This window comes from Monodon monoceros, unplaced genomic scaffold, assembly GCF_005190385.1.
Source record: "Monodon monoceros isolate NGI ecotype Baffin Bay Population unplaced genomic scaffold, NGI_Narwhal_1 Super_Scaffold_10, whole genome shotgun sequence".
NCBI lineage: Eukaryota > Metazoa > Chordata > Mammalia > Artiodactyla > Monodontidae > Monodon > Monodon monoceros.
In genome coordinates this window covers 45155485-45292343 of record NW_021703766.1, presented here as the reverse complement: position 1 = coordinate 45292343, position 136859 = coordinate 45155485, and the positions used below count along the sequence as shown (strand labels likewise).

At 53.4% G+C, this 136859-nt stretch overlaps 9 protein-coding genes across 17 annotated transcripts in view; 7 read left to right on the top strand and 2 right to left on the bottom strand.

Annotated features, from left to right (window-relative positions):
- SIRT2 (sirtuin 2) overlaps positions 1 to 1530 on the top strand; it is an 18443-nt gene extending 16913 nt beyond the window's left edge. For 2 of the 3 annotated variants that reach the window (XM_029206512.1, XM_029206506.1), the window contains 3 exons: positions 385 to 455; positions 603 to 669; positions 790 to 1049. In XM_029206512.1, coding sequence (XP_029062345.1) covers positions 385 to 455; positions 603 to 669; positions 790 to 945 — 294 coding nt within the window. In that variant the 3' untranslated portion in view covers positions 946 to 1049. Of the gene's footprint in view, positions 1 to 384; positions 456 to 602; positions 670 to 789 lie in introns of all 3 variants that reach the window. The other variant, XM_029206497.1, reaches the window with a different exon arrangement.
- Positions 1531 to 1883: 353 nt separating this feature from the next.
- RINL (Ras and Rab interactor like) lies at positions 1884 to 9386 on the top strand. Of its 3 annotated transcripts, XM_029206467.1 has the most exons (12): positions 1884 to 1902; positions 2983 to 3074; positions 3273 to 3432; positions 4722 to 4824; positions 5810 to 5882; positions 5966 to 6030; positions 6298 to 6447; positions 6533 to 6931; positions 7336 to 7653; positions 7914 to 8045; positions 8197 to 8360; positions 8443 to 9386. In XM_029206467.1, exons 2-12 carry the CDS (start codon positions 3022 to 3024, stop codon positions 8503 to 8505), a joined length of 1680 nt encoding a protein of 559 aa, XP_029062300.1. In that variant the 5' UTR covers positions 1884 to 1902; positions 2983 to 3021; the 3' UTR covers positions 8506 to 9386. The 3 variants fall into 3 exon arrangements, with proteins under 3 accessions (XP_029062300.1, XP_029062310.1, XP_029062318.1); XM_029206477.1 differs by lacking the exon at positions 1884 to 1902 and having other exon boundaries at positions 3001 to 3074; positions 3289 to 3432; positions 8443 to 9384; XM_029206485.1 differs by lacking the exons at positions 1884 to 1902; positions 2983 to 3074; positions 3273 to 3432 and adding an exon at positions 5516 to 5586 and having other exon boundaries at positions 4370 to 4824; positions 8443 to 9384.
- A 15732-nt stretch (positions 9387 to 25118) lies between these two features.
- HNRNPL (heterogeneous nuclear ribonucleoprotein L) lies at positions 25119 to 37342 on the top strand. The gene is given in 14 exon segments (XM_029202881.1): positions 25119 to 25379; positions 27313 to 27431; positions 28052 to 28289; positions 28420 to 28505; positions 29562 to 29658; positions 29745 to 29817; positions 33136 to 33207; positions 33319 to 33365; positions 33367 to 33600; positions 34675 to 34796; positions 35090 to 35291; positions 36128 to 36185; positions 36288 to 36383; positions 36965 to 37342. Coding segments are annotated over 14 exon segments (1764 nt in total). The 3' UTR covers positions 37024 to 37342.
- A 2597-nt stretch (positions 37343 to 39939) lies between these two features.
- ECH1 (enoyl-CoA hydratase 1) lies at positions 39940 to 49911 on the top strand. The gene is made up of 10 exons (XM_029206777.1): positions 39940 to 40000; positions 40405 to 40612; positions 40738 to 40826; positions 47588 to 47712; positions 47796 to 47844; positions 47975 to 48039; positions 48783 to 48853; positions 48944 to 49015; positions 49277 to 49427; positions 49606 to 49911. Exons 1-10 carry the CDS (start codon positions 39949 to 39951, stop codon positions 49708 to 49710), a joined length of 987 nt encoding a protein of 328 aa, XP_029062610.1. The 5' UTR covers positions 39940 to 39948; the 3' UTR covers positions 49711 to 49911.
- Positions 49912 to 50116: 205 nt separating this feature from the next.
- Positions 50117 to 58783, top strand: LGALS4 (galectin 4). 3 transcript variants are annotated; one of them, XM_029206780.1, is made up of 11 exons: positions 50117 to 51211; positions 51367 to 51450; positions 51774 to 51862; positions 53464 to 53668; positions 55043 to 55177; positions 57261 to 57287; positions 57411 to 57449; positions 57621 to 57650; positions 57953 to 58041; positions 58230 to 58395; positions 58477 to 58783. In XM_029206780.1, exons 2-11 carry the CDS (start codon positions 51406 to 51408, stop codon positions 58621 to 58623), a joined length of 972 nt encoding a protein of 323 aa, XP_029062613.1. In that variant the 5' UTR covers positions 50117 to 51211; positions 51367 to 51405; the 3' UTR covers positions 58624 to 58783. The 3 variants fall into 3 exon arrangements, with proteins under 3 accessions (XP_029062613.1, XP_029062612.1, XP_029062611.1); XM_029206779.1 differs by having other exon boundaries at positions 51315 to 51450; positions 58477 to 58782; XM_029206778.1 differs by having other exon boundaries at positions 50117 to 51450; positions 58477 to 58782.
- A 6380-nt stretch (positions 58784 to 65163) lies between these two features.
- On the bottom strand, positions 65164 to 73336 carry LOC114903149 (galectin-7-like). The gene is made up of 4 exons (XM_029235962.1): positions 73175 to 73336; positions 66836 to 66924; positions 65916 to 66117; positions 65164 to 65289 (listed from the first exon to the last, which is right to left on the bottom strand). Exons 1-4 carry the CDS (start codon positions 73334 to 73336, stop codon positions 65176 to 65178), a joined length of 567 nt encoding a protein of 188 aa, XP_029091795.1. The 3' UTR covers positions 65164 to 65175.
- Positions 73337 to 77978: 4642 nt separating this feature from the next.
- LGALS7 (galectin 7) lies at positions 77979 to 82033 on the top strand. Its single transcript, XM_029235952.1, has 4 exons — positions 77979 to 78086; positions 80285 to 80373; positions 81092 to 81293; positions 81920 to 82033. Exons 1-4 carry the CDS (start codon positions 77979 to 77981, stop codon positions 82031 to 82033), a joined length of 513 nt encoding a protein of 170 aa, XP_029091785.1.
- Positions 82034 to 94784: 12751 nt separating this feature from the next.
- CAPN12 (calpain 12) lies at positions 94785 to 106386 on the top strand. The gene is given in 24 exon segments (XM_029240347.1): positions 94785 to 95021; positions 95321 to 95390; positions 95574 to 95692; positions 95829 to 95983; positions 96862 to 97030; positions 98140 to 98214; positions 98287 to 98372; positions 98443 to 98517; positions 99141 to 99287; positions 99289 to 99302; positions 99384 to 99486; positions 99488 to 99602; positions 100051 to 100062; positions 100259 to 100423; positions 100426 to 100486; positions 100635 to 100641; positions 100684 to 100726; positions 100820 to 100879; positions 101405 to 101462; positions 101845 to 101915; positions 102005 to 102067; positions 102615 to 102693; positions 105319 to 105457; positions 105536 to 106386. Coding segments are annotated over 24 exon segments (2358 nt in total). The 3' UTR covers positions 105771 to 106386.
- A 95-nt stretch (positions 106387 to 106481) lies between these two features.
- ACTN4 (actinin alpha 4) lies at positions 106482 to 136280 on the bottom strand. Of its 3 annotated transcripts, none has more exons than XM_029240316.1 (21): positions 134655 to 136280; positions 134356 to 134475; positions 131151 to 131237; positions 130078 to 130165; positions 128100 to 128178; positions 126819 to 126900; positions 125982 to 126067; positions 121565 to 121657; positions 119629 to 119859; positions 118855 to 119002; positions 115238 to 115388; positions 112587 to 112695; positions 112281 to 112421; positions 112008 to 112190; positions 111778 to 111912; positions 110512 to 110691; positions 109659 to 109805; positions 108732 to 108812; positions 108358 to 108423; positions 107594 to 107752; positions 106482 to 107461 (listed from the first exon to the last, which is right to left on the bottom strand). In XM_029240316.1, the coding sequence occupies exons 1-21, from the start codon at positions 134677 to 134679 to the stop codon at positions 107303 to 107305; spliced, it is 2550 nt and encodes an 849-aa protein (XP_029096149.1). In that variant the 5' UTR covers positions 134680 to 136280; the 3' UTR covers positions 106482 to 107302. The 3 variants fall into 3 exon arrangements, with proteins under 3 accessions (XP_029096149.1, XP_029096170.1, XP_029096159.1); XM_029240337.1 differs by lacking the exon at positions 125982 to 126067 and adding an exon at positions 124910 to 124995 and having other exon boundaries at positions 134655 to 134788; XM_029240326.1 differs by lacking the exon at positions 108358 to 108423 and having other exon boundaries at positions 134655 to 136277.
- Between the last annotated feature and the right edge of the window lie 579 nt (positions 136281 to 136859).

Genomic DNA, 136859 nt, shown 5'->3' with positions numbered 1-136859 from the left:
CCGTGACTGAAGAGTCAGGGCTAGCTGGCCCCTGGGCCTGCAGCAGTTCTGTCAGGAGTTACCCGCTCCCTCTCTCATCTCTCTTTTCCTGAGGTAGCTTCACTCCCAGGCAGGGGCTCCCTCCTGGGGACAGATGTTTCTCCAACAGGCAAAAAACGTACGGTGTGCCAGATACCGTGCTAAGCATTTCCTCTGTATTAACCCGCTGACAGTACAGCCCTAGGAGTGGGCTTGATGATCACCCCCACTCTACAGAGAAAGAAACTGACGTTCAGAGAGGCCAGGCCACTTGAGCAAAGTCACAGAGCTGGGATTCCAACCCAAGCCACCTGGCTCCAGGGTCTGTGCTCTTAGCTCCCCCCGACTCCACCCCCTTCCCCACAGATGGACCCTTTCCTCGGGATGATGATGGGCCTCGGAGGAGGCATGGACTTCGACTCCAAGAAGGCCTACAGGTGAGGCCCTCCCGTGGCAGTGCGGGGGCAGTGGAGGCTTCAAGGGACAGGGCCAAGGTGGGAGGGAGGGCACGGAGGCACAGGGCAGGGCAGAGCCGGCAGGGCCCTGGGACAAGCCTGGGAGCTCTGACTCTCACCCACCCACAGGGACGTGGCCTGGCTGGGTGACTGCGACCAGGGCTGCCTGGCCCTTGCCGACCTCCTCGGATGGAAGGTGAGGAGCCTGGGCCACCCCCGCCCACCCTGAGCCCAGTCCCTGGACCCCCGCCCCACAGGTCCTCTGACCTTATGATGCATGATGACCTCTGACCTCTGTGAACTTTGTACCCTGCAGAAGGAACTGGAGGACCTTGTCCGGAAGGAGCATGCCAGCATAGATGCCCAGTCGGGGTCAGGGACTCCCAACCCCACCACTTCAGCTTCCTCCAGGAAGTCTCCACCTCCTGCCAAGGAGGAGGCCAGGACCACGGAGGGAGAGAAACCCCAGTGACAGCCGCATCTCCCAGGCAGGACGCCCGGCTTTGGGACAGCTGAGCCCCAACCAGGCCTGGCCCCCTCTAACTTACAGCTCTTTTCTGGGGAGCTCAGAACATTTCCTCAATCTACTAACTACTCCCTCCCAAAACTGGGGTCCCAGCACCCCTGACCCCGGCAAATCTCTAACATTCTTAGGGGCTGAGGCTTGGGCAGCCGGCCTCTAACAGCCCGCAGCCCCTAATCACCCTTAGGGCCAAGGATCAGCCTCCCCTAATCTCTAACTGCTCAGGGGGCCAGGGGTACCTCCAAACTGCTAACTGTCCCAGGACGAGAGCCCCAGGGCCCCCATGCTCTCTACTGTTCCCAGGGGCTTGAGGCCAAGTAGACGAAGTCTAACCTACCCTGGGTGGGGAGGTGTGCCCTCCAAACATAACTCACACCCAGTGGGGGGATCCAAGCCTCAAGGCCTCCCAAGTCTCTGCCTACACCTCCCAAAGCGGGTGCTAGGCCCCCTCACTCGGGACCCGCTTCCCAGACGGGGGTGGGCAGATGGTGTCGCTTATTAGAGACAAATTAAAAACAAAGAACAACTAACCATCAGCTGTCTGGCCTCGCTGTTCTTTCCTGTGGGCCCACAGGGAAGCTGCCGGAGGAAGGGACTAGACCTTGGGCCCCTAAGGAAACAAGAACATCCACAGGCTCTTATGAGAAAGAGTGAAGGGTGCCGAAGGGTGCCGAGAGGGGACCCCTGGGGCCGTGGGAGCCTCATGGTTCTTACCCCTGGACTCCCAGACTGCCAGGGTCCCTTCCTCCAGAGCCCGGTCACCTAAGGCCTGAGCCCCCGGAAAGAGGGAGGAGGGTCGATTTCAAATACCCCCAGCCCCGCCTCTTCCCCCTGCCCACTCAGCTTCCTCTCTCTGCGAGGAACACTTTCACTTCCTGCTACTCCAGGCCTCCCCTCGGAGAACAGGTAGGGGTCCCCAGGGACTGAGCAGCTGGCATCATCACCCCCCCACTGACCCACTGCCTCCCTGAGGTATCAGGCAGCTGCCGCTGTCCCATCCTGCCCAGCACCACCCATCTCCTTCTCCTCTTCTCATGGGACCCAGGCAAGCATCTGTCTCCCTCCCCCCACCCCTCCTGACCGCTCTCCCCTGGCCAGGGCACCTGCTCTCTGTCCCCCACTTCCTAATACCCTGGGCTTCTGGTCAGTGGGCTGATTGATTTGTTTAGCTGTTTATTTTCCATCCCCTATACCCACCCCAAGAAGAATGGAAGCCCCTGGGAGCAGGGGCCTATTCTGCCCATCGCCCTTTTCCTCAGGCACCCTTTTACCCTACTCTGGGCCTGTACTCAATAAATATTTGTTGGATGTATGGGTGCACGGATGGATGGATGGATGCATGGATGGACCTAGGACTCCTACTCCTGGGACTGCTGCAGGGAAAATATTTTAGAATGCCCACCTTAACTGATAACCCACTGTAGGACTCTCCACCTGGTTAGAAGGGTTGGGGTCCGATGGATAGAGGGACAGATGTGTGATAAAGCAAAAAGAATAATAGTAAAATCTAGGTAGCGGGTATGTGGATGTTCCCTGTAAAATTATTTCAGCTTTTCTGAATGTTTTAAATCTCTCATAATAAAACATTGGGAGAAAATATTTGAGGGCTCCTCTGTGGTCTGGGAAGGGAGGGAGAGGAAATGTGGTATAACATTTGTCACAGTTACAGAGCGCCTGCTGTGGGCAGAGCCCTTTTCCGGGCACTGTATTTTGACAAGGTTGTTAGTTAGCTGGTCCACATTCATAAGGCTGCACCGGATGTTATAATCTGAAATATTACCCTACCGCTTTGTAAATAGCTATCAGTTTGAGTCATCTTCCTCCCCCACTACGTCAAGACTCAAGACTCCTGGGATCCCCAGATCGCCCCACCATCCAGCAAATAAAGAATTAATACCTGGCACAGCAACGGGTCTCAAGTCCATTCTGATTGGTCAAGGTCTCTGCCATGTGGGTTGTAAATAGACTTATCTTCCTCCCTGCCAGAGGCCAGACCATGGCTCACTGGCCTTCTGCATCCTGAGGATGATGGCACAGCCAGAGGACAAGGCCTCAGCAGGCTCCACCGATGGGGAGAGGTGAGGGCTGCTGGGGCTGTCTCCAACTCCTGCCCCTGGATTCAGAAGCCCCTTCCATCCAGTTCCCACCTGCCACAGGACCCAGAACCCTATCTCTGACCCTTTGCCCCTGGGCTTCCCCTTCCTGTACCTTTGACCCCATCTCAGTGTCCATCTGCCTTCCTCTGTCCCTGGTCTCCTGGTCCCTGCATGTCCCAGACTAATCCCATCACAGGCGAATGGAGCAGGTGAGACCCCCTTAAGAGTCCTTGGGACCCCAGAGCCACTCCTTCGCCTTCAGAGGACATGGGGGGTGTGGCAGATCCCAGAGCTGGATGCCCAGGATGCAAAAGCCCTTCTGGAGCTGTGGCCACCAGGGGTAAGTGCTCACAGCCGGGGACCCTCTCTGACCCTCCCCATGACACTCTGAATCAGCTCGGACCCTGCTGGTTGCTGGTGACAACCACAACCCAGACCAGGCAAACTGAGAGGCTACTTATTGATTCAAATGACTGAAAGGCCCAGAAGTAAAAGTAATTTCAGGAATGTCTGGATCCTGAACATCAGACAATGTATACATTTCTCTTCATTCCACTTCTTGGCTTTGTTTTTTGTTTTTCTGTTTTTCCCTTTTTCTTGTTTGTTTTTGTTTTGCCACAAGGCTTGTAGGGTCTTAGTTCCCTGGCCAGGCGTTGAACCTGGGCCCTCGGCAGTGAAAGCGCAGAATCCTAACCACTGGACCGCCAGGGAATTCCCTTGGCTTTGCTTTAAACTGCTGGGAATTCTAAATATTTGGGGATGCAAGTAAACACTTGTTCTATAATAGCTTAGATAAATAGGCATTTATCTTTCTAACATAACCAGAAAGGTAGCTGCAGGCTCCAGTTCTGCTCCTCGGGTGGCATCAAGGCCATCTTCTCTGCAATTCTCCTGGACTTCCCTCATGGTCATCCAGTGGCTGCCCCAGACCCAAGCACATGTGTGCATTCCAGGCAGGAGGAAGGAAGAAAGGAGGCACCAGTTGCATTGTTTTCTTTTACTAGGAAAAACAAAAGCCTTCACAATTGATTCAGAATATACGGATAAGGCCCAGGTAGCAACATTTTTAAAAGCTCACCTGGGAGTTATACAGAGGTGAGAACCACTGCCTACATCAATCATTATCCATCTTCTATGGCTGGGCCTATTAATGCCCTGAATAAAGCTGGAGTTCTGCAAGGAATAGGGAATAGATCTGGATAAAGCAACTAACAGGTATACCACAGTTTCCTCCTCAGGGAGGCTTTCTCTTTTTAGTTAGAGAGATGGCTGGCCCCAGCTCAGGGCCACATCTCACCAACTTAGTAACCTCAGTGTAAAAAGAGGCCTCTTTCCAAAGAGCTCCAGCAAAAATCCTGTGGAAGATTTCCATTGGCTGAGCTTGGTGCACGTGCCCATCTCTGAACCAATCACAGTGGTCAGAGAACACTGTCAATCCTATTGGCTAGGTCAGGTCATGGACCCACCCCTAGGGCTTGATGGAGAGTTAGTCACCCACAGGACCTAGAGTAGAGAGCGGAGTAGAGAGTTTTCTAAAGGAAATTTGAGGTGTGGAACCCAAAATAAGGGCAATGGATGCTAGGCAGGCACAAATCCTCTTCAAGCTGAACTTTGCCTCCATTCCCCCAGAGTTTCCTGGTCATAGGACATGATCCCAGACAGGTCCTTGTGTTGAGGACAGGACCTTCACCAGGGGAAATCAACACCTACCAGATCCTGAAGCTTCCTGGAGGTGAGGAACCTATACCCCCAAGTTTGCAGTCCACAGCAAATTTATCACCAAGATTGGTCAGTTTTAATTCTAAAATATCTCCTGAATCTCCCCAATGCTCTCTACCTCCATCACCCTAATCCTAGCCACCATCACCTCTTGCCCAGACAATTTCAGTAGCCTCCTCTCTGGTCTTCCTGCTCCCACCCTTTTCTTCCATTCTGAACACGGCAGCCAGAGTGATATTTTCAAACATCAATCAGATGTTATACATTCCTGCCCTAAACCCTGCAAAGGACATGCAACACCTTTAGATAAACATTAAACTCCTTACAGCCCATCATGGCCTATAAGGTGATGAATGATTAGCTCCTGCCCACCTCTCCATCTACGGCCCTTCATTCTTTCTACTCTAGACACACTGTTTTCTCTGTTTCTTTTTTTTTTTTTTCCTCTCTGTTCCTTGAGCATGCTAAATGTGTCCCAACTTCAGGGCCTTTGTATTTGTTTTTCCTGCATGAATGCCCTTCCTTGAATGGTTAGTTTAGTCTCCATCGTTTAGGCCTCTGTAGAAATGTAATCTTCCTTGACCACCACAGCTAATGAGAGCCCTGGTCACTTTCAATCACTCCATTTCATTCATAGCACTCAATACATTATACACTTATCTTTATTTGTTTACTCATTCATTTTTGTCTCCCTCCGCTAAAAGGTAAACTACAGGAAGACAGAGAATGTATCTGCCTTTTGACAACTGTATCCCCAGTGCCTGAAAATGAATAGGTGCTCAATAAATATTTGTCTAATGAATGAATCCTATTTGGTGGCATAAGTGGAATGCAAGCCTAAAGTCACAGGAAAAGATAGGGACTGCAAGGGTAGAAATTTCCTTGTTCTGAAGGTTCTTGGGGGACCTGCAGGACTGGGGAAGAGAGAGTCCCAGGGAAAAGAAGGCTGCTACCCCTCAAGTTTTCTAACTTGTTCCTCCTTGCCCTCTCCCCACCAGGTGTGTCTCTGGAGTCCTCTAACCTCTGCATGTCAGACCTGCCCCATCTCCTGGCCTTCCTATCAGCCAGCAGGTACAGGTCACCTTTCAAAAGGGCTAAGGGGGATCCTTCCCTATGATACTTCACCCATACTGTGACTCCTCATTTTTTCTCAGGGATGTTTTGCCCAGAACACTGCTCTTGCCCCCTCCCACTCTAGGGCCTGGAGACCAAAACACAGGTGAGGCATGATTCTCTAATGGAGGAAGAGGCCACCTTTCCACCTCCTTAGCCCAGGAGGATGGTACTTGAGGGACCAAACTACAGGGTTCGAGGGAAGATAAGGCTGGGGTTTGAGAAAGGTGGGGGTGTGTGTGCTCGACTCCTGGGCCTGAGTGAGGAGGTGCCAGGGACCAAGCCTCAGTTCTTCCAGTAACGAAGCTGGACACTAAGTCTCCAAGGCTGGCCCCTTGGACACCTGGGACACCTCACTTCTGCTGGCCCCCAGATCCTCTGCAGATTGGCAGCATCCAACTCAACACCTCAGGGAGGGTGTTCTTTGTGGTGAACAAGCTCTACCTGGAGACCCACAGAGAGTGGGAGATGGAGCAGACGCCCCCAGAGACAACTCCAGAGACTGCCGAGAGACATGGTCCAGGTTAGATGAGCAGGGCCCCGGGCCCCCGAGGGATGAAGGAGCTGCCGCCACTGTTTTGTGGAACTCAACCCCCTCTCCCCATCAGCCCCCAGGAACCCAGCCCCTCACCAGGTCTCCTGGGTGGAAGGCCCACTCAGCTCAGAAGTACACCATCCTAGGCCAGCTCTGGCCAGCCTGCTGGGAGAGAAGAAGGAGGATGACTACAAAGATGAAGAAGAGGGGGCTGAGGATGCGCTCACGCGTCACATCCGGGCTCTAGCCAGGGCCCGGAGCAGCTACGTGGCCAGGCAGTTCCGGGGCTTTCGGGTGCGCCTAACCTCAGAGGCTGAAGGTCCCCACAGGCCTGGGGACCCGGCCACAGAGCTGCTTCAGGATATGCGGCACCTCCTTGCTGACCTCCAAGATCACTTAGCAAAGGACCCCGATGTCAGGGCTGTCTTTGAGAGCAGGGCTCCCGGGGCCCCCCAGAAGGACGAGGATCTAGGTAATGAGGAGGGCTGAGAGGGAACTTAGGGCCACTCTCCCAACCCGCACAGGTTCACGTTTGCCATCTCTTGGCCCTACATAGGTGTTCACACCCAACTTCCTTCTCTCCATCTGTGTGCACACCTGTTTCCTTTTCTACTCACACGCCCTTTCCTACCTGTAGTAATACCTATTCTGTTCACCACTGCTCCATCTCACACACGTGTGACAGCCATACTCTCTCTCCTACGCGCTCGTTCACACCCAGGCTCCTTCTTCCACACGTGCTCACACCTAAGTCTACACAAGTGGGTGGCCACAGGCTAGGAAGGTGTTGCGGTTGGCAAGGGTGGGTCGCTGGAGAGAGAGGGTAGGCGTGGGTCAGCCTGGCGACCCTTCCTTCACCCATCTCAACCCCTGCAGGCCCCGCGGTGGAGGCGGCCCTGTGCCGGGCGGTGCTGGCGCCTCTGAAGCCGGCCCTGTGGACTCGACTCCGCACGCTCCGCGCCCCAGCTCTGCGGCAACTGCGGCGGCGACAGATAGCCCTGCGGGCGGAGGCGGGGCCTCCGGGAGCTCAGGGGGCGGGTCATGAGAGGCGGGGCCCCGTCCCCGCCCTGCGAAGCCGCATCCACGCGCGCCTGGCGCGCCTCCACTCAGCCTGCGCCCCACGCCGCAAGGTGTCGCTCCTGCTGGCGGTGTGCAGTGACGTCTACGAGGGCCTGGCTCGGGACGAAAACCAAGGTAAAGGAGGAGTCTTGAGTCTACCAGAATGTGGAGTGGCTTGAGGGTTACGGGAGCCAGGTAGGAGGCTCCCGTGCACACGTCGAGGGGAAGATGGCATGCTCTAGCAGGAGGCGTCTACGCGGGCCGCGGGAATCTAGTAAGGGGCGTTTGCATGCTCGGCAAAGTGGAAGGGCAGCCAGCACTTGCGGTCCTGGGGATCGGATGGAGGGTGCCCGCACGCCCCGTCCACCCCAGAGCCTGTCCTCCGGCTCCCCTAGAGCCCCTGGGGGCCGACGCCTTCCTGCCAGCGCTAACAGAGGAACTAATCTGGAGTCCGGACATTGGGGAGACTCAGCTCGACGTGGAGTTTCTCATGGAGCTCTTGGATCCGGACGAGCTACGGGGAGAGGGTGACGCCCCAGCCCCAGAACGCCGGGACCCAAGAGGGGGCGCCCTAGGCCGCCCGCCTGCAGCGGGAGGGAAGGCGGGCAACCTGCAGGGAGCCTGCAGGCGGTCAGGGAACCTGAGGGGGCTGCGCTGACCTCCCCTTCTTGCCCCTAGCCGGGTACTACCTGACCACGTGGTTTGGGGCCCTGTACCACATTGCCCACTACCAGCCCGACACGGGCCGCGCGCCCCAGGGGCTCAGCTCTGAGGCCCGGGCCTCCCTGCGCCAGTGGCACCGCAGGCGGACGCTGCATAGACAGAGCCCCACCGAAGCCCAGGTGATCACCCCTCTGGACTGCGGGTGGAGGGGAGGGCTGGATCTGTTGCCTTTCTGACCCAGGCTCCTGCCTCTCCCCACAGGCCAAGCTGCCCTTTGAGGAACCATGGGCAATAGAGATTGTGCAAGAGGCCAGGGATGATTAGAGTCTCAAACCCTTCTGCTCCGCAAGCAAGATTCGGGAGGCACCTAGGGCAGCACCAACTTCTGACCCCTGTAGTTTAGACTAGAGGCAGCACGAAGGAGGGGCTCCCAGGAAAAGGAAACGGGTCTGAGGGAAGACCTCTGAGCCTTTGCATTGGCTGTCCCTGCTTCCTGGAATGCCATTCCCAGATATCCGCACTGCTCCTTCCCTCCCTTCCTTCAGGTCTTTAGGCAGATGTCACCTTCTCAGTGAGGCTCTCTTCCAGACACCCCCGTCTAAAACCACAGCTTCTCTGGCTTGACCCTCTCTGTGATAAACAGAATAATGCCCCCCCAAGAGGTTCACCTCCTAATCTCCATACTCTGTGAATATGTTACCTTAAGTGGTAAAAGGGACTTTACAGATGTGATTAAATTAAGGATCTTGGACTTCTCTGGCGGTCCAGAGGTTAAGACTCCGCGCTTCCACTGTGGGGGCTGCGGGTTCGATCCCTGGTGGGGGAAGTTCCGCATACTGTGGGGTGCGGCCAAAAAAAAAAAATTAAGGGTCTTGCGATGGGAAGATTACCCTGGATTCAGGTGGGCCCGATGTAATCCCCAGGGTCCTTATTAGAGGGAGGCAGTGGGGTCAGAGTCAGAGGAAGAGATATGATGATGCAAGCAGAGGTCGGAGTGATGTGTCCAGGAGCCAAACAACGTAGGCATCCTCTAGAAGCTGAAAAAGACAAGGAATGGATTTTCCCCTGGAACCTCCAAAAGGAACTCAGCTTTCGATTTTGTTTTTTTTTAATTAAAGTATAGTTAATTTACAATGTTGTGTTAGTTTCAAGTGTACAGCAAAGTGATTCAGTTATGTATATATATATTATTTTTCAGATTCCTTTCCATTATAGGTTATTACAAGACATTGAGTATAGTTCCCTGTGCTATACAGTAGGTCCTTGTTGTTTACCTATTTTATGTATAGTAGTGTGTATATATTAATCCCAAACTCCTAATTTATCTCTCCCTCCCTCCCTACCTCTGCTATACCTTTTGATAACCATTTGTTTGTTTTCTATGTCTGTGAGTCTGTTTCTGTTTTGTAAATAAGTTCATTTGTATCTTTCTTTTGGGGGGTGATTCCACATATAAGTGATACCACATGACATTTGTCTTTCTCTGTCTGACTTACTTCACTTAATATGATAATCTCTAGGTCCACTCAAGTTCAGCCTTTGATTTTAGACCCTAAGACATATTTTGGACATCTGACCTTTAGAACTGCAATAGGTAATAAATGGGTGTTTTTTTTAAGCCACTAAGTTTGTGGTAATTTGTTACAGCAGCCATAGGGAACACTCCCCTACCCTGATCTTTTTTTTTTCCATAGAAGCTTTCACTTCCAATCATTCCATATAATATACTTATTTACTGTGTTAATTGTCCACAATCTTCTCCCTCCCCTTAGGACAGTGCTGTCCAATAGAAATAGAATACAAGCTACACATGTAATTCTAAATACTCTCATAGCTACGTTTAAAAATAAAAAGAAACGAGTGAATTTAACTTTAATAACATATCCGATTTAACCCATTATATCACTTCAACATGTAATCAATATTTTTGAATTATTGAGATATTTAACATTCTTTTTGTGTGTATCCTAAATCTTCAAATTCCAGTGTGTTTTACACTGCAGCACATCTCAAGTGCTCGATAGCCACTCAGGGCCTGTAGCTACCATTTTTAGACAGTGAGTATAGCCTTAGGACGTCAGCTCCAAGAGGCTATGGATCTCTGTTCTGTTCATAGCTGTATCCTCAGTGCCTAGACAAATGCCTGGCACACAGTAGGTGTTCAATAAATACTTGCTGAATGATTCAATGAACACATTTTCTGTGGTAGGCTGAAAATGGCTCCCCGCAAAGATATCCATGTCCTAATCTCTGGAATCCATGAATGTTACCTTATTTGGAAAGGGGTCTTTGCAGATGTTATCAAATTAAGGATTTTTTTTTTCCCACGCCCTGAGGCTTGCGGGATCTTAGCTCCCAGACCAGGGATTGAACCTGGGCCCACGACAGTGAAAGCGCTGGGTCCTATCCACTGGACCACCAGGGAAGTCCCAAGTTAAGGATTAAGATGGAGGGATTATCCTGGAATATCAAGGGGGGCTCTAAATGCAACCACACGTGTCCTTATAAAAGGAAGGCAAAGGAAGACTTGACACAAACAGGAGAAGGCACTATAAAGGCAGAGCAGAGAGAGATCTGAAAATGTTGGCCTTGCAGATTGGAGTGATGTGGCCACAAGCCAAGGAACACTTTCCAGAAGCTGGAAGAGGCAAGGAACGGAGCCTCCAGAACAAGTGTGGCCCAGCTGACACCTTGATTTCAGCCCAGTGATACTGATGTTTAATTTCTGGCCTCCGGAACTGGAGGAGAATAAATTTCTGTTGTTTTAAGCCACCGAGTTTGTAGTCATTTGTTACACCAGCCCCAGGAAACTTACAGAGTCTCAGCACTATTAATGAAAAGGAAAAAGAGTAGAATTAATACTCAACTCAACCTCATTCCAGCAACAGGGACATTCGTCTACTAGAAAAATAGGAAAATCCCTCTTAATCCATCTAATGAAGAGATGCATTGCCATTAAAATTTTACATTTTATAATGATCAAAATGCTGTAATTTTAGATGTCAACTGAAAAATGTCCCAGGCAATAGAGTTTTTTCACAATTGTTTTTGAAAGCCAAGAACCTTGAGGATGGCTGCATTGGGCAGTGAAGTAGGAAGAAGGGATTGGAGAGACTGCAGGACACAGTATCTGATCTTATGTTCATACAGCACCGAGGGGGGTGGTCAGACCCCAGGATATGGGAGGGGTCATGTCCTGTAAGAAGGAGCTGACCTCCAGGGCAAGCAGGGCATCAAGAATTTCATTGATTTATTATGTGTTTATGTATGTACATATGTATTTATTTATTTTAAATTGTAGCAAAAATATATAATTTACGCTCTTATCTTTTTTTAATTTTTATTTATTTATTTTTGGCTGCATTGGTTCCTCGTTGCTGTAGGCGGGCTTTCTCTAGTTGGGGCGAGCAAGGACTAGTCTTCGTTGTGGTGCACGGGCTTCTCACTGCGGTGGCTTCTCTTGTTGCGGAGCATGGGCTCTAGGCGCGCGGGCTTAGTTGCTCCGCAGCATGTGGGATCTTCCCAGACCAGGGCTCGAACCCATGTTCCCTGCATTGGCAGGCAGATTCTTAACCACTGCGCCACCAGGGAAGTCCCTACACTTCTTTCTTTTTCTGTTCGTTTGTTTTTGTTTTTTGGCCATGCCGCATGTGGCATCTTAGTTCCCCAACCAGGGATGCGACCCATACCCACTGCACTGGAAGCTCAGAGTCAACTACTGGACCACCAGGGAAGTCCCCCATCTTACACATTTATAAGTGTGCAGTTCAGTAGTATTAACTATATTCACATTGTTGTGTAACAGATCTCTGGAACGTTTTCATCTTTTAAATCTAAAACTACCCATTGAACACAGCTCCTATTTCCCCTTCCCCCCAGCACCAGGCAACCACCGTTCTAATTTCTGTTCCCATGATTTTGACACCTCTAGATATCTCATGTAAGTGAAATCATACAGCATTTGTCTCTTGGTGAACTGGTTTATTTCACTAAGCATAAAGTCCTCAAGCCTCATCCATGTTGTAGCATAGGACAGGATTTCCATCTTTTAACCTTTTTTTTTTTTTTTTTTTGCGGTACGCGGGCCTCTCACTGCTGTGGCCTCTCCCGCCGCGGAGCACAGGCTCCGGATGCGCAGGCCCAGCGGCCATGGCTCACGGGCCCAGCAGCTCCACGGCATGTGGGATCCTCCAGAACCGGGACACGAACCCGTGTCCCCTGCATCGGCAGGCGGACTCTCAACCACTGTGCCACCAGGGAAGCCCTAAACTTTTCCTTTTTTTCTTTCTTTCTGGCTGTACCACACGGCATGTGGGATCTTAGTTCCCCGACCAGGGATCAAACCCATGTTCCTGGTAGTTGAAGCGTGGAGTCTTAATCGCTGGACCACCAGAGAAGTCCCCCATCTTTTAAAAGACTGAATAACATTCCATTGTTTGTATATATCACATTTTGTTTATCTAGTCATCCTTCTGTGGACAACTGGGTTGCTTCCACCTCTTGACTATTGTAATACTGCAATGAACAAGAGGGTGCAAATATCTTTTGAAATCTAGCTTACATTTCTTTTGGATATATACCCAAGAGTAGCATAGCCAGATCATATGGTAATTCTATGTTTAATGTTTTACAACAGTTTTTAATTTAATTAAAATTAATTTTTTAACAGTTTATCTCTAGGCTGTTTTCCTTAACAGCTGCACTACTTACATTCCCACCAAGAATGCACAAGGGTTCTGATTTCTCTACATCCTTGCCAACACTTATTTTCTCTTTTTTGGATAGTAGCCATCCTAATGGGTGTAAGGTGATTATCATTGTAGTTTTGGCTTGCATTTTCCTAATGATCAGTGATGTTAGGCATCTTTTCATATGCTTGCTGGCCATTTGTACATCTTCTTTGGAGAAATGTTTATTCAAGTCTTTTGCCCATAATTAAATCGGGTTATTTGTTTTGCTGTTGTTGTTGAGTTGTAGAAGCTCTTTATATCCTGCTTGAGTATGTCTTGTGGACAGCCCCACTTGCTGGATTTGTCTGATGTTTCTTCACGATTAGATTCCAGTCCTGCAGTTAAATGAAGAATACTGTGTAGGTGAGGTTTGGTCCTTCTCAGTACCTCCCATCAGGCACCCCGTGATCTGTGATGCTAAGTTTGCCCATTGAGTTAAGGAGTATATTAGTTTGATTGGGCTGCTGTAGCAGAATACCACAGACTGGGTGGTTAAAGAACAGAGATTTGTTTTCTCACAGATCGGGAGGCTGGAAGTCTATTAAGGGGTCAGTAGGGCTCATTTCATTCTGAGGCCTCTCTCCTTGGCTTGGAGATGCCCATTTTCTCCCTTTGCTTCATATGGTCTTTCTTTTGTGTGTGTCTGTGTCCTAATCTCTTCTTCGTATAAGGACACCACTCACGTTGCATCAGGGCCTGCCCATATGATTTCATTTTCACTTAATCACCTCTTAAAGGCTTTTTCTCCAAATATAGTCACATTCGGAGGTACTGGGGGTTAGGGCTTCAACATATGAGTTTGGCGGGGACACACAGTTCAGCCCATAATAGGAAGTGACTGTCAGATCTCTTCCCATTTGAATTATGATGTTATCCGTAGGTGGTACATTGAGACCCTGTGAATAACCTGTCCCCCAACAACATTTTTACCCAATGCTTTCAGCACCTCACTTTTTTTTTTTTTTTTTTTTTAGATATTGGGGGTGGGAGTTTATTAATTAAGTTATTTATTTTTGCTGTGTTGGGTCTTCATTTCTGTGCGAGGGCTTTCTCTAGTTGCGGCAAGCGGGGGCCACTCTTCATCACGGTGCGCAGGCCTCTCACTATCACGGCCTCTCTTGTTGCAGAGCACAGGCTCGAGACGCGCAGGCTCAGTAGTTGTGGCTCATGGGCCTAGTTGCTCCGCGGCATGTGAGATCCTCCCAGACCAGTGCTCGAACCCGTGTCCCATGCATTAGCAGGCAGATTCTCAACCACTGCGCCACCAGGGAAGCCCCACCTCTTTTTGATCCTTGCTGAATCATTGGATTTATTTGTACTATTATATTCTATTCATGGCTGTTTTCCACTTCCTGGAGTAAAATGATGTTTCCTGTATAAATAAATGTGTTGAATTTAAAAAAAAACAGTGAATCGATTTAAAGAAAATGATTAAGTAGCTAAGCGTACAGGTGATGCGTGGATACGAGGCAAAGTATGGGAAAGTGAAACCAAATGGCTGATGTTTGGGGTATCACTGGTTTAGGGCTTTGGCTACACTTTGGAGCTCTGGGCTTCGTGCTGGATGCCTCCTCTTGGCCTCCCATTCCCACGGTGTCCCAAACTGGCCACAGCATCTCCCTGAAACCCATTCCTCCTTCTAGTCCCCATCTCAGGGGGCCCCCCCCCGATCCCCTGGTCCCTAGGCCAGCCAGAGCCTGAGCCTCGTCCTGCACCCTCCCTCTCCCCACTCCCTCCCACCCCATCCTCCCTTTCCACAGCCCCATCCTGGTCCAGCCCCAGCCTCCCTCTGCCTCCTGGTTCCAAGTCCTGGGGATCCTCTCCAATGCCCACCCACGTGGCAGCAAGAAGGAAATTTTAAAAATAGATCTCAGAGGTCTACCTCTCAGGCCAGAAATTAGGTTTGCAAGAAACACTTTTATTTTTTATTTAGAGAGATGCATATTCCATAGAGAATGAGGGCTGTCTCAGAAAGTGAGAGCCACCCTGGGAGACACACATTCCATAGACAGAATGTGGACCATCTCAGGTGGCGTGTGGGGTAGTTGGTTTTTATAGGCTGGGTAATTTCATATGCTAATGAGTAGAAGGAATATTCTAACTATTTGGGGGAAGGGGCAGGGGTTTCCACAAATTGGGCCACTGCCCACTTTTTGGCCTTTTATGGTCAGCCTCAGAACTGTCATGGCACCTGTGGGTGTGTCTTTTAGCATATGCTGATGTATTACAATGAGCATATAATGAGGCTCAAGGTTTATGGGAAGTCAAATCTTCTGCCATCTTGGGCCTAGTTGATTCTAACTAGTTTTTGTTGTATTCTCAAATGGCTGCGTCATTCTTTTAACAGTTGTGCCCTGCCCCCCGTCCCTCCTGCCTCACCTGGAATGTCTTCCCCAGATGCATGCTTGTCTGACTCCCTTGTGTTTTGCAGGGCTTTGCTCAACTATCACCTTTTCTATGACTTCTCAAAAAGTACAGCCTCCCTTCCTGTTTTATTGTTAATCTTGTTAGGGAGCCGTTGACCAAAACCGCCCAGCTGAGCCAGGCAGGATGATAACCGCTTGCCTGAGTTGTCTCACAACAGAAGGTCCTAGTAAAGAACGAGGTGCTGCCACTGAAAACTAACTGGGAGAATTCGGGAGGGGCTGAAAGGAGGGAGGACATGCCCGTCCATAGTACCTCTTGTAAAACCAGCCCAGAAAAGTTTGGGAGGGGCCAAAAGGTGGAGGGAAGAGATGATATATCCTGCCAACCTCCCAGAAACGCTCACACTGGAATCCATCTTGGCTGAGTGATGTGCGCGCCACCAGTAAGGACCCTGAGTCAAAACGATTGGCCAGGGACAACCTGGAAACTAACCCTATTATAAAACCAGAGACTGTGAGCCACGTGGCAGAGCAGTTCTCCTGGGTTCCCTAACCCTGCTGCTCTCCACCCAGATGCCCCTCTCCAATAAAGTCTTTTGCTTTGCAGCATGTATTTCTCCTCGGACAATTCATTTCTGAGTATTAGACAAGAGCCCTCTCTTGGGCCCTGGAAGGGGTCCCCCTTCCTGCAACAATCTGATACTATATATCAATGGTTTTCAACAGCAACTTGTTAAAAATGCAAATTCTAGAAATAAACCCTGGCACGTATGGTCAAATGATTTTCGACAAGGATGTCCATATCATTCAACGGGGAAAGGACAGTCTTTTCAACGAATGGTATTGGGGAAACTGGATGGATATCCACGTGCAAAAGAATGATGTTGGACCCTTATCTAACACCCTATATAAAGATTAACCTAAAATGGATCAAAGACCTAAATGTCAAAACTATAAAACTCTTAGAAGAAAACATAGGGGAAAAGCTTCATGATATTGGATTTGGCAATAATTTCTTGGGTGTGATGCCAAAAGAACGGGCAACAACAAAAAAAGTTAATTGGACTACATCAAAATTTAAAAGTGTGCATGAAAGGAAACAATCAACAGAGTGTTACATCAACCCACGGAATGGGAGAAAATACCTGCAAATCATAAAGGGTCAATATCCAGAATACGTATAGAATTCCTAAAACTCAGCAAAAACCACACAAAAATCCAATTTTATTTGTTTGTTTGTTTGTTTATGTATTTATTGGCCACGCTGCATGGCTTGCGGGATCTTAGTTTCCCGACCAGGGATCGAACCCGGGCCCGGTGCCCCCAGCTCTCCCCTGGGCAGTGGAAGCACGGATGTCCTAACCACTGGACTGCCAGGGAATTCCCTACAATCCAATTTTTAAATGGGCAAAGGACTTAAATAGATATTTCTCCAAAAAAGATATGCAAGTGGCTGATAGGCACATGAAAAGATAATAAACGTCACTAATAATTAGGGAAATGCAAATCAAAACCACTATAAGCCACTATTTCATGCTCATTAAGGGACAATGTATGTTTTGCCTGTTTATTCTCTGGCTCCCCCCACCCCCCAGCATAGATAATAGCTAATGCTTAGTGGCTTGTATGCCTGTTGGCGGAGGTCATCAGGAGGACACACGTGACTGCCAGTTGACCTGAGAGCTGGGCCCGGGCAATCAGAGTCTCCTCACCTGCTCCCCTGTCCTTGGAATGTACACTGCCCACTGTTCCCACAGTGGGAGCTGTTCCAAAGACACAGCCTTGGGAGAGTAGGGTTTTGTTGAGACCATCTCGACGGTATGTGTGACTGAGCCCAGTTAAGGCCTCTGTATATAAACTCTGAAGATTCTGGCAGGTGGATAAGGAGATCTACTTATCTTGTGGCTGCCCAAGATATGAAAAAAGTTCGTATGAACTTTCCCTTGCTTCTTAAACCTGCCATCTACCAATCTGGACATGCCTCTTTCTTGGGTCTCTCCTTGCCTTCTGTGTACAGGGGCCAGTTTGCGAACCAACAATGCCACAACCTTAGGAGGTAAAGATTGTATTATCAGCACCCCCTTTTTACAGAATAAGACTCAGAGATAAGGGGTCTTGCCAAGGCCACGTAGCTAGGAAATGGCAGAGCCAGGATTTGGACCAGGCCATCCGGCTCCTCAGCACGTGTGTGGTCCCAACCTAGAAAACCAAATCATCTGGGCTGAGAGAGGATAAGTCAAACATCATCTCCGCGAGGGTGGGAATTTTGTGTGCCTTGTTCACTGCTGAATCCCCAGTGCCTAGAACAGGGTCCGGCACAAAGCAGTACCCAGTAAATATTTGTCAAATGGAGGAATAAATGAATTAAAATAAATACTAAATTTTCACCCGGTTTTTATTGTTGTTAATAGTAATAGTAGTTGGACACTGTGGTACAACTACTTTGGAAAATAACTTTTCTTTAAAAATTAAATATATACCTACCACATGATCCAGACATTCCACTCCTAGGTATATACACTAAAAAAATGAAAACATATCCACACAAAGACTTGTACATTGATGTTCATAGCACCTTTATTTGTATAATTGCCAAAAACTGCAAACAACACAAATGTCCATCAGTGGGTGACTTGATAAACAAATTGTGGTGACTTGATAAATAAACTATTCCACACAATGGAACAGCACTCAGAAATAAAAAGAATAGGCTTCCCTGGTGGCGCAGTGGTTGAGAGTCCGCCTGCCGATGCAGGGGACACGGGTTCGTGCCCCAGTCCGGGAGGATCCCACATGCTGCAGAGCGGCTAGGCCCGTGAGCCGTGGCCGCTGAGCCTGCACGTCCAGAGCCTGTGCTCCGCAACGGGAGAGGCCACAACAGTGAGAGGCCCGCGTACCGCAAAAAAAAAAAAAAAGAAGAAGAAGAAAAAAAGAAAAAGGATGAATTATTGTTAAACATGTATGAATCTCAAAATAATTATATTGAATGAAAAAAGCCAGACATGAGAGTACATACTATATAATTCCATTCTAGAAAATGCAAACTAACCAACAGTGATAGAAAGTAGATTAGTGGTTGTCTGGGGTTGTGTGTGTGGAGGGGTGAGGGATGAAGCGTTTATCAAGAGGCAGGGGGAAATTTGGAGATGATGGATATATTCATTACCTTTTTAGTCATTATCTTCTTTTTTTTTTTTTGATGTTCCTGAGAACATACATTTTATTTATTTTTAAATTTTTATTTTTTTCATGGTTAAGCCATTCATTCTTCTTTTTAAAATGTATTTATTTATTTTAATTAAAAAGAATTTTTTGGGGGGGTCCCACTGTGTGGCTTGCAGGATCTTAGTTCCCTGACCAGGGATCAAACCTGCACACCCCTGCAATGGAAGCACGAAGTCTTAACAACTGGACTGCCAGGGAAGTCCCCTCTTTTTATTTTTTTAATTTAAAAAATTTTTAAAAATTAATTTATTTTATTTGTAACTTATTTTTGGCTGCGTTGGGTCTTCATTGCTGTGCGCGGGCTTCTTCTAGTTGCAGCGAGCGGGGGCTACTCTTTATTGCAGTGCACGGGCTTCTCATGGCAGTGGCTTCTCTTGTTGCGGAGCACGGGCTCTAGGCGCGGGCTTCAGTAGCTGTGGCACACGGGCTCACTAGTTGTGGCTTGCGGGCTCTAGAAGGCAGGCTCAGTAGTTGTGGCGCACGGGCTTGGTTGCTCCGCGGCATGTGGGATCTTCCCGGACCAGGGATTGAACCCGTGTCCCTAGGGATCTTAGTTCCCTGACCACGGATTAGACCTGCGCACGCTTGCAATGGAAGCACAGAGTCTTAACCACTGGACTGCCAGGGAAGTCCCCTCTTTTTATTTTTTAAGTTGAAGTATAGTTGATTTACAACATCATGTTAGTTTCAGGTGTACATCACAGTGATTCTGTTCTATATTCTTTTTCAGATTCTCTTTTTAAATTTTTTTTAAATTAATTTTTTATTGAAGTATAGTTGATTTACAATGTTGTGTTTCAGGTGTACAGCAAAGCGATTCATATATATCTCTATCTATCTATCTATATTTTTTTTCAGATTCTTTTCTTATATAGGTTATTATGAAATATTGAGTATAGTTCCTTGTGCTATACAGTAGGTGTCCTTGTTCCTTTTGGTCATTACTTGATTGTGGTGACGGTTTCACAGGTTTATACATAAGTCAAAACTCATCAACCGTATTCTTTAAATATGTATGGTTTCTTGAATGTCAGGCATATCTCAATAAAGCTTGGGGAAAAATAAGTCACAACTGTGTAATGCAACTGAGAACTTTTCCTCTACCACAATGGCTTCACCCATTGACCCCTAAAGGCATCTGAGTTTTCAATCTGAGGCCCAATAGACCATGAAGATATTTCTGCTTGGAGCCCTGAAGAGGCTTTTAAAAAGGAAAAGAAAAGAAAGCTGGCTTATTTCTGCTTTGGGGCCTGTCACATTTCTCTCCTGAGACCCTGGGCCCACAGGGGACCAATTTCTTGACTAGGGAAGAAAAAAATGAGAATAGGCATAGGAAAAAAAAGAAGCCCAGCAGATGGGAACATGGCTAGCTACCCCACTCACAAGTAGGCAGGAGGAGAGTGGATATGGGGGGAGGGTGGCTGTAGTTCTCCCAGGAAGCAGGGAGAAAGTCACTGCTGAGAGCGACAACGAGGAAGACGCTGTTAGAGAGGTTTGAGGAGAAGATCTGATACATCATCTGGGAGAGTCAAGGGACCAGGGGCAGAGGCAAAATTTGTTAGGCAGCATTCCAAGTCGGTGGGTATGAATTTAAGGCGAGAGCAGTTAGCATGATTGTGTATTTTTTTCCATCTGCACAGATGCAGGCATGCGATAGATGGAGCCTTAGATTTAACAAGGATTGTGGTTTTGCCAGATGAGTAGGGTGGAGAGGGGGAAGTGTGTAGAGGATGTGCGTAAGGGGGCGATTATAGTGGTTTGTCAAGGAATTTAATCTGTGTGAAGGTATGAGGGGGTGGAGGGGTCATGGAAACATGGTAGGGCTAATGGATTATCGGAGTTGAGCTTCTGAAGGGAGTGAACTAGAAAGACAGGTGACCGGTAAAGCGCAAGATGCATGAAACTGAGGTTCTAAAGAGGCTGTGGTGATTGAGACAAGGTCTAGGTGTGACCATGGGAGGGACACATAATACTGTACATCAACTATAATTTTCTTTTTAAATTATTGTTTTTTTTAAAAAGTGTTTTTTCAAAAGGCTACAAGCCAGGGGAATCCCCACCTCCACCTGGATGGGCTTGCTGTAGGTGTTTGAGAGCAGTTATGCACACTCGCGACACTGATGTGGATGGCTGGTCCTGGGATGCCATGGAACAGGCCTGTGTCAAAGGGAGAGGGAGAAGAGATGCTCCTTAAAAAAGAAGCATCTCATAGTGGATAGAGGACCAAAAGGAGCTGGGGATGTTGGCCACCACTATGAGCCCTGCAGTTGGGGTGGTTTTGAATCATGAGGAGTTTTGACCCCTCAGCCCATCCTATGGGCTCTACTTTCAAAACAGATCCATAACCTGCTCACTTCAGTCCCTCCACGGCCCCCATCCTGACCCCATCCACCTTCTCCAGCCCATTCCCATTGAATTAGCCTCCTGTCTTCCTGCTCCCACCCCACCTCCCACAGTCTGTTTCCCACACCCACAGCACGCAGCCACAGGGCTCCTGTGAACACCTGAGCCAGATCAGGGCCCTTACCTGCTCGGAACACTCCTGTGGCCTCACCTCAGAGTAAAAGTAAAAGTCCTCCCCTCCCCATGGCCCAGGAGGACCCTCACAGACTGCCCTCTCCCCCTTTTCTGATGTCATCATTTACCATTTACCCCTCCCTTCCTCTACTCCAGCCACAAAGGTCTCTAGCAATTCCTGGAACACACCAGGCACATTTCACCGCGGGGCCTTTGCACTGGATGTTCCTTCTGCTTGGAATGCTCTTCCCCCAGTATCCACATGACTTCCTCTCTCTCCTATTCAGACCTTTGCTAAAATGTCATCTTCTCAGTGAGGCTTCACCTGAACACCCTTTTGAGCAAACTGCCCTCATGTAGTCCTCAGCCTCCTTCCCTGTTTTATTATCTTCATAGCAGTTATCACCTCTGATACATATTTTTTTCCTTTTTTTTTTTTCTGATACATATTTTACTGATGTATTGTGCATCTTTCACTAGAATGGAACCCCTGGAAGGAGGGAATTTTTTCCTATCTGGTTCACCATTTTTATCCCAGATGCCCCAAAGAGTGTTAGCTCAATAAACATCTGATGAATGAGTGAATGACCCCAGGGTAAGGTCCTTAGAGGGGTGAAAACATACCCACTTTTGGCCCCCAAAGAGCCCAGATTCTAGTGAGGAGACAAAAATTAAATAACTGGTTGTTTTCACATGGCAATAAGAGCAAAGAGGGAGATAAATGGGAAGCCATGATTATAACTGTGTATGGTGACTAACTAGGCTGGGGTGCTCAGGAGGTGACATTTGAGCCAAGGCCTCTCAAATGAGGAGCAAAGATCTGGGAGAAGGGTGTTTTAGACAGAGGGAACAGCCAGTGCAGAGTCAGGAATGAGCTCTGGGTATCTGATGAACAGAAGGAGAACCCGTGTTTGTGCCATGTAGAGGACAAGTGGAAAGGCTTAGGCATGGATTTGGATGGGCCCACAAGGGTTGGATTACGCAGTTCGGGCCCTAAGGAGGGGAGGACTTGTTCTTTCACATGCTGCCCAGCTGTGGTGAATTTCAGTTGGTCTTTCCCCTCTCTGAGCCTCAATTTCTGAAATGGAGGTGGACCTGAGGTTCCCTCTGCTTCCAGACATTCTCAGCACTTCTCAAGACCACCCAACGTTGCAGGTGCTATTACCAACCTCCTACTGGATGAGGAAACAGAGGCCCCAGAATGCTAAATCACTTTTCCAAAGCCACAGAGTAAGTAGGTGCACCGTCCATATTTGAACGCTGGCAGTCTGACCCCAGGACTCATGCTCTTAACCTCCAAGGGATATTGCAGACCCCATCACCGTAACAGGCACTGCTGTGCACTGGTTATGTGTCTTTGGTGGCAGACAAATCCTGCTATATGCCACTTACAAGCGGTGGGATCCCGGGTAGGTCGCTAGCGTCCCCTGAGCCCATTTCCCCGTCTGTACGATGTGCACCCCAACATTTACCTCAACCAACAGAATACTTGGCTGGCCAGGAGGAATGAGGCGTGATTCCCAAACAACTGTGCGACTTTCTGTGAGGGATGGGGGGCGGGTATTGAGGGGCTGGGGATGTTTGGGGAAAAGGGACGCGGAGTCTTCCCGTTCCTTTTCTGCGTTGTTTCCTCCATTCAACTGCAGAGCAACTCTCGATCTCCCCCCTCTACCCCCCCCATTTTTTTTCCCCCCCGGGCTGGAAAGAGGTCGTGGTCCCTTTAAGTCCCGCCCCTCCCTCCCCCAAAACTTCCCAGTGTCTGCTCTCTTTTCGATCTCGGACGGCCGGCCAGGCTCGCCGCCGAACTGGTAGGGGCTGGGGGCGAGGGGTCAGGGAGGAGTGAGGGGGGATCCCAGGGAGGGGCCGCCCGGGGCCCGCGACCACGGCCCGTGTGCAAGGGGTGGGGGAGGGGCGGAGGCCGGGAGCGCGGGTGTGCAGATAACGCGGCAGCCCAGTCGCCAGCCGTGGGCGCGCTCGGGCGGCCAAGCTGCCTGGAACTTGCCGCGCGTGGGACGGTTCCGTCGCGTCCCGTCGGCGCGCGCCGGCGCGAGGGGCGTCCGGGCCCGGCGCGGGGGCGGGGAGGGGAGGGGCCCCTCTCTCCCCTCCCCCCACCGCATTCCTCTGACGTCTGGACCTCGCGACCCCGCCCTTCAGTCGGAGCCGCACCGCCTTAATTCCGTCGCACTGATCACGTGTTGGAGGCGCTGCGCCGTCCCCCATCTCCGTTCGGCCGGCCCTTTCGGATCTTTTCGGGGTGATTGGGAGCTGATTTACATCTCCACCAGCCCACTCCAACTTTCGTATCTCCTCAAACCCGCGGACCTACCAGGACTGTCCCACTCTCTTAGTGCCACTGACCCCATTTCAAACTTAGTTTCCACTAGGACCCCTATTTCGGGAACCCCCTTTCACCCGAGTGGAAAGGTTCCAGAGCATCTTTGGTGGGCGTCCCCGCATTTACCACGTCTATCTCCTCGCTTTCTAAGAGCAGCGTCCCCTCCTCCTCTCCCCCCTCCTCCGCCAGCAGGCAGCCCCATAAGTTTAAAGCCCTTAGGGCGGGATCCTAGGTCACCCCCCCAGCCCCGCCCCCAGGTTCCGGCTGTTGGGCGTCGTTGCACCTTAGAGACTTGGGAAGGTGTTCTCTGCGGGGTGGCCCTACCCGCCTCGGAGGAAACAAGGCCCGCCAGACGCTTAGAATACCCTCACTACTCCCCTTTGCAGAGTGCTGGCACTGTGCCGGGTGCTGTACCTGGCGCTTGGTAGGGTGGCCAGCTTCACTAAGGCCGAGGCAGAGACCACCGCTCCCTTGCTCACACAAGCACTTCAACGCTACGGAAAAAGCCACCAAATTGTGACGACCCAGAGTAGTAAGGGCTGTCGCGTGAGAACCATTGGCCTGAGCGATCAGGGGTTATTATGGGGGAAGCCGAGGGTCTGGGCTGGTAGGGACAAGGAACGCTTCTCAGAGTGAGCAGAGCACGAACAAGAGAAATTTATTCTTTAGCTCTGGCAGGAGGGATAGCGGAGAAAGTGTCCTAGGTGGAAGGGCCTGCTCGGGCCAAAGATCCAGAGGTGCGCGAAAGATCCTTCCCTTTCTGCAAACTGAAAGGAGTTATTTGTGGTTGAATTTAGTGGTAGAGTGGCGAAAGGACGCCGGAGAACCGGACTGGGTCGTAAGATAGTCGGCAATAGCAAATGGTTTTATACTGAAGGAAAGGGTCAGATTGGGTTCAAAAAAATTTTCTCTGGCGTTGTGAAGGTTAGAGATGGAGAGGAATAAAATATAGTGATGGGGACAGAGCTGCACTGGCAGTTGCCCTTCTAACTTAGTTTGCCCTTGCGGGGCTGCTTACAGCAGTAAATAAAGACTCAAGGTACTTCAGGCCTTCCCTCCTTTAGAGGGTCGCCCCGCCTCCAGAGGCGCCTGAAAGCGATTCGCGCATGCGTCCTCTCCTCCGATCCTTTCCTAGACTGCGCCAAAGAGCGCCCACGGGTCAGGGATGGGCTCTCCTTTTTCACCCAATCAGGGGCCACCAGTGGTCCTACCGTCTGGTGAGAGGACTCTTTCCACTCTCAACTGACTAATCGGGCGTCTTGCAGAAGATGGACACCTGCAGTAGCCAGTGGAGAGAGGCAAAGGGGAGGGGCCTCCTTGGTTCCTTGCGGAGAGGCGCGGGAAGGTAGTCGCTGTGACGGAAGACTAAGGGCTTTCGGTTTGATGGATTAGCGAGGAGACCAATGAAAGTGGGAAGGAGGCGGGGCTTTTGGGGAGAGTGGGGAGCGCCGCTCCTATCAGGTGCTCCTAACGAGGCCAGGCAGTGTCAGAAATCTGACCAATCAAGTTGGAGTTTATTTTAAGGCGGCGGGGTCGGAGAAATGACTGGCAGAAAGCGCTCGCCTATAAGGAGTGTCCCAGACAAACAAGGGCGGGCACTCCTGCAGAACGGCGTGGGCTTTACCCAATCCTTGCGCAAGGCGTATGGAGGCTTCCCCTCCCCCAGCGGCGGGACCACTGGCTCCCCCTATCGGGTGGGGGCGGCCGGTGACGGGCGTGTCCCTCCCCCAATGAGAGGCGGGGGGAGGCGGGTTCTGGGCCGCCATGTCGCGGAGGCTGCTGCCCCGGGCGGAGAAGCGGCGTCGGAGGCTGGAGCAGAGGCAGCAGCCGGAGGAGCAGCGGAGGCGGTCCGGAGCGATGGTGAAGATGGCGGCGGCGGGCGGCGGAGGCGGCGGTGGCCGCTACTACGGCGGCGGCAGTGAGGGCGGCCGGGCCCCTAAACGGCTCAAGACTGACAACGCTGGCGACCAGCATGGAGGCGGCGGCGGCGGTGGAGGAGCCGGGGCGGCGGGCGGTGGCGGCGGGGTGAGGCCAGGGCCCTAAGCGCCGGAGACGGCCGGGAAGGGAGGGGAAAATTCTCACGTTGAGGGCATTTATTTTGGGGAGAGGGGGGCTATGCGCACGCGCCCAGGCCCTCGCGCCGTGGACGGGGTGGGGGAGGGGAAGGCGTTGGGCAAACGGCGGGGTTTGCGCGAGGACAGGCGCTTGCGCGTGCGCGCTCTACAGAGCGGGGTGTGGGGGGCGGAGGAAACTGCTCGCGCTGCAGGTGGCGCAGTGCGCAGGCGCCGCGGGCTGGCTTGTGGGGCCCGGGCACGCGGTCGGGCCGATTTTTTCTTTATCATTTTCTTTTCTGGCCCCATGCGCAGGCGCACTTCTCTTGCCCGGGCCTTGTGGGTGGTTGGGGGCGGGGGCACCGCGTGAGCGGGGAACGAGTGGGCGGTAGCCTTTTCCGTGCCTGAGTGGGGTATTCTGCGTGATCGCTATTTGATTTTTGTAGCGTCATGATTTGTCTCAGTACAGAAATTGATATCTTTGAGGATATTCTCCCAGTCCAGAATATCTGCCTCATTTTTGTGGGCATTAAAAACCGGAAGAAAGCGTTGTGAGAGGTCTTTTTAGCCGTTTGGAAGTTGAACCAAGCTTTCAAGTTATCACAAGTTTGCTTACATTTTCTGAGGGTTAACTGGGTGCCGTAGGTTTGATGAACCCAAATGTTCCTTGAGGGGTGGGCACTTTGTAAGGGATTCAGCCTCTTCAGTCTTCTGCTCGGAAAAGACAACCAATTGTTACTCCTGGCTTGGAGCCCATTCCCTCCTCCTTGGAAGTTCCTGAAGCCTTGTCTCGCTCGTTCAGCCATTTGCAGAGTTTTCCACGGTTTAGCGGCGCTCTGTAGCCGTGATTTACTAGCATTTAAACCATGCCAGGCCTTGTTGCACGCATTTGAAAGGTATCTTAATTGAGTTCTTAACACTCCTCTATGAGGTAAAGGATGGGCTTACTAGTCCCCATTTACAGAGGCAAGGTAAATTTCTTTAGGTCTTGTAGCTAGTCTGAGGAGGGACAGGGATTAGAATTTAGGACTGTGGAACTCCAAATCGCTGATCTGGTAACCCTCAGGCGAGTGTGGCTCCTGTGGTTTGTGTGGTTCATTCCTGAAATAGAATCCAATTCTGCCCGTGTTACATGGGCTTCTGCTTGGTGGTTCTCACATGGGAGGCTGGGCCCAGAGCCCAGGAGAGGTGGAGAAAGTTACTTTGCTCTTTCTTGATTCCCAGACACTTTTGTCTGTGGGTGGAAAGATACTTCCCCTGGGAAGGGAACTGTGTTGATTTTTAGTGGTACAGGTTGGATCTTCTCTTCTTTTGAAAGACTTTACTGTCTTTTTCGTTAGTCTGACCTAGGTAGTATTTTCCAATACAGATTTTGGTGAGAGAGTAAAGACTAGAGGCAGTCAAGACTGGCCTGGATGCCACGGTGTCTGAGGCACCTGCTGGACCTGGGGATGAATGGTGGGGAGCAGCAGTGCTTGGCTGTGTGGTGATCGTAGGTTCCTCCACTAGGGGAAGGGCAGAAAAACTTGGGTGAATGCAGCAGAAAATTGAGTCCCCTTTCCAAGCCACTCTTTTCTCACATTTCTTTGACCAGTGGGAAGAGACTGGTGCTGGGAAGACTGTAAGATGGGACTTGGGACTTGTCTGGTCCTCCATTTTGCCTTCATCAGAAACTACAGTAAGAGCCATTAGGCATGTGGCCATACACTCAGGCCTTCTGCTCTGCTGGCCCAGAATCCTTTTGGGGTGATTGGTTGAATTGCTGCCCCTAGTTGCCTGCCCTGTATGTCTTTTCTGGGTGACACACTCGAATGTTTTATCTGTCTGAGTCCCCAGTGGCACAGAAGCCAATGATCCACCGTCTTGTACAGCAGAAAGTGAAGTCTTATTTTTGCTTCCTTTCTCAGGAGAACTACGATGACCCGCACAAAACCCCCGCCTCCCCAGTTGTCCACATCAGGGGCCTGATTGACGGCGTGGTGGAAGCTGACCTTGTGGAGGCCTTGCAGGAGTTTGGACCCATCAGGTACTCAGCTCAGAGGCCAGGGGTTGGGTATTCAGATGAGTTAACTCCTTGGTGTCCTGTGTGTCACCGGGGTTCTGGTTAGAAGTAACTTGGCCATTTCGGTCCAGGTTCCTTTAGCTAGGTCCTGGGGCTCCATTACCCCTGGGGTTAGCCATTGTACTTGGATAAGTTACAGCAAGTTCCGTGTCTTTTTCTCCTTCCTTTTTTTTTTTTTCTCATTCCTTTTTTTTCTCTCTCTCTGCCTTGTAATTTTGGCACATGGTGAGTAATGGGAATAGAGTGGTGAACACCACTGTCTTTATTCCTCCCAGACAGTTGCCTACCCAGAGTGGTCAACACTGTGATAGGGGAAACCCAGGCGTCTGTGGGAGGCATCTGACTCGATCAGGTGAGGGAGGGGTTGGGAAGGAAGGCTGCCCAGAGAAGCTGATGCCAAAGCCGCACACACCTCTTTTGCTTGTCGTGCCACTTACTACAAGGGGTGTTGAGGTCAAGAAACCACGACGGGCACAGAGGAGTCCAGAAGCCAGGGAGGAGTCGGATCACAGATAACTGAGGCCGTCCTCTGACTCTTGTCTCCATCCCCCTGAGAGGATTGCAACCTGTGTTCTCTTTGCCAGTTATGTGGTGGTAATGCCTAAAAAGAGACAAGCGTTGGTGGAATTTGAAGATGTGTTGGGGGCTTGCAATGCCGTGAACTACGCAGCCGACAACCAGATCTACATCGCGGGCCACCCAGCTTTTGTCAATTACTCTACCAGCCAGAAAATCTCCCGCCCCGGGGACTCGGATGACTCCAGGAGCGTCAACAGTGTGCTTCTCTTTACCATCCTGAACCCCATCTATTCGATTACCACGGTGCGTGCCAGTGGTTATTCGTTAAGGTTCTTCTGTGGAATCTCCCTCCTGCCTTTTCTCCCTGTCTTCTCCCATGAGCCAGACTGACCTGCCAGTGTCCCTTCATCTTGCCTGTGTTTGGTTTTTACAGGATGTTCTTTATACTATCTGTAACCCTTGTGGTCCTGTCCAGAGAATTGTCATTTTCCGGAAGAATGGAGTCCAGGCTATGGTGGAATATCCTTTGTTGGGAAATGGGTGTTCCTTGAGATGGGATCTCACAGGGCTCGGTAGGAATCCATCTTTTCAACCAGCATGTGTCTTCTGAACGCCTGCCATGTGCCAGATGCCTTCATAGAGCCCATGGTCTCATGGAAGGGATGGTTAATAAACAATCACACCTAAATAGGCCCTTGAACAGCACAGATTTGAACTCTGTGGGTCCACTTAAGGTGTATCTCACTCACTAAATGTATACTACGGTATTATGTCATCTGTGGTTGGTTAAATACATGGATTTTCAACTGCACAGAGAGTTGGTGCCCCTAAAACACACACACATAGATGTTCAAGTGTTGTGTAGTGTGAAAGTACAGGGTTTAAAGTGTGAAGGGGAAGAAGAGTGTGCCATGAGATACAAGAGGCAAGAATTTACAGGGGTTCTGGGAAGGCCTCTTGAGGAGATGCTGTCCTTGTCTCCATGTAGAGGTGAGAACTGATACTTAGGCTGAGGGCACCCCACCTGCAGAGGCCCCCAGGTGGGCAGGAGCTTCGCGTTGCAGGAAGTGAACAGCCTGACAACTGAGGAGTAGCTGACGAGGGGGAGAGGGTTCCTTAGGACGTTGGAAGAAGTTACGGCATCCCGGGCAGTGGGGTGAACTTGGGTCAGGGTGCAGTGGTGGGAAGTCACTGATGGGTTTTCAGGGCAGGAGTATAATCTAGTTAACGTTTCAGAGATTGTTCAGGCTTAGTCAAGGCGTGTAGAAGCTGGGGCGGAGGGGGGAGATGAGGCTGAAGAAGGTGACTTGGCCTGTGAGGCTGGCAGAGAAGGTTGTTGCCGTGGGGCAGGGCGGGGGAGTACAGGTCTCAGAGGAGCTCTGGCCGAGTCTCCGCATTTGGGGCAGCACTCCAGCTGTGTCTGCACAAGTGGCTGGTGGCTATGGGCAGTGAACTAACCCCGAAGCCCGCTTGGAGCAGTCTTTGGGGTGCTACTTGTCCTCATCCCTCTCTGGTGCAACTTGAAGCTCTTTTCAGAGAGCTCTTGGGGTGGGACTTTCCCTTAACTTTACTCACATTTGACTCTGTGCAGAGTGCCCAGCGGGCCAAGGCCTCACTCAATGGGGCTGACATCTACTCAGGCTGTTGCACTCTGAAGATTGAGTATGCGAAGGTAGGTCTGGGAAATGGCTGCCCCTTGTCAGCTTCCTAGGTGAGCCTGGAGCCTGGCTGACCTCAAGCTTTTTTTTGTCCCTGCAGCCTACACGCTTAAACGTGTTCAAGAATGATCAGGATACTTGGGACTACACAAACCCCAATCTCAGTGGACAAGGTAATCCTGACGGCAGCTTTGTTTTAAACATACCCGCCTTGCCTTCACTTGACTAGCGCACTTCATAGACCTGGACTCAGGGTTATGTAATGCCATTGGGCTCCTGTGGACATGGGAGGGCCTTGGGGGTCAGCTCTTGGAAGATATACTCCAGTGGGAGGGGGTGAATGAGGGGCCTCTGTAGGTCCTCTAGCTGCTGCTTGTGGCCCTTTGACGCAGCAGGGGATGCAGGGTCAAGGCAGAGGCCTGGGTGGGGTGGGGAGCAGGGCCTCACTGAGCACAGGCCACGGCAGTGGCTTACAAACCAGTAGCAGCTCCCAAACGGATTCTGCTGCTTTTCTTCTAGGAGCCTGCTTAGGGTCACTGACCCCATTCTCACTGGGCCAGGAATGGTCCTCTTGCTCTCCACTCTTGACAGGGTCTGCTTCTGGGGGGACAGATTGGGGATGTGACGAGGGCTCCCAGGCCCTTGCAGCAGAGCCTTTGAGCAAGTTGACCTTGTGGAGGTGAGACACCCTGGATTGGAGCAGGGCGGACACGCCTCACCTCACTTGTAGAGGGAATGCAACATCTCTGCAGGGGGCCCAAATGGACAACCCCCTTCCTAGAATCTGTCAAGAATGGTTTGCCTTGGATAGGAGGGAGAGGTGGAGCATTGCCTTTGAAAAACAGCGGCGCCCCCTCAGCAAGACCATCCATCTCTGTTTCTGTCTTGGTCTGATACGTCGGACTAGGCCATGGGCTGAGGGAGGTGGCTGGTTGCTGACATCTCACAGGCCCTGGGAGGCCAGAGGCCCCCAATCCTAGGCAGGCCTGTCTTGTTCGCCCTTGCAGCTGGGAAGCCGTGGGCCGGGTGGGCTAGACTCTTCCCCAGGACCCTCACAATGGGCGCTGTGGGGCTCGCTGCCCCCTCCAGAGGTCAGAGACAAATTGGTGACCGAGTGAATGTACCAGAGCGGGCAATGGCATTACATGACTGCTAACAGAAACACGGCAACCAACCATTTCTTCTCCAAGGAACATAAATAGAAGATGTGCAGACCGGCAAGGGCTAGTGGCAGGGGCTGGCTGTGCATTGGTTTTGATGCCTCTCAGCTTTGGCCGCCCCCAGGCTGGGGGTCAAAAACGAGAGCTGTTGAGGTGACCTGGAGTGAGGGAGGTGCTTCGCCACCCCCTCGGGAACCAGACTTCAGCGGCTCTGCCTCTGCACATTGCTCACCAACACACAGGGTAGAAACCACTAGCTCTTCCTGGAGAGAACAGAACACGCAGCCTCCACCACGTCCCCAGAAACAGCCGCAGACTTGAGCTCACTACATCAAGAACACCACACCGCGCTCCAAGGAACAGCTACAAGCACAGAGGCAGACAGAGACAAAGAAAGAGGCGCAACATGGCAGCAGACACTGCTTTCTTACTAAACATTAAAAAAAATGCCAAAATCCAAGCAAACTTGAACCCGAAAATGTACACAGAAGTAGGAAACACAGAGAACAGAGCTCTCCCAGCCAGCCAGCGGCGCTCTTTTCGGAGAACGTTTCATAGACTGAAGTAGATTCCATGGGCCTCCAAGACAATAGGATCCTCTCCATTCCTCGCCATGTGGGTTTGGTTTTTTTTGTTTTTCGTTTTTTAAGTCCTTTGGTTTGGGGAGGGCCTTCTTTTTTTTTTCTGTTTTGATATTTTTATTTTTTCTGCAGTCATCGGCTGCCAACATAATCTGCACCAACTGGAGATCAGAAACCAAAAAAAACCAAAAACTTAAACCACAACAGCAGCAAAAAATCAAAAAAACCAAAACAGACCTAAAACCAAACAGCCAAACAGCTCAGAGGTACACAGTTACCTGCTGGCGGGTAACTGGGAGTGCTCCCAAGGCCAAAAGCGCGGGCATAGTGGGGCCACTGGCACACCTCATAACCAGGAGACACGCACACGGAACGCTACACAGCCAGAAGCACCGCACTGCAGCACACAATGTGAGGAGGTGACAACATGGAGGGACACTACCCACTTCATACACCTTTATTTTCCACTTTTCTGATATCTTCTGAGGACAGAACATCTGTGAGCCATTTTTGATTTAATCAAAACATTGACTTTTAAAACAATTCTTTAAAAAAAAGTTGTATCGGATGTGTACCGTAACTTGTATTTATGACTGTAAAACCATGTGATGCAGGGTCGCAGTGTATGTTTGATGGGACGCCATCTTTCAGAACTGTGCTAACTCACTGTTGAAGCGTCCAATGGTAAGAGAAAATACAGATTTGTTTTTTGTGACAAATGGACATTGTACTCTGTACTTCTGCTGTAAGTAGCCCTTTTCCATCTTTGTAATGACTGTTGGAAAACAAAACCCAGGCCGGGTGGCAGGAAGGGGCAGTGTTCCCGAGCCCTGGGTTTTTGGAGTCAACCAGGCCTGGGTTGAAGTCCCGGCTTGGCCACTAACTTGCTTTGTGACCTTGGGCCAAAGTGTATTATAACTGCTCAGTTAAAAGTTAAGTGCTCATTTTCCTTATCTGTAAAACGGGACTAAAATAGTACCTACCTCATAGGGTTGTTGTGAGGAATTTAAGAAACGGTGATGTCTGTTTGTAAAGTACTTAGCACAGTGTTTGCCACTCAAGTGCTAGGTTAACGGTAGCGATTTTGAACTGCAGTTGGGGTTGGGGCGGGGTGGAACTGCGCCATTGTCTGAGACTGTTGATGCCTTGTACATGACTGCTCATTTGAACTGATGTTGATGTCGCCCTGTTTGTCCTTTCCTACAGTCCCTCTTCTTGGGGTGGATGTGACTAGAGGGAGGGTGACTGGTACCAAGATTGAGAAAGTCTTCTCTCTAGAGAGTGGGCCCTAGCACGCTCAGACCCTTGGGGCTTTGTGGGCCCAATTTTATTTTTCTACCCTTCCCTGTGTTATTTTCTGGCTCTTAACTCCTCTCCCTTCATTGGGAGTTATTTTAGAAATCTGTTCCCGGCCCCCATATCAGCTTCCATAGTGGCTGCAGCTTCCCCAGAGGGGGAGCTCGGGAAGGTGAGAGGCCCAGAACCTGGCTTCATCCTTCACGGATGAAGGAAAGCAGCCTGCTTGGAGTGGGCGGCGGGAGGGACAGTGGGCTCCACCCTTGAGGCCTGGGCTTCATGCCCACCCTGGGTCCGGCCACAGGAAGGAAGCCCCAGTAACCCTTGTGAGGAAGGAAAGGCCACTGCCCAGGCTCTCGGGAGCTGAGGGACGCTGAGATCAGCCTCTGTAGTCAGGAGGGAGAGAGATACCTCTTTTTCCAAGTTAGGTTCTAACTGTTCTCTCTGTCTGCAGGTGACCCTGGCAGCAACCCTAACAAACGCCAGAGGCAGCCCCCTCTCCTCGGAGATCACCCCGCAGAATATGGTGAGGGCAGGGGGTTCCCCTCCGTGGACTCCCGTGGCTCATGTGCCCCTGCCCGCCGCCCGACGCGCAAATTCTCACCCGTCCTCCCTCTCTTTCCTTCCCACCCCCCAGGAGGGCCCCACGGTGGGTACCACAGCCATTACCATGATGAGGGCTACGGGCCCCCCCCCACCTCACTACGAAGGGAGAAGGATGGGCCCACCAGTGGGGGGTCACCGCCGGGGCCCAAGTCGCTACGGCCCCCAGTATGGGCACCCCCCACCCCCTCCCCCACCACCCGAGTATGGCCCCCACGCCGACAGCCCTGTGCTCATGGTCTATGGCTTGGATCAGTCTAAGATGAACTGTGACCGGGTCTTCAATGTCTTCTGCTTGTATGGCAACGTGGAGAAGGTGAGCTTCCGCTAGGTCCACTGCTTTCCTTATAGACCTGGCAGCCCCAGGGGAGGCCCCGACCTTTTGGCCCCCCAGTGAGCAAAGAAGGGGGAAGGAGCGTGTTTAGGAGCAAGCAGGTCCAGAGAGGGTAACTAGTTTTAATCAGGTGACACTGCAGATGGATTTTATTTGGTTCTCATGCTATGTGGGTGATCTACTTTTTTATTTTTTTTAATTTTCAGTGTTTTTCCTTTTAAAAAAAACAAGACTTTAGCAGATGAAAGTGTTAGTATTTAATATTACATAAATATTACGGTGTATAAAATTTATCCATCACAGTTAAAGATCATTATGTAAGGATTTTCTCTGGAACACTTCAGATGATATGGCAACACTGAGCCTTCCTGCCTTGCCTGGGATAACAGTTGGCTGGGGCTGTCTGGTGACTGCCCACCTCAGACTAGGTCATTTCTTCTGTCAAACCCATCTGGGTCCTGGAAGCCTTTGAGTTTACAGCCCCTGGCCTGGCTCATTAATATTAGCAGCTAATAACGTGTCAAGCGGGTTTTTTTGTACCACTGTTAAAAGTGCTTTAAATGTTGTAAGTTGTTTCATTCTCACAAGAATCCTTAGTGAGACAAGCAGCGGAAGTGAAAGCATGGGGGGCAGATAACTTGCCCAGGTTCACATACCTTTTTGTGGAAGCAGGACTCAGAGCTGACACTGTTTTTAGTGTTTTTATACCATAATCCACATAGTCATGACTCAGTATCTGTATATATGTCTATTGATGGAAATAGCTGCTTTTTTCCTCCCACCATTCCTGCTTTTCTGTTGTGCTTTGTTAAATGACCCACTCATGGGTCAGGTCCTGAGGTTAGGGAAAGACTGCCTAGTCTTTGCTGCCCAACTTGGGCTGAGCACTTGCTGTGGGCCAGACATGCTTCTCTGGTCTCCTGGCTCCTCACAAGGGAGGAGGTGGAAGCCTCGATCCAGAGCAGGAGTTGACTTCCTTCTAACTGACTTGGAAGGGACAGGAGAAGGGTCTCTGACAGCTGGGCCGTGGTGCTGATCACGGCTACTCTCCTCAAGGTGAAATTCATGAAAAGCAAGCCAGGGGCCGCCATGGTGGAGATGGCTGATGGATATGCTGTGGACCGGGCCATCACTCACCTCAACAACAACTTCATGTTCGGGCAGAAGCTGAATGTCTGGTAGGTACCCAGGCTCCTCGGGCTTGGGGAGGGTTGGAGAGGGACTGAGGAGAGAAGGGAGGGGGAATGGGGCCCACTCTGGACACAGGTCAGAGGAGCACAGAGACGCCAAGTGCTTATCCAGGCTGGAGTTGGGCGTGCAGGTGTGTTCCCAGATGCTCTTAAACAGCGGGCGAAAGTGTGTCGGCCTCTCCTCAGCTGTGGCATACCGTGCTGTCAGAGAGGAAGGAGGCCGCAGTACGAGGTGGGGGACAACTTGAGGTCTGACACAGGGCTCCCCTTCCCTCCTGCAGTGTCTCCAAGCAACCAGCCATCATGCCTGGTCAGTCATACGGGCTAGAAGATGGGTCCTGCAGTTACAAAGACTTCAGTGAGTCAAGGAACAACCGGTTCTCCACTCCAGAGCAGGCAGCCAAGAACCGCATCCAGCACCCTAGCAACGTGCTGCACTTTTTCAATGCCCCTCTGGAGGTGACTGAGGAGAATTTCTTTGAGGTGGGTGCCGTGGACTTGGTCCTTCAGCATAGCCATCTGAGGAGGCCATTCATTTTTGAATTTTAACGAATATCTATTGAGCTGCTCTGCTGGGCTCTGGGTTGGGTGCTAGGGACATAGCAGGGACCAAGAAAGGCTCAGAATGGCACCAAACTTCCAGCAACAGTGGAGTTTGCCGTGCTTCTTGTATTTTTGGCAAGTCAGAGTGGCTGCTCTTTTGCCTTGAAACATTCCTCCCTTTCTGGGTGACGGACTGGTGATTGGAGTCCAATCTCGAAACATCCACACTGTCAGGCCATCTGGGGCCTAGATGACATTAGAAGGGAGGGTCCCATTATGGTGCTGTCAGAGGGAACCGGGGCAGCTTTGGGGAAGGGTGGAAGTCTGACTGTGGAGTTGGACTTTGGGCCTTACTGTGGCCTGAGGTGTTGCTATTCGGTTTAGCAAACATTTACCTAGTGCCAGAACACACCCAAATAACAGCTGAAGATGGGAAATTTAAAAAGCAGTTTCCCGGTTTTAGGCAACAAAATAGTTAAGAGCAGTGTTTCTCAACCTTTGGGGGGATTACAGGGACACCTTAGAATGTGTGATAAAAGCTTAGTTTGTCCCGAAAAGTCCAAGTGTTCAGCTGTGGTGTGCTTGAATTCCGCCATGTGGCACTCCTTGTGTTTCTAAGTCTGTCTGTTCTTTGTTTTTGTTTTGGCCACGCAGCATGCGGGATCTTAGTTCCCTGACCAGGGATCAGACCCATGCCCCCTGCAGTGGAAGCGTGGAGTCTTAACCACTGAAACACCAGGGAAGTCCTTCGAGTCTGTTTTCTGTTTCTGTTGCAGATCTGCGATGAGCTGGGAGTGAAGCGGCCATCTTCTGTGAAAGTATTCTCAGGCAAAAGTGAGTAAACTGCCCCACCTTCCTCCCCCGTTCCTTGACTGTAGATGGGCAGCTCCCTAGCTTCTGCTCAGGTCAGCCTCAAACCTTTGTTTTTCCCATCAGGTGAACGCAGCTCCTCTGGACTGCTGGAGTGGGAATCCAAGAGCGATGCCCTGGAGACTCTGGGCTTCCTGAACCATTATCAGATGAAAAACCCAAGTGAGTATCTGTGGGTCCTGCGGTCATCCATCCCCCTTGTTGCTTAATGGGTTGGCTCGCTTCGGGCCAGAGCCATCCTTCCTGCCATCAAGATAGGGCCCCAGGGATTTCCTTATTGTCACTGACACAGGCAGGTGGGACCTGGTCCCCAGGAGAGCAGCCTGATGTTTCATGTGGGAGGGCCAGCCTAGCTGCTTGCTGCCACCGGCTCTGCCAGCTTGGGAGTTGCTCAGGCTTGTCCTCCAGGGAGCTGCCATTCTCTATGCATCAGAGGCTGGCTCAGTACCCAGGAAAGGGGGCTGTAAGAGCCAGCAGGTAAAATTTGCCCACCCAGTTCCTGGGCAGGCCTATTGTGTGCCAGCTGAAAAGCTGGGAATGGGATCCTCCATGGAATTGAAGGAAGAGAAGGAGAAATGCCTTGTGTGTTAGTCTTGTTTTTGAGTCTCAAAAGTGGCAGTGAAGAGTTTGACCCTTGCAGTTGAATTGCAGAAAATGAGAGGTGTGTGCAAAACCAGGGGAACTCTGGGTGGGGGGAGCATCCAGAGAGGGGTCCAGTTACACCTCTGTCCTCTCTTTTGCAGATGGGCCATACCCTTACACCCTGAAGTTGTGTTTCTCCACCGCTCAGCACGCCTCCTAATTAGGTGCCTATGGAGAGTCCCATCTGAGCAGGAAAACATTTCTTTCCTTTATGCTGGTTTTTTCTTTTGTTTTGTTTTGTTTTGCAGATGTTCCTGTATTCCTTTTTTTTTTAATGCTAGGTTAGTAGAGGCTTAACCATAATGGAAACGCTGGAAGTCTAAAGGGGGAGGGGAAGGGGAACTGATATCTCCCAAGATTAACCTTCACTTTTTAAAAATTATTGTACATGTGATTTTTTTTTTTCCTGTTCATACATTTGTGCTGTCCGTGTACTCTTGGCACATTTCAATAAAATCGTTTGGAAAATAAACGTAGCACTTTCTGGGATTCTGGGGGTGTCTGCTTCCCTCACACTCAGTCTTCTGAAGAGGGGCAGAGGCGCTGCCCCAGCCCTGAGGAGCGCTGTGGGCCGGAGCTGCAGATTGGGAAATGGTGAAAGGGTCTTGAGAGTCTGGGAGACCTGGGGGCATCCTTCATGGGCTCTACCCAAGCAAGCTGGATCTAGTTGAAGAGTCTTTTTTTTTTTTTTTTTTTTAAGTAAATAGTTGAAAAAATTAAATTGAAGAGATTTTAAAAAGAAGAAAGCCTTAATCTTAAAAAGTAAACACCCGCCTTTCTTTAAGGTTGGAAAATGAAACCTCAAAAGTGAAAGTCATCTCCCCACTCCCCTTGAAAACAAGTTTTTTTTTTTCCATAAGGAAAATTCTATTTGCATATGTGTCTTAACAGAAAATGCTTTGTACTGTAAGATGTTCTCATATCACATGCAGGGCAGCCTCATTATCTTTAGTCTTACACAGTATCTTGTGTGGATATGTCATAATTCACTTCGTTCTGAAGGTAATTTCCAATTTGCTACTGCAAACAGTACTACTATGCATCTTCCTACAGATGTTACCCAACTTCCTTGATACTGATCTGGAGGTAAATTCCTAGCAGTGGAAGTGCTGGATTAAAGGATACGTTCAGTTGCAACTTGATAGATATTCCCCCGTCTTGGTGTGTGGGAACTTGTGCTTATGGTTGGGGCTGGGCCATACGGGTGGAGGGCAGACGATAACCTGAAAGGGAGCCGCCTTTAAGAACCTTGACTCATACTGGAGGGAAGAGAGGAGCAGGTCAAAAAGTCCAGTTCCTTGTGTGCGCTTGAAAAAACCCACTTTGCTAATTTCCTGTAGAGTTTTTAAACATTAACATCTACTGAAGTCAGATGGCATTTATCAAAGTTTCATCAGGAAAAGCTTCAAACAACCTCTAGACAAGGAAAAACTAGTCACCTTGCAGCTATAAAAATCTAGGATTATTTTAAGCTAATCAAGGGGGGTAAAAAGGAAATTTCCCCATTTTGTCTGCCAGCACCCAGTCTTCATCCCATGTTAGTAGTTATGAGTCTCCTAGATATTCTATGCATATATTGTTTTTTATGAAGGTACAGCCATCTATAACTTTTTATAGCAACCTAACTGAATGTTCTACATCTTTAAATTTTTTTCTCTCACATCTTGGTATCTGCATAGTGGTTCCAGAGTTCTCCATTGTGTAGCTGACCAAACAGTTCTCTGTTTTCCAAAAGAGCCTTACCATCTGACACATTGAGAAGGCAAAGTAGGACTTACTTGGTGATCCTGTGGTTAAGACTCAACCCTTCCCCTGCAGGGGGCTTAGGTTTGATCCCTGGTCTAGGAAGTTCTGCCTGCATGCAGTGTGCAGTGCGGCCAAAAAGAAACAAAAAAATATTCAAAGGGTTTCATTGGTGGCACAGTGGTTAAGAATCCACCTGCCAATGCAGGGGACACGGGTTCCAGCCCTGGTCCGGGAAGATCCCACATGCCCCAGAGCCACTAAGCCCGTGGGCCACAACTACTGAGCCTGCGCTCTAGAGCCTGCAAACCACAACTGCTGAAGTCCACGCGCCTAGAGCCTGTGCTGTGCAACAGGAGAAGCCACCGCAATGAGAAGCCCGCACACCGCAACGAAGACCCAACACAGACAAAAAATTAAATTAAAAAAAAAAAGCAAAGTATTCATTACAACCCCATTTGCCAGAGACAGAGACTTTGAACTAGTGACTTCTCCCCAGCCGGTTTCCTCTGCATACAACATAAAATAGTACAACCCCGCGGTGGTGTGGCAATTCAGATTATACAGTCAGCGCTTAATGTTGGTGGGCCTATATTCCCATTCCCGTACATGGATAAATTCAGTAGTAACTTTTTTCTTTTATTTTTTAATATGTATTATTTTTTAATTTATTTTGGGCTGCATTGGGTCTTCGTTGCTGCTTGCGGGCTTTCTCTAGTTGCGGCCAGTAGGCTTCTCATTGCAGTGGCTTCTCTTGTTGCAGAGCACTGGCTCTAGGCGCGCAGGCTTCAGTAGCTGTGGCTCGCTGGCTCTAGAGCGCAGGCTCAGTAGTTGTGGCCCATGGGCTTAGTTGCTCCGCGGCATGTGGGATCTTCCCGGACCAGGGCTGGAACCCATGTCCCTCGCATTGGCAGGAGGATTCTTAACCACTGTGCCACTAAGGAAGCCCCCTGTGGTTTTTTTTTTGCTAATATGGTACAAATGCATGATTGCAAACTTGCAGAGCTGCAGTTATTCTGCCATTATGCCCTTAGACATTCATCTGTCTTCAATTTCTCCACCATTATGAAACAGCTGTGGTGAATTCTGTACACAATGTCCAAGAGCAGCGTGAACCATTTTCTTAGTCCGGGTATCTACTCGTCCAAAGGTTCCATGACCGAATCACTCTAATGGCCGGCGAACCTAGAAGGCTGTTTCCTGTTGCCCTTGGTAAAGATGGCGAAAAGAGGACCGTCAGCGGGGTCAGGCTGCGGCCTCGATGCCCTCACCAAACATGGCGGCCTTTTGTGCCCGCCCCCTTAGCTTCCTCCTGTCGGTTTACTCCAGCGAATCAGTAGCCATGGCGGCGGTCATACAGGCTTCTCGGAGGCTCCGCAACTTGCTGACCTGTCGTGAGTCACCTCTTGACCTTTGGGGGTCCGTTGAGCTTTCGTGCTGTCATAGCGACAGTCGGACGGGGAGGCCTGTCCCGGGTCTCGCAGGGTCTGAGCCCCTTATTAAACTCAGGGGTCCATGTGCCCCCATCCAAACGGCCTGTGTCTTACAGTCGGGTCGCTGACGGCTCAGTGTTCCCAACCTGGAGTCAGTACCACGATCACGGGTCTGAAGTGGTCCTCATACTGAGGCCACTGATAAGTGCGCCCTAATCTTAAAGTCTGTATTTCCCTAAACCAAGGCCTCTAACAGGACTGTGTTCCCCAATCTAGTGTCACCGAGATGTGTGCCCTCTGCTCTTGAAGGTGCTGTGCCCCCAATCTGGGGTCATCAATGGCTCTCCCTTCCTTCATCTCCCCAGGATTGACAGCCCGCACCAACCTGGGGCTCAGCCTTAACCTTCATCCCTTGAGCTCCTTTGCACAAGATGAGCCCTCCAAAGCAGCCCCCGAGGAAGCCCCAGGCCACAGCTATGAGTCCCTTCGGGTGACATCTGCCCAGAAACACATCCTGCATGTGCAGCTAAACCGGCCGGAGAAGAGAAACGCCATGAACAAGGCCTTCTGGAGGTCCGGCCTGCAGATTCTGGAGGCCTGCCTGCAGGAGGAGGCAGGGGCTAAGGGACTGGGCAGGGGTGGGCCTGAGGGCAGGGGATTCCCACGCCAGACATAGCCCTTCCCCCTTTCCCCCGCAGGGAGATGGTGGTGTGCTTCAACAAGATCGCAGAAGATGCAGACTGCCGTGCTGTGGTGATCTCTGGCGCAGGAAAAATGTTCACTTCAGGTACCAGGCGCTCTCCACACCCACCCCTGCCAGTCTCCCCTGCTCCTGGGAATAGAGTAATGCTTCATAATTAGTGTTTTAAGCGGCTTCTAACTTCCACTTTGATCATTTTCAAATACAGAAATTCGTCCATGGGACTTCCCTGGCGGTCCAGTGGTTAAGACTCCTCACTTCCACTCCAGGAGGCATGGGTTCATCCCTGGTCGGGGAACTAGGACCCTATATGCCGCACGGTGCAGCAGAAACAAAAGAAAAGAAATGAGTCCAACAGAACATGACAGGATCATTGGCTCTAAAGTCAGGGTTTTCATCCTGAATCTGTGGCCTTGATCAAGGCCTTTAATCACCCAGAATCTGTTTTTTTTTTAATGTCAGTAAAGCGTGTTGTAATAATTACACGCTTTCTGGGAATTCCCTGGCAGTCCAGTGGTTAGGACTCAGCACTTTCACTGCAGGGGCCCTGGTTCAATCCCTGGTCGGGGAACTAAGATCCTGCAAGCTGCGAGTGGCGTGGCCAAAAATAAAAAATTGCATGCTTTCGTGCAATTAATTACTCAGTCCACATGAACTGATTTCCAGTTACATGTCTGTTAGATCTTTTGATTGTCCCACAGGTCTTTTCTTCAGGTCGGATAATTTCCATTGACCAGATTCATCGACTCCTTTGTCACCTCTGTTCTGCTGTTAAGCCCATCCAATGATTTTTAAAAATTTCAGATACAGGCATACCTCAGAGATATTGTGGGTTCAGTTCTAGACTACCACAATAAAGCGAATATAGCAATAAAGCAAGTCACATGAACTTTTTGGTTTCCCAGTGCATGTAAAAGTTACATTTACACTATATTGTAGTCTATTAAGTGTGCAGTAGCATTATGTCTAAAAGAAAAAAAGTACAGGGGCTTCCCTGGTGGCGCAGTGGTTGAGAGTCCGCCTGCCGATGCAGGGGACACGGGTTCGTGCCCCGGTCCGGGAGGATCCCACGTGCCGCGGAGCGGCTGGGCCCGTGAGCCATGGCCGCTGAGCCTGCGTGTCCGGAGCCTGTGCGCCGCAACGGGAGAGGCCACAACAGTGAGAGGCCCGCGTATTGCAAAAAAAAAAAAGTACTTACCTTAATTAAAAGATAATTTATTGCTAAAAAATGCTAACCATTTGACAATGCAGTGTTGCTAGAAACCTTCAATGTGTAAAAAACACAGTATCTGTGAGACTTCCCTAGTGGTTCAGTGGTTAAAATTCACTGTTTCCAATGCAGGGATGCATGGGGCATGGGTTCGATACCTGGTCAGGGAACTAAGATCCCACATGCTGTGTGGTGCAGCCAAAAAATCGAGAGGAAAAACAGTATCTGTGAAGCGCAGTAAAATGAGGTATGCCTGTATTGTACTTCGCAATTCTCAAATTTCCATTTGGTTCTTTTTTATATTTTCCATTTCTCTGCTAAAGTTCCATATCTTTTTGTTTGTCACAATCATATTTTTAAAAAAATATTTATTTGTTTATCTTTGGCTGCATCGGTTCTTAGTTGCTCACTCGGGATCTTCATTGCCGCGTGTGGACTCCTCTCTGCTTGTGGCCCACGTGCTCAGTAGTTGTGGCGTTCGGGTTTAGTTGCCCCTCGGCATGTGGGATCTTAGTTCCCCAACCAGGGGTCAAACGTGAGTCCCCTGCATTGAAAGGCAGGTGCTTAACCACTGGACCACCAGGGATGTCCCACAACCATATTTTTCTTTGCATCATTGACCGTAGTTACAATGGCTGTTTTAAAATCCTTGTCTCCTAATTCCAACATCTGGGTCGCCTTGGCGTCAATCTCTGTTTCTTATCTTTTCTCTTGAAAAAAAATGGGTCTCATTTTCCTGTTTCTTTGTTTTCAGAGTAAGGTTAGATTGTATCCTGGATATTGGACTATGGGAGAAAATGATGTGGAAATTCAGGATCCTATTACATAATTCCAGAGTGTTGAGTTTCCTGTTTTAGCAGCTGAGTTGGAGTCAGTGTTTTAAATCTCTTTGCTGGGCTGCCTGCCTGCTTCATGGATCAACAAGAGATTTGGGCAGAGCTTATACACAGAACCTGGGGCTCCCCTCTCTGGCTCTCTGCTTTCTGGAATTTCCCCCCCTCACTTTCTATCAGCTGAGGTCACCCTGGGCTCTGTTTGTCCTTTGGTTCTTCAAGCACAACTTCAGCCTGCCCTCAGGTTAACTTTTTTAAAAACAGGTAACTCGGCCAGTCACTTCTTCCAGAGTCTGCCTGGTGCCTTCAGGTAATTGGATCTTGTCCAACAAGGGCACATAGTTGGCACCTGTAGGAGGGTCCATACCAGAAGTGGAGGGTCACATACACTGATTTCTGCACAGGGCCCAGCCTAATGTTGGGGTCCCAGTGGTGACTGAGGCAGCCCCAGGCCCTGCCCTCATGGACTTCCCAATTCAGTGGGGAAGACAGACAGTAAACAATGTATTTCTTTCTTTTTTTTTTTAATTTGCTTTAAAATATTTTATTGGAATTCTTTTGATAAGACCAAGTAAAGGCCACCTAAATGATTTTGGCCCCCAAATTTCTAGGCAGTCCCCTCTCCCCACCCCAGGAGGTTGACAGCTGCTCACACAGGTTAAGGCAGGAAAGATGTGAAGTTCCGAGGGTCTGTCCAGCACCAGGTAGAGGACACCCTTTGTGTCAGCAAAATTCACAGTACCCAGGTAGAAGGTGCGCTGCTCTCCACTTCTTATCACGGCCTGTTAATGAAGTGGCAGGAACCATTACCGGGGCATCCCAGCTATCCCAACAGCACTTCTTCAAGAGGAGAATTCCAAACCTTAGGCCTTCAGTCACCAGGCTAGCCCTGAATCTCTGTGAAGGGACACTGCCCTGGCTGGGCTTCCAAAAGCTCTCCTGCTTTATTCAAGAATAACACAACAGTGGACGTCTTAAACACCCTCGAGGTGCTCAGGAGCCTCCTTCAAGAATCAGGGGCCTGGGGCTTCCCTGGTGGTGCAGTGGTTGAGAGTCCGCCTGCCGATGCAGGGGACACGGGTTCGTGCCCTGGTCCGGGAGGATCCCACATGCCGCGGAGCGGCTGGGCCTGTGAGCCATGGCCGCTGAGCCTGCGCGTCCGGAGCCTGTGCTCCGCAACGGGAGAGGCCACAACAGTGAGAGGCCCGCGTACCGCAAAAAACAAAACAAAACAAAAAAAGTATCAGGGGCCTGGGAAGAAACCAATGAGTCAGCAGAAGCCAGGGCGACTCCAGACGAGTGCCCCCTGCCCTGAGCTGGGTCAGTTCCAAGCAGTGGCATCACAGAGACATCAGACGCTCTAGTCTGTAATGACAGTTCATCCTGCCCAGACAATGTATTTCTGTTTCGTCTGTTAACATCTCCGCACGTCGTGTCCGTTGTTTTCTTTCTACCACTCTCTGTTCTCCTTCATTCCTTTGTTCATCCATTCAGCATTCCAGTGCCAGCCCCCTTCCTGGGTGCCGCGGACCTAGAAACAGAAAGCAGCCCCTGTTTCTGAGCCCTTTCCCTCATGGAGTGCAGGATGAGGGTTCATGTGTAGCCGTGCCAGGCCTGGGGTCCTCATCTTTCAGCTCACAGCTGATTGTGGCCGTCTCGTCCCATTTTCAATCTGAAGGCCAGAAAGAAGAAACTCAACTTAATTAGCAGTTTCAATGATAGAATGAAACTACTAATTTAAAAAAAAAGAAAAAAACTAGCCCACACTTATTTACATTTGCGGAGTGTCTCTGAGCACCTTACACGTATTAATTCTCACCACGACCCTATGAGACAGGCTCAGTCCCCATCCCCATTTGATAGGTGAGGAAACTGAGACCCAGAGAGAGGAAGAAACTTGCCCAGTTCTCACTGCTGGGATTTTTGAACATGGGCTGCCTTGCTGCAGAATCCTTGCTCTTCACGGCTAAGTGACTATGGCCCAGGTGTCTGACAGGCTGGTTCAAAGTATGCCTAGCCGGAGGAGCCCGCCACCTCCCACCCCTGCCAGCCGCACACACCTTCACCTCTCTCTGGTCTCATCTGAAGAAAAGGGAGATGCTATGAGCCCCCACCTCATCAGGTTGCCGTGAGGATGAAACGAGTTAATAGGCACAAAACATTAATTCATGTGGAACTTTTATTAATGTAGCTGCTATTATTATTTTTAAAAATAAATTTATTTATTTATTTATTTTAGGCTGCGTTGGGTCTTCGTTGCTGCACGCGGGCTTTCTGTAGTTGCAGCGAGCAGGGGCTACTCTTCATTGCGGTGCGCGGGCTTCTCGTTGCGGTGGCTTCTCTTGTTGCAGAGAACGGGCTCTAGGCGCGCGGGCTTTAGTAGTTGTGGCACGCAGGCTCGGTAGTTGCGGCTCGCGGGCACTAGAGCGCAGGCTCAGTAGTTATGGCTCACGGGCTTAGTTGCTCCGCGGCATGTGGGATCTTCCCGGACCAGGGCTTGAACCCGTGTCCCCTGCATTGGCAGGCAGGTTCTTAACCACTGCGCCACCAGGGAAGTCCCCGTAGCTGTTATTATTGATGATTATAAATAACTTAATTGTGATGATGAAGGAGATCTGAAACACTGAGGTTCCCAGGGAACGAGATAGGGGACCTCTCCGGAATGACTTCTGACTCTGGAGGGGGACACCTTGTACCGTGGTCTGGGGCCGTTTGTTCCAAGGGGTTGCAGACGCCCGCATCTGCAGATCCAGGTAGGGCAGATAAACCAGCAAAAACGGCGGGAGGAGGTGTGGCCAGGTGCCAAGCTGGGCTTGTTCTGGGGGTAAGCGTGGCTCCCACTGAGTCCTACAAGCTGTGCAGGCCTAGTGGGAAGCTGGCAGATGTCTGCAGGCTGATGCAGGCGGTTCTGGCCTCGGCTGAGACGGAGTATATAATAATAGTAACTGTTGTGATGCCATTACGTGCCAGGCATTGCTCAAAGTGCCTCTGGGCTCTGTCACTTGAATCCTTGCAGCCCCATCAGCTCTCGGGAGGATTTTAGGCTCATTTTACAGAGCAGAAACCCAAAACCCAAAGGATGGAGTGACCTGGCCAGGGTCACACAGAGGAGTTCTGTCTTACCCATATTTAACTTGCACAAATTCAGCTCTACCCTGAGTCAACACTCCTGTGTTCTCTCGTTCATTTAAATAAGCCTGTGCAGGCACCAGAGCCTCAGAGAGTCAGGGGTGTGGCTGAAGGTGGGAGTGATTTTTCAGGTTTGTCAAATAGCATTGTTCAGAGGACAGGCAAAAGGATGAGAATGATTCACCTCGGGAGGAAGAAAATTCTGCTCAGAACCACCCCGTAGCTCCACCTCACTCAGAGTCAAAGCCAAAGCCCTCCTCTTGGCCCACAAGGCCCCACAGAGTCTGCCTCTGTCACCTCTCTGACGTTGGCTTTTCCTGCTTTCCCCCTTGCTCACTCCATTACGCTGGCCTCAGTGGTCCTCCACACAGACACCGGGGGCATTCCTACCGCAGGGCCTTTGCACTGGCTGTTCCTGACGTGTAGAGCTCTCTTATCCCAGATATCCCTACAGCTCCCTCCCTTGTGGTCCTTCAGATCTTTATTCATATGTCACTTTTTCAGTTAAGAGGGTCCCTGACCACCCTACTTAATACTGCAAGAGCCCTCACTGTGCATGTGCACGCACGCACGCACACACACACACACACACTCCATTCCACTGCCCTCCTTTAATTTTCTTTTAGTACTTATTGCCACCTGACAAAATGTATCTTCTTACCTGTTTGTTTCCCATAGAAGGGCAGCTCCATGGGGGCAGAGATTGCTGTCTTGTTCACTTATTGAGCACCTGCTGTGTGCTAGGCCCTGGAAAGGGAGACAGGCACTAAACGAGATAAGCACACAGTTATGTGGTAACAAGAAGGCAGTGCGGGAGACATGGCCGAGAAAGGAGGTGAAAGGTGACAGGCTGCAATTTAGCCAGGGTGCCCAGAGGAGGCCTCTCTGAGGAGGTGACCTTTGAACTGTGGCCTGATCGCTGGGGAAGGGCTGTTCTAGGCAGAGGGAGTAGCAGGCACAGAGGCCCTAGGAAGCAAACGTGTTGTCGGAACGGCTGATGGAGGCCTGCGTACCCAGTGGCATAGGCTGGAGGTGGTGCCTGTGCCAGGTCTTGGCAGAAGACCTGGCATTTCATTCTAAGTAGGAGGGATGGGGGGCGTCGGGGAGAAGAGAGGGCCCTGAGGTGATCACAAGTGCCCTCTGGCCGCATGTGGGGAACAGACTGTGGCGGCAGGTCAGTGGAGGAAAGGTCAGACTTGGGATTGTCTTAAAGTTGGAGCCACAAAAATTTCTCCATTTCCGAGCTTCCTGTCTCAGGAAACATCACCACCTTTGACGCAGTTGCTCGTGCCCAAAACCTTGACCTCCAGGCCATCTGGCATCACAGTGAAAAGCACGGCCCCTGGAGCCAGCTGCATAGTTCTGGGCTTGAAATCGCAGTTCCACTGCTCACAAGCCAGTGTGACCTTGGGTGTGTGATTTAAGCTCCCCGTGCCTCAGTTTCTCCCCCAGGAAAATGGAGGTAGTAATAGGACCTACCTCAGAGGGTCATTGTGAGGCTAAAGTGAGCAAAGACTCGATATACGTTAGCTTGCCTTGTCTTCACACCCCAAAGGCAGTCCCTCCTGTGTGAGTTGCTGCCTCCACTGTGGTGGTTTGCGTGGCCTCTGAACTCTAGCCAGGGCAATGGGTTGGGCCTGGGCGGCTAGGTGAGCCTCCCCAGATCTCCCCACCAGGTATCGACTTCGTGGACATGGCTTCAGGCCTCCTTCAGCCCGCAGGAGACGACGTGGCCCGTATCAGCTGGCACCTCCATAGCCTCCTCAGCAGATACCAAGAGACCTTCAGCGTCATCGAGAAGGTGACCCTGGGAGGCTAGCAGGGCAACCCCCTTCCTGCCGCTCCTGGACCAGCCTTGACCCTGCCCCTCCTGTCCCCTTCCAGTGCCCTAAGCCGGTGATTGGCGCCATCCATGGGGGCTGCATTGGTGCGGGTGAGTCTGCAGCCACCCACCCAGATCTGTTGCCAGTTAGACTTTGGCCCAAGGTGCAACCCCACAGTCTGGGGGTGGGGGTGGGGAGCAGTCCTGTGGTTGTTTAGTGTCCCTGGCCTCTACTTCCCAGGAGTGGATCTTATCACTGCCTGTGACATCCGGTACTGTACCCAGGATGCTTCCTTCCAGGTGAAGGTGAGCCATCCTACCGAGCTTCTGCTTCCTTGGGCCCTACTTAGAGCTGGGAAATGAGTGGCAGAGACAGGTCAGAGCAGGGGTAGAGCAGGGACAGAGCAAGCTAAGGGGGTGGGAGTGAGTCTAGACGGCTTCATGGAAGAGTTAGTTAGAACTGAACCTTAAAAAGTAACCCTTGGGACTTCCCTGGTGGTCCAATGGTTAAGACTCCACGCTTCCAAGGCAGGGGGCGCCTGTTTGATCCCTGGTCAGGGAACTAAGATCCCACGTGCCACAGGAGCAAAAAAAAAAAAGAAAAGAAAAGTAACACTTGGCCAGGGAGGAAGTCAAGGGTAGGCCATGCAGTCAGTGTGAGGTCAGGAGTGAGTCAAGTTGTCAGGGAGGGGTTGAGGCTGGGGGCGCTGCTTGGCGTTAGTGCTGGAGGGGGCGGGAGGCACGATGGAGCTCATGGTTGGAGGGGGGCAGGGCAGGGATAAGCAAGGCTTCTGTCTGGAGGTAGATGCAGCTGACCTCAAAGAATTGGGAGGGCAGAAGAATTGGAAGGTGGGCTGTATTCTAGACCGAAGGAACCTATATGGGCAAAAGTATGTGGATGGGAATGAAACGGGGTGTTTGGAATGGGAGTCTCTGAGGTGGGGGTGGGGTGGGACCTCTGCAGTAAATGCGGAATTTCACTGGCATTGAGGTTGCATGGGGGACAGTAGTGGGCAGAAACTAAGCACGGACAGGATTGCTCCCCCCAGGAGGTGGACCTAGGTTTGGCAGCGGATGTGGGAACCCTGCAGCGACTGCCCAGAGTCATCGGGAACCAGAGGTGGGTGAGAGGAGCCTGGGGGAGGGGACGGCAGGACATCTCCTAGACCTGGGATGACTGCCACCCCCGACACGCTCTGCCCTCTTGCAGCCTGGTCAACGAGCTGGCCTTCACTGCCCGCAAGATGATGGCTGACGAGGCCCTGGACTGTGGGCTGGTCAGGTAGGGGCTGAGGCCTGTGCTGGATAAGAGCTCAGGGGCAGCCAGACCTGGGTGGGGCTCTCTGGATCCCCGAGTACCTTAACTCATGGATTCCAAGTGGCCTCCTCTCTCTGGGTGGTCTGGAGTCTACTGCCCTGCTCTGATTGGTCCATTTCACTGTGGTATCTTCCATTTTCTACTGTGATTGGCCACTTGTTCATCCATGAGAGGGAGAGGAGAGCTCTTCTCAGACCGCCGACTGCAAATGCCTTTCATCCTCAGCCGGGTCTTCCCAGACAAGGAGGTCATGCTTGATGCGGCCTTCGCCCTGGCAGCCGAGATTTCCAGCAAGAGCCCCGTGGCGGTGCAGAGCACCAAGATCAACCTGCTCTACTCCCGCGACCATTCGGTGACAGACAGCCTCAACTTCATGGTGAGACTCTCCGTCCGACCAATCACATCCCTTCTCTGATCCCAGAGCAACCAATCAGGGCACAGCGGCCCCTTGCAGGCCTTGTCCTCTGACTGGTGCGCTGCTATCTCCTAGTTTTCATTGGTCCAATTAAAATCTTCCCGTATCCTTTCCATTCCCCGCCGCCGTCTTTATCCAGAAATCCTGGAACATGAGCATGCTGCAGACAGAGGATGTCGTTAAGTCTCTCCAGGCCTTAATGGAGAAGAAGGAACTGAAGACCATCACCTTCTCCAAGCTCTGAGAGGCCCTTCATCCCAGGTCCTGGCCCAGGGTCTAGCTTTGTCCCGCCTCATGACTGCGCTTCCTCATTCACAGAGAGGGAGGATTAGTGAAGATGGTCCCCCTCGCTGTCTTCTTTGCCAGTCTCCCTGTTTATAACTTTATGACACAGCTTTACTCATGCCTTGTCTTCGCCCCACGAACAATAAAGCAATATAAAGAACCCGGTGTCCTTATTGGAGAGAGAGGCGAGGCAGAAAGGGGGTTAACATGATGATCCTGGGGGCTCCAAAGACCACGGTTGTGCTGAAAGTTGGGGACAGAGATATGACCAATGGGCATGGAAGTCATGCAGGTGATGACCATTCAGAGTGGCAGTGGGCAGGCCAGGGCTGGTAGCAAGTCATGTGAAAGGCCACAGACAGTCTTCCTGCCTGCCCCAGGCTTGAGGGCGGCATTTCCCCTGCCTGGCCCCCACTCACTACACAGCATAGTAGGTTCCGGTGCTGGAGTCTGGCTAGGGTTCTGCTGCTACCCAGTCTTGGGCCAACTGCCTCACTTCTCTAAGCTCTGAGTTCTCTTTTCCATATATAATCCCAACCTCCTGGAGAATTCCCTGGCGGTCCAGTGGTTAGGGCTTTCACTGCAGTGGCCTGGGTTCAATCCCCTGTGGGGGAACGAAGATCCCGCAAGCTGCGTGGCGTGGCCAAAAAAATAAATAAATAAACCAACGTCCTGGATTTATGTTTGGAATGAGGGCAAGAGACCAAGCATTAATTTACAAGGTATTATTTTCCTTTTTTTCTTTTTTTTTGGCCGCGCCATGCGGCTTGTGGGAGATTTGTGGGATCTTAGTTCCCCTGACCAGGGATGGAACCCAGCACCACGGCAGTGAAAGCACGGAGTCCTAACCACCGGACCACCAGGGAAGTCCCCAAGCATTAATTTAGTGTCTCCTATATGCCACGTCCTGTTATGAATATTTATTAACTTAGTAATTCCTTTCAAGGACCCTATGAGGTTAATACTATTAATATTCCCTATTTAACAGATGGGCAAATGGGCAAATTGAGGTTAAAGCACTGACGCAAGGTCAAACAGCGAAGAAGTGGCAGAGGAAGGAGTTTAACCCAGAACCTCAGGCTTCAGAAGTCAGTGATCTAAACCACTACATATACAACATAACGTACATACTAGAGGCATGCAGCAATAAATTGAGGTCCTTGAACAGTTCCTGGGAGTATCAAGAGTGCCCAGTTCCTCCTTGCTTTTTCACTTGTTTCCGTTGTCCATCTGTCCTGGGCCACTCCTTTTAGCCTTACCCTGCCCAACCCTCCTGGCCTCACCCTCCCTCTGACAGCAAAGGGTCAGCCAGGTTTTTATGGGCTCTGATAAGGCCCTTGAAGGGCCAAAGTTCGCCAGCACTTCCTCTTTGCAGAAGGGCCTAGAGGAGGCGGTCCTGAGCTGAGTACCCTAGGCCTGGCCCAGAAGATCTGGGTTCCGGCTGGTTACCAGTGAGGCTGGTAAGAGAAGGGAGACTGGGGGTGCCCTAGAAGATGTGTGTCTAGGATCCCTAGAAGAGGGACCCCGTGGACCCTGCCCTGCCAGCCACTCCCTTATCCTCAGGTATAAGAGCCACCCACCAGCCGCTATCTGCCGCCATTCCCTACTCCTGCAGCTCTTCTCACCGTAGAAGCCACCAGCCCAGCCTCTCAAGATGGCCTTTGTTCCTGCACCAGGCTACCAGCCCACCTACAACCCGGTGAGATACCCTAGTCCCTGGCTTAGCTCCACCCTGACCTCCACGCACCAATTTACCCTCACCCTGATCCTCAGAGGCAGCCACCCGGGCGTTGTGGGTCTGATTTACCCAGTACTGACCCTGGGGCTTGACTTACTCCCACCCTGATAGACTATTTACATCCATCTCCAGCTCTCAGCCTTCTTCATCTTCACGCTGATCCCTCACCCCTTGGTTTCCTCTCCCTTGCTTAAGAGAGGGGGGCTGGAGGGGCTTCTGACTGAGTAGTAAGGGCTGCAATAGGCAGATGACCTTTGAGGCCCCTCACCTGGTCCCTTCTGCAGACGCTGCCCTACCACAGGCCCATCCCAGGCAGTCTCAGAGTTGGAATGTCCATTTACATCCAAGGAGTGGCTAGCGAGCATATGAAGAGGTAAGACCCTCCCCCATGCCAGGCTAGGCTGGGAGGGGGCTACAAACAGGGGGCTTCCAGCCCAGGTGCAGGAGGCCTATTTCCCTTCCTCCCCACCGCTGAGAGGAGGGCTCTATGCCACTGCACCTGATGGCCAAAGAACAGCTCTGGTCTGGGGCGTCCAGGGCTTGGTGATCAGATCAGGAGGGGGTCTGGGAGGTGTTAGGGAGACTCACCATGACAGGTGGCCCCAGAGTTGGGACACTGGATTGGAATTGTTGGGTATGACAGCATGAATTAAGATCACAGGCTCAGAGCTGGTCCACCTGAGTTCATGTCCCAGCTCTGTCACTTACCAACCGTGTGACTGGGAAAGCTCTGTGTGCTTTAGTTTGTCATCTATAAAATGGGTTTTGAGGATTCAATATGTAAAACATATAGAATCGTATATTCAGCACTACAACAACTCTTTTAGCTTTTTGTTTTCTTTAATTTTTTAGACTTATTTTTGGCAGCGTTGGGTCTTCATTCCATGCGGGCTTTCTTTAGTTGAGGCGAGTGGTGGCGGGAGGGCTACTCTTTGTTGCGGTGCGTGGGCTTCTCACTGCGGTGGCTTCTCTTGTTGTGGAGCACGGGCTCTAGGTTTGTGGGCTTCAGTAGTTGTGGTACGTGGGCTCAGTAGTTGTGGTGCACGGGCTTAGTTGCTCCACGGCATGTGGGATCTTCCCGGACCAGGGTTCAAACCTGTGTCCTCTGCATTGGCAGGCGGATTCTTAACCACTGCGCCACCAGGGAAGTCCACTTAGCTTTTTTTATGGTTTTAAAATTGTGATGATTAAAAAAAAAAAATGGTGATGATAATTGAATGATGTCATAGGACTGTTGTTTCTTTGTTCACTGTTTCTGTGTCCACCGAGTACCCACTCTGTGCCTAGGCGCTGGGGACAGAGCATCCAACAGGACAAAGATCCCTGTCCTCGTGGAGCTGACATCCTAGTAGAGGAGACAGATAAAAAATAAATAAGTCAGATATATAATAAGTCAGATGGCAATAAATGCTATGGAGACAAATGAGGAGGGAAGGGAGATGGGGAGCAGATGTGGGGTAGGGGGTGTGTGGCATTGTCCCTTTAAATAAGGTGGCCAGGCAAAGGTTCCTGGGAAGGGAATTTTTCAGCAAAGACCTGAAGGAGGTGAGGGAGGGAGCCTGGGGTGTATCTGAGGGAAGAGCATTCCAAGCAGAAAGAACAGCCAGTGCAAAGGTCCTGAGGCAGGTGTGTACCTGCCCCCTTGGAATAATTTGGGGGCTGCTGGTGTGAAGGGAGCTGTGGAAGGTGCTCCGATTTGGGTTTTCACAGGGTCCCTCTGGCTGCGTGTGGGGAATGGCCTTCAGAAGCCAGGGAGGGGGCAGGGAGACCTGAGCCGATAGAGACTGGGCTGGGGTAAATGCAGGAGTCCCAGTAGCAGTTTTATTTGAAGCTGGGTCAGGGAAGGGAGTGAGCAAAGGGGTAGCGGTGGGAATCTGCCCCTTGGAGTGCAGGGGCACGATCTCCCCCTCCAGCCTTGGGTCAATAGTGCGCTGGCATGGGCGGCCAGGGGAACAGCCCTTCGTGTCCCACCAGGTTCTTCGTGAACTTCGAGGTGGGACAGGGCCCAGAGGCAGACGTCGCCTTCCACTTCAATCCCCGCTTTGACGGCTGGGATAAGGTGGTCTTAAACACGAGGCATAATGGCAACTGGGGCAAGGAGGAGAAGAAAAGGAGCATGCCCTTCAGCAAGGGTGCCGCCTTCGAGCTGGTGTTCATGGTCTTGGCCGAGCACTACAAGGTCGGAGTCTTGAGGGCGAGGCCTCCCCTCCCCACCCCTCCCTCCCTCCTTCCCTTCCTTCCTCCCTCCCTGCCTTTCTGCCTTCCCCTGATCCCTCCCTCTCTCCCTTTCTTTCTTCGTTTTTCCTCTCTCCCTTCCCCCTCCCTCCTCCCTTCCTACCTCACTTTTCTTTTCTTTTCTTTTCCTCCTCTCCTGCCTCTCTTTTTCTCATTCCCATTCCTCCACCTCGGAGAGCCTTCTAATGTGTTTCATGCATAACATCTTGCTCCCGTGTTCTTGCGAGGTATGTATTTTGACCCTTTCTTATCAGGAAGTCTAAACACACACAGAAGCACAGAGTCCTGGGAAGCCCTCCTCTCCTTGGCCAGCACCGATAGCTGTCCACTCCAGGTTCCTCTGCTCCTATCTCTACCTCCCACTTCCCCTCCGGTTATTTAGAAGCAAATCCCAGCTATCATATAATTTCATTCATAAATATGAATGGAGTTCTCTCCATCCCCTGCGTCCCCATAAATGACACACATCAGACACCCTGTGCACATCTGTCCCAGCCTGACCCATGGGAGAAGTCTTCTGGGAGGATGACCTACCTGGACGTTATCTGCCCTCATATAGACACCAGATATCTAACCACATCACCAAGGTTAACATTAGGGCTTGAGCTCGGACAGACACGGGTTCAAGTCTGGGCTTTGCCTCTCCCCAGCATGTGACCTCGAACTGGTCACTCTACTACCTGGAACCTCTGCTTTCTTGAACAACAGGGACAGTGTTTTGTCCTCCCTCACGGAGCTGTTGAGCCAATGACCATGTTGATGCCAGCAGGTAAAGTGCTTAGCATGTAGGAAGCTCTCAGTCCTGGGGAGCTGGGTCTCGGCTGTGCCCATTGCTTAGCACTATAAATAGAACCGTGATGGCTTACAGTACTCTTGAGATGTGATGACAAGGCAAGGCTCTACATGGGATTTCCACAGTGCCTCTGACATGCCTTCCCAACAGTCCCAGAGCGAGATCCCATTTTACAGATGCAGAAACAAAGACTCAGAGAAGTGAGTGACTTACCTAAGGTCCCACAGCCAAGACATGTCAGAGCTGGACCTGACACCCAATCATTTGGTACCAAAACCAGGACTCCAATTCAGTTATCTCCCAATCTCCATCCTCAGGCTAAATTCTCTATTCTCGTCTGCCCACCAATCTGTGAGCTGACTTTTGACCTCTGACCGGTGGACTCAAGATTCCTGACTCTGAGGCTGTCCCAGCTCACCCTCAAAACTTGTGACCCCCAAGTTAAAAATCTCCCTGTTTCCTGCTTCCTGTTTTCTACCCTCCAGGGTCAGAGGTGCCACCTCTGACCTGACCCCTGCCCTCCAGGTGGTGGTAAATGGGAATCCCTTCTATGAGTTTGGGCACCGGATCCCGCTACAGATGGTCACCCACCTGCACGTGGATGGCGACCTGCAGCTTCAATCAATCAACTTCATCGGAGGCCAGCCCGCCCCAAACCAGGTGTGTGGTGTGTCCCCCTCTTGTTTGCTTGCTTTCTTCCTTAATTCACCCCTACAGTCACTTATTTCCTGAGCACCTGCTCTGGGCCAGACCCTTTGCCAGGTGACGCCACAGACCCAGCGGCCACCAAGACAGTCTACTGGGAAGACAGATGTGTCACCAGACAGTAGTGGCCACAAGTCGTCAGTGCGGGGGTGGGGCACATACAGGAGGTCTGGAGAGTCTTTTTTCTTTTAAGATATTGGCACCATTTTCTACACCATCATTTTATTTTATTTACTTATTTAATTATTTTGGCTGGGTCACGTGGCTTGCAGGATCCTAGTTCCCTGACCAGGGATTGAACCCTGGCCCTTGGCAGTGAAAGCGCAGAGTCCCAACCACTGGACGGCCAGGGAAGTCCCTGGAAAGTCTTAGGAAGGGCTTTCTGGAGGAGAAGTAGGTGTGTAAGCTGAGTCAGAAAGGGATGACAGGGAGGGACAAAAACCACAGGAGTAGCAGACGTGTTTCTGAGAAGTTGCCTGACATCATGAGTCAGCTGGGAAATTCACTGCCCATCACAGGGAGCTACCACTACACACCTGCCAGAAGGGCTGAAACGGGAAAGGCACATCATACCCACGGCTGGTGAGGCCGTGGACTGGCCGACACTCCCATACCTCGGGAAATAACTGGGCAGCATCTACGGAAGCTGAACAGACACACACCGGTGACCGTGAAACCCCACTACCAGGTCCACGGTGAACAACTGGCTAAGACACAAGCACTAGAACCCCACAGCAACACTACTTGGAGAAGCCCAAACCTCAGAACCCTGGCATGTCCTTCAGCTGAGGGCTTTACCCTTCCCAACCTGTAAGTCCCCCAGCCCCTCCGAGGGGAAAGTGCACTGGTGATCCTGAGCCCCATTCTACAGATGTGGGAACTGAGGCACGGAGTGCTTCAGTAACTTGCCCAAGATCATGGAGCTCGTAAGCGGCAGAGGCACGGATCAAACCACTCCTCTGCCTCCCTGATGATGAAATGCTGGGAATGTCTTCATCCCTAAGGTGGCCTTGGGCCTGTGGGTGTTCATTTTACTGTTGTGCTTCATGAGTGTATTTTATTTTATTATTTATTTACTTACTTACTTATGGCCACACCGCATGGCTTACGGAATCTTAGTTCCCTGACCAGGGATCAAACCCTGGGCCCCCACAATGACAGTGCCAAGTCCTAACCGCTGGACCGCCAGGGAATTCCCTCATCAATGTATTTTAAAAAGAAAAACAACATGGGAATTCCCTGGCGGTCCAGTGGTTAGGACTCCTCACTTTCACTGCCGAGGGCCCGGGTTCAATCCCTGATCAGGGAACTAAGGTCCTGCAAAACGCTCAACGCGGCTAGATAAAAAGAAAAACAACAATGAAGCAACTTTTAAAGGACCTTCAGGGTAGCTGGCTTAAAGCGGAAGTCGAGGCAGAAATGAGTGCATCAGAAACAGAGAGAAAGAGTGAATAAAATTTGTTTGGCGGGGAAAGGAACCACTGGTGAGAAGGTGAGGACGAGAGAGGAACAGAGACAGCGAGTAAGAGGGGCTGAGAAACAGAAACAGAGTCACACACAGACTGAAAGAGCTGAGACAGGCAAGGGAGAGACAGGAACTTGGCTAGTTAAAGCACCCCTAGTTGCCCCAGGGGTGCGCATGTAGAGTGAGGGGCAAATCATTGTTGGAGACGAGGTGAGCAGGGTGTTGTGTGGGCCTGGGGGTGTGTAATGAGGGTGCACGCTTTATCGTGTGGCTCCTGGAGGGAGGAGAGGAGTGGATGAGGGTCCTGGGTCAGCAGAAAGCCAGGACAGAGGTGGGGACAGAAACAGAATTTACCAGCCTTGTCCTAAAGGAGTGGGCTGAGGTTCGCTGTGCACTGGAGATCCCTAAACACGGCGAGTTCCTCTCCATGAATGAGCCATCTGGGTGCTACCCTTTGACCCCAAGTTCCCTTGGATGGTGCTGGTAGGCTGCCCTGGGGCGGGCATCCTTGACACCCTCCAGGCCCTAGTTTAGGGTCCCCCTCATTGCCTCCTTCTCCTTCTGTGCCCACAGATACCCATGCCTAATCCGACGTACCCAGTAAGTACCTGCTGGTGGGGGACGGACTTCCCCTTGAGGTGGGGTTCAGTGGCTGAGGAGGTCCTAGGGCAGCCAAAGGACCCCCAGCCTCTCTCCATTCATGCCTTCCGTCCATCTGTGTAGGGTCCCGGGCAGTGCTACCAAGAGCCAAGTAACCTCCCTGTAAGTGGGAGGGTTGTGTGGCCATTTGGGGGTGGGTGGCAAGAACTGGAGGGTGGTCAGAGAGACTGGATCCCCAGTTGTACTAATCCAGCACCTAGAGCTACGCCTGCATGGAGTAGGTGGGCCTAATATTTGCCGAATATTATAGAATAACTCTTCCTCACTTCACAGACCATGGAAGGACCCCCAACCTTCAACCCGGTAAGGTCTCTGGTGGGAATTTAGGGTTCTGTGGTGGGCAGTTTGTGGGGAAGCAGGAACTGGTGGTGGGTCGGGGGTCCTGAGCCATGGGGAGCCCTGAGAAGGTAGGAAATAGTGTCGGCAGAGGGTGTTTGGGGCGGGAGGGGGGTGGGGAGAGGGTGGAGTTGGTGGTCAGAGGGTGTGGAGGTTGGGGGTTTGGGACATTTCCCAGGACAAGTGAGAGCCCCTCTCTGAAAATTTGTCCCTGCCTCTGGCTTCTGGGGACCTGAGAGACGATGGGACACCATGTTCTCTTCCCACAGCCTGTGCCATTTAATGGAAGACTGCAAGGGGGGCTTACAGCCCGAAGAACCATTATTGTCAAGGGCTACGTACCCCCCACAGCCAAGAGGTACAGAATCTAGATTGAGGTGTGAATCCTTGGTCCTCCTCATCCCTCAGTCCTAGGAGACTGAGCCCTCAGCCTCCTCCACTGGAGACCTGGGAATCCAGTCCCCAGTCCCCTCCTTCCTTGGGAAGCAAAGCACTCCCCCACCTCCTCCCCACCCATCTTACTCCTACCTTTCTCTCTGCCCCCAGCTTTGTCATCAACTTCAAGGTGGGATCCTCAGGGGACCTGGCTCTGCACATTAACCCCCGGCTGAATGAGGGCAGCGTGGTTCGGAACAGCTTTCTGAATGGCTCGTGGGGAGCTGAGGAAAGGAAGGTCTCCTACAACCCGTTTGGTCCTGGACAGTTCTTTGATGTGAGTCTGGGGTCTCTTTCCCTGCTTCCCTCCAAAGCCTCTGTCCTGGCTCTGGCCTCATGCCCTCCCCTCTCTCTGCAGCTGTCCATTCGCTGTGGCATGGATCGCTTCAAGGTGTATGCCAACGGCCAGCACCTCTTCGACTTCTCCCATCGCCTTTCGGCCTTCCAGAGGGTGGACATGGTGGAGATCCAGGGTGATGTCACCTTGTCCTATGTCCAGATCTGATCTATATCTGGGGCCATAACCCCTGGGAACACAGAGGAAGATCCTGTAGGACTCCTTTCTAAGCCCCTAATAAAATGTCTGAGGGTGTCTTGTGAGTGTACACGACCCCGTTCACCTCCCTCACTGTTCCTTCCTTCTTGGTTCAATCGTGCACTGTCCATTCAGCCATCCAATCATCTGCCCATCCATCCTCTCATCATAATAAATCTAGGGCTTTATGTGTATGAACCCATTCACTCCTCACAGTGCCAGGAGGTAGGAACTATTATTATTTTCCATCTGTAAATGATGAAGAGAAAGGCAAAGAAAAATAAAGCTGTTGCCCAAGGTCACAGAGTCCATAAATGGCAGAACTAGTATCCAAATCAAGGTGGTCTGGCTCCCAAGGCTACGTACTCAACCACTATACAGCCTGTTGTCCCGTCCACCCTGCATCCATCCAACCAAAAGTCCATATACCCATTCAACATCCAACCATCTAGCCACTCACTAATCCATCTATCCGTCTGTTTGTCCAGCCACCTTTTCATCCATCCCTTCATCCATCCACCCATCCATTCATCCCTCCATCCATCTATCTCATCATCCATCAGTCTTTCCAAACATTCATCCGAGCATATGTTCATCCATCCATCTAAACATTCAATGATCCATCCACTCTACCTCTCCATTTTAGCTGTTTGTTCATCCATTCATCATCCAGCCGTTCACCCATCCATCTGACCATCCATCCATTCAAACATCTAACTACTTATTTATTAGTCCATATGTCTATTCACTCAGCCATGCTTACATCCAGATTTCATTCATCCTTTCATCTCTTCACTCCCTCCATTTGTCCATGCAGTTCTCTGCCTTCCAGCACATCCATCCATCCATCCATTTGTCCATTTTTTATCTATCCAGTCATCCATTCTTCTCTTCATGATCTATTCCTCCATCCATTTCCAATTATTTATCCATACATTTATCTCTTCATCTGTCCACTAGCCATGTGTCATTCATTCAAACATCCTTTTATCATCATCTTTGTGTTGATTTAATAATTTGTTCATTTACTTACACTTTCATGCATCCATTTATTCACTCTTATTCATTCACTCACTCACTTGTTCACATATCCAGTCATTTGTCACTGTCTATTGAATTACTCATTCAGTTTATTGTCTCATTCATTCACCTAGTGTAGTTCTTAAACAGTCCTACATTGCAATCCCCTGGGGAGCTTTTAAAAAATATTGATACCTGACCCAGACCATCATTAGGTTAAACCACAAAAATGCCATTTTTGTAGGTTAAAAGTGGTTAAATATCAATAATTTCGTATGTTCTAGTCTACTAAGTCTGTAGTGGGTCCTGGGCATCAATATTTTCGTTGAGTTCTCCAAAAGATTCTATGGATTTGTCAAACATTGATCAAAGATGTTCTGGGGGCCCTCAGACCCTGGATGGATGCTGAGGAGGTCAGGAAGGGCGGAGGGCTGACCTGGGCAGCCTCCAGTCTGAGGCAGTCTTCTCCTTCTTCTGGGCTCCCTCCTCCCTTACTGAACAGTCACTGCCCAGGGATGGCTGTCAGGAGATACATCAGTCACGAGCCTAGAGGGGCACAGGAAGAGGGTCCCCCAAAGAGCTGGTGAGGTCATGTTTAGTTTTCTATCACTGCTGCAATATGTTTGAAGAAATAATGCCTGAAAACGTACCCAATTTTATGAAAGACATTCGTTTCTAGATCTGAGAAGCTCAATGAACTGCAAGTAGGATAAATACAAAGAGATCCATACCGAGACCCATCATAGTTAAACTGCTGGAAGAAAAAAAAAAAGACAGAAAAATTTGAAAGCTATAAGTGAAAAAACAACGCATCATGTACAGGGGAAAGCAGTACGATTCACAGCTAAATTTTCATAGAAACAACGAAGGCCAGAAGGCAGTTGAATGATTTATTCAAAGTGCTAAACAAAACTGTCAGTAATTCTATACTCAACAAAACTATATTTAACAACTGAAGGCAAATGTTAAGAAGAAAAAAAAGAACAACAAAAAACTGAAGGCAAGGGCTTCCCTGGTGGCTCAGTGGTTGGGGGTCTGCCTGCCGATGCGGGGGACGCGGGTTTGTGCCCCTGTCCGGGAGGACACCACATGCCGCGGAGTGGCTGGGCCCGTGGGCCATGGCCGCTGGGCCTGCGCGTCCGGAGTCTGTGCTCCGCAACGGGAGAGGCCGCAGCGGTGAGAGGCCCGCATAACACAAAAACAAAAAACAAAACAAAAAACTGAAGGCAAAAGAAAGATATTCTGAGATAGAAGAAAACTGAGAATTCATTGCTAGCAGACCTCCCTGTAGGGAATACTAAAGGAAGTCCTTCACATTGAAAGAAAATAACATCAAATCCACAGGAAGAAATAAAGAATCCTAGAAATTATGAATATGTGGATAAATATTTTTCAAAATTATATAAATAAAATTTATTTTTTTTTCTATTTTCTTTAAAAATGTGATGGTAGTGAAAATTATAACACTATATTGTAGAGTGTATAACATATATGAATGTGATATATATAACAACAATAGCACAAAATAAGGTGGGAAATGGAGATATATTGGAGCAATGCTGCTATATTTTACTGGAATTAAATCTGTATTAACATAAAGTTGACTGTGATCATTTACAATGCATATTGTCATCCCTAGAGTGACCATTTAAAAACCAGCTTTCAAAATATACAGTTTAGGGCTTCCCTGGTGGCACAGTGGTTGAGAGTCCACCAGCCGATGCAGGGGACGCGGGTTCGTGCCCTGGTCTGGGAAGCCCGTGAGCCATGGCCGCTGAGCCTGTGCGTCCGGAGCCTGTGCTACGTGGCGGGAGAGGCCACAACGATGAGAGGCCTGCGTACCGCAAAAAAATAAATAAATAAAAATAAAAAAATCAAAATCAAAATATACAGTTAAAAAAAAAACAACAGAGGAATTTAAATGGTATACTAAAAATTGTTTAACACAAAGGCAGGTAGTGAAGGACTAACAGAGTAAAAACAAATAGCAAAATGGCAGCCGTGAAGCCAACTATATCAATCACGACATCAAGTGTGAATGAAATAAACATTCCAACCAAAAGTCAGAGATCGGGGCTTCCCTGGTGGCGAAGTAGTTAAGAATCTGCCTGCCAATGCAGAGGACACGGGTTCGAGCCCTGGTCCGGGAAGATCCCACATGCCGCGGAGCAACTAAGCCCGTGCGCCACAACTACTGAACCTGTGCTCTAGAGCCCGCGAGCCACAACTACTGAAGCCCACACGCCTAGAGTCTAGTCTGTGCCCCGCAACAAGAGAAGCCACTGCAGTGAGAAGCCGGCGCACCGCAACTAAAGAAAGCCCACGGGCAACCACAACGACTCAACGCAGCCAAAAAAAAAAAAAAAGAAAAAAAGTCAGAGATCGTCCGTGGTGGTCAGCTTCCAAACTGACCTCCAATGATATGCAAACCCTTGTGTGAACCCCTCCCAAATGGTACCAGGGTTGGTATGTGTGACTACATTTCATCAAGAGAATATGGAAGACCTGATAGTATGTCACTTCTCAAACGGGGGTATAAGAGACACTACAGCTTCTGTCGTGGCTTGCTCTCTTGCTCTCTCATTTCTCAATGACTCCCCCGGGAGGAGTCAGTAACTTCTTGAACAGTCCTATGTAAGTGCTCATGTGACAAGAAACTGAAAACTCCTGCCAACATCCATGTGTGTGAGCCCTCTTAGAAGAAGTTCCTCCAATCCCAGTCAAGCCTTTAGAGCAGGGGTTGCAAACTTTTTCTATAATGGTCACATAGTAAATATGTTAGGCATTGTGGGTGACCCAGTCTCTGTTGCAGCTCCCGAGCTCCACGGGTGGAGTACAAAAGCAGCCAGTAGGCTATACATAAATGAAAGAGCATGGCTGTGTCCCAATAAAACTTTATTTATGGACACTGAAATCTGAATTTCGCATCATTTGAAGTGTTAAGAAATGTTATTCTTCTTTTCATTTTTTTTTCAGCTATTTTAAAATGTGAAAACCATTCTTAGATTGTGAGCCTTACTAAAACAGGTAATGGGTGGGTTTAACCCAACAGCCATAGTTTGCCAAAACTTCTTTCGGGTGCTAGCAACTTCACTTATAGTTTGACTGTAACTGCATGAAAACTCAGCACCACAACCTAGTTAAGCCGCTCCTAGGTTCCTAACTTCAGCGACTGTAAGACAATAAGTATGTGTTATTTTATGATGTTACTGGGATAATTTGTTATGAAGCTACAGAGAATAATACATTTTCAGCCTGGATAAGAAAACAAGACCCAAGTATATGCTATCTACAAAAGACACACTTTAGATCTAAGACGTAAATAAGTTGAAGGTAAAAGGATGAGAAAAGAAGTACCGTGCCATCAGTAACCATAAGAGAGTAGAAGGACAAAATTAGTATCAGACACAATAGATGTTAAAAGAAATTTTACTAGAGACAAAGGACATTTCATCATGATAAAAGGGTCAATACATCAAATATACACATCAAACTATGCACATATATTGCTAAGTGACAAAAAAGAGGTGAGTGGATGAAAGATGCTCCGTTTTATGCAAGGAGGGAAAAAAATTGCATATACATGTGTTTAGAAGGGCAGAGAGTTTTGGAAAGATACACAAGAGATAAAGACACGGGTAACAGAAGTTTGCTCTTATAAAGGAGGATTTTCATATACATATTTTATATATTTATAGGTTTTTTATTTTGAAATGACTAACACAGAAAGTCGTAAGTACAGTACAAACATTTTTTTCCCTACACTCATTTGAGAATAAGTTGCCAACATGCTTCCTGATCACCTTCAGTTACTTTTTTGTGTATTTCCACAAACAAGAACATTCTCTTGCATGTCCACTGTAAGGCAACAGTGAAAATCAGGAAATTAACAGATGGAGAACAGATTAACAGATGGATAACTACCATCTATTCCGAGACCCCAACCACCTTTACCAGTTGTGCCAACAACTGTATTTTCCACTGCATACTTTGAAATTTGTACCGTAGGTATATCTTTAAATTAATATATATTTTAAAGTTATATATATATAAAGTGATATTATATATATGTAATTCCTTTAACAGTCAAATAAAAATAAACATAATGAGCCCTGGGACCAGGGGAATTCAGACTTTCCCGGGTCCTCCAGTGGGAGAGGGTGTCCTTCATTCCACGACCCACCCAGAGATACACTCTTGAGGGCCGGGCATGGGGGTGAAGTGGCTTCAGCCGAAGGGTCTCAAGGGGCAGAAAAACGGGTCCAGAAAAAGCTCAAGTGCTGCAGCAGGGTTTGGCCTTCCCACCACCCTAGCTGTTTCAGGTTCAGTCGGCAAGCAGCCCCACCTTGCCGAGCCTCCGTTTTTAAACCGCAACTTCTGCAGCGGCCCAAGGGAAGGAGGGAGATCTGTCTGTCACACTTTGGCCGGAGTCCGGACCGGAAGCCTGTGTGTGGTACATCCGCCAGGGGTGCGGATCCAGACTTTCCGAGACCCGGGTCCGAACCCACTGTGAGCTGCTGGCACGCTGCCCCACCCCACCCCCCGCCTCCATCCGCAGCTGCGAACCACGTCCGCTGCGAGCGCCTCGCTGAGGGTGCGAGGCTGGGGGGCGCTCGCTTGGTCCCGGCTCCCCCGCCAACCACAGCTATTCAAGGGCGACCCAGCGACCCCCAGAAACCAGAAAATCCCCACCTGCCGGTCGGGGGTGACTGGGCGTCTGTATATACCCAACTCCCCCTACCCCCTAGAATCTCGGAGAGGGCCGGGGTCTCGGGGCCGTCGGGCGAGCCCAGATGGACGAAGTGTGTGAACACGCTCGAAGGCAGCAGGGACACAGGAGCCCGGCCGTTCGCGTTTCCCGTCTTCTCCGCGGGGAGGCTGCAGCTTCAGTGCGCGTCTGCCCCGGGGCGCGACCATCGGAGGCCTGTCCTGACTCCCGAACAGATGGGAGGCAGGCGAGGCCCGGATCTGCCTCCAAGCCCCTCCCCGCGCCACCCGTCTGCAGGCGCCAGTAGGTAGGCGAAACCGGCGAGAGGCAGGAAGAGGGACTTCGGCGCAGGGAGCCTGAGATTCACGCACCCGGGGTCTCCAAGGGACCTGTTGGCAGACGGACCGATTGGGGGGTCCGTTACACCCACGGAGCGGGCGCCAAGGGATGGCTTGGGCCCCTGTAAATTCCCTAAAGTCGACCCGCACCGCATTGCCACCTGGTTGCTTCGCAAAGTGCTGCAGGGGGGCAAGCCAAAGCCCCACCCCCGCCAGATCGTGACCCTCCTCAGGCCTCCAGGGACAAAAAGTGCCCTCGGAGATCCAGGCCTGGACCCGCCCCGGCCACGCAATCGCTGTGTGACCCTTAGTCAGTGTCTTCACCTCCCTGAGCCTGCTATCCTCGTCTATATGAAGGAGACACAGACACACAGGAGGCGCACAGACGAGAGGCTAAGACTTTATTTGTCACTCAAGACCCCTGTGCCCCGTCCCCACCTGCCCTCCTGGCAAGGCTCAGAAGACCTTCACCAACTCCAGCTGCACGTCCCCGCCCACTTCCATCCAGAGCGCGCGCTCTGGTGGGAGCCGGTAGCTGAACTGGTGATAATCCGAGTCCCCGACCACAACCTGCAGGGGCGAGGAGACACGGTTTATGGTTCCCGAGGCGACTGCGGGGTCATTCCCGACTCGTACCCACGCTGCGTGACCTCGTCACCCACGCAAACCCGCATTAAGGAAAAGGGCTGCTCTTGATTCTAAGCCCTTGCCAAGAGGATTCAATGAGTTCATTGCTGGCACGGGGGTGCTTTTTAAGCTTCGGCGGTGGATGTGGTCTCCACGGTGCCCGCGTCCACCGCCTCACTGTGACGCACAGATTGAAAGTAGAGAACGGCCTGGGTGGTGGAGGGTCTACAGCGACCACTCCCTGCTGGGACTTATTCTGGGTTCTGTCTCCCAACCCATCCATTCCCCTGCCCCAGAGCCACTACGTCAGGCGCCAGTGGACAGGGAATAGGGTCCGGGATGTCCACGCCTCCCCGCTGGACACCCACCCTTTGGGCTCGTGCTCTCGCGTCCTTGTCACCGCCATACGCCTGCCCTCTAGTGCGCTTGCGCCAGGGGAGGTGAGGGACTGGGGACGCCGTGCCCAGCCTCGGCCGCGCCTTTGCTCCCCACCTCCGACAAGGGCCTTCCTGGCCTTGCCAAGGGAAGAGACCTGGGTGTTGGCGGCCACCCCTGTGGCAGAGACGCACCTTGAAGCTTTCTTTTTTGGCAATGAGGTGCAGTTCGAAAGGCTCCCCACGCTGGAAGGCGGGGCTACCGCCGCGCTCCTCTGAGCCCCAGGCGCTGCACTCCATGGTGTTGAAGACCACCGAGGATTCATCCAGCCGGGGGTTGAAATGCAGGACGATCTCACTGTCTGGCTCGTCACTGCACAGCAGGTTTATGTAGAACCTGTTAGGTGGCGGATGGGAGGGGGCGTCAGAGAAAGGACTTACCGATTGCCGAAGGACATCCAAGTCCACGGGGACCTGAGAGCCACACGCCAGTGAAGGAGGGGTGGTGGACTGGAGGCCAAGGAGCCCAGATTCCAGGACATCCAGAAACCAACTGGGGACCTGGACACACATCCACCCAGGCAAGGGTCACTGTACTACGGCCTGGGTCCCCCGCATTTCCAGAGTCTGGGAGTTGCCGAGGAGTCATGGTCCTGAGACCGGGGTGCCTCCGATCCCCCAATTCCCAGAGGGCCGGGAGCAATACCAGGGACCCCAGTATTCCCAGGCATCGTAGATTCCCAGAAATCCTGAAGCTCCCGACCCAGGAAGTCATAGGTTTGATTGCTGAGGCCTCCCAGGTGCCCAGGGCACCTCTGACTCACAGGCTGTGTTTCCACAGTTGCTTCAGACTCAGACTGGAAGTCTTACTATAAGTAAGAGCCTTGGATTGCCCAGGAACTCCCAGATTCTTAGAAGGTTGTAGGGACCCCAGGTACACTGTCCTGGGACAAATGAGTAAAGACATCAGATTCCAGAAGGTGGGAAATAGCTTGGAGATTCCAAGATCCTGGTGGGCAAAGCTGGCCTGGGGCTTGTTCTCTGGGCTGTAAGAAGTGGGCTCAGCTGAGCCTGGAGACCTCCCACCCCTTACCGCAGAGGCTTGGAGGTCTCACCTGTCAGCATTTTTGGGGACAACACCACGAATTCTCAACACGGTGCCGACTTCGAAGCTCTTGGCCAGCGAGGTCCTGTAGGGCACCTTCTGCAGCACCAGGGGTGCGGGGGCCAAAGTGGATCAGGGAGGCAGAGAAGAGAGACACATGGGTCAGTGCCGGGGAGAACATGACCAGGACCCAGACCAGCAGAATCAGAGAGCAGAAAGGGCACAGAGGCAAAGGAAAGAGAGCCAGGCGTAGGGAAAGGGTTGGAGAGAGGAACACAAAGAATCAACAGGAAGATATTCAGAGAGATAGAAAGTAAGGGGGAAACACCAAGGGGGAGATGGGAGCATGGGATGGATTGGGTCAACCCAGAAACAACAGCCCAGAACGTCATAGCACCCCCGAACACCCGTTTTCTCCGTGAAACAGGAGACCTCAGCCAAGCCCCAGCCCCTACCCCATTCCAGTGCAGCCTTGGGTCCAAAACCTCGCCACCTCCACACCCCTGAAGCACTCACATATAGCCCTGCCATGGCTGGAACAGCGGACAGGCAGTGGTGGTGGTGGGTATGGCTGCTGGGACCTTAAGTAGAAGCAGGGCGTGGCTGGCCCTGGTGACTCACCGTCACCCCTTTCCACACCCACCACCCACACCTGGCACAGACCCTGGCCCTGGGGCCATGCTGGCCAGCACCCTCCTTCTAGGGCCTCTGACACCCCTGCAGTCCCTGAGGATTCCCAGGTCCCTCTCCTGTGAGCTAATAATGATAGGAACAGTTAACAATAATAATAATAATATTATAGGGACTTCCCTGAGGGCACAGTGGTTAAGAATCCACCTGCCAGGGGAGAGGACACAGGTTCGATCCCTGGTCCAGGAAGATCCCACATGCCTCAGAGCAACTAAGCTCGTGCACCACAACTACTGAGCCTGCGCTCTAGAGCCTGCAAGCCACAACTACTGAGCCCGCGTGCCACAGCTACTGAGCCCGTGTGCCACAACTATTGAAGCCCGCGGGCCTACAGCCCGTGCTCTGCAACAAGAGAAGCCACCGCAATGAGAAACCCGTGCACGGCAACGAAGAGTAGCCCCCGCTCGACACAGCTAGAGAAAGCCTGTGTGCAGCAACGAAGACCCAACGCAGCCAAAAATAAATAAATAAATTTATTTATTAAAAAAAAAAAAACATCAGAGAAGGCTCATTGAGCCACCATGCCTCCAGCCCTAGCTTCCTGGTGACTGGCGGAGAGAAAACACGCTCGTGCCCATTTCATCATGGAAAACTCGAGTCCTGAGAGGCTAAGCTGTGGGCTGCAACTCTGGACCCTCTCTGCCAGGTTAGGACCTGCTGACTAGGGCTAAGGACGTGTCTGCCCTGACATTCCAGTTTATGCTTCTGGAATATAATAATAACCATGGCAACAACAATAATAACAGAAAAGGGAGCTCAGAGGGGCAGGGTGTTTTGCCTGATGGTCAAGGCTGTCTCCTTGGTGCCTAGTGCAGTGCCTGGCACACATAAGTGCTCTGTAAATATGGGTGAAAGAAGGAATGAAAGATAACACAGCTGCCATTAACGAAGCCTCCGGCCTTTCTAGCATGAGCCAGAGACCACTGATTTCAGACAGGCCACTGAGGCAGGGCCATTGATCCCCCTTATTTGACAGATAAGGAAACTGAGGCTCAGAAATGAGAAGCGGTTTGCCCAAAAAACACAGCTGTGCAGAACCACGGACACTGTGTCTCTGGCTTTCTTGATCTCTGGAAGTTTCTCTCTGGTTTATTCTGTCTCCAGGATGCCCTAGTCTCTCTGACTCTCTGTCTCTCTGGCTGTCCTGTGTCTCTGTCCCCCCACCCCCCGACGCGTTCCTGTTTCTCTCCTTCGAGTCTCTCTCCCTCCTCCTCCCAGAACCCTTCCTCTCTCCCATCCGATGTTCAGGACAAGGGGCGGGGAAGGAGGGGTGTCCTACGACCCGCCCCCCAGCCAGACCAAGGAAGAGAAAAAAGTGGGACCCTCCACCCAGGCCCATTTCCACTCCCCACAGCCCAAAACTCCAGAAGAGGAATCCAGGTATGAAGGGTGGGGTCAGAGGGAGAATGCTGAAAGAGGGTTCTGGAAGACAGGGAACGGGGAGGTGGGGAGCTGGGCAGAAGCCCCTCCTAGCAGCCCCCTCTCCGTTTCTGCCGCCCTACTCCCCGCACCCCACCCCCATTGGCACCCCACCCAGCAGAGGGAGAAGAGGCCTGGGGCAGAGCCAGGAATGGAAACTTTGGGTGGAGACAAGCAGGCTCAGAACCTGATCCACAGCCTCGCAGGCGTCCCAGCCTCCCTCCAGGCCCCTGACCACACAGCTAGGGCAGCTGGAGGAGCCAGGGCCTCGGAGAGGGAGGCTGGGCAGCTGCATTTAGGCATTTGGTTGGGGGCTGCAGGCACCCCTATTTGGCAGAGGAGAAAGCAAGCTTAGAGAGGGCCAGCCTCTCACCAAGCCCTCACAGCAAGGATGGGCCAGGGCCCGGGCTGGAGCCGCTCTGTGTGCCAAGGGCACCTCATCGGGACTTTCAATAGAGAGGACAGTGGGGTCTGAGGTGGTAACACCAACATCTGCTCGGGTGGAGAGTTTCCCAGGATGATGGACTCCATCACTCTGATCACTAAGGGTGTCCCTTTTCTGTACCTCATTCTGTATATTGCTGTGTATCCCACTAGCTCATCTGTTCCCCGATTTCTTCATTGTGGTTGGATATTTCCCCACATGCTGCCGACCTGCAAGTCCTGACCTGACCTTCATGTTTGGCCATATGTTTGCATTGAGTGTGTTACCAGCTTGATTGCTAGTTCATTTCTCAGCAGTCAGATATGGGCATCCTGGATGGATTCTTATTCATTTGTGCTGGTTATCTTCGATCAGTTCTGGAATAACATGCTTAGGAGCATTTTTGTCTCACCTCTAAATAAGTGGCGGATGTCCTTATTTCCCAATACTCTTGTTTTCTCGAGCTGTAGGTCACGCTCGTAAATCATCCAGGTTTTACCGGAACACTTCCATGAGCCTTGACAATACACAGACCTGGGCAACCACCACCCCAATCAAGTTTTAGCCCCTGAAACAGCCAGTCCCCCTCCACCTGCCCCAGGAAACACTGTCACTCCTCAGCATTTAAGAGCCACCAAGTTAATTTGCGATGAAAACAAAGAAAGGGATGCCCAGCGGGCCGAGTTTGCTGGCTCTCCCCTCCTTCAGAAATAACTGGGGCGAAAAGTACTAAGTGTACCATGGTGTTTGTAGGAATTGAAAATCCCAGGCTCTGTCCATGTCAGCTTCTTGGAGACTTTGGGTTGGTTTTCATATACAGCGAAGAAAGTTCAGGGGCTGGATTGGTTTTGTAAATTAGTTTACCAATGAGGAAAATGGCATGTTTTAAAAATCTGACCTTTTTTTTTGGCCCTGCTGTGCTTGACCTGTGGGAACTTTTTCCCCTGATGAGGAGTTGAACCCGGACCCTCGGCAATGAAAGCACCGAGTCCTAACCACTGGACCACCAGGGAATTCCCCCAAATGTGACTTTTTCTTAAGCTAGGAAGTCCGCTGGAAACCTTACAGTTTTATTTATAAATATAGTAAATTGTATCGATGCAATCACTTGCTAAGGAGAAGCAGTTGCTGTCATATTTGGTTCCATTGGTAAACTGAGTTCATTAAACCCCTTTAAACATTTTAATCAGAATGCGGGATTTTGACATGTTGAGTTTGAAGTATTTCCACTGTCTCTCCAAGGCCAAAGTAATCTTGTACATTTCCGTCTTGCTCTGTGAAAACACTGATTTGCTGTTTCTCCTCCTCTTCTCCTTCCTTTCCTTCCGCTGAGCAGTTGGGTGCTCCAGCTGTTATGCTGGTGAGTAAGTGTTGCCTCTGGGGGGTGGGGGGCCCACAGGGCGGGGTGAGGGGGCTGAGGGGGCGCCCCTCCCCCAGGGCTGGGTCAGCTGGGGTGTCAGAGGGAGCCGCTGAGGAGGGTGCTTAGCAGAGGCTGGCCCTCAGGAGGCGGGTAAGGAGGGTGGCGGGACAGCAGGGAGCGCAGCCCCGACGTGGGAGGAGGTGTCTGTGCAGGGGTGAGGGTCACTGAGAGGTGCTGGAGCCCAGCGGGGGAGGGGGGCTTCCGCAGGGGGAGGAAATGTCGTGTGGGTGTCAGCGATGGAAGGCAGTCCAGAGCTGCTCTCTCCCTGTCAGAGGAGGGACGTATAGATGTGGACCAAAGAAGTGGGCCGTGAACCCTGTGACATCGGTCTGGAAACGGAAGCATCCGTTTGAAGTAATGATTGCATGAGTTGGAGATTTACTTGGAGAGGATTATTTTAAAACGTTTTTTAAAATTGTGTTAAAATAGAAAACCATGGAATTTACCATTATAACCCTGTTTTAAACATACAGTTCAGTGGCCTCAAGTACATTGACACTGTTGTGCAACCCTCATCACCATCCATACCCGGAACTTTTTCACCTTCCCCAACGGAAGCCTGTACCCACTAAACACTGGCTCCCTGTTCCCCTGTCCGCACCCCCTGGCCACCACCATGCTACTTCCTGTCTCTGTGAATTTGACTGTTCTGGGTACCTTGTATGAGTGGAGTCATACTTGCCCTCTGTGACTGATGAGAGAAAGGAAGATGGTTGTAAATATGTGTGTGTGTGTTGAAGGGTGACAAATATGCCACCCAAAATATTACCCTTTGGGACTTCCTTGGCGGTCCAGTGGGTAAGACCCCACTCTCCCAATGCAGGGGGCCTGGGTTCCATCCCTGGTCAGGGAACTAGATCCCGTATGCCACAACTAAGAGTTTGCATGCTGCAGCGAAGATCCTGCATGCCACAATGAAGACCTGGCACAGCCTAAATAAATAAATATTAAACACCACCACCAACAACAAAATATGCCCCTTTGGCATGAGGATTATTTTGAGCTAAAAGCACTTGAAAAGCAGCAAATACAGGAAGGGCATTCTAATCTCCCCTTTTCTCCTGAAAACAGGAGATAAAAACTACTAAGTGAAAGACACCCTACTTGGACCCAAGGAAAGTAAAATTTTTATCAGCAAACTGAGACCTAGGGAGTTCAATAAAAACCGACCTTGTTAAAATAATTCTTATCTTCCTTTAGCCTCCCCACACATTAGTTACTTCTCCACAATTGCTTTTATTGTTCTTAGCTTGAAGGTTTAGCTGTTTCTTTGCATTTATTTCCTTATGAGGGCTCCAGGATCATGTAAAACATTTAAATGTGTATACAGGGACTTCCCTGGTGGTGCAGTGGTTGAGAATCCGCCTACCAATGCAGGGGACACGGGTTTGAGCCCTGGTCCGGGAAGATCCCACATGCCGCGGAACAACTAAGCCCGTGCACCACAACTACTGAGCCTCCGCTCTAGAGCCCCCGAGCCACAACTACTGAAGCCCACGTGCCTAGAGCCCGTGCTCCACAGCAAGAGAAGCCACTGCAATGAGAAGCCCGCGCACCGCAACGAAGAGTAGCCCCTGCTCGCCACTACTAGAGAAAGCCCGCACGTAGCAATAAAGACCCAACACAGCCAAAAATAAATAAAACAATTAATTAATTAATTAAAAAACAAAGGCAAGACAAAAGATGTGTGGACCCTTTGTGTCATTTGAATATCTACAAACATTGTGGCCCTACCAGGCAAGAAAAACAGGAAAGGAGCTCAGCTCCTCAACTCAAAACACTAGATCGAGTTTGGTCAGGCAAAAATGTCATCTGAATGCATGTGGCTGACACATCAAACTTGGAGAATGTGTCATTTGAATGTGGCTCCCTTCCTAAAACCCACTAGCAGCAGTTACTCCCATGCAAATGGCATATCCTGGTGTGTGTCACACAGCTCTAGGCACTTGATCAGCATTCACCCTTTAGTTTCTCACTGTCATCTAATCGAATCTAGGAGGTAGGGACTGCTGTCATCCCTGTTTTACTGACATAACGAGAAAAGCAACTGTCTTCAGATCACGCAGTCAGGGAATGCAGGGCCAAAAAACGATCCCAGGCGTCTGGCCCTTAACCAGTATGTTTTAAATGAGTTTTTAAAGTTGTCAACCCTCAGGGCCAAAGAAAAGGAGAGAGAAGACAAATTTAGGTACTGGATACGTGGTAACCTCTTAGTAAATCCCAGAAATTGAAACCTAGGCTGGAGTTGGAAAACTATAGAAGAAACTCATTGAATTCAGAGCCACCAAACAGCTCGGGAATCCATGGCACCAGGTGCTTCTGGAGGTGGGACAAAAAATGGGAGGCAGGCTTTCCGGGCAGCGGGAACGGAGGTGGGCCTGGCGGGTCCACATTGCCTCGGGGCTGGAGCCCGGGTCCCCGCCGGCTGGCTGAGCCCCACGCCTCCGTCCTGGGCCGCGGTGGCCGGAGGTGCGCCCAGGTCCGCGGGACAGGTGGGCGCAGAGCTCGCTTGTTTTGGGGGTGCCATGCAGCGAGGTTCCGGCGCCTCCGCGGAGCATCGCGGGTCCCGGGCTGAGGGCTCCACGGCTTGCTATGCGCTCCGCACTTTCCCGGCTCTGAAGCCTCGAGAACACGGCTAGGCAGCAGTAGTTTAAAGCGGAGTTTGCCTACTGGGAACTAGGGGCCTGCTGGGGTCTCAGTTCTTGGCTGGCCCCGGAACACGAGGTTGCCAGGCCTGTGACGGCAGCAGGTAGGAGTGAGCCGCTGGTGCGGTGATGAGAAGGAAAGGAAGGACACTGGCTGTTGGCCTGTGAACCTAGACAAGAACGAGCAGCCAACACAATGCAGACCAAGGTCCGTGGGCCCACCTCGGTCCTGGGCGGCTGGTCAGTGGAACAGACCTGCAGGTGTGGCTCTTGTCACTCTCGGACTGGCTTCGGGACAGAGTCTGCGGATGAGCCCAGGGCACCGCCCTCAGTCCTCCAGGAGAGGGCGCCGGAGTGGAGCCGGGGGTGTGTGCCCACTGGGCACCACGGCCACGCCCCTCCAGTCTGCCGGCAAGGGCAGTGGGGAGCGGGGGGAAGTCACGGTCTTGGGAATGTCCTCTGATAAAAATGAACCTGCGGGGCTTCCCTGGTGGCGCAGTGGCTGAGAGTCCGCCTGCCGATGCAGGGGACACGGGCTCGTGCCCCGGTCCGGGAAGATCCCACATGCCGCGGAGCGGCTGGGCCCGTGAGCCATGGCCGCTGAGCCTGCGCGTCTGGAGCCTGTGCTCCGCAACGGGAGAGGCCACGACAGTGAGAGGCCCGCGTACAGCAAAAGAAAAAAGAAAAGAACCTGGGCTTCCCTGGTGGCGCAGTGGTTAAGAATCCGCCTGCCAGTGCAGGAGACACAGGTTCGATCCCTCATCCAGGAAGACCCCACATGCCGTGGGGCAACTAAACCCGCGAGCTACAACTACTGAGCCCGTGTGCTGCAACTACTGAAGCCCGCACACCTACAGCCCGTGCTCCGCAACAACAGAAGCCACCGCAGTGCAATGAGAAGCCCTCGCACAGCAACGAAGACCCAACACAGCCAAAAATATAAAAATTAAATTAAATCTTAAAAAAAAATAACAAAAGTATGAAATTAACACCAAAAATACCTCCACCGATTCTTTGGCACTTCTGCTACCATGAGGTGGAGGCTTAAACGCAGGCCAACCTCAGTTGTTCACTCATAACAAGTAGAGTGCAGCATGGAGAGGTTTGGCATGACTTCCCAGACCAGGTTAGAAAAGAGGAGGCAGCTTTCATCTGGTGAGCTGAAAGGGCGCTGGCCTTTGGAGCCCTGAGCTGCCATGAAGGAAGTCCGGCTACTCTGAAGATACACAGGCTTCCTAGGAAGGCTGTGTGCAGGTCACCCAGATGATCCCAGCCCCACAGTAACAGAGGTTGCCCAGACATCATGGAAGCTTAATAGATGAGCCATTCCCTCTGTGCCCTGTCCAAACCCTCGACCTACAGAAGCCATGAGCCCACACACACACAATGGCTGTTTTAAGCCTCAAAGCGTTGGGGTAATTGGCTTCACAACAAAAGTAACTGGAACCCGCGGAAATGCAACAGCCACATGGCCATCCTGGACTGAGTCAGGATTAAGAGAGAAAGTGATAATGGATATTGGAGGGTCAACTGGTGCTCCCTGTCACGGTGCAGCCCTTTGTCTACAATAATATTCATCTGTACTCTTCCTCCCCTACCCAGACCACTCACCTCCCCTTCCAGTGGAGACAACCTTAAGCTCCCACCTGGTTACTGTGCCCAGCCCAGAGGCCAGGATTTTGGTGGAAGACACACACAGTCTTCTTTGTCACGCCCAGCCAAGGCTGGCCCTAGACACCCAATAAACTAAGGTGAAGGCATTTTTGGGTTTTTTTTGGTTTTTTTTTTTGTGTGCGGTACGCGGGCCTCTCACCGCTGCGGCCCCTCCCGCTGCGGAGCACAGGCTCCGGACGCGCAGGCTCAGCGGCCTATGGCTCACGGGCCCAGTCGCTCCGCGGCACGTGGGATCCGCCCGCACCAGGGCACGAACCCGAGTACCCCGCATCGGCAGGCGGACTCCCTACACTGCGCACCAGGGAGGCCCGGTGAAGGCATTTTTATGCAGGAAATGGGAAACAGGGCAACGTGCAGCAGACACTGGTCCATAGCAAAGATCAAGCCCACTGGACATGAAGATCAAAGACTCGTTCTGGTTCTGCCTCCAGGGAGGTTCTTCTTGTCTCCACTGCTTTCCAAGGCCTCATCTGGGGGGTAGGGATGTTGGAGAGGATGCTCTTTCTGGGAACCACGGTAGTCCGGATTCTGTAAAATCAGAACCCCAAGTTTGATTTATCCCCCCACCATTTTGAAAATTTTCACACTTACAGCAAAGTTAAAAGAAGAGGACGGTGAATGCCTGCAGAGGTGTCATCCAGGCTCCCAGGCACGTTAATATTTTCCACATCTGCCATTTCTCTCTGTGAACCACTGCAAGGCAGGTTGCAGGCATCATGACACTTCACCCCTAAATACTTCAGTGTGCATTTTATAAAAAATGTATTTGGCTGCACCAGGTCTTCGTTGCAGCAGGGGGGAATCTAGTTCCATGACCAGGTGTCAAACCCGGGCCCCCTGCATTGGGAGCGCGGGCTCTTAAACTGGACCACCAGGAAGTCCCTGCAGTGTGCATTTCTGAAGCATAATTCTCCTATACAATCACAGTACAAATCACACCTAAAAATGTTAACATAAATTTAATCTTGTAATTATTAGCTCACACGGTCACCTCCATTTCCAGCCCGATGTCACAGGGTTCACGGCCCATTTCTTTGATCCACATCTATACGTCCCTCCTCTGACAGGGAGAGAGCAGCTCTGGACTGCCTTCCATCGCTGACACCCACACGGCATTTCCTCCCCCTGCGGAAGCCCCCCTCCCCCGCTGGGCTCCAGCACCTCTCAGTGACCCTCACCCCTGCACAGACACCTCCTCCCGCGTCGGGGCTGCGCTCCCTGCTGTCCCGCCACCCTCCTTACCCGCCTCCTGAGGGCCAGCCTCTGCTAAGCACCCTCCTCAGCGGCTCCCTCTGACACCCCAGCTGACCCAGCCCTGGGGGAGGGGCGCCCCCTCAGCCCCCTCACCCCGCCCTGTGGGCCCCCCACCCCCCAGAGGCAACACTTACTCACCAGCATAACAGCTGGAGCACCCAACTGCTCAGCGGAAGGAAAGGAAGGAGAAGAGGAGGAGAAACAGCAAATCAGTGTTTTCACAGAGCAAGACGGAAATGTACAAGATTACTTTGGCCTTGGAGAGACAGTGGAAATACTTCAAACTCAACATGTCAAAATCCCGCATTCTGATTAAAATGTTTAAAGGGGTTTAATGAACTCAGTTTACCAATGGAACCAAATATGACAGCAACTGCTTCTCCTTAGCAAGTGATTGCATCGATACAATTTACTATATTTATAAATAAAACTGTAAGGTTTCCAGCGGACTTCCTAGCTTAAGAAAAAGTCACATTTGGGGGAATTCCCTGGTGGTCCAGTGGTTAGGACTCGGTGCTTTCATTGCCGAGGGTCCGGGTTCAACTCCTCATCAGGGGAAAAAGTTCCCACAGGTCAAGCACAGCAGGGCCAAAAAAAAAGGTCAGATTTTTAAAACATGCCATTTTCCTCATTGGTAAACTAATTTACAAAACCAATCCAGCCCCTGAACTTTCTTCGCTGTATATGAAAACCAACCCAAAGTCTCCAAGAAGCTGACATGGACAGAGCCTGGGATTTTCAATTCCTACAAACACCATGGTACACTTAGTACTTTTCGCCCCAGTTATTTCTGAAGGAGGGGAGAGCCAGCAAACTCGGCCCGCTGGGCATCCCTTTCTTTGTTTTCATCGCAAATTAACTTGGTGGCTCTTAAATGCTGAGGAGTGACAGTGTTTCCTGGGGCAGGTGGAGGGGGACTGGCTGTTTCAGGGGCTAAAACTTGATTGGGGTGGTGGTTGCCCAGGTCTGTGTATTGTCAAGGCTCATGGAAGTGTTCCGGTAAAACCTGGATGATTTACGAGCGTGACCTACAGCTCGAGAAAACAAGAGTATTGGGAAATAAGGACATCCGCCACTTATTTAGAGGTGAGACAAAAATGCTCCTAAGCATGTTATTCCAGAACTGATCGAAGATAACCAGCACAAATGAATAAGAATCCATCCAGGATGCCCATATCTGACTGCTGAGAAATGAACTAGCAATCAAGCTGGTAACACACTCAATGCAAACATATGGCCAAACATGAAGGTCAGGTCAGGACTTGCAGGTCGGCAGCATGTGGGGAAATATCCAACCACAATGAAGAAATCGGGGAACAGATGAGCTAGTGGGATACACAGCAATATACAGAATGAGGTACAGAAAAGGGACACCCTTAGTGATCAGAGTGATGGAGTCCATCATCCTGGGAAACTCTCCACCCGAGCAGATGTTGGTGTTACCACCTCAGACCCCACTGTCCTCTCTATTGAAAGTCCCGATGAGGTGCCCTTGGCACACAGAGCGGCTCCAGCCCGGGCCCTGGCCCATCCTTGCTGTGAGGGCTTGGTGAGAGGCTGGCCCTCTCTAAGCTTGCTTTCTCCTCTGCCAAATAGGGGTGCCTGCAGCCCCCAACCAAATGCCTAAATGCAGCTGCCCAGCCTCCCTCTCCGAGGCCCTGGCTCCTCCAGCTGCCCTAGCTGTGTGGTCAGGGGCCTGGAGGGAGGCTGGGACGCCTGCGAGGCTGTGGATCAGGTTCTGAGCCTGCTTGTCTCCACCCAAAGTTTCCATTCCTGGCTCTGCCCCAGGCCTCTTCTCCCTCTGCTGGGTGGGGTGCCAATGGGGGTGGGGTGCGGGGAGTAGGGCGGCAGAAACGGAGAGGGGGCTGCTAGGAGGGGCTTCTGCCCAGCTCCCCACCTCCCCGTTCCCTGTCTTCCAGAACCCTCTTTCAGCATTCTCCCTCTGACCCCACCCTTCATACCTGGATTCCTCTTCTGGAGTTTTGGGCTGTGGGGAGTGGAAATGGGCCTGGGTGGAGGGTCCCACTTTTTTCTCTTCCTTGGTCTGGCTGGGGGGGCGGGTCGTAGGACACCCCTCCTTCCCCGCCCCTTGTCCTGAACATCGGATGGGAGAGAGGAAGGGTTCTGGGAGGAGGAGGGAGAGAGACTCGAAGGAGAGAAACAGGAACGCGTCGGGGGGTGGGGGGACAGAGACACAGGACAGCCAGAGAGACAGAGAGTCAGAGAGACTAGGGCATCCTGGAGACAGAATAAACCAGAGAGAAACTTCCAGAGATCAAGAAAGCCAGAGACACAGTGTCCGTGGTTCTGCACAGCTGTGTTTTTTGGGCAAACCGCTTCTCATTTCTGAGCCTCAGTTTCCTTATCTGTCAAATAAGGGGGATCAATGGCCCTGCCTCAGTGGCCTGTCTGAAATCAGTGGTCTCTGGCTCATGCTAGAAAGGCCGGAGGCTTCGTTAATGGCAGCTGTGTTATCTTTCATTCCTTCTTTCACCCATATTTACAGAGCACTTATGTGTGCCAGGCACTGCACTAGGCACCAAGGAGACAGCCTTGACCATCAGGCAAAACACCCTGCCCCTCTGAGCTCCCTTTTCTGTTATTATTGTTGTTGCCATGGTTATTATTATATTCCAGAAGCATAAACTGGAATGTCAGGGCAGACACGTCCTTAGCCCTAGTCAGCAGGTCCTAACCTGGCAGAGAGGGTCCAGAGTTGCAGCCCACAGCTTAGCCTCTCAGGACTCGAGTTTTCCATGATGAAATGGGCACGAGCGTGTTTTCTCTCCGCCAGTCACCAGGAAGCTAGGGCTGGAGGCATGGTGGCTCAATGAGCCTTCTCTGATGTTTTTTTTTTTTTAATAAATAAATTTATTTATTTATTTTTGGCTGCGTTGGGTCTTCGTTGCTGCACACAGGCTTTCTCTAGCTGTGTCGAGCGGGGGCTACTCTTCGTTGCCGTGCACGGGTTTCTCATTGCGGTGGCTTCTCTTGTTGCAGAGCACGGGCTGTAGGCCCGCGGGCTTCAATAGTTGTGGCACACGGGCTCAGTAGCTGTGGCACGCGGGCTCAGTAGTTGTGGCTTGCAGGCTCTAGAGCGCAGGCTCAGTAGTTGTGGTGCACGAGCTTAGTTGCTCTGAGGCATGTGGGATCTTCCTGGACCAGGGATCGAACCTGTGTCCTCTCCCCTGGCAGGTGGATTCTTAACCACTGTGCCCTCAGGGAAGTCCCTATAATATTATTATTATTATTGTTAACTGTTCCTATCATTATTAGCTCACAGGAGAGGGACCTGGGAATCCTCAGGGACTGCAGGGGTGTCAGAGGCCCTAGAAGGAGGGTGCTGGCCAGCATGGCCCCAGGGCCAGGGTCTGTGCCAGGTGTGGGTGGTGGGTGTGGAAAGGGGTGACGGTGAGTCACCAGGGCCAGCCACGCCCTGCTTCTACTTAAGGTCCCAGCAGCCATACCCACCACCACCACTGCCTGTCCGCTGTTCCAGCCATGGCAGGGCTATATGTGAGTGCTTCAGGGGTGTGGAGGTGGCGAGGTTTTGGACCCAAGGCTGCACTGGAATGGGGTAGGGGCTGGGGCTTGGCTGAGGTCTCCTGTTTCACGGAGAAAACGGGTGTTCGGGGGTGCTATGACGTTCTGGGCTGTTGTTTCTGGGTTGACCCAATCCATCCCATGCTCCCATCTCCCCCTTGGTGTTTCCCCCTTACTTTCTATCTCTCTGAATATCTTCCTGTTGATTCTTTGTGTTCCTCTCTCCAACCCTTTCCCTACGCCTGGCTCTCTTTCCTTTGCCTCTGTGCCCTTTCTGCTCTCTGATTCTGCTGGTCTGGGTCCTGGTCATGTTCTCCCCGGCACTGACCCATGTGTCTCTCTTCTCTGCCTCCCTGATCCACTTTGGCCCCCGCACCCCTGGTGCTGCAGAAGGTGCCCTACAGGACCTCGCTGGCCAAGAGCTTCGAAGTCGGCACCGTGTTGAGAATTCGTGGTGTTGTCCCCAAAAATGCTGACAGGTGAGACCTCCAAGCCTCTGCGGTAAGGGGTGGGAGGTCTCCAGGCTCAGCTGAGCCCACTTCTTACAGCCCAGAGAACAAGCCCCAGGCCAGCTTTGCCCACCAGGATCTTGGAATCTCCAAGCTATTTCCCACCTTCTGGAATCTGATGTCTTTACTCATTTGTCCCAGGACAGTGTACCTGGGGTCCCTACAACCTTCTAAGAATCTGGGAGTTCCTGGGCAATCCAAGGCTCTTACTTATAGTAAGACTTCCAGTCTGAGTCTGAAGCAACTGTGGAAACACAGCCTGTGAGTCAGAGGTGCCCTGGGCACCTGGGAGGCCTCAGCAATCAAACCTATGACTTCCTGGGTCGGGAGCTTCAGGATTTCTGGGAATCTACGATGCCTGGGAATACTGGGGTCCCTGGTATTGCTCCCGGCCCTCTGGGAATTGGGGGATCGGAGGCACCCCGGTCTCAGGACCATGACTCCTCGGCAACTCCCAGACTCTGGAAATGCGGGGGACCCAGGCCGTAGTACAGTGACCCTTGCCTGGGTGGATGTGTGTCCAGGTCCCCAGTTGGTTTCTGGATGTCCTGGAATCTGGGCTCCTTGGCCTCCAGTCCACCACCCCTCCTTCACTGGCGTGTGGCTCTCAGGTCCCCGTGGACTTGGATGTCCTTCGGCAATCGGTAAGTCCTTTCTCTGACGCCCCCTCCCATCCGCCACCTAACAGGTTCTACATAAACCTGCTGTGCAGTGACGAGCCAGACAGTGAGATCGTCCTGCATTTCAACCCCCGGCTGGATGAATCCTCGGTGGTCTTGAACACCCGGAAGTGCGGCGAGTGGGGCTTAGAGGAGCTCGGCTTTGGCCCTGCCTTCCAGCGTGGGGAGTCCTTCGATATGCTCCTCATTGCCCAAAAAGAAGGCTTCCAGGTGCGTCTCTGCCACAGGGGTGGCCGCCAACACCCAGGTCTCTTCCCTTGGCAAGGCCAGGAAGGCCCTTGTCGGAGGTGGGGAGCAAAGGCGCGGCCGAGGCTGGGCACGGCGTCCCCAGTCCCTCACCTCCCCTGGCGCAAGCGCACTAGAGGGCAGGCGTATGGCGGTGACAAGGACGCGAGAGCACGAGCCCAAAGGGTGGGTGTCCAGCGGGGAGGCGTGGACATCCCGGACCCTATTCCCTGTCCACTGGCGCCTGACGTAGTGGCTCTGGGGCAGGGGAATGGATGGGTTGGGAGACAGAACCCAGAATAAGTCCCAGCAGGGAGTGGTCGCTGTAGACCCTCCACCACCCAGGCCGTTCTCTACTTTCAATCTGTGCGTCACAGTGAGGCGGTGGACGCGGGCACCGTGGAGACCACATCCACCGCCAAAGCTTAAAAAGCACCCCCGTGCCAGCAATGAACTCATTGAATCCTCTCGGCAAGGGCTTAGAATCAAGAGCAGCCCTTTTCCTTAATGCGGGTTTGCGTGGGTGACGAGGTCACGCAGCGTGGGTACGAGTCGGGAATGACCCCGCAGTCGCCTCGGGAACCATAAACCGTGTCTCCTCGCCCCTGCAGGTTGTGATCGGGGACACGGAATACCACCACTACCGCTACCGGATCTCACCAGAGCGGGCGTTCTGGTTCGAAGTGGGCGGGGACGTGCAGCCGGAGTTGGTGAAGATCTTCTGAGCGCTGGGGACGGGGCACAGGGGTCTTGAGTGACAAATAAAGTCTTAGCCTCTCGTCTGTGAGCCTCCTGTGTGTCTGTGTCTCCTTCATATAGACGAGGATAGCAGGCTCAGGGAGGTGAAGACACTGATTAAGGGCCACACAGCGATTGCGTGGCCGGGGCGGGTCCGGGCCTGGATCCCCGAGGGCACTTTTTGTCCCTGGAGGCCTGAGGAGGGTCACGATCTGGCGGGGGTGGGGCTTTGGCTTGCCCCCCTGCAGCACTTTGCGAAGCAGCCAGGCGGTCATGCGGTGGGGGGCGACTTTAGGGAATTTGCAGGGGCCCAAGCCATCCCTTGGCGCCCGCTCCGTGGGTGTAACGGAACCCCCAATCGGTACGTCTGCAAACAGGTCTCTTGGAGACCGCAGCATCGCGGAGAAGATGCGTGAATCTCCGGCTCCCCGCGCCGATGCCCGAGGCTTTATCCCTCTCCGTCGCTTCCCCGGCCTCCCGGCGCCTGCAGACAGGTGGCGCAGGAAGGGGCTTGGAAGCCAATCAGGGCGTCGCCGGCCTCTCATCTGTCCCCGAGTTGGGACAGGTCCCGCCAGTTCGCGCCCCGAGGCAGACGCATACTGCAGCGACACGGGACGCGTAGGGCCGTGCTCCCGTGACCCCGCTGCTGTCTAAAGCGCCGTTCTCACACTTCTTCCTCCTCGGCTCACTCAACGGCCCTGCGACCCCGGCCCCACCCGAGGGATTCTGGAGGGGGAACGGGGAGCGGGGTACATACAGAAGCCCAGTCAGCCCTGAGTGCCATGTGGGGATTTTCTGGTTTCAGGGGGGTGGTTTGGTTGTCCCTAAAAGGCCACTCGTGGGAGAGGAGCCCAGACCACGGGAGCGCCCCCGAATCCCGCACCCACAAGGCACTCGCATCGTATGTGGTTCTCAGCAGCGGACGGAGAGGGGGGTGGAAGGTGCGTGCCAGCAGCGCACCACGTGTTGGAAAGTCCGGAGCCGCGCCCCTGCCGGATGTTTCTCGGCCTGGAACCTTGCGAAACCAGTGACATGTTTCCACCTCCTGGCCGCTGCCAACATTGCAATCTTGGCAATCTGTGCAGGAGCAGGGCCCTGTTTTCCTTGGTTTCACCTTAAAGAGAGGTGGAAAATCCTGTGGGACCACCAAGCCTGGGCGCCAGTTCGAGCCCTTTCAGGACCTGAGCTTTTTCTGTACTTTGCAAACCGCCTATAACTACCTTTCCCCATGCTGGCCCTTCTGAATATGTTTCTGGGCGGCAGTGTAATGAGGGGTCCCCTGCAGAGACCTGAGAAAATCTGGCATCCCTTGGGACTCCAGGGCTCATTGTTAAATGAATTAATTTTTATTTTATGTGTGTTTTCATGTAGTTACTGAACATTAAAAAATGTTTGTAAAGATAATATACTATACAGTTCGAATTTCAAAAAACACAGTGGAAAGTAAGGCACTATTGGCACAATCACAGAGGGGGTTGGATTCTGCCGTTTAGATGGTAATGATTCATCGGTGTTAATTTCCTGACTTTCACCTCTGTCTTACCGTGTATATAGTGGAGAATGTTCTTATTTATACAAAATACAAACTATTTGGAGATAAAGAGGCAGCATGTTGGCAACTTATTCATAAATCGTTCAAGAAAAAACTGAAGTTTATATTGTACTTAAAACTTTTTGTCATTTCAAGAAATATATATATACATTATATTATAAATGTATGATATGATCTTATATGTAGAATTCCCTAAAGATTCTCCCCCCTCCCCCATTGCTAAAACTTGAATGAATGAATTCAGGAAAGAGGCAGGACACATAGTCAACACACAAAAATCAGCTTCATTTTCCTACACTGAGACTTTGTTTTTGTAACAGAGAGATATATATACTGCTTCATTCATTTTGCTGGCTTCCCAGGACTCCACTGCAAGGAGTAACACAACTAAAGTCACTTGAACCCGCTGGATGTCTACTGGTGTCACATCATCTCCTACCTACAAACTACACTTCAGTGAGTTTCCTTGGACCTACCTACAACAGCCCAAAGCTTTTACCTTTTTAATAATCTCCACTGTTATTAGAAAATATATGCATAAAAAAATAAGGAAAATATATGCACACTTATTGTACGGTTTTGAATAAGAATTTTTAAATCACCCACAATTTTACCACTCTGAAATAATCACACAATATATTAGTGTGTTTCTTTCTAGTCATTTTTCTATAATAATTTATCTACATTGTACATTTTGGGGAAAACTGGAATATATATATTTATATACCTATTTAGCTAACATTTCCTGAGTCCCTACTATGTGTTAGTCACTGTGCTAACCATTTGTTCAATCCTTAAAATGACTCTCTGAGATACTTTTTTTTTCATTTATAGAAAGACAATATTTTTTTATTTTAAAAAATTTTTAAATTTTTTTATTGAAGTATAGTTGATTTACAGTGTTGTGTTAATCATTGCTGTACAGCAAAGTGATTCAGATATACATATACATACATTCCCCCATTTATTTATTTATTTATTTATTTTGGGCTGCATTGGGTCTTTGTTGCTGAGCGCGGGCTTTCTTTAGTTGCGGCGAGCGGGGGCTACTCTTTGTTGTGGTGCGCGGACTTCTCATTGCGGTGGCTTCTCTTGTTGCGAAGCATGGGCTCTAGGTGCGTGGGCTTCAGTAGTTGTGGCATGAGGGCTCAGTAGTTGTGGCACGCGGGCTTAGTTGCTCTGCGGCATGTGGGATCTTCCTGGACCAGGGATCAAACCCGTGTCCCCTGCATTGGCAGGCGGATTCTTAACGACTGCGTCACCCGGGAAGCCCCCTGTTTTAATTAGATTGTTTGTTTTCTTATTATTCAGTTATGAGTTCTTTATATTTTCTGGATATAGTCCTTTGCCAAATATATGTATTGTGAATCTGTAATATGTATTCTCCTCTATGTAAACACAGACTAAAAACAAAAGACGAATTTTTTTTCATTTTTTAAACTGTGCCTTTCTCAGAGCAGAAGTGTTTAATTGATGATTTCCACCATATCAGGGTTTTTTCTTTTTTCTGTTATGCTGTGTGCCTTTGTGTCCTATTTAAGAAACCTTCGGAAATTCCCTAGCGGTCCAGTCATTAGGACTCGGCACTTTCAATGCCAAGGTCCAGGTCCAATCCCTGGAGCGAGAACTAAGATGCTGCAAGCCTCTCAGCATGGCCAAAAAGAAAAAGAAAAAAGAAAAAAAAAGAAATTTTTGTCTACCTAGGGTCACAATTTTAAAAATGTTTCCTTCTAGCTGTTTTATAGTTTTAGCACATATGCTTGGGTCTATGATCTATTTTTAGTTAATTTTTTGTATGGTGTGATGTAAGGGTTGCGGTTCACTTCTTACCATATGGACTTCTAGCTATTTCAGCACCACTTGTTGAAAAGATTGTCTTTTCTCCCATTGAATTACCTTGGCTATTTTGTCAAAAGTTAATTGACCATATATGTGTGTGTTTATTTCTGGCCTCACTATTCTTCTAACTCCTTGGTCTTTTTGTTTACCTTTATGCCAATATGACACTCCTGATTTCTGTAGTTTTATAGTAAGTCAAAAATCACATAGTGGGCTTCCCTGGTGGCGCAGTGGCTAAGAATCTGCCTGCCAATGCAGGGGACATGGGTTCGAGCCCATGCCATGGAGCATGCCACATGCCATGGCATCCCACATGCCATGGAGCAACCAAGCCTGTGCGCCACAACTACTGAGCCTGCGCTAGAGCCCCCGAGCCACACTACTGAGCCCACGTGCCACAACTACTGAAACCTGCGCGCCTAGAGCCCGTGCTCCGCAACAAGAGAAGCCACCGCAATGAGAAGCCCGCGCACCACAACGAAGAGTAGCCCCTGCTAGCCACAACTAGAGAAAGCCCGCGTGCAGCAACAAAGACCCAACACAGCCAAAAATAAATAAATAAAATAAAATCTATTTTTAAAAAAGTCTATTAAAAAAATCACATAGTATAAGTCTTGCAACATTGTTCTTTTCAAAATTACTTTGTTGTAGGTCTTTTTTGTATACATACACATTTTAAAATTTTTATCAGCATTTTTAAAATTAATTAATTAATTAATTATTTTTTTTAAAAAAATTATTTATTTATTTATTTTTGTCTATGTTGGGTCTTTGTCGCTGCACTCAGGCTTTCTCTAGTTGCGGTGAGCGGAGGCTACTCTTCGCTACGGTGTGCGGTCTTCTCATTGTGGTGGCTTCTCTTGTTGCAAAGCACGGGCTCTAGGCGCGCGGCCTTCAGTAGTTGTGGCATACATACGGGCTCAGTAGTCGTGGCTTGTGGGCTCTACAGCGCAGGCTCAGTAGTTGTGGCACACGGGTTTAGCTGCCCTGCAGCATGTGGGATCATAGCTCCCCGACCAGGGATTGAACCTGTGTCCCCCACATTGGAAGGCAGATTCTTTACCACTAGGCCACCAGGGAAGTCCCTTGGAGTCTGTTTTTAAGGAACTCACTCTAAGACACAGGGCGATTTAAATATATGTTTCATTTAAGTTAAACTCCAGGGGCCATCAGTTGGCCTAAGGTGGAATACACACTTCCAGAAGAGTCAGCCAGCCAAATAGGCAATTACCTCAAGGGCTTCAACTATCTTTGAGAAACACCAGAGACTTCACTAATTAGCATGATGAAAGTTAGAAATGGCTTTTCATTTGCGTATTGAGTGCCTTATTAATAATTAACATAGTGGGTGTTAAAAATGGCCTGTTATTGATGAAATTGGTAGCTTGCAGTGTTGACTAAAGTATTTTAGACACTTTCCACCCTTGTTTGAATAGTGTATAAGAATCTAGTAAACTTTCATCATTTTCCGTAAGGTGAAAAAAGACACCTACAGATTAAAAGCGATTTAAGAGGCATGTCAGTCAACTTCAGTGAATCTACCTTATTTGGGTCCTGATCCAAATAAACTACTAATAATTTTATTACATTTATGAGACAATTGGAAATGTGGATATTTGATGATATTAAGGAATTATTGTTAATTTTCTTCGTGTGACAATGGTATTCAGGTTATGGTTCTCTTTAAGAGTTTCTATCTTAGAGAAATACATTGAAATATTTACTAAGGAAATGAAATGATGTCTGGGATTTGCTTCAAAATTATACAAGAGGGGTGGAGTAGAAGTGAAGCTGGATTTGAGTTAAAAATTGTTGAGCCTGGCTGATCAAGATACGAGGGTTCATTATATCCTTCAGTCTGCTTCTGTTTGTGTTTTAAATTTTCTGTAACAAAAGGTACTGTTTTTAGAGAACAGTGTCATACTGTGGGTATTCTTCTGAGGCTTGCTTCTTCACTGAACGTTATGTTTCTAAGGGTCACCCATGCAGCATCTGCAGTTCATTCAATTTTCACTTCTGTGTAGTCTTCCCTTGTATGAATATGGCACAATTTTCTCATTTTGCTGACAAAAGATATTTGAGATGTTTTCAGGTTTTTGCTATTACAAACCATACTGCTATGAACGTTTTTGAACATGTCTCCTGGGATACATGTCACATGCGTTTCTTTAGGATACGTATACTTGGGAGTGGAATTGCTGGGTTATAGCATAGGTATTTGCTGAGTAATGCCAAATTGTCTTCTAAAGTGTTTGTACCAAGTTACACCTCTCCATCAGCACTTCTGTTGCTCCACATCCCTGCCAACACTTGGTATTTTCAGACTTCTTAACTTTCTTCCTCATCTAGTGGGATAATGGTATTTCATATGGTTCTAATTAGCATTTCCTTAGCATATGCATATTAGCATATACTTATTCGGCAACTGCTTATTCATGTTTTTGCCCGCTTTCTATTGAGTCAACTTGTTTATTTACAGGGGCTCTTTGTATATTCTGAATACTGACCTTTTGAGAAGCAGTATAGTATAATCAGTAAGCCAGACCACCAGATTAAAATCCTGAGTGTGCAACTGTGAGAGCATGGCCACAACACCACACTTCCCTGTATCTCAGTTTCCTCATCTGTAAAATGGGGTCACTATAAACCTTACCTTTTGCTATGGGCTGAATGTTTGTACCCCTCCCCACCAATTCGTATGTTGAAGCCCTAACTCCCAATGTGGTGGTAGTTAGAGGTGGGGGCCTTTGGGAGGTAATTAGGTTCAGATGAGATCATAAGGGTGGGGAATCCCCATGATGGAATTAGTGCCCTGATAAGAAGAGGAAGAGAGGGAATTCGCTGGTGGACCAGTGGTTAGGACTCAGCACATTCACTGCCGGGGTCTGGGTTCAATCCCTGGTCGGGGAATTAAGATCCCACAAAAAAAAAAAAAAAAAAAAAAAAAACAGATGGGACATAGAATTAAATATAGTGAAAAACTATAGATCTTCCAAATGAAAAAAAATAAATAAAAAAGAAGAGGAAGAGACACCAGAGCTCTCTCTCTGCCATGGAAAGATACACCAAGAAGATGGCCATTTGCAAGCCTGGAAGAGAGCTCTCAGCAGAACCTGACCATGCTGACACCCTGATCTGGGACTCCCAGGCTCCAGAACTGAGAAATAAGCATCTGTTGTTTGAGCCCCCATTCTGTGGTCTTTGCTATAGCTGCCAGATCATATTTATGATCTCTTGTGCACAGTCACAGCAAGTGCTCGGTAAATAGTAAGCATTTGTTATTATATGTGTAACAAATACCTGCTCTCTATGGTGGGTCTTTTCATTTTCATGATAGCATTTCAGGCAAAAAAAAAAATGTTTTTTTTAATTTGGCTCAAGTGCAGCCTTAACTTGGTGAAACAGGAACACTCTACTTTGCTGGTTAGGTAAGGAAGCAGGAGTAGAAGCCGAGTAACTGGCACCAGACCCCTTACTCCATGACAGTGAAGGATTCCTTACTCCACAGGGAATTGATGTCCTCGACATTCCGGCTAGCGCACCGCTGCAGAAATCATGCCAACTGGATTAGGAAGGTTTCTTTTGGTTGCTAGTGACATAAATAAATAAATAAATAAATAAATAATAAATGGGAAAAAGAGAGGAGAATTATTGACTCCGTTAATGTAAAAGTCTGGTTTTGAGCACACCCGATTGAGGGGTTGTCTGCTCGCGGGAATCTTGTCACTGGCTCTGCTTCCCTCGGCGTTGTCCTCATTCTCAGGCAGGGTCTCCGGACTACACGGCCAAGGTAGAGCTGAGCCACTCGGGGCTTACATGCCGTCCGCTTAGCGGCCTCAGGGAAATAGAAGCCCTGTCCTGACTCCCAGGTACTGAACAAGGGGTGTGACCGAGGGGCGTGCCCAGGGGCTGCGGTGCTCTGATTGGCTCTTCTGAGTCACATGCACTTCCCTGGAGCTGGAGGGAGGGGCCAGCCCTACCAGAGCCACAGGGCTTGAGAATAAGGGGCCCGTGGGTCCCCAAAACATAATGGGGGTGCTGATTCCGGAAAGAGGTCGGGGGTGCTGGGCTCACAAAGCATCTACTACAGTAACATCAATGCGTTCTTCTTACCTTGGCTGGGGAAAGCATATTTGGGACTCCGGATTCAAGGAGCGATGTGGGGAGTGATAATCGAGAGAACACTTGCTTGGGGGTTGTGAGCAGAGCCCTGAAGCATGGCAGCCGGCAGGCAGCTAGGAAGAGCAGCAGCCTGGAGGGGCCTTGCAGGAGGGGCCGGGGAAGGGGCAGGTAGGAGGCCAGGGCATCTGACAGGATTTTTACATCATTGCGAGATGTCAGGTTTTACTAAAAGCTTCCTCCTACTGTTAGTGGTACTTTGGGGCAAATAAAGGGGAGAGGGCTGTGACCTCGCGGGGTGAGAACATGGAGAACAGATAATGGGATGGTGGAAGTGACTGTAGAAATGGCAGAGACAGCAGCCAGAGCCGGTGGTGATAGGTGACCATAGATGGGATCACAGGACGTAGTCATGACATAGAACGTTCATTGAGCAACTACTGTGTGTCGGGCACTGTTCTGAACATGTCCCACATATCAACTCATATGTTTCTCACAACAACACCCAGAGGTAGGTCTTATTATTACCCCCATAGTAAAGATGAGGAAGCTGAGGCACAGAGAGGATAAGTGACTTGCCCACGACACACAGTTCTAAGTGGCAGATCTGAGATTTGAACCCAGGCCCTCTGACTCCTAACCCTGTCACCTGCCTCACATGGAGGGTTGGTCTTTGCAATTCTATAGGAAGAAAACCTGTTTATAACCTCCTTTTTGTGGCCACACAGCCGGGAGGCACAGACAATATCTGTTGGTCCATCTGGAGGGAAAGATCCCAGAGGGCTGAGGGACATCTAGTATCACAGAGGAGACAAGGCTCTGCTGGGGCAGGAGACCCCCCTGCTGAGTGTGGAAGGGCTGTGGGGATAAAAACTGGTGAGTTTTGGCCGCTTGAAACCTATTTCTCCCATTTCTTCCAATGGCTCTGCGGTAGGAGACAGACAGGCCCCCGGATGAGCAGCTGCAGCTGGTCTCCTGCTGATGCTTTGAGATGGACACCAGCGGGAGCACCGGGCCCTGATTGGGTGCATTCTTGTGGATTTCCCAGCCCAACACATGCGCAGAGAAGGCCTCAGTCTAGGGGAAGGACAAAAGGAGGGGGAAGAGGCCAGCTGGAATCCATCTTGGCTGAGAGATGGGCACCCACCACAGGACAAAATATGGAGATGATTGGCCAGAAAAACAACCCAGAAAACTGCCCCTATATGAGTGACCTAAGCCACCCCTGTTGCTTGCAACTCACTCTGAGTTTGCCTGTGTTCTCGGCCACACGTACGTTGTTTCTTCAATGTGTACTTTCCTCCATTTTAGACAGTCCTCTTTTAAACACCACCCTCCACTCTCAGGGAGGAAACCGAGCCTCTCCTGCTCTGTACCCCCTGACCAATCCCCAATCCTACCTCCCAATGCTCTTTCATCCCTACCTCCCTATGCTACCTCCCTATGCTACCTCCCTATGCTACCTCCCTATGCCCTTTTATCCCTACCTCCCTATGCCCTTTTATCCCTACTTCCCTATGCTACCTCCCTATGCCCTTTTATCCCTACTTCCCTATGCTACCTCCCTATGCTACCTCCCTATGCTCTTTTATCCCTACCTCCCTATGCTACCTCCCTATGCTCTTTGATCCCTACCTCCCTATGCTACCTCCTTATGCTCTTTGATCCCTACCTCCCTATGCTACCTCCCTATGCTACCTCCCTATGCTACCTCCGTATGCTCTTTGATCCGCACCGGTACCCCAGGATGAAAATGCTAGTCCTGCTGAGGTAACCCATAGTGGGACTTCCTATCACCCAGGATCAGGGAGAATATGCCCTCTTAGAGAAGTGGCAAATGGCGAAGGCACAACCAGAGTACATGTGCCCTTCTGGCTCAAGTCCAATGCGAACAAAGGCTGGGATGATTTTCTGAAGACCCTAGTAGATTCAACCCCTAACCCTGGACTTTGATTTAACTTGGAAGGATGTCCAAATAGTACTATCTACCAGCTGTACCCATGAGGAGAAACACAGGATTTAGACAGCAGTCCAGGGGCACGCTGATCAGCTCAGCAGGGACCAACCTCACATTTATGATGTGGGTGAGGACGCAGTCCCAAATCAGGAGCCCACTTGGGATTATAATTCCCTGGGGGGGAATGAAGGCCAGGAACCACATGGTCCAATGCCTATTAGAAGGAATGAGAGAGACTTCCCTGGTGGTCCAGTGGTTAAGACTCCGTGTTCCCAATGCAGGGGGCGCGGGTTCAATCCCTGGTCAGGGAACTAGATCCCGCATGCCGCAACTAAGACCCAGCGCAGACAAATGAATAAATGAATATTAAAAAAAAAAAAGAAAAGAAAAGAAGAAGGAATGAGAAAGTGCATCAGAAAGCCAGTTAACTATGAAAAGGTCAGGGAAGTGACCCAAGAGAAAGAAGAAAACCCAGCTCTCTTTCAGGGACGGCTTGTGGAGGCTTTTAGAAAATTTACTGACACAGACCCCTCCACTCCTGAGGGTCAAGCTCTGCTGGGACATTTTGTCAGTCTGCCCCAGATATTAGGTGACAACTCCAAAAGTTACAATTAGGCCCACAAACCCCTATGCACCAACGCTTAGAGGTGACCTTTGGGGTATTTAATAATCGAGATCAAATTCAGGAGGAGGAGAGAACTCAGTGTGAGAAAAGGCAGGCCAAGGCTCAAGCTAAACAGGTAACAGTTGCTGTCAGCCATGCCTGGGAACCTCAGGGCAACCCAAAGGGGACAAGGAGTTTCAACCATCAGTCTCGAGGTAAAACCAACAAGAGGGAATGCTTCAAATATAAGTCAACTGGCCACTGGGCCTGCAAATGCCAGGAGCGCCCCCAGGCCATGCGCAGTCCGCAAAGAGACCGGTCTCGGGAGATGGGCGTGCCCTCAGTCCTGAAGGGGAAAGGCGGCTCTGCTCCAGATGGCCATGCTGGACAACTGAGGCGGTCCCAGGGATTCTGGTGGCTCCCCCATGCCCCCTCACGAGCTGTCTATCTCTGTCGAGGAGCCCCAGGTGGTCCTTGATGTGGCAGGTAAGAAGATCGAGTTTTTAAATTGATACGGGAGCCACTTATTCTGTCTTGATTTCTCATGCTGGGCCTCTTTCCTCTAAAAGTTGCACAGTTAACTGGTGTTGACAGAAAGCCTTGAGCGCATTACTTCCCTGGGCCCCTCGCTTGCCGGTTCGAACAGTGTTTGATCTCACATGCCTTTCTAGTTGTTCCTGAGTGTCCTGCCCTACTACTGGGGTGAGACCTTCTGGGCTCCCTTGGGGCTATATTAGGGTTAAGGGTGGGCCTAGGGCAGCCCTTTATCTTGACCCTGGCTAAGGCAGATCAATGGGAAAAGCAAGGGCCTACTCGAAGGCTGATCTTCAGCTCTTGCTTTTTTAACCTGCTTGTTAAGTTTGCTTTTTCCAGGTTACAGCAATTCAAGATGATGGTGATGCAGGGATTGCATCCACTGCCTGAAACCAGTCCTGCCGGAATAACAGAAGTTGCCCTGGGGCCCCTAACAAGGCAAGGTAAGAGCTCCCTGGCCGCAATTAAGTCGGGTCTGTGAACCCAATGTCAGCCTGAAGAAGCTACAGAAGATGAACCATTGCCCTTCATCCTCCCAATAAGATTTTTTTGAGTCCACATCTCTCAGGAGGGATTTGAGGTAGGAGATAGGCCCCCGGATGAGCAGTTGCAGCTGGTCTCCTGCTGCTTCGAGATGGGATACCAGCGGAGGTATTGGGCCCTGACTGGGTGCATTCTTGTGGATTTCCCAGCCCAAAACATGTGCAGAAAAGGCCCTCAGTCTAGGGAAAGGGCAAAAGGAGGGAGAAGATGCCAGCTGGAATCCATCTTGGCTGAGAGATGGGCGCCCACACCAGGACCAAATATGGAGATGATTGGTCAGAAAAACAACCCGGAAAATTGCCCCTATAAAACAACCTAAGCTGCCCCTATTGTGTGCAACCTCTGTTGCTCTGCCACGTGTACTTTGCTTCTAATAAACGCTTTTATCTTTTTCGCAATCTTTGTCTCTTTGCTGAATTCTTTCTTCAAAGAAGACAAGAACCAAGGTCCTTCTTCCAGCCGCTCCACCACCAGAATCAGCTACAGCATCCTTTTGGGGAAATACTATTCTACCGAACCCTGAGCCACAGGTGGGCAGGATGGGGTGTCATAGTCACCGGTGGGCCTTGCCCCAGCCCAGGACAGGTAGGTGCAGAGCGGCCCCTCCATGGTCAGCTCTGCCTGGGGCGACCAGGCTGAGGTCTGCCTTGTTGGGGAGGGGAGAGATGGGGGTCCCACTTTGGGTGACTGAGGAGTTACAGGCACAGGGAGAAAAATGGAGAGGGACAGACAGTGAGGCACATACAAGAAAGACACAGAGAGAAAAAGAGACACAGGAAGAGATATAAAGAGAGAGATGGAGGGACTTCCCAGGCGGTTCAGTGATTAAGACTCCATGCTTCCAATGCAGGGAGCATGGGTTCGATCCCTGGTTGGGAACTAAGATCCCACATGCTATGCAGCCCGGCCAAAAAAAAAAAAGAGAGAGAGAGAGAGAGAGAGAGGGAGACAGCGGGAGATACAGAGAGAGATACAGATACAGATAAACAAAAAATGGAGAAAGACAAAAGGAGACCAGAGAGATGGACAGAGACAGTGAGGTCAAGATAGAGAAGAGAGATAACAATGGCAGGCAGAGAGAGAAACTGTCAGATGGAGAGACAGAGAGAGAGACAGCAGTAAAGATAACTCCCTCCAGGATAAAGCAGGCTATAAAAAAGGCAGATCAAAGGCACTAAAAAAAAAAAAAAAAAAAAATGCCTCTCTCCCCACCCCTGCCCTTCTCAACCCGACAGAGGGAGGCCTGCAGGGACAAGCTGGCAGAGATGCACCGCCCACACTGACCTCCTTCTAGGCACTCCCACAGCAGCAGCCGGTCCTCCTTCAGCTCTGCCCACCTACCCTCCTGCTGCTGGCCAAGCCCATTAAGCTGCTACCCTAGCCACAACTGAAGGCCCCACGCCCTGAGGAGGAAAACACTGAAGAGGCATCCTTGCTCCCCGGCACCCCAAACCATCAATTAGTATTAACGAGGGAAGGTTCCTCTCTGCCTAAAGACCCCCATCTGGGCTCAGATGGAGGGGAGGCCCCACCCCCATGACTCAGGAGGTTAAAGGGCCTAGAGCCGGCCTATGAGCCCACAGTGTCCGGATGGCGTGTGGCAGCAAGAGAATCACCATCCAGCTGGTGAACCAGGAGGCAGGGCCTGGAACCAAGGGCCCAAAGCCCTCTCGGGGCCAGAACTACAAAGCAATCCGAGCAGCCTGCCTGGATGAGGGGATCCTGTTCCGAGATCCCTATTTCCCTGCTGGCCCTGATGCCCTTGGCTATGACGAGCTGGGGCCCGACTCAGAGAAGGCCAAAGGGGTGGAATGGAAGAGGCCCCATGTAATGTGTGGATGGGGGTTGGGCTCCTGGGTCTGAGGAAGGAGGCTGGGGGCTGGGCTCCTGGTCTGAGGGAGGAGGTGTCACTGTGGGACCAGCTCAGAGCAGGTTCAGCAATCCTGGGTCAGGGGAGGCCCAGGGAAGCCAAACGGCTGCCCACAGGTTTTACAAGCCTCTCATGGGGTTGGAGGCGCTCATTACTCCAGAGCCGCGAGGGCAGGAGGGGGCCCGGGCATCTGACCCCCCAGCTGCTTCTTCCCTCCCCTTCCTGGCTGAGGTCTGTATTCCCCCATCTCCCCCAGGAGTTTTGCGCTAAGCCCCAGTTCATCTGTGAGGACATGAGCGGAACAGACATGTGTCAGGGGAGTCTGGGTGAGACCACTGAACCCATGCTGAGCCCCCAGATCTGGCAGGTTGCAGTGGGGAACCCGACAGCTCCGCCCTCAGCCTCCCCCTGCCCTGTCCCTGCCCCTCCCTCTCCCTCTCAGGCTCTCCTTTCCTGGTGCCTCGGTCTCCCTCTTTCCACCCTCCCCCAATCCCAGCCTTTCCTGCCAGGTAACAGCTGGTTTCTTGCAGCCGCTGCCTCCATCACTCTGTACCCACGACTCCTGTCCCAGGTGGTCTCCCCGGGACAGGGCTTCCAAGATGGCTACGCAGGCGTCTTCCGCTTCCAGGTAAAGCTCGGTTCCTCTGTTCATGCCTCAGTTTTCCCCAGGGTGACATGGATTTCATAGCTGACACTGTCCCCATGGGGCTGTAATTTCCTGACTGGTACAGCAGGGTCAGGCGTCAGAGGTTGGGGCCCAGCAGGGTTGGAGGTGGGAAGCCGAGCCCAGGCCCCTCCCCTGCTGGGTGGACGTCGTGGTGGACGACAGGCTGCCTGTGCGTGAGGGGAAGCTGATGTTCGTGCGCTCGGATCAGAGGAACGAGTTCTGGGACCCACTCCTGGAAAAGGCCTACGCCAAGTAAGGACCCCGACGCCACCAGGGGCAGCCCCAAGTCCCAGCCAGCAGGCCCCAAGCCACAGGGGACACCTGGAGCACCCCTGACTTCTGGGATCCTCTAGACACCCCACCAAAGATCTCAAACCAAGGTACAGCCCACAGGACCCTCATGTCATACCATTGCCTGAGGACCTCCAAATCATAAACACCTCCCTGATTTTTTTTTTCTTGGGGGGGCGTGCCTTGTGGCATGCGGGATCTTAGTTGCCTGACCAGGGATTGAACCCGCGCCCCCTGCATTGGGAGCCCAAAGGCTTAACCACTGGACCACCAGGGAAGTCCCCCTCCATGGATATTTCACACAAAATATTCCTAGATACCAACCGAACACTCTTAATTCTGAAGGAGACGGAAATCTCGTTTCAGGCCCCGGAGTCACCAGATCTAAGTAATCCCCTTGGGGGACCTGTAACCTCAGACAATCTCTCCTGATCCCTTGAGAAACCCAAGACATCTCTAAAATATTGGGTGTAATCCTGGGACCCTTAAATCTTCACTTTTCCCCATTCTGCAGCTCTGAAATCCCTGACAAACCCCCTAGGGATCACCCCCCAAAGCAGACATCTCCCACAGACTCAAAGTGTCAGACACAGACCCCAGGATGCCCAGAATTCTGACAGAGCTCTTCTGTGACCCCCAAATCACACAGTCCTGGTGGCCCCAAGAGCCACCAGCCAAATTTCTCAGGGCTTACCAAGGGCACCCTCCTTAAGAGTCTGCAAATTTGGGGGACAGCCCTTGGGACCTCACAGCATGAGACAGAGGCCCCCCACATTCCCATGGTTGCCCAAGATACTCGCCCATACCTCAGACACCCCACCCGAGACCTGCTTCCACAGGCTCCATGGCTCCTATGAGGTGATGCGAGGCGGCCACATGAATGAGGCTTTCGTGGACTTCACAGGCGGTGTGGGCGAGGTGCTCTACCTGAGGCAGGACACTCCAGGCCTCTTCTCTACCCTGTGCCATGCCCTGGCCAAGGGGTCCCTCGTGGGAGCCACTGCCCTGGTGAGAGAGTCAGACTAGACTCCCATGAAGACCCCCGCCAGGACCAGAGTGCAGTCACAGCTAGAGAGGGGTGGTGTCCTGTATCTTTCTCGCCTCTGCTTTCACTGTTGGCTTATTGTCTCTCACAAATCTAATTCCAGCAAGTCAAAAGGGCATTTATTTGCTCTCATGACTAATTAAGCTTCAGGCACAGCTGGATCCAGGTGCTTAGTGGCTGTTGTGAATGTGTTTTTCTATTCTTGCTTCTGGGTTAGATTCACTCACAGGCAGGCTTTCCTCTCATGGGCACAAAAGTGGGCCCCACAGCTGCAGGTTCCTCCTACTGCCCCCGGGGGATGTGTGTGTGTGAAAAAAAAAGTGCCTCTTTCTGAGAATTTCAACAAAAGTCTCAGGACTGATTTTTCACGGGCTCAGTTTGGGTCATATGTCCATCTGTGACCCAATCACATATTCATTCACTGAGTCAGTCTAACTCATTCGTTCATTCATTTATTTAATCCTCTACTCAGTTACTGAGTGTCTTTTGCATTTCTCCACCTCTTTTCCTCTCTGTTCTGTATCTTTCTTTGTCCCTGTGTCTCTATGTCTCTCCTCTTTATTTATATTTTTAGTAATTTTTTTAAAAATAAATTTATTTATTTTTATTTTTGGCTGTGTTGGGTCTTCGTTGCTGCACGCGGGCTTTCTCTAGTTGCAGTGAGCAGAAGCTGCTCTTCATTGTGGTGCGCGGGCTTCTCATTGCGGTGGTTTCTCTTGTTGAGGAGCACGGGCTTCAGTAGTTGTGGCAACGGGCTTAGTTGCTCCACAGCATGTGGGATCTTCCCAGACCTAGGGCTTGAACCTGTGTCCTCTGCGTTGGCAGGCGGATTCTTAACCACTGCGCCACCAGGGAAGTCCTATGTCTCTCTTCTTTAAATCTGTTTTGGTCTCTTGTCTCCATCTGCCTCTCTCTCCTTCTCTTGCCTTCACTTGCCAACTCCCAGCCCCTCTCAGAGCCTGGTGCCATTCATTTAGGTGCTCTGGGTGACTCCTGCTTTGGTGAAAGGAGGTGGGGATGCAGAGGGGAGCCCTGTCCCCTGCTATGGCTCACTGTCCTGTCCTCTTCCCAGAGTGATCGGGGTGAGTACCGTACAGAAGACGGGCTGGTGAAGGGACATGCATATTCAATCACAGGCACACACAAGGTGAGGAACCCCCAGGGTGGGCTGGCAGGGGGTGTCCAAGCACCAAGCCCCCACTGACCACGTCTCCCTTAGGTGTCACGGGGCTTCACCAACGTGCGTCTGCTGCGTCTGCGGAGCCCACAGGGCCGAGTGGAGTGGCCTGGGGCCTGGAGTGATAGGTGGGATGGATCTGGGGTGGGTGGGTGGCTCGGTCCCACCTGCCCACCCCTTACACCTCGGTCTCCCCAGATGCCCATGCTGGGACGTGCTCTCCGCTGAGTGGCGAGATGCCTTGCTGGTGAAAAAGGAGGATGGTGAGTTCTGGTGAGTGGGGCAGTGTCCCCGGTCTGCTTCGGGGAGGGGCGCCAGGCCAGCAGGGTCAGGGAGGGGGCAAGTCCCGCTTGAAGGGACATTGGAGAAGTTCATGGGGGTGGGTCCTAACGGGGAGAAACTGTCCGTGTCTGTGGTAATTCGGGAGTTGGGTTCTATTTCGGGGAGTCGAATTAGAATTAGGAGTAACATTAGGGAACTTGGAAGCATAGTAATCTTTGGAGGGTTGAAGGGGGATGGGTAATATTTAGGGCAGTTGAGGGAGGCTTGGTGACATTGGGGCATTTCTTGAGATTTGGCAATATTGAGGGGCTGAAGGATACTTACTGGTAATAGAGAATCTGAGGGTCTTGATATTTGGGGGTTGAAGGCAATTTGACCATATGTGGGGGGAGTTTGTGGATCTTGGCTATTGGTAGGGCATTTCTGAGGACTTGGAGAAATCTGAGGGAGCTGGAGGGCTCTAATTTGAGGGTCATTTCTGGAGACATGTATTATTTGGGGGACTGAAGTATACTTGGCGACATTTAAGGAATTTAGGAGCTTTGTGACTTGGGGGGTCATGAGCTATTTGGGGCAGGGGCCAGGCCAGGGTCTGACTGCCGGCCACCGTCCAGGATGGAGCTGCAGAACTTCCTCTGCCACTTCGCCACCATCCAGGTCTGCTCGCTGAGCCCTGAGGTGCTGGTCCGCAGCCCAGCTGGAGGCAGCAGGCACATCCACACCTTCCAAGGCCGCTGGGTACGCGGCTTCAACTCTGGCGGGCCAGCCTCGTGCTGGTGAGGCCTGGAGGGGCCCCGGAAGGCAAGCAAGGGGGGCCGCGGCAGGCTGGGTAACCCTGTTTCTTTGTCCTTTACTAGAAACCTTCTGGACTCACCCCCAGTTCCGGCTGACGCTGCTGGAGCCTGACGAGGAGGACAAGGGGCCCTGGGAGGGCTGGGGGGCAGCAGGGGCGCGGGGCCCCCACTGGGGGCCGCACCCCCAAATGCACTGTGCTTCTGTCACCCATCCAGCGCAACCGGCGGCGCCTGAGGGCCCAGGGCCTCACATACCTGACTGTGGGCTTCCACGTGCTCCAGGTGGGACGCCGGGCTGGAAGAGGCAATGGGGGGAACACAGAGGCATGGAGGTGCAGGAGGCCAAAGGGGGGATCTGAGGGGGTAGAGGATGGGGGCCGAGGGTCAGAGTCAGGAGACAGCTGAGGAAATCGGAGGTGGGGGTCAAGGAGACACTGAAGGGCTAGGGAGGGCGCAGAGGGAGAGGCTGGGGGTCAGAAGGGTAGAGGGGTGAGGGGTCAGAAAGGAGACAGAGAAAGGGCTGGAGGAAAGACTGAGGATCAGGGAGGGGACCGAGGAGCAGAGGGCACAGATGGGAGGGAGGGGTCCGGAGGGGCTGGGGCAGGGGCTTTAGAAGGGGTGGGATGGGAAGAAAAGGGAGGGAGGGGTGTGGAGGGAGCCGGAGCGGGGGGACTCTGAGGGGTAGCTGCCTCTGCCTGGCCCTGACTTCCCTTGCTCTTCCTTCTTACAGATCCCAGAGGAGGTGGGTATCAGGTAGGACCCCAGATTCCATCCATCTCTGAGCCAGCCCCAGCAGCTGGGACAACCTGGGGGCCTGGGACGCGCTTGGGGTGATGGGTGACCAGTGAGTTTGGACAGGGCGGTGTGGAGGATGCAGTGGGTCGGAGGCTGGGTGGGGTGAACTTGGAAGGCGGTGGTCACGCCGCCCTGCCCCCCAGCTGCTGGGACTGTGGGACTCCCCGCGCAGTCGCGAGCTCTTGCGGGGCCTGCTGCGCGCCAAACGCTCGCCCTTCTGTGCCCGCCGCGACGTGAGCCACCGCTGCCGCCTGCGCCCCGGCCACTATCTGGTGGTACCCAGCGCCCCCGCGCCGCCCGCGCCGCCCGCGCCGCCCGCGCCGGCGACGAGATCGACTTCACGCTGCGCGTGTTCTCCGCCACACCGCATTGTGAGCCGGGATCCCCTGCTCCGCCCCGGGATCCCCTGCCCCGCCCCGGGATCCCCTGCCCCGCGCCTGGGTCAGCCCAGCCCCCCCAGGATCCCACCTAGACCCCACCCGAGCCTCAGCTGAGACCCCGCGCGGCCCATATCCCCAGCCGCGGGGTGAGCCGTCCCCTCCCCCCATCTCCCGTCTGTAATTTGCAGGGAGATAGATGATGTGATCAGCGCCGACCTGTGTGCCCTCATGGTGAGGCGCTGCTCTGGGAAGGGGTGCGAGGGTGTGTGTGTGCTGCGGGGCGGGGGTCCTCTTGGCCAGAACTAAACACCATCTACCCCACAGGTCCCCTACATTCCCCTGGAGCTAGAGATGGAGCAGCTGTTTCAGGAGCTGGCAGGAGAGGTGAGGAGATGGGGCAGGGCTAAGGGGGTCCCTTCCCTCCCCTCCCCTCGCCATGTACCCATCCATCCCTTTCTCCCTCATCCTAGACATCTCATTTTGCTTTGATTTCTCCGTCTGTCTGTGCTTAAATCTCATGAGCTTCTTTTCTCAAAATGCTCACAGCTCTTCCCTGCCTCAGAGCCTTTGCTCAGTCTGTACCCTCCCCCTGGACTGCTTTCTCTCCCTTCACAACCCCTGCCAGGCTAAGGCCTTATCTTTCCAACGTGCCCTGATCCTCCCCCAGGCTGGTCAGCTGCTTGTCCTCTGTGGGCTCCTGCAGCCCAGTTCTTCCCCATTGCAGCCCTGACCACTCTGGGGACAGGTCTCACTCCCTTCCAGGACCAGGAGCTCTGAGAGGGCAGGCCTGGGCTTCTCTCAGTCCCTGCTGTGTCCCAGCACCACCCAGCATACTGTCTGGGCGGCCCAGGGCTGTTTGCTGAATGACTGCCCGAGTGCAGGCTCACAAACCGGCTCTCTCCTTACCAGGAGGAAGAACTCAATGCCCCTCAGCTCCAGACCTTATTAAGCATTGCCCTGGAGCCTGGTGAGTTGGGGACCAAGAGTGGACTCCAGAGCCCCCATGTGTGTTAATCCACGATGCTTCTGGGAGTCAGGCCATGGGAACCCTGGGCTCAGCCTGCTGGCGTCTCCGCTGTAGCCAGACCTGTGGGTTCTGTGAATAGGACCCGTGGCCAAGGCCATGGCCACGTATAAGCCCATCTTCCTTTATGGAAGTGTAACTGTCCTGAGCACAGACCCAGAGCCCCGTGCCTGGGTTCAAATCCCAGCTCTACTAGTTTCCAGCAGTCCCATGGCTTTCTGCACCTCAGTTTCAGAAAGGATTGTTGAGGATAACAATAATCCCTAGCACTTACACTGACGGCCGGTACGCAGAAAGTACCTTTTTTTTTTTTTTTTTCCTGTAGCCAGGGCCCATGCACGGACTCCCAGGGAAATCGGGCTCAGGACCTGGGAGCGGCTGCTGCAGCGTTTTGGGGTATGTGACGGGGGCATTGCCTGGGTAGGGAGGGTGGCCTCCTCTTCCCTTCTGGGGACATTGACCTTAACCAGATGCCGCACCCCCAGCATGGGCGAAGCCTCGACCTGTACCACTTCCAGCAGCTCTGGGGCCACCTCCTGGGGTGGCAGGTAAGATGGGGGCTGGGCAGGGCGCCTCCTTCTGGAGGGAGAGGCACCTTTACTAACATGGGCATAGGTGCCCTGTGGGTTAGCAGGGCCCCAGGGGAGAAGGGGAACTTGACCACACCACGCCAACCTGGAGGCATCTGGGTGGGATATCCCTGCCCCATACACCCCTTTGTTGTCCCTCTACTTGTCTATCACTGGGAGGCGATAATTCCCCGCCCCGCCCCTGCTCTGGATCCCTGTGAGGAGATGGTCCCAGGTCTCCCCACACAGCAAGTGGTAAGCCACTGTTCACTGAGCCCTCACTAAGCCCTTTGTGGTTAGAATATCACCTTGTCCTCACAACACCCTTGTTACTGCTGGTACTGTTATTCCCAATTTACCGAATGGGAAACAGACACCCAAAGTGGTTAAGCTGCTTGCACAGGGCAGCCAGGAAGAAAGGGAGGTGGGTGGGAACTCAGGCTCTCTGGCTCCAAGACCCACTTTCAGCCTCCTTCAGGGTGCCTAGGGGCCTGGGGGTGGGACTGACCAATACCTCCCTGCCCAGGCCACATTTGACAAGCTCGATGAGGACGCCTCTGGAACCATGAACTCCTACGAACTGAGGCTGGCCCTGAACGCAGTGGGTATGGACAGAGGTCCTGCGGGATCCTGGGGACAGATCTGCTCCCCCTCCTCCCCTGTACTCCTCCCCCGCCATCCACAAAGCCCACACCTCAGTTGCCCACTCTTGGCAGGAAATGGGTGACCCTGAGAGAGGCCCAAAGGGGAGAATCCTCTGTGTGGGGGGAGGAGGGCACTGAGGGAGGGAGTGCGGCCCTCCTGGGAGGGGAAGGGGGGGTGGGCGCTGGTGTCTGAGAGGCCCCAGCTCCCAGGACCTCATGGTAGAATGTCCTGGACTCCTGGACTCCTTGGGTGGCCCTGGGTGCCTGGAGCCTCCATTTCCCTCTCTGTAAAATGGCTAATACACAGGGTGGCCAGGAGGAGCCTGTGGAATGGAGCCCACAGGGTTTAGTGCTGGGGAATGCAGCTTCCATGACAACATGCCAGAGTGCCCAAAGGAAGGCTCCCACTGAAAGGCTGAGTTCTTCCAGGAGACGTAGAACAGCCCCATTCCATTTGTGTGGGAGCACAAAAATCCTAGCCAATGAACAGAGGCAGAGAGCAACTTTTTCCCTGGGCTATACCGTTGGAAAAGTGTGTGTGATCTGTCCCCCACCCCACCTTGCATGGACGGGGTGTGGTCTGGGATCAGACACAGAGCTCCGAGACCCCCACCCCCACCCCAGGGCTCACCTGCCACAGCAAAGGGAAGGGTGAGACATGGGGAGATGGGGGGCTGGGGGGTGATGTGACCCAGAGTCTGAGAGGCAGGGGGAGACCCTGAGGGGGGAAGTCAAAGGTGCAGGGAGGTGCAGGAAAAGGGAACTCAAGACAGGGGGGAGATGGAGTCAGAGAGAAGATTGGGAGATGTGAGCCTGAGAAACAAGAGTCCCAGGTAGGCAGAAGCAGAGGCGAGAGAGGGTGGCGGAAGGTGGAAGGCTGTACTGTTCACGCGGTATGCCCGAGTGCCTGGTACAAGCCTGGTGTTAGTCTAGGCAGAGGAGCGCTCTAAGGGGCTGACGTGCTGATGGTACAGACACAGAACAAGCAGAACGTCTAGCGCAGATGGTGAGAAGTCCTACAGTGGCAAAAGGAAACAGGCCATGGTGCTGGGACCCGCAGAGGGTGAGGTGTGGGTTGAGACATGGCGGTCAGGGAAGGCCTCACTTGGGTGATGTGTGAGCAGAGACCGGAAGGAGTGAGCCTTGGGGACTCCGGGGAAGAGCCGTCCACATGGGGAAAGTCAGTGTAAAGGCCCTGAGGAGGCTGGTGTGGAGGCAGCGGAGTGAACGAGGGGCCCAGTGATGGAGATGACAGGGGGCCAGTGTGGCTGGAGCCAAGTGGGGAGGGGGGAGGTGGTCAGAGAGGAGATGGGTGGAGGAAGACAGGAGAGCCCCACGAGGCCTTGGGAGGACAGCTCTTTAAAAATTCTTAAATATGTATGAGAGGGAGGAGGGAGAGGCAAGTCCGGGGTCAGGGACTTGTGTGTGAGCCTGGAGCTGACAGGCAAGGGAAAGGTGGTGTGTATGGTGGAGGGAATACCAGGGAGCTGGCCAGCTGGGAGCAAGGTCCGGAGACCTAGCCAATCCTGGGCTGGGGGGACGGACAGGAGAAAGAAACTGCTCCGATCCAATCCCATCCTCTGCTCCACAAACACCCCCTGAGCCCCGCTCTGCTCCAGGCCCTGTGCTGGCTGATGCTGGGGATTCAGTGGTGACCAGAAGCCCTTCCTGGACCTCACCCACCACTCACTCCCCTGCCCAGTGCAGGCGCAGCCAGACCCACCAAAGACAGTGACAGCCCAGAGGGCTCAGGGCAGGGACGTGGAGGCCCAGAGGGGTCAGGGCAGGGACGTGAGCTGTGGGACCCCAGAGGAGGGGCTTGATGCTGCTTGCTGGGGGCTGAGTGTCTGAGAGGACTTCCTGAAGGAGGCGTGTATCAGAGTAGGAACACTCTGGGCTGAGAGGACGTGGTGTTCTGGGCAGAGGGAACATCAAGTGCAAAGAAGGCACGGCAAAGCCCAAGGTCAAGTAGAGGAGAGGGAGGCGGGGAACAGGAGATGAGGTGCAGCCTGTGCAGGCCACCAGGCGGCTTGGGACAACAGGGGCCCTGGGGAGGGGTAACCAGGAGGTCATGGTCACTAGGGCCCAGTAACCGAGGTAAGGGCTTTCACAAGGACTGGCTTTTAAAAGCCTCTGTTGGACGATTCCTCATCGGAGGTGATTTCTGAACTCCAGAAATCACCCCTGATCTGGAGCATCAAGAAATTGACTCCATACGGGGCTGAGAAAATGCTTTGCTGCACAGAAATATTCTCTAGTGGCTATTAGCAGAAATCCTGCAGAGTTTAAAGGAATACAATAGTTATGATGTGCCAGACACTGTCCTAAGCTCTCTACATATAACATCTTCACACGACCTTATAGGGTCAGGGCTATCATAGTCCCCATTTGACAGATAAGGAAACTGAAGCCCAGAGAAGTGAAGGGAGCTGCCCGTGGCCTCACGGCTGGGATGAGGCAGAGCTGGGACTAGAGAGGTGGGACCAGGCCCCCCTGGTGTCTGCCTTCCCTGGGAAGTCGGAGGGGTGGTATGACCCTGAGGTGGGGCTCCCGGGGCAGCCCCGGCTCAGAGGCGGCCTCCCCCAGGCTTCCACCTGAACAACCAGCTGACCCAGGCCCTCACTACCCACTACCGGGACAGCCGTCTGCGCGTGGACTTCAAGCACTTGGCGTCCTGCGTGGCCCAGCTCATCTGCATCTTCCATGAGTGTCATCCCTGGCACTGGTGGGACAGAGGGAGGATGTCTCCACGGTAGGTGGACCAGGGAGGTGGGCGCGCACCCTGCCCGACAGGCCACTGCAGCCAGCACCTGCATGGGGGCGAGGGGGTTGTCTGCCTGACCCACAGACAGGTGAGCCTGGGCTGCAGGGAGGGGTGGCACGGGAGTGTCAGGAGTCCCCTGCCTCATGCCTGCTGTTTCCTCTCGCTCAGTGGATGGAGGTGGCCATCTTCTAGGACCTCAGCCTGGGAGCCCTGCCTTTCCCTTCTCCCAGCCCGGACCAGGGTTTCCTCTACAGGAAGGGGGCTGATGCCCTGATGTTAAGCAGTGATTCAGAGCGTGGCCTTGGGAGCCAGCCTGCCTGGAGCTGACTTCCGGCCCCCCCCCCACTCACCAGCTGGGTGACACTGGGCAAGTCACTGCACCTCTCTGGTAAACGGGCATGGTAACAGCACCTTTCTCATGCAGGCTGCACGAGTTAGCCCACGTTACACGCTTACAACAGGGCGTGGCCTGGAATGGGTCCCCAACAGCACTCCTACTTTCACACACTCATGGGAACAGGGATCGGGGCACTCCCACGCCCCACCTCACTCTGGCAAGAGGTGTTCTATCATCGCTCTCCTAGGAGGTGGAGAACAGATAGAAAAACAGAGGACACTGTAGGAATCCTTCTTAAAAATATTACATGTTTTATTATCCTGTCCCCAGAAGGGTGGTTTATCCAGAAACCGAGAAAAAAAATAATCGGAATAAACTCAAAAAAAAAGGGGGGGGGGGAGGTGGTGGAGTGAAACCATCCACTAACAGGCAGCTAGGCCAGCAGCCCACCCTCCGCCTCGGGGGGGTCCCCAGAGACCCACACCGACGGCAGACATCAGAGAAATCAGTAAGGGGCTGGGGGAGGGGAGCAAATCAGCTATGTCTTCATTATGAGAGCAAGAGGCGGCGAAGATATGCTGCTAGGTGAATATATATTTATATAATAAATCCGTAAGTTAATAAAGTAAATAGTAATTCTCTGAAAGGTTTTTTTCATAGTTTTTTTTTTTTGTGGATTTTTGTGTGTTTTTTTTGTGTGTGTGTTTTTTTTCTTTTTTTCTTTTTATTTTTGCGGGTGGAGGGGGTCCTTAGAAAATCTGAGAGATACGCAGGTCCAGACAAAGCAAGGTGGGGGCTGGCTGGGAGGCTGGTCTGCCCAACCCCACTCCTGGTGCAGAAGAGGGGGGACTGAGCTGAACCCCCTCATCTCCTGGCGATGCCAAGTGAGGGGAGGGGACCAGGGAGCAGGCTGGTCCTCTTTCCTGCCGGGCAGCTGTGGCGCCCTCTACGGGGCCCATCGCAGGCCCGGGCGGTTCCTGGACAAGGCACGTCGGGCTTTGGCCTGGGTGTGGGAGGCCTTGAAGGGACCTCAGGGGAGAAGAAATGGACCAGGGGGGCGGTGAGGGGTGGGCGTTTCTAGGGCTTGGAAGGGGCCTGTCTTGCTGTGAGGATCCACTGTCCCCTCCACAGAGTTAAAAAAACAAAACAAAACAACACGTCATATATATTTACCAGACCAGAAGCGCTGACCCCGGAAGCCTCCCTCACCCCCCGTCCAGGGGGAGGGGGAGATCCTCCTGGCCCACTGACAAAGAGAGAGGAGAGAGCCTGCCCCAGCCCCTCCCTGCCCACCCCACTCCCGCCCAGAAAGGACTGACAGAGAGTGCTTTGCATAGATACAGAGTCAGAGGAGCGGGGCCAGGGGGTGCCCTTGCAGCGGGGGGGTGGGGTGGGGCAGAAAAGCTCCCCCAGCCCCTCCTGGAGGCTGTGAGGAGGGGTGTTTGGTCAGGGTTTCTCTGGTGGGGGCCTCACAGGTCGCTCTCGCCGTACAGGGCTGTGGAGAAGGACTTGTAGTCGAGGGCCCCGGGCACGGCATCAGGGCCCTGGTATGGGGCCATGCGGGCGATGCAGTACTCCGCCTGGTCGGGGGGCAGCTCTCTCCGCAGCTCCTCGGCTGTGATGAAGTTCTGGGGGCGGCAGGGCGGGAATCTGGGTCACCCCCGACATGGACGCTGGCCCACCGGGCCCCTCACGCCCAGCCCTGGCCGCAAGGGCCCTTCCCCGCCGGCCGCCGGGTGCCTCCCAGGTGTCTTGCTCACCTTGTCCCCGGCCAGGACCTTGAAGGAGGCGATGACCTGGTCGGCCGTGTCTGTGTCGGTGGTCTCCCTCGACATGAAGTCGATGAAGGCCTGGAAGGTCACGAGGCCGCTGTGGTTGGGGTCAACCACGCTCATGATGCGGTGGAACTCGGCATCGCCCTGCGAGGGGGGTGGGCAGGGGACAGGCGGCCTTCAGCGGGCAGGGTGGCCGGGCCGGCCCGGTGGCTAGAACCGGGTCAGGAGAGCAGGGCCCGACCCCAGCGCACACGACAGGCGTCGTCAGCCCGCCCCAAGGGTCTTGGCTCCCCGGCCGACTGCCCCACCTGCCCCAGACCTGGGGCGTGCACCCTCTGCTCCTCCCGTCCCGCGTTTCTGGGAAGTGGGGAGTTGGGGAGTGGATCTAACAGGCCTACTGCTCCTCAGCCCTGGCTCGAAAGTTAGCTCCAGAGGGCGAGGAAGAAAGAAAGAAAGAAAGAGAAAGAGAAGGGGAGAGAGCTGGAGGCCTGACCTCCTCTCTCCGGAGACTTCCAGGAAAGGAGGTGGGAGGCTCAGGGAGTCATCGGAGGGACCCCAACCAGCAGATGCAGCAGAGGAGGAGGAGGGAGGCCAGGCCATGCTGCTCTGGTGGAGGAGTGTCCCCGAGGACGCGGACATTCTGGAGGCGGTGAGGAGGGACGGAGGAGGGGGAGGGACGGAGGAGGGGGAGGGACGGAGGAGGGGGAGGAGAAGAGGCACAGCAGCAAGGGCAGGCAGAGGCGGCATACCAGGCTGTATCCCGTGGAGATAAGCAGAGCCCTGAAGTCATCGGAGTCCATGCTGCCCGTCTGCTTCTGCTCGAGGACGCAGGGACAGCAGAGGAGACCGGGCCCAGAGTAGGCAAGAGGGGCCGCCCCGTGTGCACAGCGGGGAAACAGGACAGTGGCAGGGAGCGGGGGAGACAGAGGCGGCCCCGAGAGACCAGGTAAGGGGGAAGGTGTCCGGAGAGACACAGGGCAGGGAGGAGGCAAGAGAGCCCGTGAAATGGCACACATGATGGCAAGGGGTGGGATGGCCAGAGGGAGGGGAGACAGAGAGAAGGAGAGAGAGAAAGAGAAGAGCAGTTAATGCCACAGTCCGCTGGGGCCCAGGGGGCGCGTACCTGCCGGTCATTCTCCACGTCGTAGCCCAGGCTGATGAGACAGGCCTTGAACTCCTCCGGCCCCAGCGCCCCGCCGTGGTCCTGCCGGCGTCCGAAGGCAGGTGTGCACAAGGGGCGGTGTGGAGACCAGGCCGGCACCAAGGCGGGGAGAGGGGCCCGGGTCACATGCAGAGGGTGGGGGAAGGGGACACACGGGGGAGGGAAACACAGAGTTAGAGGTGACGTGGACAAGGTGATGGCCAGGGCGGGGCAGCTGGAGGGGCGTGGGTGGCCTGGAGGGCAGTCAGAGGCCTCCTCCTGGCTCCTCTGGGCCAGAGCAGGGGTGGGAGCTGAGAGGTGCAGGATTGAGGCTTGAGTACCAGGACTCCTGGGAGGGAAGGGGGGAGCTCTCCTCACCTCCAGGATTTGGTGTGGGAGAAAGGGGATTGCACCCCCTCCTGCTGGGCTCCTGCCTAACGCCCAGAGCACATGCTACCCACAGAAAGCAGGCAGATGACACATCAGGCCCGGCAGGGCCTGGGGCAAACTGGTGCTCAGGGCCCCTCTAAAGGGGCTGCCAAACCAAATCTGACTTTTAAGGACACTGTGTGTATGTGTGGATCAGATTCTTGGGTCAGGTCTCAAATCCCTGGTGTGCTGGGACCTGTCTGTTCAGGGTTGCATCGGCAGGTGGGCGAGGATGCATAGCCCCGGGGGCAGGGCTTGGGACTCCCCTTTCTCTTCCTGAGGGAAGCTGCCCACGCTGTGGGTCGAGGTGATGCACCTCTGCAGCCCCTTCAGTGGCTGGGGCCCTGCCGGCCCCTGTGAGTGGCCTCTGATACTCAGCAACTGTGATGTAAACAAACGGACAGATGCAAAGACGCAGGGGGCAGGGTGGGAGGTGACAGCGGGGAGGGATGACAGCAAGGGGCAGAGGGAGCGGCTCACCTTGTCGAAGTGATTGAAGGACGCCCGGAACTCCTGCATCTGTTCTTGGCTGATGCCTTTGGCATCGCGAGTGAGGATCTGGTTCTCAACCTCGTTGATGGTGCGGGCGATGGTGGTGAGCAGCTGCTCCCAGCCCACGCGGATGTGCTGCGGGAGGAATGAGGGCGTGAGTGTGGGCTGGGCCGGCAGGTGGGGATGCTGGGACCACCGCAGCTGTAGCTGAGGGGGGCTCGGAACTGGCTTCTCCTTGTGCGGGGGTGTGTGTGGCCTGGAGTCAGACTCACCCTAACTTTCTCCCAAATGCCAGCCCAGCCCCACACTCTGCCGTGTGGCTCATGTACACAGGGACACAGGCACGGTGCCCGCCTATTGCCTCTGCCAACCAGCGGGGTTCACGTCACACCGATGTATGTCCCAGTGACGGATGCGGCAGACAACCGGGTCCTGATACCTGTGCCAGGATCCACAGGGAAGCTTTGCAGAGACGTGTTGGGTAATGTTTAACTAGCTTTCTGGGGAAACAGCCCTTCGCCCCTTTTATTTGGTGGCATCTTCCAATCTGCATGGTCTAAGTGCTGTCACCACGGACCATTTCAAGCTACCAATATGATGGCAACCAGCCCTGATGCTGTAACCTGGCGGCAGCAAGCCAGTGCACGGGATTCCCGCACATGCTGGCTGGATCTGCGTCCTCAAGTGAGGATGAAATGGCTGAGGATACACTGGGGGGCAGGTGCTGCCTGCCCTCCCAGCTCTCCAGGGAGCTTGTCTTGAGATGTGTGTTGTCATGGTGATGGGAGAGTAGTGGCCCGCAGCTCGCGGGAGGGCAGGCGGGGGGGCGCGGCAGGCTTGCCTCCATGGTGTAGTTGGTGTGCTTGTTGTCGAAGATGAGGGCCTCCTGGATGAGCTGGTGCTGCTGCTCCAGCAGGTCCAGGTTCGGCTTGTAGTCCACAATGCTGCGCTCGTACTGCTTCAGGTGGCTCAGCTGGTCCTCCAGAGTCCCATTCATCTCGATGGAGATGCGCCCGATCTCCTGCACAGAGGGTGGTGCTACTGGGGGGCGGGACTGGCAGACCCTCCGCCATGACCAGCCACCAGGAGGCGGTCTGTCGCGGGCCGCCCCAATGCCAGGGCGCCTCCAGCCCGGGGCCTCTGCCCAGGGGTCCCCTCCGGGAAGGCCTGCTGCTTACTGTCCCCTCCAGCCCACCCTCCAGTGTAACAGCAGCCACGATGCGGTTTCTGCACCCACGCTCCACAGGGCTAACCTCGCTGCTCCCCGCTTGACTCCCCGTGAGGCCCAAGACTGGGACAGACCTATTCCACAGAGGTGGAAACTGAGGCCCAAAGAGGGCAACTTATGACATTAAGAGGCAGAGCCAGGATCGGAACCCAGGCCTGGCGACTTCAGAACCCGTGCTCCTGAGCACGAGCACCCCACGCCTCGCTTCCCAGGGTGACCAAGCCGTGCAGGGGGCACTGAGCCCCGCGGCTGACCCGCCCGATCCTCTCTCGGGCTGTCGTGAGTTTCAGTGAGGCCACTTCGGTCAGTGGGGTGCCTAGTGCACAGTGAGCGCTCGTAAGTGGTGGCCTGAGTCGCAGTCGGCACGGTTATAAGCCTTCCCGTGGCTGGGTCACGAGGGCAGAGTGGGGGCGCGGTGAGCGTCTGAGCTCGGACCACCTTGGTCCCAGCTACACCACAGTGCTTGCGACGCGGCTGGCACAGGGCGGTGCCCAGAAGTGTCTGCTGAGGGAATGAAGTAATGGTCTTCCTCATCCTTTTAGGGGTGAGAAGACTGAGCCACAGAGGTTAAACTGTGCCTGACTCCCGATCGGAAGTCGAGGGGAGAGTCGAGACTCGAACCCATCTCTACCTGACCCCTCAGCATGGCTTCTCTCTGGATGGTGCTGCCATTTCCATGAATATGTTATTGATGCTCCTAATCCCATGAGGCCACGAGAGCTGGGTCCCAGATCCACCAGGCCCCCAAGTCCACCGGCCCCGTGGAGCACTGGGGCCCCCCCACCAGGGGCAAGCAGCCTCCCGTTCAGTGGGGGCTCTTCCTCAACTCTGCCCTGAGACTCTCCTGGGCCCAGCAGGGCTGGGGCGACTTGCCCTCACCTCCATCTTAGTCTGGATCCAGGGCCCCACGATGTTGGCCTGGCTGGCGAACTGGCGGCGGAGGTGCTCGTTGGACTGCTGCTTGCTCTGCTCCTCCAGGAGGGCGTGGTCCCGCTTGGGCACCAGCTGCTGCACCTGGGGAAGGGGACGCGGGCAGGAGCAGTCAGGGGGGCGGCCGCCTCGCCTGGCTGGTCCTGCCCCGGGCCTGCCGGGGGGTGGGTGCCGCCCACCTTCTCCCACTTGGAGTTGATGATCTGGGGGGTGACGGTGGTGTAGGGGTTGCTGCCTGACAGCTTGATGTGGTTGCTCTCGGCGATCCTCTGGGCCTCCTTGTGGATGGCCAGGATGGCCTCCCGTTCCCTGTCGGCGTCCGGCAGTGTCGACTTGAACTGGTCGTGGGCTGAGATCAGGCCCTGGGGGCAGGAAGAGAAGGGATGAGGGCATGGCCCGGCCCCGTGGAGGCCCCACGGGCCACGAGAAGGGCGGGAGGGGAAGGGGCGGACCTCGATTTCCTCGATGGTGTGGACGATGAACATGTCCTGGAGGTCCTCCATGGCGCTCTCCATCCAGTTGTTGAAGGGGGCTGCCCGCTTGGCGTACTCCAGGTGCAGCTGGTCAATGGTCTCCAGCTGCTTCTCCGTTTTCTGGTGCGTGTTGGGAGGGACGGGGACAGAGGAGGGAGGTCAGTAGGCTAGCAGGAGGTGTGTATGGTGGAGAGGGGTCCGGGGGCACCAAGGGGTCAGGGGAAGACCCCTGCTCTGAGGGCAACGAGGCACAGACCTCAGTGGGGGGCGTTGCTCCCTCCTCACCTCCAGGGCTTCCCTGCGACTGTGGGTCAGAGAGCCAAGGGCATCCCACTGGTCGCAGATCTTCTGGCAGCGGGTGTTGACGTTGTGGGAGTCGTAGTAATCCAGCTCGCTGTGGGCCGGGCAGAGGGTGGTGAGATCCAGCAGGGGCAGTCAGGGGGTGCTGGACCCACCCGCCCCCAGGTGTCCCAGGCCCTGGTACCAGGGGATATCGACACTTAAGCACATCAGTCATCAATCACCCCTCTGGCCTGGGGCAGGAGGAATTGCGGGGAGAGGATAACGGAGCTTGCTGTCACTGGAAGCTGACGCAGGGCTCCCAGAGTGTGGCCCTCGACCATCCCTGCAGGCTGGTGAAATCTCAGGGGTCGAACCCAGACCCCCAGCAGTGGAAGCACAGAGTCCTAACTATTGGACCACCAGGGAAGTGCCCTGGATAATTTTCCATTTAAAGAAAGTCTAGCAGAACACACTGGTTAGAGAATAAGGCTCCGGAGCCAAGTTCCCTAGGTGTGAATTCCAGCTCTCCGATTTTGAACTTGTGTGACCCTGGGCGAATGAACTCCCTCTGGATCCCTCGGTTTTCTCCTCTCTGAAACGGGGGTGGGGTTATCATGGAGACCAAGTTACTTAGCTCGTGTGAACTGCCGAGAGCAGTCCTTTGCACCCAGTAGGTAAAAGGAGCAACAGTTACTCATTAAAGGTTGTGTATTTACTTTAATGGGTATTAAGGGGAAAATGTACAATTAGCCTACAATCTCACTGTACGCAACTAACGATATATTCAAGAAAAAGGAAGTGAGCTGATTAGGGGATGGGCATTATCATTGCAACGACTGAGGTTGGAAACACTAAGCTGACACCATAGTTCCCAGCCCCTGCCCCTTATTCCCTCTTCAGCCCCAGCATTCCTGCCTCCTGGGGTCCACACCTGGATACTCTTAGCAGCAAGGCTCCTAGGGAGTCAGTGTACAGGTCTGGGGGAACAACTATGGGGAGGAACGCGACATGGGAACCAGGACACAGGGATTGTGTCGCCTGCCTGGTGAGCCAGACGGGCAGGCAGGATACAGGGGCCGGGGGAGCAGGCAAGGGCTGGAGGAGGAGCAAGGCTGTGCTTCACACGGGGACCAGGCAGCCCAGGTTCCAGTCCTATCTCACTCCCTAGCTGTGTGATCTTGGGCAGGCCCCTTGGCCTCTCTGTGCCTCAGTTCCCATTCTGTGACACAGGATTGCTGGGGAATTAAATGAGCTGGTACATGTAGAGCACTAAGTGCCCTGAGTTTTTGTCATTACCATTAATCTACGCTCAGCCGGGCTGTCTATCCAGGCTCATCCTGGCCGGCCCTGGGCCCTCAGACTCATCTTCGGGGGAACAGACAGCACCCCAAACAGCCCTCCCTTTCTCCTCCAGGGCTACTGTCCAGAAAGCTGCCTCGGGACCGCCTGTTCCCCGGCTCAGGGTAATGGGTTTCACATGGCTGTTCCCAGTGCCTGAGAAGTGGGCTGGCCTAGGATCTCCTCCAGGTCTGTTTCTCACTGGCTTCCAGGAGCTCGCCTGTCAATGGGGGTGGGGGTGGGGGACCTGCCTATGTCCCACCCCACAACCCCTGAGGGTGGTGGACGTCTGCGTCTGTGACCTCACTCTTCTCGGCCCGGGCATGCCAGGTACAGGGGCTCGATCTTAGGGGAGCTGCAGGACTCCAAGGGGTGCCCCCAACAGTGCTCAATGGGGACACCGTGTCCCCGGTACTGTGAAGACCCAGTGGTACTTCTGCCTCTGGGTGAGCAAATGGGGAGCCCCCAGAGCAGCTGGGCAGTGTGGCGGGCGTGAGTCAGGAAGGAAGCCAGCCCTGCCCGGTGTGGGGCTCCACCGGGCATCAGCGCTAGGCCCCAGCCTTGCAGGAACAAGGAGAACTTTGGGGATGACTGTGACAGGGTAGGGGGTGTCTGTGGAAACGGCAGTTCCAGCCAAGGATCCTATTTTTGAGCAGACGGCTATTTTGGGAGCCCTGCCGCCCTCCAGGGCCTGTGGATTTTCCATGAAGTAATGGCCTGGGCCTCCCACTCCCTGGGCCCTGCTTGCTGCTGACCGCTGCGCTGGTGGAATAAGGCCCCCTTTCACTGGCTCTGGAGGTTCAGTGTACTAACAGTGTGCACAAGTTTATCTGACTGGGGTGGGGAAGGGAGGGCAGAGAACCGACTGCCTGAAGTTCTTACAATAAGTGTATTCTGAGCAGGAGAGCGAAGGGGCCGGGCAAAACAATGGGCTCTCTGTGCAGCCAGATTCCCTCAGGGAGCAGGGGGTGGGAGCAGTGTGGGCTAGGCCGCCCACCACATCAGGGGGCCAGGGGGTCTCCTTGGTGTGGCAGGCAGAGGAGGGGGAGCCCCAGGGACCCCAACAGCCTGAGGAATCAGGACAAGGGGTCAGAGACCCCCCTTCTGCTGGAGAATCTAGATCCCACTGTTTCTCATCTGGGGTAAAGACAAGGTGGGCAAAAGGCATCATCCTGTAAGACTCTTCCCTGGCATCTGAAAGGAGGGTGTGAGGGTGAAAAGGGCTGGGGGACCCCATTCCACCACTGCCCCACCGCTGCTCTGGACTGGGTGCTGGAGGGGAAGCAGGTGACAGGGAACCACGAGCCCACACGTACTTGAGCTCCTGGGCGATAGCGGCGATCTGCTCCACGCGGTCCTGGTGTGCGGCCAGGTCGCTCTCGAAGGCCTCGTGCTTGCGGATGAGGGCTTTGATGTCCGACAGGGTGGCCGTCTCATAGTCCCGGTGCTTCAACATCACCTCCTTCCCTGGGGTGGGGCGGAGGGCAGGAGGTGCTTCGTCAACAGCGCCAGAGGGATGTCCAGCCAGAGGGAGGGAGACGGGGTGTGGACCCCACGCCCTGCCTTGCCGAGGATGGTGCCATGAAAGCTAGAAACTTCCAGAGCCTTTTTCCTTGCCCTTTGCAGGAATCTCTATGCCCAACTAGATCCTGGATGGAGCTGGGAGACACTGTGAGGCTGGTGGGCCTGAGACATATCCCAGTTCAAGCTGTGGGTTCTAAACTTAGTATCCTTTATTGGTAGACGTTAAGAATTTGGATTGTGCTACCAGGGCTGGAAATGTGGACACCTACCTGCGGACCGCTGTGATCTGGAGAAGCAGCTGGCGTTGCAGCCGTGCCTCAGCAGTGGGGGGAAGGGGAAGTCTGAGTCCGGACTCTTCCAGGAGCCTGACCCCTGGCACTTGGGCGCCAGGCCCCCTCGGGGTGGGAGTCCTATCACACATCTATTGCTCCACACTATCCTAAGGGCTTTCCATGTGCAGCGAGGCAGGGCCCATTGTCAGGCCCTTTGAAGGAAGGGAGGAACACTGCTATTAGTTCTGGAGCCTGGCTAATTATACACCCCAGGACAGAAGCTCAAGTGAGCCCTGCAAGCACAGTAAGGTACTGCTAAGAACCAAGGGGGAAACGCTGGCCGGGAAAGGTGACTGGGACCCCCAACCCCTAAAGCTACCTCCAGCTACCCCGGAGCGGCAGCTCAGAGACCCCTCAGCTGGCACCAGGAAATCCAACCAACAGCCGCCTGCCTAGAGCAGGAGATGGCAGACAGCTTCTCCCCACCTGTTCTTCCTCTGTAAATGCGGCCAGTGCCAGCCCAAGGTTAAAACCTCAATGAGGGGATGTTGAGAAGGCCGGGCACCAGCCAGTCCCATCTGCATCTCAGCCACCCCGTGGACAGGGCCCGGCACTGGCGGACAGGAGGTGGCAGCCTGGGAGACTGAGTGTACTGGCCCTGCCACTCCAGCCCCGGGGCAGCAGGCTCAACCACAAAGGCAAGCTTGCAATTCCCTTCTCCAAATTGCTTTCTCCCAAGGGTGGGAACCAGAAATAGTAGGTTACCACTTTTCTGCCTCAGCAGAGTTTCAGCAAGGGAGCTGCCAGGGGTGTGCTGGGAAGAATCGGGAGGAGGGGGCCACGGCCACGGCTGCCTGGGATCCCGGCCAAGGGGCAGCCAGGCTGAGGGGGGGATGGGGGCTCAGTTTTGCTTTTCCCCCAGACAATCTAAGACCCCGTGAGAAGCATCCACATGGGTGCTCACTCCTGCAGGCTGTAGGGATGGTGAGGGGACACAGAGTGATGGTGGCTCAACCCACCCTCTGCCCCCAGCCCCCCACAGGTGAGGAGGCTGCTACAGCCGGCTTCCAGGGGTGTAGAGGGGTCGGGAGGCTGGTCTGTCCTCCTGTTCTGCATAATTGGGTGGTTCAGAGGACAGAGGCTTCAGGCCTTGGGAATGAGAGTGGACAGGCCTGCCTGGGGACTCCGGGCTAATGCAAGGGGCAGGGCCAGATGCCAAAGTGCCTGTGGGGAGGTAGGGGTGGGGCAGGGGCGTGTGGAGTTGGGCCCTGGCTAAAGACTGGGCCACTTCTCCTAAATGTCTTCAGGTGAAGGCCGGCCAAAGTGGTTCCCAGGGAAGGAGTCACACCCACACCCCTCGGCCTCAGGAGACCATCTTCTCAGGGCCTCTTGGAGCCCCAGAAGAGAGGCTGGAGGGCTGATAAGAGGCCCCCAGAAGGGAAATCCACAGGGAGGACACTCGGAGCCTAAGAAAGGATGATGGAGCTACAACACGTGGATAATGACAGGAGACAGCTCAGTCCAAGCGTGGGACACGGGTGTTGTAAAATCCACTTACATGTCCAAGGGCCCTTTGACAAGAAAGATGTCAAAATGTGCAGTTTCCTGGGCAGGGACCTCACCTACCTGGAAACTGCTGAGCATAGCGAAGAGGCTCAAGAGGTGTTTGTTGAATGAATGAATGAATGAATGAATGAAGAACAAACGAATAAACTAAATGCCAACACCCCCTCCCTCAGGTTTGTGGGGGCAGAGCCCACAGGCGCCATTTCTGTGAGGCAGAGGGAGGTGCCTGCATCCCTGGCCCAGGCTACCTTGTCCTCGGCTCGCCTTCTGGCTTCCCCTCCTCTGCATTCCTTCCCTGGCAGAGGAGGGATCAGGGTATTGCTCTGCATCTGGAAGCTGCCGTTGGAGAGCAGCTGGCCTGAGCTAATGTGAGGAGGGCATTAGCCGGGCTGCGGCTGGGGACACAGGTGACACAGGTCCAGGTCTGCGGATCCTGCAGAGTTGCGTGTCCGCATGCCGGCAAGGGTGGAGCGGGGCAGGCTCCGTATGGGTGCCTCTGGGTGGGTCTCAGCGACTGACCAGGGTTGGGGCTGCCTGCCAAATAGCTGGGTGGGTGGGGCCAGAGGAGCCCCCAGGGGCTCAGTGAGGATCTCATGGGGACCTGGGAGGGTGGGAGGGATGAAAAACCACACTGACCAATGCAAGGAAGTGTGAGACCAGCTGGGCAGAGTGGTGGCAGGAGGGCCAGGGCAGGGAGGGCAGGAGGCAGACAGAAGTGGGAGGGTGGGAGCCCAGTGGAAGGCGCTCAGCTTTCCCAGGCGCTGGCCGTTTCCCGAAAGCTTTTGGGCCCCTGGGATCCAGGATCTCAGCCGTGCTGTGGGTCCCGACCGAGGGCCAGGGACATGATGGAATTCCACATCCCGAGCCAAGGGAACAGGCAGCTGCGAAGCTGCCGAGAAACCGGAATCACCGCTGCCCTTGTGGGAGAGGGCCCTCGGGGGAGGCACCGGGACAGGGCAGAGGTGAGAAAGAGCTCCCACGGCGGGCCACACCGAAGGGTGCGCGGCTGGTGGTCAGTGAGCAGCAGGTGCAAGTCGGGCAGCAGGGCCGGGAGGCGGCTCCCTGGCCCGTTCTAAGGACCGTGCTCAGGACCACAGACCATCCAGCACTGGCTCTTCAGTGTGAAGTCCACTGTCTCAAAGGGTGCTGGGCACGGAAGGCAGGGTGTGAACCCAGGCTGCCAGGGAGGGGAGAGCATACCCCCACGCCCACCCTGGCCCGGAGGGCCGCCATACTCAGGGGAGACGTGGCCGAGGGGCAGGGACAGGGGCCACCTCCCTGTGCAGCTGGCACAGGGTCCAGTGACCCAGGAAGAAGTCCACCTGTAAGTAATCTCTGAGGCCAGGGCAGATTGGGCGGACCTGGCCCCAAACTGTTCCTTGCTGCCTGGAGCTGGATGAATCCAAAGCGGCATTTGTGACATGCATGTTCTCAGGCAGCAGAAAAGGGGGCCTGACAAACAGACACTATGCTGTGTGTGTGTGTGTGTGTGTGTGTGTGTGTGTGTGTGTGCGTACACGTGTGTGTCTCTGAGAGACAAGAAAGGAGGGAGGGAGCTGGGAGGGTCATACCGTCGGTCCAGGCCTCGTGGATGGAGGCCTTCTGCCGGAACTTCTCTGCCAGGTGGTCGAGCCGCTCCAACCTGCGGATCTCGTTCAGCAGCCACTCCTCGTAGCCCTTCTCGGCCTGCTCCAGGTGCTGCCAGCCGTTGTTGATGTCCTGTGGGGGCAGGAGAGGGCAGGGCTACCACGGGGAGCTGGGGCACGCAGCAGGGCAATGCCTCCCTGAAGGTCGCCTCCCTGAAGGTCACCTCCCTGATGATGACGGGAAGGCAGCAGAAATGGGCCGGGGTCACATCTCTCCCCGGCTTTGCTGTATCTGCGTGCCTGGACAGGGCCCAGCACACAGCAGGTGCAGTCAATACTTTTGGAGTAAATGAATGAGTGAAAATGAACGAATGCCATACGGGGCACTGGGAGTCAGAAGGTGACTGTCCAGTGAATATTGTCCCTCCCCTGAGAAGGGGCCTCAAGCACTGGAGGTCCTGGAGTCACAGCCAAATGAGGGTCCAAATTCAAACAATTCCACACAAACTATGGTGTGGTTTGGGGATGGGTGTAAAAGTCTGGGGAGTGATGGGGGGAGAAGGAACACAGTGAAGTGTCAAGTGCATGCCCCACCGCACTCTGCACTCCGAAAGCTGTGCATTTTAGTTAAGAAAGACCATGCTGGGGAAATAAGCCTGTGAGTGGTGAGCAGCTGCCCCTCAGCTGCTCCCTCACAGGGAACCTGCAGCGCCACACACCTCCTGGGCCCTGGCCCGCCCTCAGCCCCCCGGCTCTCACCGAGACCATCCTGCCCTCGGAGGGCATGAAGGCGGGCCGGTTGCTGAGGCGCAGCTTGGTCTGCAGCGTGTTGAAGTTGATCTCCAGCTGGCACTTCTCCTGCACCTTGGGTGGCTTATGGACGCGCCGGTAGTCGCGGAAGTCCTCCAGCTTCTGCTGCATCTCCTGGATGGTCTTCTGGGGCACGCGGTCCTCCAGCCAGGGGATGGTGCGCCGGATCCACTCCAGGAGCTGTGGGCCCACAAGAAGCTGCGGTGGCCTTTGCAGGGGACCCTCTGAGCACAGATAGGGCCGCCCCCCGCTCATGGGCACAGGGGACCTGGATCTCCAAGGGTCCCATCTTGGGGAATCACCCCTGCTCCCCAGCTCGACTTTTCCATGATTCCCGATGGGAATCCCATGACCAGGAATTCTGGGAACACGTGCCCCCTCTGAACCACGGGGCTGTTCTCTGGCTACTTCCTGCTCCTGCCTTTGCTCTTGGCCTTCCTTCCCTCATCTAAGCGGGGCAGCCTCAATTCAGACGCCCCTCCTGGATGGCCGCCCCCGTTGCAGCCCCATGAGAGCCCGCTGTCACCATCTGCGCCGAGCTTCACACTGAGAGCCTCACTGTGTCCTGGTCACTGACTGTGCCGCCTCAAGGGCAGGGCTGACTGCACGCCTAGCTCACTCTCGGGTGGTCAGTGCCATGCGTGGGCCCTGGGACACAGAAAATTATGAAGCACAACTGAAAAAGAAAGTGACCTGTATGAGCCACTCATGTCTTTGATGGACTGAGACCAGGGTACAAACAAGCAAACAAACTGGACATTCTAGAACAATCCTAGGAGAGGAAAATCGAGTATTGTCCAGCATAGATAGGCCTGGGGAAGTGGTTCCCAAATGCCAACCTCTGGCAGGATGAGAAAACCAAGGACAAAGGTCTCCGTGTGTGTTGACATCTTGGTGCGTGATGCTAACTGCCCTCTCTTGGGAAGGGCTGGGATGCTAAGATATAACCTTTTAACCTTTCCTAGGTGTTAGACACGATGGTGGTAACAAACGGTAGCTTTTTCTTTTAAAAATATCCTTAACTTGGCAAAATAAAAAGTTCACCACTCTAGGATGGCTGGCAAATACTTTCCCAAATTTTCCTGGTCTGTGAAATCTCGAAGTCTGGGAACCACTGGTCTAGAAGAGCAGTCAAACTACTCCTCTTGGGGAGCGTAGATGTTTTTATTTTTTTTAATGTGGAAATTTTAAAAATAAAGGGGAGAATCTAGGAGAGATGTACTAAACACCCACATTCCCAACTGACGGTCCGGGTTCAGGTTCTGGAGCAGGGCTGCCTGGGTTTGAACCTCCGTCCCACCAAGCCGCATGGTGGTGGGTTTGTGCCTGACCCTCTCTGGGCCTGTTTCCTCACTTGGAAAAGGGGGTAATAGGAGTTCCCTCCTAACAGGACTGTTGTGGAGATGGTAGATCCTGTTCGTGAAGTGCTTGCACGGGGGCCTGCCATGACAAACTGCTGTCCTGTCACCATATCAGCTCTCGGGTCTCTCTCCATCCTACGGAATCAGTCTCTCCACGGGTGGGGCATGGGAACAAGAATTTTTAAAAAGCTCCCCAGCTGATTCTAATGCAGCCGGGTGTTCAGAAAACTCTGTCCTTGAGTTATCTTCTGTAGAAACCCAAGCTCGAGACCCCAGAAGCCAGCCAGCATAGTGACACAGCAGTCTGACCCCTTAGTCTTGTAAAATCAACCCGAAAGGTCACATACTGGCTTGGTCAAACTCCACAGCCTATATAACCTTACGACCTTTTCTAGAAAGTCTCGTTGCCATCCCTGCTCTCCCCTCTGCAGATGTCCCATGACCTTTGGCAGAGAGTAACAAGAAGTGACCTAATCTTTCAGCGCTGGCGGGGCCACCAGGGCAGGGGGGAGTGACACACTCACGTCGCTGGCCAGCCTCTCATAATCTTCCATCAGGTGTTCATTCTCCTGGTTGACAGCCAGCACCTTGCAAATCCGGTTGGCGGCAGTCTCAGCCTGGGGCAGGGGAGGGGAAAGCACACAGTCAGGGCTGCCTGGGGGCTGCTGACCCTCCCTCCTGACAGGCACGTCCCCTGAAAGCTGGCTCATCCATGGCCCACACAGAAGTCCCCAAAGAGGGAAGGAGAGGAAGCACAGCTTCAGCAAGATGGGGCCGAGTGGCTGTGTCCCGACAGGCCTTTCTGGGGCCCCCAAAGCTTACTGCTGAGGCCCCCGCCAGGGGAGCTGGGCCTGTGGGCTCTCTCGGCTTGGACCGTGGAGGTGCTGAAGGGGACTACGGAGCCGTACGCTCACCCACTGTGGGGGAAACGGACTCACAGGCCCTCCAAGAGGAGGGTTGGGTGAGGCTGGGTAGGGTCCTCCGCTAGGCTAAGGACCCTCCCCTTGGCTGGTAAGGGAGACCGCGGGGAAGGCCGAGCGCCAGAGAGCTGTGGCGGCGGGCGGGGGGGGGGGGGGGGCTGGCGCCCCCCAGAGAAGTCTGGTGGTCAGTGCACAGGCAGAGCATGCCCGGCCCCTTCCTAATCCTCCCCTCGAGGAGGCTGCTGAAGGCTCAGAGGGCGGAAGTCACGATCCACAGGGCGGAGGGGAGCCAGGGCTTCGGAGAGTAGGGAGCGGTGCAGACAGTGACTAGTCTCTGCCCAGAACTACAGGACAATGTCCTGCTTTGTCCTGCTGGGGGGAAAATGCAAGGACAGGAGAAGGAGGGTGAGGGATGCCACACAGAGACTAGGTACCTTTCAGGAAGCACAGAAAGGGTCCAAGAAGAAGAGTTGAAACGGCAACAGAACAGGAACAGAAATAGTGAGGAGGGTCTACAGAGTGGTGGGGAAGGAAAACAGAGAGGCTTGGGGATGGCTCCAGACCTGGCTAGCTGCAGGCACTGACGCCCAGCCTCCCACTTCCACACGCTGCTTCTGGGACAGGTGGGGAGGTGAGTGGGGGACCATCTGAGAGTGGTGTACGCGCACACACACGCGCGCACATGCGCGCACACACACACACACACACACACACACACACACACACACACACACACTGCTTCATGCTGCAGGACACAGGCCAACGGCCACAGGCAGTGCTCCTCAGAGGTGAGGCTCACGAGGGCCTCGGCCAATGAACACCCAGCCCCTAGTGAGCGCAGGAAGCAGAGCCAAGATCGCAGCTTGTGGCGGAGTCGCGGAGGTGAGTCCCTGACCCCAAATCTGGAGAGACAACCGACACCCCAAGCTCAGCTCCACCGCGCTGTGCAGGCCCGCAAAGGTGCGGGCTGCTGGTCACAAGTATTTTGGTTCACCACTGAATTCCTGGCACCCAGCTCAGGGCTTGGCGTGTTTGAGGTACTCAAGAGTTGATGAATGAATGAGTGAGCAAAGGAACAAGGAGCAAATGCTTTAGTGACTAGAAATAAACTATCAGGTGAGAACGGGCAAACTTGGTGCTAGGGCTAGGGTTGCCCTTGCATTCACGAAACAAAACAAAACCCAGAGAGCACTCTTTTAAGAGACTGGATTGAACCTCTGGGGAAAAGACAGCCACAATAATAAAAGCATTACAAGGATGTCCTGGGAAGTAAACACGGGCCGGGGCAAGCTGGGCTTGTAGCTGGAGAGGCCTGGATCCTGCACGTCCCTTGGTGACGGGCAGCTCCCAATAGGCCGGCCTTTATTTCCTCCCTCACGAGAGGGGCCCAGCTGCCTCAAAGACTCCCAAATGCTCTGACCTGGGCTTTCCTGCCAGTGTCCCCTCCCACAGATGCCTCAAGGCCTCCGGTCCCCCACACCAGAGCTCAGCTCTAAGCATGAGGGGGCAGTTTGGGCAGAGGGAAGACACTCCCTCGAGGGCAGTGTGGTGGGCAGCGAGGCTGGCTTGGGGCCCGTGGAGGGGTGAGGCCAACACAAACGTGCTGTTAGTTGGGGTTTGTGGCGAGGAATCTATCACCGCCCACCCCCACCCAGCCTTCCTGCTAGGGTGAGGGGTCCCCTCCACTCTCCCTGCCTGTGCCCCCCCACAGAACACTCCGAACACGAGCTCCGACCACCTGCTGGGGAGGTGGCACGGGAAGTGGCATGGTGGGCAGAGGCGGGCCACTCTGACTGCCGGGCCGCGGGCGGGGCGCTTAAGGGGCCAGGCACCGTCCTGAGCTCTTCACCCGCATGAGCTCACTTCATCCTCAGGACAGCCCTGAGACAGGCACTAGCCTGCTCCATGCTTTCCACGTGGGAGAACGGAGGTGAAGGGACTTATCCGAGGTCACACTGCTGAGAGGCGGCCCAAGCAGATGGCCCGTAGGAAGGCCCCCACTGGCCTTGAGGCTCTGAAGGAGGCAGCAAAGTCCCCGCCCCGTGACTTCAGTGTCCTCCTCTTGTAAATGGGGATAACGGCACCCACCCCTCCCGGGGGTGGGTGTGCAGGGGACTCTTAGAGCCTGTGCACATGGAGTCCTCGGAGCAGTCCCTTGCATGCAGTAAGTGCTCAATAAATGAGAGCTCATTTCTTCTTGTTCTCCTCCCTGCCCAACTGCCAACTGTGACACAAAATCAAGCTGCTGGGAATACACTGCTGGCCAAGACCAGACACCCAGGAGGCAAGTGGAGGGGACAGAGCCGGCCAGGCCTCCACGTGGGGGCAGCTGGGCACCGTCCTGTGGAAGCAGAGGGCTCCTGACAGGCGCAGCGGGGGACACGTGAGGTCAGCCAGGCTCGGGGAGGGCCGCTCCTGGGAGCAGACACTTCTGATGGCCCTACCTGTGTCCGCGGGGCTGCTGGGGACAGCGGCCTGACGATCTGGGTCAGCAGGAGCAGGCCCAGAGCCTTTCCTGGGGCCTTTGGGAGGGGACAGAGCTGCAGAGAGGGGCAGCAAAGCCAATGCTCCGGGCAGAGGCACAGCCAGCGCAGCAGGCAGGTGGCCGGCACGGATCACGGAAAGGGCGGGGCGGCCGAGCACAGCAGCACAGGCCCAAGCTGCGCTCTGCCATCTAAGGTGACACTGGGATTCAACTGCCTTGTCTGAGAAACCAGGCTGCCACCACCCATCTCACAGAGTGGGCTGTATTCACAGAGAGACTACCTGTGGTGTCTCGACACTGGGCCAGCACCGGCTCAGTGGTGGCAATGGAGGCCCGCAGTCACAGGAACCTGCCAGACTGGGTCGGTCCTCAGGCCGCAGCCCGGGCAGGGGGATGTGGGGGTGGAGGGGTGGCAAGGGCGAGTCTCCAGCCACAGCAGTGAGGGTGCTCCCGCCCCAGCTCACCTTTTGAGCCCCTGAGAAAGCGTGGTAGAAGCAGGACACGTAAGTCATGATGGCTTTCTCATCTGGCCTCAGAGTGCCTACAATATCTGTGCAGAGAGAGAGAAAGAGAGAGAGAGAGGCAGGAGAGAGTGAAAGATGCAGGAAGGCCGGCCGAGGCCCGAGGTTCATGCGGGAGGAATAGTGCTTGCTCTGGACTGGAAGCCAGACCCTGGCTCCGGCCTGGGTGGGCATGTCTTGCCGAGGTTTTGTAGAGGGGAAGGGGGAGGGTCCGAATAAGATGGATTCCTTTTCGAACCAGGCCTGAGTTTGTGAAACACTAGCAAGGAAGCCTTGTTTAGGGCTGGAAGGATCAGGTGTTATTTGATCTTCCTGGAAACGTAAGTAAGATCATGTCCGGTGTGACCACCTACCACCTTAGCATAAACCCCTAGCGGTCTCCTGAGTCCCCAGAATAAAACCCAAACTCCGGACCCCAGGCTACAACGGTCCTACATGGCCTGGGCCCGTCACGTTTTCCGACCTCATTTTCCTCCCCTCTCCTACTCTTCTCCAGCCATTCCTTGAAAAAGCCATGCTTATTTACACCTCAGGGCCTTTGCACTTGCTCCCCCCTCTACCTGGAACACTTTTCCTACAGATCTTCACCAGGCAGCTCCTGCTCATCTTGCCTCCCCTGACAGCCCCAGCGAAGCAGCCCCCACGCTTCCCCATCCCACCATCCTGTCCCATGCTCTCGACTGCACTTATCACATGAAATTACTCTATCTGTGGACATGCCTGTTGTCTGCCTTGCCCACTAGAATGTAAGCTCCATGAGGGCAGGGACCATGCCTGACTCAGTCACTGACTGTATCCTAAGTGCCTGGAACAGAGCCTGGCACAGGTCAGGTCCTCGATAGACAGTGTGGGCAAAGACTAAATGGGCGGAGGTGCCAAGGAGTCAGGGGGTGGCTTCCAGTCGGAGAGAGACCGCTGCCGTCTGCAAGAGAAATGAGGTGAGTATGGGAGGCGAGAGGCAGCAGCGGCATTGGGCAGTGGCAGCGAGGTGGGCCTGCCTGGCCCTGCCCGGTACCTTCTGCGCTCCTGAAAAGGCATGGTAGAAGCTGGACACATAGGTCATTATGGCCTTCTCGTCGGGCCGGGCCGTGTTCACGATGTCTGCAAGTGAACAACAAGGGTTAAACTGCCCAAGCAGGGGCGGGTGGGGCGGGGGCGGTCACCCACTGGATCCATAGGCTCCCAAGGCCACAGCCATCCTGGGAGAAGGACCCTCAGAGCTGATTCCACGGCCCTTGGCGACTCCAGTGGGCTTGGCTTGGCCACACCCTTGGCCCCTCCATTCCCATGGTCACTGGAAAGGCCAAGCCTGTGGGAAATGGATTAAAACGAGGCCACTTCCTCTCTCTGAGAGTGGCCTCAAGGGGCTGCTAGACGGTCAACCCCAAAGGCCACCAGAGGCCAGAGGCATGGGTCCTGGCTGGGGGTGGTACATGGCTGGGAAAAGGAGCAAAGCCGGAAAAGGAAAAAACACTCCACTTTGGTGGGCTCCAGACTCCGAGGCTGTGGCAGGCAGGGAAGGCAGAGGCCTTGGTTATTTGCAGGAGTCAACCCTCCTGGCGACCTCCCTCGCCCCTCCGGAGGGAGGGGTGGGATCAGTCAGGAAGGCAGGGCACCTGGGCCCAGCCCAAGAGGCAGCCCCTGAGAGCTGATCCTCTTCAAGGACCTCTTCCCCACCACCTGCATCCCTGGCTGCTCAGGCTGCTCCTGCTCTGGCTCCCTGGGTGACACCACTGTCCCCAGTTCACGCTGATTCATTCAGGCGTTCTGGCTGGCTCCGCCAGCTCCCTGAGGCTACCGCAAGACATGCCCACAAAACAGGGTGCTGACTGAACAAAAGGGATGTACTTACCCTCTGCATCCAACATCTTGGGGATGTCTAGGTATTTCTCAGCCACTTCAAAGGCATTGTTCAGGTTGGTGACAGGGTCGTCCTGGGGGAGGGAGGTGAGGGAAGGAGGAGAAACTTGGTCAGGGGCAGGATGCACAAGCAGAAGGAACAAGGGCTGGCCCGGAAGGGAGGGATCTTGGGAAGGGCTAGGACTGGAAAGGGTCCTTCAGGCAGTTCTCAGCCACCTGTGCTGCTGCAGGGATCAGTGGGGGGAGGGGCGATACCCGGGTAAAGTCAATTCCTACCCAAAGGAATGCCTCTGGAAATCTTTGTGGGGCAAACTGTGGACCGTTTCTCCAGAGACAATGCAGGTGCGCTCTTTTCTTAGAATTTCCATCCATCCCCAGACCCCAGATTAAGACCCCTGCCCTGAAACCCACACTGTGGTCCAGACCTGAGAGAGCACTGGGTGTGGGGGGTGGGGTAGGGAGGGAATGGAGTGCATCCACGTTCTAACCTCCCTACTCTAACTGCCCCGCTGCTTACAGGATGAAAGGCACTTCACCCTGACCCTCCCTCACATGCCTTCACCTAGGCTTTCCACCTAGAGCCCAATACGATTACTCACTGTGGACTGAACGGGCTAAGTGCAGGCCTGTGCCTCCCCAACCTGGGATGCCCGCTCTCTGGCCCTCAGCTGCCTCCTCCCCAGAGGCCCTGCCCCACCGGGCCAGCTCAGGTGTGCCTTCCTTCCTCTGGAGCATTTGTCCGGCCCCACCCCCTCTCCACTCCCACGCAGCCTGAGCACATGCACAGGGCCCTGTACGGCTAGTTTGCTCTGGACGCAACTGTCCTGTCTTCCCCGCGAGGCTGGCAGCTCCTAGAGGGCAGAGCCTGGGTCTTACATGCTCTGTACAGGCAAAATACAACAGGACCCCGCACGGGACAGGGCTGCCGGCGGTGATGGTTTAGAATTCTTTACCCCTCCCCAAATGCTTCCAGAATCTAGAGGGTTAAGGAAGGGCGGCTATTAAGCATGGCCGGCCAGGCCCTACAATAACCCCAGGTAGCTGCGATGACCAAGGAGGGAGAAGGGCAGTCCCCGAGGGGAGCAAAGGAGGCGAGATCAGCCACCGAGCCTGGGGTCTGCTGACAGCTGGCACAAGGCCCTCCCAGTCTGCCCATCTGAGCACAGAGTCCAGCTTTGGATGCCAGCAACAGATGGGCTTGGGGGCGGTGGCCCGGAGCCAGGGTCAGACTCAGGGTGTCTGTGGGCCACTGAGGGGAGCAGGAGACACGTACCTTTCTCAGCTTGTCATACTCAATCAGCTCTGGTCTGTGCCGGTGGATCAGGGCATTGAAAGCAAGACCGTCCTTCCAGCTGGGGATGGAAAGGCCAAGGTTATGAGTGGAGCCCCCCCACCGTCATGGGAGGGCTGCAGGCTGTGGGCACCCACAGGAATGATTAACTCCCACTCAGTGAGGTGGTTTAGAGTATGTGCCTGGCACTGTAGGCAGACGGTGTGGCTGGCTGGCCGTGAACCTGGCTGCTGGAGCCAGACCATCTGGGGGAAATCCCAGCCCTTCCACTCGCTGTCAGTGTGACCTTGGGCAAGTCCCATAATCTCCTGCTACCTCAGCTGCCACATCCGTAAAATGGGGATAATACAGTACCTACACTTCATTGGGCTGTTGTGAGGATGAAATGAGTAAATATGTGAGGCTTTGGCCTGACCCGTGCTTTGAGTGCTCGTTACCAGGGTAGCTGTGACCTGCTGAGCGCTGTCCCTGCAAGGCCCCACTGAGCCGGGCAGGCCACTGCAGGCCCTCTGTACCTTAGCTGACCTGACCCGTGGGCTGGCTAAATGCCGGGATGTGGCTTGACACGAGGGGCTCTGTTCAGAGGAAAGTGACAGCCGGTCACAGTCCATACTAGTCACACTGGCTTTTTCATGGGTCAAGGTTAATGACACCTCCTCAGAAAGACACCCCCCCCCGCCCCCGACTGTGGTACTCTTCCGGTTACTTTCTATCACCTTATCCTACTTTGTCGTCTTTCTATGACTCCTCTCACTACCTGAAATTACGCTGTTGGTTTCTTCACGCCTTTGTGAACTACTGGTCCCCCTGCTGCGGTGTTACCTTCCAAGCGTGGGGACTTTATTTTGGTGCTGCTGTATTCCCACTCTTGGCATGGAGTAGGCATTCCATAGACATTTAGTGATTGAATAAATAAACGAGTAAGAAATGCACAGGAACTTCCCTGGTGGCACAGTGGTTAAGAATCAGCCTTCCAATGCAGGGGACGCGGGTTTGATCCCTGGTCGGGGAACTAAGATCCCACATGCCTCAGAGCAACTGAGCCCGCAGGCCACAGCTACTGAGCCCACGCTCCACAAGGAAAGATCCCACGTGTGGCAACTAGGACCCAATGCAGCCCGAAAAAAGAAAAAGAAATGCACAGAGGACCAGCCAGCTGGTGGCAGGAAAAGGAAGGAAACACACAGAGGAGCTCAAGGGAGGGACCAAATGCTCTTAATGGCAGAGCACAATGGTCCCCAACGTCCAGTGCCAGGGCTCCAGGAAGCCTGAGGACAGCAGGACCTCTGTGGATCCCATGAAGCCCCGTTCTTCATTCCTGTGTGTGCCCTCTCCCTGGTCCATCCGCCCGAGGAGAGCACCAGAGGCTCAGAGAGGTGAGGTCACAGAGTCACGCCAGACCTGACCTCGGGGCCGCCCCCAAAGCCTGCAATCCTCACCCCCGGGCCATGCCACGCCACGCTCCCAGGTCTCGTGTGGCACTGACCACACTCACCTCATGGACACACTCACTTCCCGCCCTCAACCGAGGAAGAACAGGCTCGTGCAGGCCGAGTCTTGTTCCTCTAGTGGACACAGTACCTTTTCCCCAACACTACATTCACTAGCGACCGTAAGGACGGCAGGCCCCTCTTGACAGGTCAAAACAAAGGAAGAGCTTTGTTGTTGCTTCTGAGTTACCTTGCTTGGGGAAAAAGAAGATTCTAGAGGGCCTGCCAGAGTGCCGGGCCTTAATGCCTTTAGCCTGGGACGGCGAGGTGACTGCTGCCTCCCCCAGGGGATGCAGGGACCTTCCCAGGGGCTCACGGGGGCCAGTGGCAGGGGGAGGGGCCGCTGAGAGCTGGCACCTCACAGACCATGACAACACCACAGGAAAAGAGAGAGGGTGGGAGGACCGCATCTCAGGTCCCAGGAAGCAGAGTGGGAATGATGTGGGCCGGGTGCTTTGGCCGGCGCTCACCTGATGTGGAAGTTCTGCACGTTGACGTTCTTGTACGGGGCCGTCTTTCTCTGGCACCACAGAAGGAGCCCTTCCTTGGCAGAGGTCTCTGCAAAACACATGAGGATGGTGAGCACTGGCCCAAAACTAAATGCTCAGAACCCAGTCCCGGTGGATTGCACTTTCGGCTCAGGCATAAGGGTCGCACAGGACCTGGAGGAGAGGCCCTTGGACGGAGCAGCAGCAGTGCCCCTTCCAGACGTGGGTGGGCACCTGCTGATCCTAACAGCACGCCAGGCCCCGAGGAGCAGTCCCTTGCCTGGGGTCACCCCAGAAGTGGCAGTGACAGGCCAGTGTGAGGGCCTGAACCGGCGCCATGTTTCTGACCCCAAAGCCTGTGCCTTTAGCTGGCAGGACACACTGCCAAACAAGCCCCTGATGCGGGCCTTGGCCTCTTCTGAACGAGGGGCATGAGCGCTGGGCCTGCCCACTCAGGGTCTCTAGATCTGGCCGCAGCTTCAAGGAAGCGGGGAGGGAGGGCCCCAGGAGGTCCATCCGTTCCCCGTGGACAGCTCTGACTGTCCTCAACACACTGGGAGTGCTACAAGTGACCAGACAGATGCGCTCCCTGCTGTGGCCTGTCACCAGGAGCCCCCTCTGCACACTGGCCCTGTGGCTTTTCTCATCCTGTGGTGGCCTGGACCAACCCCAGGTCCATGGAGGCCAAGGTCCGAGGGTGGGAGGCTGAGTGGAAACATAGGTGCTGACGCCCAGGAGAACGAGGCCAGGCCTGACTCTATCACTAGTTTGCTACTTGACTGTAAAATGGGGCCAATCATGCCCACTTGACAAGGGTGGTGTGAGGGTCCACTGAGATGGGCGGCTGCGGGGGGGACCCTTCACCTGCAGCCTGGGCCAGCACCTCTGCTAACCACCCCCAGGCAGGGCATGTGAGTGATGTCTGGACACAGGAAAGAGCCTCAAAGCTTGAAGACAAAAAGCCCGAAATCCTAACTAAGTCCCCCCAACTCGGGTGGAACCAGGGTGGGGAGGAAAGGCTGTTCTTTGCCCGTGAGCAGGTCCTTGGCTCTCACCTTCCACAGAGATGTCCTGGATGGCGAACCTGAGGATGATGGTCCAGATCATTCCCAGGGTCATCTTTGCGTTGCCGTCCACAATCTCTGCACACGGGGAAAGGGGGCAGAGGGCAAGAAGGTTGTTAAAACCAGAGTGGGACTCCCCAGGCGGCCCCCGGCCCTGTCCAGAGATTAACTCCAATCATCTGAAAGAGCTGCCTAGGCCTGTCCTCCACCACCTTCACTGGGAGAAGATGTCCCCTGAGCACTCCGGGAAGTGCTGTCCCTAAAGCCTTCTGCTGCCGGGCACCTTCGGGCTTCCATCCCCGTGTATTCTCGGCCACGCAGGCCTCTTCCTCTCTGGGCAGCTCATTCTCTTGACCCAGCTCAACGGACTGCTCCCCGCTGAGCCTCGTCCCAGGTGTTGGGCCTCCGTTTCCAGGACCCACCACACCTTATGGGCATGTCTCTTGAGAGTCTGCCCACTTCCTTCCAATCCCACTGCCGCCACCTTCGTCCGAGCCACCGTCGTCTCCCTCAGATCCTCACGTGCTGCCTCCTCCATCCCCACTACGATCCACCCCACGCAGCAGGCACGGTGGTCACTGGAACAGGTGCACTGGATTTGTGTCGGTCGCCTGCTTTGTGTTCTGGAGTCTGGCTTACAAGGCCTGTCCTGCGTGACTCCCACCTCAGCATTCTCCAGCTCTGTCCTCTCAACAAGCCAGCTCTCTCTTGTTTTAAGGATCTCACACCTTCTGGCCCGCCACAAAGCGCACGCCTCGACCCTTTCCTCACATGGCCGGTCCTTCCCAGCCTGTAAGGCTCTGCTTATATGTCACCTCCCCAGAATGGCTTCCCTGACCGTCCCGGTGCCTCTCTCCCCAGCACCCTGCTCTTCCCCTCACACACTGATATGTGCTGGTTTGTCTACTTGTTCACTGTCTGCCTTCATGATCACCTCTGCACCCCCAGCACCTGGACCCGGCCCTTGAGAAAGACACGGTGCTGCAGGAAGGGGAGAGTGGGTAGCACAAGGTCCAGCTGATAAGTGCGTGCTTTTTTAACTAACCGAAAACCAGCCTCTCTCCCAAACTTCTGGGAGTGAAAGAGAAGGGTTTGGACCACAAGTTCTTCAGCTTCAGCAACTTGAGAAAAACCACTTCTGCAACGCCCAGGCACCGTGTGTCTGCAGCCAGGTGAGGGAGGTGCATGCAAGCGGCCTCTTCCTGGGGCCCATGGGCCCAATGCGCCTTTGGCGGTCCTCTCAGGCCTGCCACCCCCACGCCTCTCACACACCGGATGCAGGAGAGAGGATGCGGAGAATGGAGGGGACACTTCAAGAGAGCTTGCTCACCGGCCTCAAGAACAGAAAACTCTAGGTGGGCTTGATCTGGGAAGGAGGCATGATGGTCCCCCAGAGGATGGGGCCCAGCCTTCCCCGAGGACATGCTCGCTAGGAAAGGGTGGGTGCTCTTTTAGCCACTGGAGAGGCTCTCCACAGCGAAGCCACGGGCTGACGGCCGAGGGCAGCTCTCGGCTTGAGGGTTTCAGGAGAGGAGATATGCGTAGCTGGCCGCCTGGAAGCAGGGGAAGGACACGTCTGTCCAGCTCTCTCCCAGGGCTAAGAACCACCACGGCCGGAAACGAGGCCGAGCCTTCCTAGCGTGGGGTGAGGGCGGTGATTCATTCAGGAAGTCTACGCTGCGTTCCTCCCGAGGGCCAGGCACCCCAAAGCCGGGGACGGACACAAGCTGGAGAGGAGGCCACAGCGCCCATACCCAGCCGCTGCCATGAGCAAGCTGGTCATGGAGGACTCAGAGAGTCCCTGTGAGGGGAGGAAGATGGCCGCTCTCATGACACATCCACCAGCTGCTTCTTGGACCTGCAGCTGTGCCTCCGACTTCCAACCCCTCTCACAACCCCCACGAGGAAGCCATGTTCCTGCAACTGCCTAGATGGTGTGGAGGGACAGGGAGCTGGGGGCGGGTGGGGACTGGGGTGCTCAGGTATCCCAAAGCCCTCAGAACGGCTCCAGTCGGCTGTCCTCCAGAGGCCCGACGGCCACGGGGATTGGGAGTGAAGCAGCTTGGGCATGAACGGAAAACATTTTTAGACTGAGTTTTTCTCCAGATGAAAACTGATGACTGCCACGGGTCTCTCCTCTAACCCCTTCTGTATTTACAGGCTAGCATCTGAGCAAAATAAATGCAGCTGTGAGAAGCAGAAGGCTGGAGGGGAGCCAGGAAGAAAGATCCATGCAAGAACAGAAAATCTCAGGGTCTGATTGAGTTCAGGGTTTTGATTTTTTTTTTTTTTTAAGCAAACACCAACCACCTCAACCGTGGCATACGAGGCTTGGCAGCCCTCCCTGGAGAGGTCCCGGGTTGGGGCAGAGCCTTGGAACGCGGGATGTGCATTCTGGCCTGGAGTCTTGGCCAAATTCTCGGAGCCCTGTCATTAGCGGCAATTAGTTTTCTTTGTTTTTCTAAAAGCTGGGACAACATGGATATGGGGGTGTAGGAAACCCTGCTCTGATTAATGACCAGAACTGGGAGGCCAGGCTGATGGGGAGCTTCTGGGCTCTGTCAGGCCTCGCCTGGTCTCCAAAGGCGTCTGTGAGACAAGAGCCTGCACTGGAGGGAGGGCACGCTGCTGCTCTAGGGAGGGCTCGGAGACAAGGGTCACAGTTCCAGGTACCCGCACGGGGCGCAGAGGATCCCGGGTATTCTGTCAAGTGGCCACACTCTCCCAAGCTGTGCAGCCAGCAAAGTCTGCTCACTGACCTTTGGGCTTACACTCCCTGCCCCAGAGCCCTGACACCGGGCCTCAAGCGCCCTCCCCTACTCTGAGCCCTCCTGCCTGCAGACACCAGACAGGGCCTAAGGGCGAAGGTGCTGCTGGCTCAGAGAGATGCCGTGTCACGTGTTGGTCTGTGTCCCTCAGGCCCGGCACCAGGAGGGCGAGTGAGGGGGTCCGGGGTCCAAGTCAAAGCCATTCCTCCCCCTGTGCCCCTCATGACTGGGTGAGCTGGATTTCCTGGTCTTGGGCTGGATTATCCTTTGGGGGAAGGGAGGGAGGTCTGTGGGCCCAGCATCACATCAAGGGCAGTCACTGTGGTCGCTGCTTGGTGTATCTGGGCTTTAGGCACCCCCAAGTGCTCTCTCTGTCACCAACACAACTTCTGTTCCCAAGGCAGAGGTCGGGCCCCATCTGAGCTCACCTTCTGCCCCAATGGAGACCAGCTTGACTCCTTTGCTGGCGATGAAGTCCAGTGCCTTGTTCACATTGTTGATTTTGTGCACTCTCATCTTGCCCCGCTCCGGCTTAGGTAACCGCTCCCCTGAGGGCCAAACACCGAGAAAGAGAGGGGGAGGAGCTTCAGGGTCCCCGCTGCTCCCCAGAACAGGCCCATGCCGGCGCAGTGCTGCTGCAGCTGGTAAAGGCCTCGCTCTTCCCTGAGCAGCAATGGGACGGCGGGGTGGGTAGCATCCCGTGGGCACCCGCAGGAGGGGGCCTCACCTGAAATGACCTCCAGGAGGAGCATGAGCTTGAGTCCGTCTCGGAAGTCCTCGTCGATGTTCTCGATCTGCGTGCCGGCCTTCCTCAGGTGGGAGTTGCACCAGGCTGTGAAGGTCTGGGGAAGCAGAGGAGAGCATGGCTTGGAGGGTCGGCGTGTTCGTCAGGGCTCTCCAGCAAAAGGGCCGGGTCACAGCCCTGACCCTGCGACAGCACGGCTGCCACTGGGCCCTTGCTCAGGGCCAGGTCCTGGGCCCCACCTTTTATCAACAATGACACTGCTTCTGGTCTTTACAGCGACCCAGGCAGGTGGATCTGAGGACACTGAGGCTCAGGGCAGTTACCAGACTACCACTTGGTCAGCCAGGTGACGAGTGGCAGAGCGTGGACTGGAAGCCACGTCGGCCAGCCTCAGAGCAAGTGCTGGCCCCACCACACCCTGAGTGGGCCCACTGCACGCATCGGGCAAAGGTGCTGACGGAACCAGGTCCTGAGCATGGAAACAAGAAGCAGGGGTCCAGCTCCCGCGGACACGTTCTTCTGGACAGACACACCAGCCCTCCATCCCCCTGAGCGGGCAGAGCAGACCACAGGTCCCCACGGCCCTGGCTCCCTTCCACCTGCCCCTCCCCTCAGGTAGGAGCAGCAATTTCCCCATCACTGGCACAGAGATGACTTGGGACAGGAAAGCAGTTGGAAAACAAGCCTCCTGTAAATTCAAGGTTTGCTCAAGTCAGTCTCTCTTCGAACTACCAGTAGCCCAGTGGCAACACCTCCCCCAAAGGCCGGGCGCACAGATCCTCCGAGCCTTGTGGCACCCCTACATATGCTGTTTCCCTAGAGGCCAGACACCCTCTATTCCCTGGAGAACATCCCACGCCCCACCCTTCCACATCTTAAGATCCAGTGTATCTCAGAGGGGGCTGGAAGGCAAGTGGGAGGCAGGCACCCACCCCCACCAGGGTTAGGCAACCACATCTAAGGAGGAACTGCCGGAGGATCACAGGGCACGCGGGTGCTGGAAGGCGAAGGGGCCTTTTCAGGTGGAGAGGCCCGTCGATAAGAAGCCCAAACCCCAAACCAGAGCACAGAATGCCCGAGTAGTAACCACCACTCAGCCCCCTGCTGGCTGGGGCGTGTTATCAGACTTCAGCGCCAGGGGTGCACGTCACATCAGTTAAGGTGCATGTGCCCAGATGCCTTCTGGGGAGACAGGCCCCTGCAGCAAGATCTGGGAAAAACCCCACGCCTGTTTCTCACGGGAGTCCCCCCGCTCTGCCCTCGTCAATCTGCAGGGCCCAGCGTGGAGGTGGGCCGACAGCCAGGAACGCGCAAGAGCCCATGTGCACCCGGGTACCAGCAGAGGCCATGTGGGGCTGAGGGGCTTCCAAGGAGCCTCTGGCCAAGGACCATGTGTTTTGACAACTGTCACCAGCCCTGCTCATTCAGAGACTCAACACAAGGCCCCTCCCAGACAAAGAAGCCGCCTGATTAATACGCTGCACCACAGGTACAAGGTTTCCTTCCAAACCCGAAGCGGGGGGAGGGCTGCGAACGGGCAGGGCACCCCGCCCGCCTCCCGCCAACACGAAGAAGAGTTCTTCCACCTCGGAGACGGACACCCACGTGAAGCTGTCTCCTCAGCGACGGGCACCTTTACCCCGCTTCCGCCTCGCCTCAGCCTGCACCCACCCATCCCACAAAATCAGTCCCAAGTGCGGCTCCTCTGGACGCCCCCACTGACCTGCTTGCCCCACCCCGATTCTGACTCGGATGCCCCCTCCTCGTGCAGATCTATCACAGCACCATTCTCTCTGCTTCTGCCTCCCCACAAGCATGAGCTACTTTGGGCTCTGGCCAGGAGCAGGTTCTCAGCAAGGCATCCGCCTTCCCTACCTCGCTTCCCACGCTCCTTCCCCTCTGCAGCTCTCAATTCAGACAGACCAGGGCTACACCACTCATGTGAGCAGGTTACCCAACCTTCCTAATGTCAGCTTCTTCATCTGCAACCTGGCGATGAAGACACCACCTGGGTCACGGTCAGTGTGAGGGTTCGAAGCGGCAATGCCTGTAGAGCACACGGCAGGTGCTCATAAGCGGCAGCTCTCCGCACAGCCCGTGCTTCCCAGGATCTCCTCCTCTCTCGACACCTGGCCCGCCTCTTCCACTGAGTGCCTTCTCCGTCCCCTGCCTGCCCCCGCCACCGCG

Coding starts and splice junctions, on each gene's coding strand:
- LOC114903149 (XM_029235962.1), bottom strand. CDS start 73,336: ATGCTCCGCGGAGGCGCCGGAACCTCGCTGCATGGCACCCCCAAAACA. Junction 66,118..66,835: donor GTCCCCAAAAATGCTGACAG/GTGAGACCTCCA, acceptor GCCACCTAACAG/GTTCTACATAAACCTGCTGT. Junction 65,290..65,915: donor CCAAAAAAGAAAGCTTCAAG/GTGCGTCTCTGC, acceptor TCGCCCCTGCAG/GTTGTGGTCGGGGACTCGGA.
- ACTN4 (XM_029240316.1), bottom strand. CDS start 134,679: ATGCTCCTCCTGGAGGTCATTTCAG. Junction 131,238..134,355: donor GGTCTCCATTGGGGCAGAAG/GTGAGCTCAGAT, acceptor CCCCGTGTGCAG/AGATTGTGGACGGCAACGCA. Junction 130,166..131,150: donor CCAGGACATCTCTGTGGAAG/GTGAGAGCCAAG, acceptor TGTGTTTTGCAG/AGACCTCTGCCAAGGAAGGG.
- ECH1 (XM_029206777.1), top strand. CDS start 39,949: ATGGCGGCGGTCATACAGGCTTCTCGGAGGCTCCGCAACTTGCTGACC. Junction 47,845..47,974: donor TGGGGGCTGCATTGGTGCGG/GTGAGTCTGCAG, acceptor TCTACTTCCCAG/GAGTGGATCTTATCACTGCC. Junction 48,854..48,943: donor AGAGTCATCGGGAACCAGAG/GTGGGTGAGAGG, acceptor GCCCTCTTGCAG/CCTGGTCAACGAGCTGGCCT.
- LGALS7 (XM_029235952.1), top strand. CDS start 77,979: ATGCAGCTGCCCAGCCTCCCTCTCCGAGGCCCTGGCTCCTCCAGCTGC. Junction 80,374..81,091: donor GTCCCCAAAAATGCTGACAG/GTGAGACCTCCA, acceptor GCCACCTAACAG/GTTCTACATAAACCTGCTGT. Junction 81,294..81,919: donor CCCAAAAAGAAGGCTTCCAG/GTGCGTCTCTGC, acceptor TCGCCCCTGCAG/GTTGTGATCGGGGACACGGA.
- LGALS4 (XM_029206780.1), top strand. CDS start 51,406: ATGGCCTTTGTTCCTGCACCAGGCTACCAGCCCACCTACAACCCG. Junction 51,451..51,773: donor ACCAGCCCACCTACAACCCG/GTGAGATACCCT, acceptor TCCCTTCTGCAG/ACGCTGCCCTACCACAGGCC. Junction 53,669..55,042: donor TCTTGGCCGAGCACTACAAG/GTCGGAGTCTTG, acceptor CCTGCCCTCCAG/GTGGTGGTAAATGGGAATCC.
- RINL (XM_029206467.1), top strand. CDS start 3,022: ATGATGGCACAGCCAGAGGACAAGGCCTCAGCAGGCTCCACCGATGGG. Junction 3,075..3,272: donor GGCTCCACCGATGGGGAGAG/GTGAGGGCTGCT, acceptor TGCATGTCCCAG/ACTAATCCCATCACAGGCGA. Junction 4,825..5,809: donor GATCCTGAAGCTTCCTGGAG/GTGAGGAACCTA, acceptor TCTCCCCACCAG/GTGTGTCTCTGGAGTCCTCT.